At 47.3% G+C, this 126242-nt stretch overlaps 5 protein-coding genes across 21 annotated transcripts; 1 reads left to right on the forward strand and 4 right to left on the reverse strand.

The window, feature by feature from the left end:
• Positions 1-697: 697 nt before the first annotated feature.
• Positions 698-10533, reverse strand: SOAT2 (sterol O-acyltransferase 2; the record flags this gene model as incomplete). Of its 2 annotated transcripts, none has more annotated exons than XM_080660309.1 (15): positions 698-1138; positions 1327-1472; positions 2036-2171; positions 2680-2778; positions 3198-3295; positions 4358-4487; positions 4688-4733; positions 5197-5281; positions 5807-5876; positions 6326-6602; positions 8403-8510; positions 8850-8909; positions 9259-9395; positions 9881-9936; positions 10419-10533. In XM_080660309.1, 15 exons carry the CDS (start codon positions 10531-10533, stop codon positions 1088-1090), a joined length of 1614 nt encoding a protein of 537 aa, XP_080516435.1. In that variant the 3' UTR covers positions 698-1087. The 2 variants fall into 2 exon arrangements, with proteins under 2 accessions (XP_080516435.1, XP_080516436.1); XM_080660310.1 differs by having other exon boundaries at positions 10401-10494.
• A 1430-nt stretch (positions 10534-11963) lies between these two features.
• On the reverse strand, positions 11964-17321 carry IGFBP6 (insulin like growth factor binding protein 6). The gene is made up of 4 exons (XM_080659669.1): positions 16751-17321; positions 13149-13288; positions 12853-12972; positions 11964-12289 (listed from the first exon to the last, which is right to left on the reverse strand). The coding sequence occupies exons 1-4, from the start codon at positions 17076-17078 to the stop codon at positions 12167-12169; spliced, it is 711 nt and encodes a 236-aa protein (XP_080515795.1). The 5' UTR covers positions 17079-17321; the 3' UTR covers positions 11964-12166.
• An 11376-nt stretch (positions 17322-28697) lies between these two features.
• On the forward strand, positions 28698-44604 carry SPRYD3 (SPRY domain containing 3). 2 transcript variants are annotated; one of them, XR_013960142.1, is made up of 12 exons: positions 28698-28810; positions 30430-30576; positions 31675-31750; positions 32239-32363; positions 33221-33356; positions 34171-34356; positions 41074-41223; positions 41667-41724; positions 42568-42687; positions 42770-42942; positions 43282-43547; positions 44393-44604. XR_013960142.1 is itself a non-coding variant. In XM_080660516.1 (11 exons), the coding sequence occupies exons 1-11, from the start codon at positions 28734-28736 to the stop codon at positions 43414-43416; spliced, it is 1383 nt and encodes a 460-aa protein (XP_080516642.1). In that variant the 5' UTR covers positions 28698-28733; the 3' UTR covers positions 43417-44604. The 2 variants fall into 2 exon arrangements, 1 of the variants encoding a protein (XP_080516642.1); XM_080660516.1 differs by having other exon boundaries at positions 43282-44604.
• A 229-nt stretch (positions 44605-44833) lies between these two features.
• TNS2 (tensin 2) lies at positions 44834-64167 on the reverse strand. Of its 12 annotated transcripts, none has more exons than XM_080660511.1 (29): positions 64024-64166; positions 56849-56957; positions 56356-56393; positions 55441-55479; positions 55072-55110; positions 54832-54881; positions 54426-54597; positions 54078-54128; positions 53647-53769; positions 53497-53561; positions 52600-52683; positions 51480-51592; positions 51332-51392; positions 50994-51069; positions 50615-50744; positions 50452-50517; positions 50270-50383; positions 48884-50092; positions 48596-48746; positions 47902-48491; positions 47690-47779; positions 47228-47353; positions 46937-47029; positions 46733-46810; positions 46523-46600; positions 45914-46082; positions 45751-45819; positions 45580-45609; positions 44834-45451 (listed from the first exon to the last, which is right to left on the reverse strand). In XM_080660511.1, exons 1-29 carry the CDS (start codon positions 64150-64152, stop codon positions 45313-45315), a joined length of 4281 nt encoding a protein of 1426 aa, XP_080516637.1. In that variant the 5' UTR covers positions 64153-64166; the 3' UTR covers positions 44834-45312. The 12 variants fall into 12 exon arrangements, with proteins under 12 accessions (XP_080516637.1, XP_080516636.1, XP_080516639.1 ...); XM_080660510.1 differs by having other exon boundaries at positions 50597-50744; XM_080660513.1 differs by lacking the exon at positions 64024-64166 and adding an exon at positions 61536-61652.
• A 1998-nt stretch (positions 64168-66165) lies between these two features.
• On the reverse strand, positions 66166-99853 carry EIF4B (eukaryotic translation initiation factor 4B). Of its 4 annotated transcripts, none has more exons than XM_080659887.1 (15): positions 99610-99853; positions 91041-91178; positions 89555-89763; positions 86991-87107; positions 84758-84812; positions 84020-84154; positions 77836-77979; positions 77564-77737; positions 74135-74363; positions 73279-73376; positions 70674-70887; positions 69844-69899; positions 69185-69290; positions 68826-68898; positions 66166-68249 (listed from the first exon to the last, which is right to left on the reverse strand). In XM_080659887.1, exons 1-15 carry the CDS (start codon positions 99620-99622, stop codon positions 68169-68171), a joined length of 1842 nt encoding a protein of 613 aa, XP_080516013.1. In that variant the 5' UTR covers positions 99623-99853; the 3' UTR covers positions 66166-68168. The 4 variants fall into 4 exon arrangements, with proteins under 4 accessions (XP_080516013.1, XP_080516010.1, XP_080516012.1 ...); XM_080659884.1 differs by having other exon boundaries at positions 69185-69293; positions 73264-73376; positions 99610-99829; XM_080659886.1 differs by having other exon boundaries at positions 69185-69293; positions 99610-99824.
• Between the last annotated feature and the right edge of the window lie 26389 nt (positions 99854-126242).

Here is a 126242-nt window from a genome sequence, read left to right on the forward strand (position 1 = left end):
GACCCTCTTCTTAGGGTGACCACACAGTCTAATTTCTGGAATGGCTTTGAATACAAATATTTTCACAGTAGTCCCCATACAGTCAGGACACTCCTAATTTTAATGTTCATTTTATAGCTGTGGAAACTGAGACTCATGATGTGAAAATTTTGCCTAAGGTCTATATAGGAGGTTCATGCTGAATGAAAGGAGGCCTACTATGTGCCCTCTCAAAATGTGATAGAGCTGGTTTGGCTCAGTGGATAGAGCGTCAGCCTGCGAACTGAAAGGTTCCAGGTTTGATTCCAGTCAAGGGCATATGCCCAGGTTGTGGGCTTGATCCCCAGTGGGGGACTTGCAGGAGGCAGCCAATCCATGATTCTCTCTCATCATGGATGTTTCCATCTCTCTCTCCCTCTTCCTTCCCCTCTGAAATCAATAAAAATATATATTTTTAAAAATGTGATAGAGGTTGCCAAGAGCAGAAGGGTTAAAGGGGTATGGAAATGAGAGCTGAAGAAGGAGTCAAGGTGGAAGAGGCAGTGAGGCCAGGTTTTGGGGAGAGGGGAGTGGCATAGAGAAGGTAAGGCAGGATGTCACCCAAGACCCTCAGCCCCTCCTGCCACAAAGTGCTATCTCTGCAGACACAATTCTTCAATAATGCCTATCAAAAGTGGGCCTTCAGCAAATGATGAATGAATGAATAAACGAATGAATAAAAAGAAACGTAGAGTTTATTATTGTATTGGAAGTACAAAAACAGAATCAAACCCTTTCAGACCTCGGTGGTCCCAGGTCTCTGTAAGTCACCCCACATTCACCAAATTTGTGAGTCTCCTCAGGTCTGGACAGCCATGGGATGGAAGGGGGCCCTGTGCCCAGTCTATGGGGATGGGGGCTCAAGAGCCACCGCCATCCTGGGTCTATGTTCAGCTGTCTACAGGCCCACAGATCTGAGTCTCTGGAATTCCCGGGTGGGGTCATGCATGCAAGGCCCCCTTGCCTCTGAGCTAGGTCTTGGAGTGCAGAGAGATGAGCCCTGATCCCAGGCTGTGCAGGCAGAGAAGAACTTGCTGGTGTCATCAGGACAGTGAGGGTGCCCTGACCTCTAGGTATGGCAGGACCAGGATCGAGGTGTCACCAGCCCCCAGAAAGTTGTCTGTGCCAGAGAAAGGTGAGTTGTGAATAAGGTCCCTCCCAGTGCACCCAAGACATGGGAGCCCATCACCCCAAATCAGGTCTTGGCTCCTGATCATAGCTGTTGAATTGGGCAAAAATCGGGGGTTAGCTATTGGGAAGGAGAGGCATGTACTCCTGAATGGGGAGTTAGGTATCATGGTTCCTTACCTGGGCCAGGGGGCAGTGCCGCCGTGCATACCACTCCTGGCAGTACAGGCTGACCTGGATGCCCTGGCCCAGAAAGAGCATGGTCCACATTAGCACATTCCACGCTGGGCCCGTGTGCCGGTCATACATCATGAAGTTCATCGGTCCTGAGGCAGGAGAAAAGATTGTCACCCCAGCTCCAGATACCTGTGCCTTGTGTCCCTGGCTGCTCTCCCATCCCAGGGCACTGGGAAGAGATGGAACAGGAATATCCCATTGGAAAAGATCTTGAACCCAGCTCCAGAAACTCATGGAGGTCTCAAGTGGCTCATGTAAAACCAGGATTCCTCAGTTTACCCTTCAATATCCTGGATCTCAACAACAAAAAATATCCTGGATCTCATACTGAACCTCCTAACCTCCACCAGTTTTCTCCCCTTTGTCTCCCTCTATGTGTGTCCTGCTCAGATGCTCCTCTCCAGTCAGAAATCTTCTTCTGCATTCCCCAGGATGCCCCCTTGCTGCCATCAAATGCTGCCTTCTGCTCCCAACTCTCTCCTCACTCCAACTCTCACACACAACTCTCAGGCCTTCTCCCAGAAGGTATGCATATCCCCTTCTGTCTTGGGTGTGTGGCCTTCCCCATCAGTCTGGACTCTCCAGGAGCCGGAGCACAAGCCTCCTCCCTCTGGATGAATTCCCCTCCAGTGGCACACAGAAGCAAGCTCACCTCCAATGACAAGGAAGAGTATCATCATGACAGGGTAGAAGAAGCCCAAGACAAAGCAGAAGATATACTCATGGACGACTGAAGAGACCAGGAACACGCCCAGCATGGCTGCCCGTCGGGCCTGGCCACCAAGGAGCTGGCAGGGATAGGGGAAGGAATGTGGAGTGATTCTCCTTAGGATCTTAAACCCCCCGTTTAAGAAAGCCAGGAGGGTATGTGGTGCAATGGAAATAATATGGGATTTGGGGTCATAAGGGCTGACATGTCTTATTTAAGAGCATTTTATTAACCCATTTGGGCCTTAGATGCGATTTTTAAAAGGGGATGATATAATAATACTTCTCAGGGTTATTGTGCAGATTAAATGTATGTAACAACTCTTGGTAACTGAAAATTGATATATGCATGTTCCTTAGGCAGGCAGAAAGGCCCTGTGGAAGGGGTGGAATTAAGGACAAGGAAGGAAGGAAGGAAGGAAGGAAGTTAGATCCCATGATGAAATTTCTGTCCATTGGATTGGGTAGAATGGGGCAGATGGAAGCCAAGGGACCCTTAGGTTGGATGGTGCAGAGGGAGGAAAAGAGAGGATGGTCCTGAGAGGCTCCATTAAGTGTGGGGGCTGAAGGGTTCTGCAGAGCCCATACCCACAGCCCATCTTGATATACATAGCTGTACAGCCAGTCGTGGACCACCACGTTCCAAGTGCGGTAGTAGTTGGAGAAGGACGTGGAATTCCACCAGTCCTGGGGAAGGGGAGGGAGGGGTCAGAGTGGGAGAAGGAGGTAAGCATCAGGGCCCTGTTTCTTCCCAGGCCCCAGCTTCTCACTCCTCCCCTGTCCCCTATCCCAAAGTCCTTCCACAAGAGCTGACCCCAGGCAAAACAGAGACAGCAGCACTCTCCCAGCTCCCTCTTCAGGACCTGGGGTCCCTGTCTTCCCTGGTACTCTCCCTGTTTCTGGAATTCCTCTCCATCCGCACAAAAGCAGTTAGCCCTGGCTAGTTGAGAGGTGGAAGGTTGGCATTTAACCACACCCAGAAGGGCACATTTCTCTTTGTGGGAGATTGCAGCTGAGGTGACACCCAACATTGCCACCATCCTCCCCAGGTCTCTTCCTATCTCTCCCTGCCCCTAGCTCCCAAGTGGTCTAGGTCCAGGCCACACCCGGTAGAACATCCTGTCTCCAAATCGTAGCATCTCCGCAAAGGCGTTGAGCCAGCAGTGGAGGAAGGCAAAGAAGATGAGCAGCAGCATGAAGATGCCTGGTGAGTGGGGACAAGGGGCTGCAGGTTAGGCTGGCCCACCTGGGACCCCCAGGAAGATCTGAGGAGCCCTTGCACAGCAACTAGGGCCTCAATCCTACCAATCATTTATTAGTCATTTACTAATTCAGGCATTTATTAATTCATCCATTTGCTCATCCATATCAGAGATTGGGGATAAGAGATGATTCTGAAAACCCCTGGCCATTGAGAGTGATGGGGGTAGGGGGAGGAGAGAAAGAGAGAGAGAGAGAGAGAGAGAGAGAGAGAGAGAGAGAGAGAGAGAGGAGAAGAAGAAGAAGAAGAAGAAGAAGAAGAAGAAGAAGAAGAAGAAGAAGAAGAAGAAGAAGAAGAAGAAGAAGAGGAAGAAGAGGAAGAAGAAGGAGGGAGACAGAGAGATATGTCCAATCACACATCAAGGTCAAATGTATTGGAAGTTAAGCATGGTGGCCATCCATGTGCTTGGGAGTGCAAAGCACAGGGAAAGTCATGGTAATTGATGGTTAAAAAAGGGAAGGCTTCCTAAAGAGGGCCTCTCACATGGGCCTCCAAGAAGGAACTGGATTTCACAACTGAAAAGTAGTGAAAGGGCATTCCAAGCTGAGGGATTAGTATAAGCAAAGGCCTGGAGGCATGAAAGTAAATGGCTGGGGTTATGGTGGAATGCCATGCACAGAAAGGGCCTTGAATGCCGGGCCAAGATTCAACTCTTATCTGGAGATCCCAGCAACGGGGTGTCACTGGAGCTTTTGAAGCAGGATCAGAAATGATTACTCTGTAGGACGGAAGTTCATCTAGGTAACAATGTCCTCAGGGGCAGATGGGAGAGGAAAGGTTCAGGTGGGAGGGACACAGGTTGGGAGGCTGATGTGGAAATGGGGAGTAGATGGTAATCTGAACTGAGACCCTGACAATGAAGAGTGATAGGAGGGGACAGAAGCGAAGGGAGACTCAGAAGGAGGTGTTGAAACTGACAGAAGGTAAAGAGCAAGGGGAGTGAGAAGTTCCCCGCTAAGCTTTCCCAGGATGCAGCCTTCTCCAGTCCTGCTTTACTGGGCATACCTGGCAATGTGGCGTGCATGACAGAGAGCACCAGGGCGCGGGTGCTGAAGGGCTCCCGGCTCATGTTGGCAAAGACGGGAACACAGAGGCGGCCCATGATGAAACAGGCATAGAGGACGCAGCCCAGGGCCTGAAGAGGGGGTGGTGGGCACCTAAATTTGAGAGGGGGGCACTGGTAGCTGCCCCCTCACTCTGGAATTGGACACTGGCCCAGCATCTTCCTTCTCTTCCCTCTGACCTCCTCCCCAGGCTTTCTCCACCCCACCCCCAGAAATATCCCCTCAGCTACCATGAGTCACAGGTGGTCAACCTTCTACCCCATCTTCTGACCTGGGCAAAGTTCTTGGCCACATAATTCCACCTGATGTTGGGTGTCCTGCAGCAGCAATGAGGATTATATGCTTCTTGTTCTCTGGTCAGACCGGAACCCAGGTTCTGGGGCCCTCTCTCCATAGCCCCTCAATTGCTCAGGGAAGTGGGGCACTAGAACAGTTTGCACCTTCCATAGCAGAGATGGCAAATGGATTTTGAGCCTTTGTGTCAACTAAGGTGACCAACCATCTGGAGTTTGCTGTGGATTGAGGGACTTCCCGGGACCTAGGATTTTCAATGCTAAAACAGGGACAATCCTGGGCAAACCAGGACAGTTGATCACCCATGTGTCACCATGGGCTGGGTGAGGAGAAGGGGTAGTCTACCTGCCGCTTCTTTCTCATCTCTGTGATGGGGCTGCTTCCTGAGGAAGTGTCTGGGTGAGGCCAGGGACTTCAGGGAGAGGGGAGGAGGAGGGCAAGGTTCCTGATGGGCCTAGGCATTTGGGAAAGGGTGCAGGGTCTTACCTGGGGTAAGTCTCTCTGTAGATAAGTGTGGGACAGAAGAGGAAATAGAGGTAGCTGGAGAAACTGGGGGCCCGGACCCCCTCACCTGGGGAGGAGTGAGAAGCGTCCGTCAGTGAAGGGGAAAGGGAGAGAGGGCAGAGGTGTGGGAGCGTGGGAGTAGGGTATGGAGAGCTGGCTAGGACAGAGGTGCAGGGGCTGGGTGAGGGGCTAGATATTGGGTCTAAGGTGGGGTGGGGGAGGTGAAGCTGGGCAGGAGCTGACCCCCTCTTTTACTTCCATTCCAGGCACCCCATTTTCTGGCGCAGGACCTGCTCTGGCTGAAGCTTTATTTGGCACCAAGAAATTCCACTATCCATTCTCCCTCTCTCTCCAGGCTGGGCCTGGAAATGGGAAAGTACCAGAAGTCCTGGGCAACAGAGGTGCCATCTCTCAGCGTGGGACCTGAGAATGCCGAATGTCTAAGGCCACAGAGCTCAGCTGGAGGTCAGAGCTGTGCCCAGGGGCAAGGTGGGCTTAGGAAGTCAGAGCTTTATGAGGGTCCTGCCACTGCTGGCTTTATCCAATCAGCCAAGAGGACAGAGCTCACAGCAGCGCCAGCTGAAGGCCTCACCTCCTCTGGCACGAAGGATACCAGGCACAGCCTCTCTCAGGAAGGAGTAGCTTTTCATCAGGAGTCTGACCTGAGATGGAGTGGAAGGGAGGTTAAATTGGTGCATGGCTTTAAGCATATCACAATCTCTGTGTCCTCTCCTTTGAGGGAGGGAAGGAGAGAGAGAGGGGGAGGAGGGGGGAGGGGAGAGGGAGAGGGAGAAGCAGGCACTTCGTAAAATGTGTGTGTTCAGAGCACTTACTTTATCTTTTTGTCGGATTACCTTATTACTGGGATGACTCAAGGGTAAGGGAGCACGGAGAAAGCAAGGGCAGAACTTTCATTGATCAACCCCAGTGACTCTCTGAGGAGTTATTTGCCTAGTCCGGTCCATTCGTTTACATTTCTTTGGAGCCTGCTGGTAAGCTCAAATCCCGCGGGACAAACTCCGCCCCTAGTAACTAGCTCCACCCCACTGTTAAGAGTTGTGCCTACCGCCTTTTGGGGCTTCCCCTCTCCCCTCCCTCCCCGCCTCATCACCTGCTCAAAGACCAGGACACAGCTGGAGGCTGGCGGGAGCTGATACTTCACAGCCACGTGGACCGGGAGTATGCCAAGCACTGCGGTGTGAGCCGCCAGCAGCAAGCAGCCCAGGCCCGCTCCCAGCGTCCAGGCCCCGCTAGCCTGGGGCCTCGCCCACAGCCGGAGGGCTTGGTAGGGCGCCAGCAGAGTGGACAGGAACATGGGGGCCCATGTGATCAGAGCCAAGTGCAGCTGTCCGAAGCTGAAGATCAATAGGTCGAACTCCAACATCAGCCTTGGAGTGGGGAAGGAGAGACAAAGTAGACAGATGTGCAGCCCATTCTTTCCCCCTCCCTCTGCAGCCAGAGCTCTTGGAAGATAAACGGAGGTATCTTGCAAAGCTTGTGAGCTCCTCATTTCTGAAAGGGTTGAAGATGGCACCTCTGTTGCCTAGGACTTCTCGTGCAGGGCGTTGCCTGAGGAGACTGTTGGGAAATGAGGTTGCTTCCAAATTGCTGTTAGAGCTGCTGTGGATATTATGGTGTTGCAGAAGGGCTTGTACTTTGCATGCTAAGTAGGACAGGAGGTATTTAGTGTTTAGCTTTGTTTCGTTCTTTGGAGTGCAGGTTGTTGAGTGTTTTGTTTGCTTAGATTGAGTATACAGTTTTAACGATAACAAATTGAAACAACCTACATGTCCATTAGGAAAGGACTAAATGAACAAAGCCAGGCATCTTCAGACTCTGCAGTCATTAAAAACAATGGATTGACATGGAAAGATCTCTAAACCAGGTTGTTAGGGAGTGAAAGCAAAACAATAGACATAGTGTCTTATTTATGTAAACCCCTATGAAATACATCTCTTTGGTTCTTATACACATACTAGAGGCCTGGTGCATGAAATTCATGCACAGGAGGGGGGGTTCCCCTCAGCCCAGCCTGCACCCTCTTCAATCCGGGATCCCTCAGAGGATGTCCGACTGCTCCTGGGGATTGGGTCTAAACCGGCAGTCGGACATCCCTCTCACAATCCTGGACTGCTGGCTCCTAATTGCTCACCAGCCTGCCTGCCTGGTCACCCCTAACTGTGCCCCCCATGCCGGCCTGATTGCCCCTAACTGCCCCCCTTGCCAACCTGGTCGCCCCACGCAACCTGCTGTTCAGTCATTTGGTCATCCCTCACTAACGCCCCTGCCGGCCTGGTCGTAGGAAGACATCTTGTGAGGGCCTGAGGGTTAATTTGCATATTACCTCTTTATTATATAGGATGGGTGGAAACCACTCTGGAGGGAAACTCTCAAAAGTGTTGAAAAAGTTACTTCTGGGAAGTGGTCTGGGATTGAGAGGGTGTTGTCAAGAAGGACTGTAACTTTACAAGTATTTGAATATTTTACTGAAATTTGATCCTTACAATATTCATATTTAGCAACAATTTACCAAAAGGAAGTACTGTTGCTGAACTTGCAGATCCTTGGTCCTCTTCCTTTTACTGCTTCCTAAGCCCTACTTAGTGGGGAGTGAGAGGGAGCCTGCAAATACAGACCCCAGGGGTGTACAGTCTTCTGAAGCTCATCCCCCAAAGTGTGTGTGGGGGTGGTCTCTGGGGGAAACAACCCACCAAGACACTTGTGTGGCTGTCTGTCTTCCCACAAGGTTGGGAGTGCCTCATAGACAGGGATGGGGTCTGCTCCTCATCTCTCTGGCCCCCAGGGCCGGTCCTTAGAAGATGCTCACAGGAAGTTACTTGAACTGAACAGCACTAACTTGGAAAGGAGAGGGGAGGGGAAATGTGTATGTATGCACACACATATATGTACTAGTATGTCTGCCTCAAGACAAGGCTCCATTGAGAAGTATATGAGTGGCTGTCCCCAGAGTGGCTGATCCTGGGAGGACAGACTGAGGGCCATCCAAGGCTGTGGAAGGAAGAAGCTCAGAGTGTGTTTTAGGTGGGAATATTGTTGGAAGCAACACTGATGTGTGTACATTATCAAAGGTGAACCTGTGCCCTCTCAGGCCAATAGTTGGTGGAACCCTGGGGACCCAAGGGCTCTGATCTGATCTGCGTGCCTATCCCGGGAGGAGAGAGGCCTACCTGCCCTCGTCAATGAAGTCGATGGCCAGGGTGCTGATAATGAAGACACACAGGCCTGCGATGAACATGTGATAGATGGTCCGGAAGTGCTGCACCTCCATCAGTTCACTGGAGGGAGAGGACCCTGAATGTCAGTGCGGAAGGGTCCTCAAGGTCATGTGGACTGGCTCAGGCACTGTGCACATGTGAGGATGGAGCCTACTGATTGGAACTTCTAAGGGCTGGGATGTGACTGGGACATCTGCCCAAAGCCCTTTCTTGCCCAGCCACCACGTATCCTGGTGGCCTTTCTTCCACAGTTACACACAGGGCAAGAGGGGAAACTGAACCTTAAAAACCCTTTCCAGGTCCTCTCCCAAACCATCTAGAGCCTGAAGATGAGAACTGAGGTATCCTGGACTCCTAACCAAAGCACTCCCCCGCCCCCCATCCTCTCCCTTAACTTACTCCAGCAGGGACTTGCGGTTGATAAAAACTTTCCGTTTCTTCAGGGATGGCTCCTGGATACTGAATTGAGAGAGTTGTTCTGGGTCAGGACCCAAAGGAAGAAGGCAGTGGGCAGAGGGCCTTGCAGACGATCAATACTTGGGAGCCAAGAGTAGTAGTAGCAGCAGAAGGTCAAGGCTAGGGCCAGAGGGCAGGATCAGACAGAAGGTCAGGGCCAGGGCAGAGCATGGCTAGAGGTGGAGGTCAGAGCCAGGAAGGCAGAGGCAATAAAAGGAGAAGGGGAAAGGTTGAAGTGAGGGTCACACCAGCGCTGGCAAAGGGCGCATGAGATGATGTTTATGGCTTTTAATCTCACAATGGTGGAGCCTGCTTCAGCCATTCATCAGCCCCTGGCTCCTCAGACTCTTACTTGTTCGGGGAATCTGGAGGAATAGTGGGCAGAGGTCTGCCTTGTGGCAGGTAGGATTGTATGGCCTCTGACATGGCACGATCCAGCAGCTCCAGTAGCTGTCTCTGTGCTTGCTCTAGCAGCTGCGCCTTCACAGCCTACGGACAAAGCAGGGCCCACTGTCCCTCCAACAGTTTGCCATCCTCTCATTCACTCAACATTTACTGAGCTCTCTCTGCCCACAAGTGCTAGGGAGAGAAAACATGGTTCCTGCCCACAAGTTCCCCAATAATTCCTCTCCCTTGGGCTTCCCAGGGCCGCAGTGACCATCAAAGGGAAACAGCAGCAGTGACATTTCCAGTCCCAACCACCTTGTCATCTCGGACTTGACTCTTCTCCCTGACCCCAGCCTTCCCTCTCCTGACCTCTAGCCCTACTAACAGACTGACTGGCTGGCTGACTTTTGGCTCCTGCCCTGATGACCTGTGTTTCAAACCCCTTCATCTTAACTCTTAGCTCTTACCTCATCTGAGGGGTTTGAACCCAAGAACAAATTGTCTTTATCACCAAACTGGTCCTCTCCCCTACCGCCCTCCACTTTAAGACCTGCTCATCTTGACCTCTGACCTCTGAGGTCCCTCACCTCCATATGTTGAGTCCATTGCGCCAAGTCAGGGCCTCCAAGCGCCTCAGCATTTCCTAAAAGGAGGGGTTAAAGGGCACACCCAAAGGGGAAGAGTTAGGGTTCTGCTGCCTGGTGTGAGCCCAGAGGCATCCTCTGCCAGGAAGTGCTTTCTGTGTGTTCAGCAGCCTCCCAGCCCCGCAACCAGAAGATTTCTAGAATCATGGGTGGGGCGGTCAGAAGAGGAAGTTATTTTGTCAGGGGGTGAGGAGGCCATTGGTAAGCAGGGAGCCTGATGACAGCATAGGGTACTCAGGGAACAGGAAGCCTCTCTGTTTACCCTCTGAGGTTAGAGCATCAGAAAGATGAGGCAAGGCCACAGCTCTGAAGGCCCCTTCTCTGTTTCTGTCTTCCAGCTGGTGGTTAGGGGCAGAGGCCAGAGTCTGCCTTCCCAGGACAGCAGGAGGGGTTTCAGGTAGAGAGGAGGAGCACCCTGTCCACAGGGTAGCCTCACCTCCAACCCCACCTAAGCTTTCTGCACTCCCAGAGGGTGGCTCACCTCCTCCAGAGGGTCGGTCCTCCTGCTCTCTTCTCGACCCTGCTCTCCTCCGAGAGCGGGCTGCCCTTGGCTCCATGATGTCAGTCTTGACTGGGCAGCAGGTGGCCTCTGCCATGTTCCTTCCTTCCCTTCACTGCCTGCCAACGCGCGGAGCTCCCATCTCTCAGCTCAGCGACAGCTCCAAAGACTAAAGTCCTCTCAGGAGGAGGGGGCCTCCAGGAGCATGACAGGTTATCTGATCCGGAGGGCAGTGCTTCTCAGCTACAGGCTCTGCGGGCTGTCGCAGGGATGAACTGGATGCAACCCCGCAACAGCCAACCACCCTCCAGATGCCTAGCTCTGAGCAAGTGTGCTCTCTCTCCCACAGGAGTAGTGACTATGCATGTGGTGGGAAGGGGGACTTTGCCTCTCTGAGGCTTATCACCTAGCATGGCTCACCTTCCAGCAGGCTGAAGGTCGGGGCGGAGTCAGAAACCTCTTCAGTTATCAGTACACTCAGCTCCCTTAGACCATGAGATAAGGTGTGTGAAAGGACCTTGTCAACTTGAAAGCATTGTATGCAGGTGATTAATATGCTGATGGGGTTGACATTGTGGAGCTGTGGCCCCTCTAGGAAGTGCTAGGTGCCAGTGTCCCTGAATGTCAGCTCTTCCCTACACCTGCTTGGGTTAGCAGGTAGGCAAAGTAGACACTTATTTAGCATCTAAGGAATGCTAGGCATTGTCATATGTGAAATAACTAGATTTAAATCCTCCCTTTATCATTTCCTGGCTGTGTAATTTCAGGCTAGTGACCCAAATATCTTAAGCCACAGTTTTGTCCTCTGAAAAACAGAGGCAAAAGTCCCTTCCTCACAAAATTGCTATAAGCACAAAAAGAGGTAATCCAGGTAAAAGCACATGGTCCAGCCCTAACCGATTTGGCTCAGTGGATAGAGCGTCAGCCTGTGGACTCAAGGGTCCCAGGTTCTATTCCAGTCAAGGGCATGTACCTTGGTTGCGGGCACATCCCCAGTAGGGGGTGTGCAGGAGGCATCTGATCGATGTTTCTCTCTCTGTTGATGTTTCTAACTCTCTATCCCTCTCCCTTCCTCTCTGTAAAAAATCAATAAAATATATTTTAAAAAAATAAAGCACATGGTCCAGGGCCCAGCTCATGAGGGGAGCTCAATAAATAATAATCTCATTTCCTTTTTAGTAGGATGTAACAGAAGGGTAAGTGCTTTGAGAGTTCCTCTTTGTTAGGTTCCTGCTGGGGATTAACTATTAATTCTTCCTCTCCCCTGTGTTCAAAGATCACAACTTCATACCAAGGCCACGAGCTCAGTGTCTCCCCACCTCTGTCTCCGCCCCCTGACTCCCTGGTGGGTTGTTGGGTGAGGCTTTGGGGCTTGAAGCCTCTGCCAATGGCTGCCTCCTTCATTCCAAGAGCAGCTGGAAGGACCAAAGGTAGTCCACAGGAAAGGCGAACGGCTATTGGAGGGCTGTAAAGGGGGTAGAGAAGGGTCAGGGGCTCCAGAAATGTGAGAGGTGGACACAGAGACATAGACCAGAGACCCCCAAAACAGCTTTATTAACACCCCAAGCCAACACCAACAATTTTTCCATGTGTGATGTCTCAGGGATAAGGGGGACAATGGGGCAGGGCCTGAAGGGGGAGTGTAGGACTGAGTTACTCATTACTCGACAAATGACCCAAGATGACAGCCCCAGGCTCCTGCCAGTGGCCCTGCGGGACCCCACCCAGCCTTAGCCACTGCTCCCTGCAGAGCAGGGGGAGCCGCCATTGCTGTCCACGGATGCTGGCAGGGGCTGGCCCATCCGGTCCACACACCAGCAGGGCCCTCGGCGCTGCCCCTGGGAGGAGCGGCACTGGGGAGAGAGGTATACACATCAGAGGAGAGGCCAGGGCTCCAGCAGGAGAGATGGGAGGGGTCCTGTGGGTTGGGGATGGGCTATGGACTCCTGAGTCTGAGTATGCAGAAACAGCTAGGAGTTTCAGGACCATGAGTCCTGCTGGGTTCCATTCTCTTGCTTCTCTTCTTCCCCACCCACAAAATTGTGCCTGTTCTAGGCCAGAACAGTAGTTCTCAAAGTGTGGCTCCCAAATCAACAGCATCAGCATCACTAGGGATGGAGTTAGAGATGCAAATCCTCAGGCTCTGCTGGTGGGGCTCAGCCACCTGTGTATTCACAGCCCTCTAGGTGACCCTGATGCGCTTCACATTTGTGTACCTCTGAGGTAGGCACTCCGTGGGCAGTCTAACTCCTCTACTATAGTGTGTGGTTGGTTATTCTGTTTGTGTGAGCTCTGAAGTTGGGAGATCCTTAAAGGCAGGGACAGTGTCTTATTTATGCAACTGTATAAGCCCCCCTCCCGTCCCTGGTAGGAGCCTTGTACTGATGGACCAAGGGGGAGAGAGGAGTGGCCTCACCTGCCGCTTCCGGTAGAAGCCCCGATGGTCACAATTAGGCACATAGAGAGTGTGAGACCCTCGGAAGATTTCGGTCTGGAGTTGCCGTAGCACTGAGTCCAGATGTTTGCGGCATGGGCCCTGGGAAAGGGAGAGCAAGCAGCTTAGAACCAGCTGAGAGCTCCACAGTCCCTGGGCCCCGCCAGCCAGGCTCCCAGGGCTAACCTGGGAGACTTCTCTGAGCCCCAGGAAGCAGTCTCACATGGACATCCTCAGTGCCACCCACCCCTCCTGCTCCCTGCCAGCCCCAAACGCACCATCTCAGTGTCTTGGACACCCCCAGGATTTGGCCTGGCTGGAGTGGTAGAGGTTCCCAGGTTCCTTTGTTGGTCTCTACGGTTCATGTCCTGTTGGCGAGTGGTCCCCACTTGGGGTTTGCTCTCTTTAGGATTCTCCCCTATAGCCAAAAGAAGATGGGGGAAGAAAAAAACAGAAATCAGCCAGATGTCAAAGACCGGTGCCATGTGGAAAAGAGCCTTGCTTACCTCTACTCACTGAAGTGGGAGAAAGAGAGGGGCTTTTGGAGCAGAAGAGGTGAAGGGGGTTTAGAATCTGGCTCCACCCTTACCTTCTCCTGGCCTCAGCTTCTTTCTCTGGCAAATGGTATTATGACATTTCCTGACAAGGCTTAGGAGGGAGGAACACTTTGGAAAACAAAAATTGTGAACAAATACAATAGTTGCCCCTTATCTGTGGTTTTACTTTCTGTGGTTTTAGTTACCTGCAGTCAACCATAGTCTGAAAATATTAAATAAAAAATTCCAGAAATAAACAATTCATAAGTTTTAAATTATGAATAGTGTGATGAAATTTCTCGCCCTCTTGCTCTTTCCTGCCTGGGACATGAATCAGCCAATTGTCCAGTGTCTCTACGCTGTATATGCTCTCCATTCATTAGTCACTTATTAGCCATTTCTGTTATCAGATCGACAGTCATGGTATCTCAGTCCTTGTGTTCAAAATCCTTATTTTACTTATTAATGGCCCCAAAGTGCAGGAGTAGTGATGCTGGCAACTCAGATATGCCAAAGGAGCCAAAAAGTGCTGCCTTTAAGTGAAAGTTATCAACTTAATAAGGGAAGAATAAAAATCGTATGCTGGCCCACCTGGGGGTGCTCAGTGGTTAAGTGTCAACTTATGAATCAGGAGGTCACAGTTAGATTCCAGGTCAGGGCACATGCCTGGGTTTTAGCTCAATCCCCAGCAGGGGACGTGCAGGAGGCAGCTGATCAACGATTCTTTCTCATCGTTTATGTTTCTCTTTCTCCCCCTCCCTTCCTCTCTGAAATCAATAAAAAAATATTTTAAAAAATCGTATACTGAGGTTGCTAAGATCTACAATAAAACAAATCTTCTTTCCATGAAATTGTGCAGAAGGAATAAGAAATCCATGCTAGCCCTAACCGGTTTGGCTCAGTGGCTAGAGCGTCAGCCTGTGGACTCAAGGGTCCCAGGTTCGAGTCCAGTCAAGGGCATGTACCTTGGTTGCAGGCACATACCCAGTGGGGAGTGTGCAGGAGGCAGCTGATTGATGTTTCTCTCTCATTGATGTTTCTAACTCTCTATCCCTCTCCCTTCCTCTCTGTAAAAAATCAATAAAATATATTAAAAAAAAAAAAAAGAAAGAAATCCATGCTAGCCCGGGCAGTGTGGCTCAGTTAGTTGAGTATCATCCCACGCACCAAGAAGTTAGGGCACATACCTGACTTGTGTGCTCAATCCCCGGTAGGGAGCGTGCAGGAGGCAGCCAGTGGATGTTTCTCTCTCATCGATGTTTCTAACTCTCTCTCCCTCTCCCTTCCTCTCTGTAAAAACATCAATAAAATATATTTTTAAAAAAAACACACAGAGAAAGTCATGCTAGTTTTGTTGTCACACCTCAAACTAGAAAAGTTATGGCCACAGTAAATGATTAGTTAAGAGGGAGAAGACATTAAATTTGTCAGTAAAAGACAGGAACAGAAAACGTGTTCCAACTGACGGCAATGTGTTGTGACAAATAACAGTGAGCCTATACTAAGACTTAAGCAAGGGATCCCCTGAAACGAGGGACATCAAGACATTTACTGCAAATAAGAGATGGTTACACAGATTCAGGAATAGGTTTGGACTGAAAAAATATAAAAATTATTGGAGAAGCTGCATCTGCTGGTGTAGATCTGCTGCCACATTTCTGGCAGAGCCTAAGGCGTTGATTAGGGTTTGGTATTAACCTCGGTTTCAGTTATCCAGTGGGGGTCTTGGAACGTATGCTCCAGTGGATAAGGGGGACTACTGTATATTGGGAGGTCTTGGGCTTGGGGTGAAAGATCTGGCTGTTCCATCAGAGGCCAGCAGGGGGTGCACTAAACCAGGGAGATGGGGCAGAAAAGCAATGGATGTGGGAGGGGTCAGCAGCAACCAAGTGGAATGTGTGTCCCTGCTGTGACCCTGCTGTGATTCAGCCCACCTCTTCCAAGCTGTGATGTGGTTACTTTTGCGACAGTAGGGGCCTCACCCTTCTGGTCCCCTGTGGCTCAGCCCAGCTCAACCCTAGTGGTCCCAGGAACACGTGAGATTCGTCCACCTAGACCGGCAGAGGGCAGGTTGCAAAAGTGCGGGAATGAGGGGCTTCCAACGGGAGGTCGATTCTGGCTCTGGGGAAGTTTCACATATGGTGTGTGGGAGGTCTGGGGTGAGCTCAGGATGGAACAAGATGAAGAAATAAGTCAGGGCATCAGGACGAAGGAAAGGCAGGAAGGGGAGCACGAATTGCTTGGACTCCCCCCAGCTGTAAAATTATTATGACCCCTGAAAAGACTATCTCTCCGTGCCCAAAGCAAGCTCAGCTTAAGTGCCCAGCCCCCAAGCATAGATAGAACCCTCATCTGCTTACTACTTACAACTGGAGTCACTTCATCTGCAGTCCCGAATCTGATACTCCTTCCTCCACACTCCTCGGCCCTTGCCCCTCATTTCCTCCATTTAACACCCTATCATGACTTTGCTCCTACTGCCTCCTCTGACCCGCCCATTTTAGGAGAATCTCTAGCAGCCTGCACGCATGCATCTGGGATTGAAAGCAGCTCCAAGTTAATTTCCCAGCCCTTCCCATGGAAGAAACCAGGAACTCAGGTGCCCCTGGGGTGTATTTCCTGCCCTCATTTCCCTGCTGCCCCCCCACCCCCCATCTTTCTGACTCACTTCTGTTCTGCCCACCCACTAAGTCTTCTATTCTCCACTCTGGAGTAGGGTGGGGTGACAGCTTTAAATCATAACCCTGATTTGATAGGTTCCTTCTTTTCCCACCTCTAGTCCCCACCGCCAGGACCCCGGCACCTACTCTCTGACCCTGTGATGGTCTGAAACAACTCTGGATGGAGGGCATCTTCTGTTCTTAGCCCATGCTCAGGTGCTTTGAACACCCCAATATTAAAAGGAGAGGGGGAGATATTTCTCAGGGTGTGCAGGATTTGGGAGTCTGGTGTTCCATTCCCTCTTTTTTCCAAGTGGAAGCTGAGAACATCTGGGTCCCTTCTCCAACTTGGGGGTCTAGGACTGAAGGAGCTGGGCTACTATGGCATATGGCATGGCCCTAAACCCCTCCACCGCTCCATCTCTTTCCCTTCAAGAGAAAGTGATAGAAGGGGCAAAAAAAAGTTGAGAGCTCAGACACCTCCCCGGCCCCAGCTACCCCCCAGCCTTCCCGCTGCCTCCCGCACTTACCCCTTTCCCTCTCTAACGTGCCCCCCAGGGTTGGGGTGGGGGGAGAAGCGTCAGTGGCAGGACCCAGAGGCTTGCAGGGCTGCCTGCGCCCACCTCCCCAGGACCCTGCCTGCGGAGAAGCGGGTCTCAATGGGCGGGGCGGGCGCTGACTCACCCATGGGCGCGCGCGCGGGGCGGCAGCGGCCCCTGCCCAGCAGCAGCGCCCGCAGAGGAGCCTGTTCTTCCTCCGGCGGCTGACACTGCAGTCCAGAGGCGCAGTTAGGGGTGTAGACCCCGCACTGCTGCCCCTCCCTCCTGAGGCAGCCCCCGGCCTCCGCACATCCCTCTGCGGGCTGCCCCGCAACCTCCTCTGCAACGCAGCCCCCTGGACAACCCGCTTGCGCCCCCTGCCCGCAGCCTGGGCACCGTGCCAAGGCGCCTCCCGGGCGGGCAGCGAACAGCAGAGTTAGCAGCAGTGGCGGCAGCAGTCTGTACGGGGTCATGGTCAGGATTTTTGCCCCGTTCTCTCCTCCCAGAGCAGTCGTAGCGCAGCTGCTGCTTGCTGCCGCCCCTCGGTCTTAAATAGCCGAGGGTCAGGGGCCGGGCCCTTTAAGGACCAGGTGAAGGGGGGGTAAGGAGGGGAGGAGGCAGAGGCATTCCCTAAACTGGGTGGGACTGGAGAGGCTCCCCCCACCCCACCTGGTCCTCCCCAGTCTTCTTCCCGGCTCCCTTCCCAACTTCTGTTTACTCCCCATATTACTCTGGTTTTTCTTGCTTTGTTCCCGGGAATCTCGCCCAGAATTTGGAAGAGGGACTGTTGGCTCAGGACGGGGAGGGGTAAAATGAGGAGAGGCCGGCAGCTGGGAAGAAGGGAAAACCTGAAATCCAGTTAGCGCGTGGGTGCACGGGAAGCAGGGGACCAGAGACTCCGTGGTCTAAAAGTGGAGGGAGAAGGGATGGGTCTGGGGGTCATCAGAGGGATGGGGTGAATGGAAAGAGAAGGGATAAGCACCGACTGCTGATGGGAGAAAGTAGATCAAGGGCAAAGAGGCAGAGCAACAGTGGGAAGGGGCAAGAGAAACTCTCCCTGAAATGCAACTGCGGGGAAAACGTGTCAGGGGGCCAGCCTGGGCTAAGGTGATAGAGGCGGTTGGGGGGCAAGGGGGGAGGTGCGGAGGCACACCTTAAACAAACTGTCGGAAATCCCAATAATGTGGTGGGGCCAAGGGAGTCTGGAACGATTGCAGAGGGGCAAGTGTGTAGGGTGAGAACTGGCTGAACATCTGGGAGGTGGGGTTGGGACTGGCCATTTGAAATTATGGGGGGAGGGCAAAAGTTATAGGAACCCATACTCTGGGTGCTCTTGGGAACACTGGCCAGAAAGTTGGACACCCTCCCTCCCCTCATTCAAGGCAGCACGTCCTCCATTCCCCTACTTTCCCAGAACCTGTCCCCCACTTCATCTCCACCCAGTGTCAACCAGTGGGTTATGTGGACTCATCAGGCAATGCTAAGCCCAGGAAGTCTCCCCACCCATCACTGCCCTTCCCCAGGCCCCGCCCATCCCCAGCACTCCTAGCCCAGCCTTCCTTCCTAGAGGGAGGAAGAGAGACCGTTTCCTTCAGCAACCCACACCCTCCTGGCTCTGGATTACGCAACAGCCATCTCATTCTTTCCTAAAACAAGGGCTCTGGGCAGTGACTAAATTTAAATTCTGGGCCTCCAAGCAAGAATGCCAGGGTTTCCTGAACTTTTAGGAAAATATAAAATAAAAGAACCTCACTCTCAGCACTGCCCTCCAGGCCTACCCTGGGTCCCTAGAACCCACATTTGGGGAGTAGGGTCTTCCAGCAGCCCTGAGACACCAATACAGATTGGACAGGTAGGGAGGTGGGGGCTTGGGGGAGTGGAGGAGGCAGCTCTCCTCCACTCTGCAGAGGCTCTGTGACCTCCTGCCCCAGGTTCTGACCCCAGGGTGCAGAGCTTTGTCTCATCCCCAAACCTGTATCACTCTATTTTGCCCTGTACATGGTTCTGGCAAGGGCTTTTCTCTTGGGCTCCAGCTCCCTGCTCCTGAATAAGACAGAAAGGCCCGTGGAAGGCCCGTGGGAAGCTGGGATGGGGACAAGATGGCTGTGCTCCCTGCAGGCTCCCAGTGGTTTTTGTTTTGTTTTGTTTTTTAATTGTTTGGGCTCCTCCTTTGTGAGTTATATTGCAGAAAAGCCGAATACTCTAGCCTCTCACATACACCACTCTCTTCTCAATACTCCCTTCTTAAACTCCTCCTTACCCCTTGCCACATCTCTGCCATTACCACCACCCAGAGAGATTTCCCCTGTTTAATGCTCCTGCCCAGCTTGGTCCCTCCCTGCAGTCTAAACTAGGATGCACAATCCAGTATCACCCCCCACCTGAGCATTGCACTTCCCCTCTCCCCTTCCCTCCAGCATGGAAGCCCAGAGCTGTATGCTGTCAGAGCTGGGGTCTAACCAGGCTCTTTCTTGCAGACTGAGACTCAGGAATTTGCTTCTCTTCCCTTTGGGAAGCCCTCCACCTCAGCATCAGATCAGAAATCTGAAGCACATAGTGGGCACTCAGGATGGAGTGTGAGCCAAGGTGCAAACCCCTGGGAATCTGCTGGCCTCTGTGTGAGAGGAGTTTGCTAAAAGCTTCTGCCAGAGCTGCAAAGAAGCCCAGAGTGTGTTCAGGGTTCAATAGGATTTAACCAGGCCCCAGGATAAATCAAAGAGGGCTTCCTGGAGAACAGGCGTTTACAACAGAGTTTGGGAGAAGAAATAAATATGGTTGAAGAGAGTGGAAGGTGGAGGGTGTCTCAGGTAGGACACCCTCTGTGTAAGAGATATGAAGGTGAAGTATAGATATGTGTATATACATGGCTTAGCATACATACTTATTTATCTAACTCTGTTCACTAAGAGGGCCTAGCAGCAATGGCATCCCAACAGAAGTGAGTGCTCCTAGAATCTAGATCTTGGTTTCCAAATACCATTCACCAATAAAAGGAAACAGAACCCCTTCCAGAAACAGCTGATTCTAGGCTGGAGGCAGGGAAAAACAAGATAAGCTGGAGCGTCTTGTGGAATCAGAAAGTAAGGAAGCAATCAAAAGGATGGAAGCATATCAAAGAGGTGTAAGAACCAATCTGAAAGAGCTCCCAGTGGTCAAAGCTGAAAAAAATTTGTGCAATAAAAGAAACAGTACTGGATTAAGTAAGGTATAAAATAAATATACATGAATGCACACTGATTGTTTGTGAGGGCTGCTGTAACCAAGTACAATAAATTGTGTTGTTTCACAGTTTGGGAGACCAGACGTCCAAAATCAAGGTGCTGGCAGGGCCACGGTCCTTCTGAGACTCCAAGTGGAAGCCTTTCCTTCTGAGACTCCAGGTGGAAGCCTTTCTTGCCTTTCCCTAGCTTCTGGTGGTCACCATCAGTCCTTGGCCACTCCCTGGGCTGAGGATATAGGAATAAGTAAGAGTTGGCCCTACTTCCAACAAAATCACAGGCTAGTAGAGAAGTCATATGAACTATTGATAATAACAACAATAACTAACATTATCCAATGCTTTCTATATGCAAGAACTGTGCTAAGTACTTTACATTTAATCCTCACTATAAATTTATAAGGTGTGTAATTTTATTTTTCCTATTCTTCTTCCCATAGGAGAGCACTGAGGCTTCAAAGATAGAAGTGATGGAGGAGGGTTTGAAACCCAGATTTCATTTGAACCTCTATGACCTGCCTCACTGTCACCATCCCCCTCCTAATCATTCTGAGGGGTATTTTGGAAGTCTTTGCTTAGTACCGTCTGCTGGGAAAAATCTATTTCCAAAAGGCCTTTTCATGGGCTGTTACTCTCAAGGGCTTTTATTTTTAATTTTTTAAAAATCCTCACCTGAGGATATTCTTTCCATTACTTTTCAGAAAGAGTGGAAGGAAGGGGTGGGGGAGAGAAAGTGAGAGAGAGAGAAGGAAAGAGAGAGAGAGAGAGAATGTGAGACAGACCGGGGAGGGGTGGGGAGTGAACCTGAAACTCAGGTATGTGCCCTTGACTAGGAATCAAACCCTCAACCCTTCAGTTCGCAGGGCAATGTCCTAACCACTGAGCGACACCGTCCAGGGCTCAAGGGCTTTAAAATATGTTCATTTAGACTGGGAAAAGTGCCATTCCATGAAGCATTCTATGGTTACATTCTGAACCCTTAATATGTTGTGATAGCCAACATAGCCACCCGGATATTAGGCATCAGAAGGAAGAATATGGGAAATAACCAGAGAACATTTCCAAGAGTCCTAATGGAACTTTCCGCTTGCCATTATTTCAAACTCAACACATCTGGAATCATACTTCTCATATCCCCCCACAAACCATTCCTCAGCTTTCCTATTTTTTTAAATTGTCTTAAGTTTTACATATGTCTCCTTTTTCCCCAATTGACCTTCCTGCTTTCCTATTTTTGCCACTGGTCTTATCACTCTTCCAATTTTCCAGTCATCCTTCACTCTTCTTCTTCTTTTTTTTAAAAAATGTATTTTATTGGTTTTTTACAGAGAGGAAGGCAGAGGGATAGAGAGTTAGAAACATTGATGGGAGAGAAACATCAATCAGCTGCCTCTTGCACACCTCCTACTGGGGATGTGCCCACAACCAAGGTACATGCCCTTGACCGGAATCGAACCTGGGACCCTTCAGTCTGCAGGCCGACCCTTCAGTCCACTGAGCCAAACCAGTCAGGGCCATCCTTCACTCTTCTATCTTTTCCCATGAAATTAGCTATTCCTGATGGTCAGTCCTTCCTAATGTTTCCCTCATCTGCTCTTAAAGTGGTTTCATGTCTATAACTATCTGATGGTTTGGGTTCTCATTGTCTTCACCTGTACCGTGGTGCTAGTTTCCTATGGGCTGTCAAGTTTTCAGACACGATCTATTCTGTACTTAGACAATTCTTTCTGAAATGAAAGTAGAATATATAATTCATCTGCTCAGAAACTTACAATGACTCCTATTAACTCCAGTATCAAGTCCAAATCCTTGGTTTTAAAGCCTCCAGTTCTATAACGCCTATTATTACCTGACAAGAATCCCCTACCCCTTAACCAAATATGCTCTTTGAATTCAGACATCTGAACTTTTGCTCACAATCACATTCCTAACCTTTCCCTTCTTCTCTAACTGCATTCTCTAATTTTTATTGTCAAGCTCTGGGTGTAATTGAATGTCAGTTCACCTGATCTTAAAGAGCTCACAGTCTCTAGAGAAAACAGACAAGCAAATCAACAATGACACTATCTATATATATAAAAGCCTAATATGCATTGTCCCCTCAGGAGTTCAACCAGGAGACGGGTAGTTCGCTTGCTTGCTATGACGTGCGTTGACCACCAGGGGGCAGCACAGAATGAAGGAAGGCTCCGGCTTGCAGCTGGAAGGCCCTGATGGGCCTTGATTGCCAGCCAGGCCCAGGGACCCTACCTGTGCATGAATTTTGTGCACCAGGCCTCTAGTGTAAGGATAAGAAGGATCAAAGGCCAAGTGAACAGAGAGGTAGAAGAACTTAAGTTTGCCTGAAAAATCAAAGAAGGCTTCACAGAGGAGGTGATGTTTTAATTGATTATTAAGAGGAGTAGAAGTTTGTGAGGGAGGGGACTAGGGGAAGGGTCTAAGCAGAGGCAGCAGCACCTGTCTTTAACAAACACATGGCTGTTTATCATTTGTCTCTTCAAAATACCTCTTCCCCTCTGTACAATGGAAGTTGCAATACCTACTTTGCAGAATTGTTATGAGTGTTAGGGATAATTCATGTAACATACATGGTAGGCACTCAATTTTTTTTTTTTTTTTTTTTGGTAATGAATGAATGAAGTGTCTAATTCAGTTCCTGGCACACACCAAGGTACTCAGTATTTGTTGAATGAATGATCCTACCCTGGTTCAAACCTGTTGTGTCGATAGCTGAAAGTCTGTGCTTTGGAAGGCCTCATTGGACTAGAAAAGATCCAGAGAAAGGCTATGTCTCAGTAAGGTGGGATACCAGCCTTTGAGAATTAAACAAACAGATGAGGGCTCTCCAATATGAAGAAGAGGCAGAAATATTCAGCTTCAACTCAAGTTCAATAAATGCTTATTTATTTTTTGCATAATTTTCACAATGTTTCATTAGGATATCCAGATAAGAAGACATATTCAGAGAAGTTAAATATCTTGCCAAAGCTCACACAGCTGGGTGGTGAGATCCACTGGATTCCAAGTTCAATGCTCTTTTCACTTTAACACAAAAACTTTCATGATGTAGAAAAACATTAAGAGTTTGGCTAAGTTAAAAAAAAAAAAAAAGAGTTTGGCTAAGTTAAATACAGACTCCCCCCACCCTAAATTCTCTAAATATTCAAACCACATGTTTTAAGATAAATAAAAGGAAGGGTTCTCTTGTATTTCGAGTGGAGTAAGAATAATCACAAGAAGTATATTATGATAATCAGCACAGACTGAAAAAGGAAGGAAGTTAGAAAATAATAAAATGATAGATAAAAGATCTCTGGCAAGTCACGCAAAGACTAGACCTCTTCTTCAGCTTCTTGAGCTGTGAGAATACCACAAGCCTAAGACTGGGCTCTTTCCAAAGGCAACCTGGGGCTCTTTGGGGTCTGGGCAGGCCCGCTGTGCCCTCCCATAGCCTGTAATAAAACATTGGTTATAATAAATATTTCTTTTTTCCTCCCTAAAATTTTGTCCTGAGAGTCTAGAATTTAATACTGGACAATCAGAGTAAGCTTAGGGAAACAGCAACTAAATCTCATACATCAAAATCAAATATAGCCCTGGCTGGGTGGCTCATCGTCCCCTAGCCCCAAAAGGTTGTGGGTTCGATTCCCAGTCAGGGCACATACCTAGGTTGCAGGTTCAATCACTGCTTGGAGCATGTACAGGAGGCAACTGATCCATGTTTCTCTCTCACATCGACATTTCTCCCCCCACTCTCTAAAATCAATGAAAACATATCCTCGGGTGAGGATTAAAAAATCAAATATATGCAAAATTAATGTATGCAATAAATTATATTTCTGTATATTAGCAATGAACAATTGGACATTAATATTAAAAAGAACATTTAAAATTGTATAAAAATATGGAATACTTAGAGGGTAAATCTGACAAAGGATTTGCACAGTGAAAACTATAGAACATTTCTGAGATAAATTAAAGAAAACAAATAAATAGATATAACATGTTTGTGGATTTGAAGACTGCATATTGTTAAAATGTCAGTTCTCCCAAAATTGGCAAATTAAAATCCCGGGGGGAAGGGGACTCCCAGAGAACTTTTTTTTTTTTTTTTTTTTTTTTTTTTTTGGTAAAAATTGGCAAGGTGATTTTTAAAAAAAGTGCTGCCACAAATTCACAGTGAGATACAATGAAAGCTCGTGATGACAAACAAATTTAGTCTTTCTATTTATTTACTTTAAAGATTTTTAAAAATTCATTTTCAGAGACAGAAGGAGAGAGAGAGAAACATTGATGTGACAGTGAAGCATCAATCAGCTGCCTCCAGCACGACACCCACCAAGTATGGAGCCCACAGTCCCAGCATATGCCTGGGAATCCGGAATTGAAGAGGCCATCTTTCTGTGAACAGATGAGATCCAGACAACTGAGCCATTCCTGCCAGGGTGGCAAGCTGATTTTTTCATATGGAAATACAAAGGATCCGATCTGGAATAGCTCAAACCAACTTTAAAAAAGAAAAACAAGACCTAACCGGTTTGGCTCAGTGGATAGAGTGTCGGCCTGCGGACTGAAGGGTCCCAGGTTCAATTCCGGTCAAGGGCATGTACCTTGGTTGCAGGCACATCCCCAGTGGGGAGTGTGCAGGAGGCAGCTGATCGATGTTTCTCTCTCATCAATGTTTCTAACTCTCTCTCTCTTCCTCTCTGTAAAAAATCAATAAAATATATTTATAAAAAATAAAAAGAAAAAATAAGCCCTGGCGGGTTGTTGATTGGAGCATTGTCCTGTACATTTAAAAAAAAAAAAATGTTGCAGTTCGATCCTGATCAGGGCCCAAGTCTAGGTTTCAGGTTTGATCCTTGGTAAAGGGTATGCAGAAAGCAGCTGACCAATGTTTCACTCTCACATTGATGTTTCTCTCTCTCTCTCTCTCTCTCTCTCTCTCCCTCCCTCCCCTTTTCTCTAAAATCAATAAAAACATATCCTCCAGTGAGAATTTAAAAAAATGTAAAAAAAAAAGAAAAAGAAAAAAATTGGAGGACTTACATTACCTGATTTCAAGACTTATTATAAAGCTCTAGTAATCAAAACATAAAGATAGAACAGTGGAATAAAATAGAGAGTCTAGAAATATATTCACATATATACGGTCAATTGACTTTTTATCATTTTCTTAAAATTTTTTTTTACTTGCTCAATTGATTTTTTACAAAGGTGTAAAGGCAATTCAGTAGAGAAAGGATAGTCTTTTTAACAAATGCTGCTGGGACAATTGGATATCCATAGGGAAAAAATAAACTTTGATCCCTATCTCACACCATATACAAAAACTAATACAAAATGAATCATATATCTCAATAAAGTTGTTAATACATAACCTCAATCTAATAATGAGCAATCAGATAAAATGAAACTGATTGGACATTATACCAAATAATTGGCATATACTCTTCAGGAAATACTGAATCACTGTCCCAGGCTAAGAAGACTAAGAAGACAATGTGGGATCCTGGATTAGATTTGGTACAAGAAAAAAGATATTAGTGGAATAATTGGTGATGTTTGAATAAGGTCTGTAAATTACTTAACAGTATTGTACCAATGTTAATATCCTGGTTTTAATGATTGTACTATGGTTATATAAGATGTGAACATTAGAGGAAATTGGGTGAAAGACATATGGAATTCCATGTACTATTTTTATAAATATTTACAAATATAAAATTGTTTCAAAATAAAAATAATTTAATGAATTATAGCTTAAATGCAAAACCTAAAAACCATAAAACTGCTAGAAGAAACATAGAATATCTTTGTGATCTTGGACTAGGCAAAGATTTCTTAAATAGGACACCAAAAGCATGATTCATAAGTTAAAACTTGATAAATTAGACATCTTCATGATTAAGAACTGCTCTTTGAAAGACACTGTTAATAGAATGAGAAGACAGCCACAGACTGGAAGAAACTATTTGTAAATTATGTATCTGATAAAGGATTTAAATTCAGAATATATAAAAAAAACTTTCAAAATGTAATATGAAGAAAAAAACCCTCAATTTTTAAAAATGGGCAAATGATTTGTACACTTCACCAAAGAAGATATATGGGTAGCAAATAAGCATGTGAAAAAGATGCTCAATACCATCAGTCATTATGGAAATGCAAATTGAAACTACAACAAAATACCACTACAAACCTATTAGGGTGGCTAAAATCTAAAGGAATGATAGACAATGCCCTCACTGGTTTGGCTCAGTGGATAGAGTGTCGGCCTGCAGACTGAAGGGTTCCAGGTTCAATTCTGGTCAAGGGCACATGGCCAGGTTGCACATGGCCAAGTTGGGGGCATGCAGAGGCAGCCGATCAATGATTCCCTCTCATCATTGATGTTTCTATCTCTCTCTCCCCCTCCCTTCCTCTCTGAAATCTCTCTCTCTCTCTCTCTCTCTCTGTGTGTGTGTGTGTGTGTGTGTGTGTGTGTGTGTGTATATATATATATATATATATATATATATTGTTAAGTATACATCTACCTTGTAATCCAGCCATTTACGCCTAAGTATCTACTCAAGAGAAAATGAAATATATGTCCATACAAACATGAATGCAGCCTTATCTATATATATAAAAGCCTAAGTGACCGTTACAACTTGTCGACTGAACGATGGGTTGACCGGTCACTATGACATGCACTGACCACCAGAGGGCAGACACTCAATGCAGGAGCTGCCCCCTGGTGGTCAGTATGCTCCCACAGCCAACCTCCCTCGGCCAGTCAACCTCCCATGGTCCCTCCCCGCAGCTGGCCGGCCCCTATCAGGACTGGGCAAGATGGCCCTGATCGCCCCGGTCACCGGCCAGGCCGAGGGACCCCACCTGTGCACAAATTCATGCATGGGGCCTCTAGTTTGTAATATTGTCCCAAACTGGAAACAACCAAATGTCCATTAATAAGTGAATGATAAATTGTGGTATATTCATACAATGGCATACTACTCAGCAATAAAATAGAATGAACTATTCATATATGCAATAACATAAACAAATCCCAAAAGAATTATGCTGAATAAAAGAAGCCAGACCTTCCCCAAGAGCATATACTGTAAGATTCCATTTATACAAAATTCTAGAAAAGGCAAACTAAAATAATGACAAAAGCAGATTAGTAGTTTCCTGCAGATGAAAAGGAGGGATTATAAAGGAGCATGAGTACACTTTTGGTAGTGATGGAATGTTCACTATCTTGATTGTGGTGATATTTTCATGGATATATACAAAAGTTATCGAATGATATGCCTTAAATATGTATGGTCTATTATATGTCAATTATACCTCAATAAAGCTGTTTAACCAAATATATTTAGATATCAAGTACAAATTATCAATTAGGTTCTGAGAATGTCAACAGATTGAGGATTCACCAAAAAGGCCAGCCCCATTTGGCACCTGAAGATGAGGAAATCCCGTGTAGAATCACCAACCATCAGTTCAGAAACACCTTCTGCCAGCCATCTCTCTCCATCTCAGGCCCTAGCTAGCTCGTTTCTTGAGGGAGTCAGGAGACCCAGTTGTGACCATGGATATGACTCTGGGAGCTGCCTGGCTGGTCATGCTTTAGCTGACTTTGGAAAGAGCTGAGTTGACACTTGGAGTATTTTCATAGCTCAGAAGGAGGGGTGGAAGAGAAGAAATGAAGGAAACAGAAGGAACTGGTGACAAGTTAAGGAGAAAAACTATCCAGAACTATGTAACTCAGGGGCTGGAAGGGAGCTAAAAGAACACGTTTCAATACTTTTTAATAAGAACACCAAGATCTTGATCTTTCCGTCAGAGAATTGGGGCTCTAACCTAGGTTCTCAATTTTTCATCAACACCTATTTCCAGCATGCCAGTGGTCACTGTTTATGGTGTAAGAGATGATGATGGCTTCTGTTTCATTCAACATTTGTGGAGTATCTATTTATAAGAATAGGATAAACCCCAGAGTCTGAAGAGGCTAGCAGAGACAGGTCTACACACAGAGGTGACTTTAATAATATAAGTATGATTGTAATAAGTGCTATAAATGAGGTGCAAACAAGATAGAATGAAAATACAGAGGGGGAAAACCTTCCTATTTGGAAAAGGGATTTGGTGATGGGAGGAAATCAAGGAAGTCCTCCTCATAATGGCAATAACACCCTTTAGTAGGTACTCAATAAATGTTTGTATCCTTCTTCTCTTCACATTATGACTCCAACCTCACTTTCTTATCACACCAGACTCCTTTGTTCCTGACATTCCAACTGTTTGGACATTCCGAAGTTTCATGCCACTGTGCTTTTTGCATTCGAAATTCTCTCCTGGAATGGAATGTCCCATAGTGAGCAAAAGGTTACAAGAAATGGAGCTCGGAAGAATATAATGCAGGTAATAGTAGAGCTCAGGAGACTATAAAGCATAGTTACATTAAGCCCACGAACTATGGAGGCCCGCTTCAGGCTCTTCATTTACAAAAAAAGAGATAGTAATAAGATTCATCTCATAAGATGATAGAGTATATTAAAAGGAATCCCCGCAAAGCTTTTAGCATCACATCTTGTGCAGACCATGGCTCAGGAAACACTAGCAAGTATTTGTGCGCTTCTACCTTCTCCGTCAGCCCGGGAGCCATCCTGCTATCGCCCCGTCAGCGCCCACACCGCTCAGCGCTGCGCGCGCGCCGCCACGTCGCCGCCTCCCACTCCCCGACACCCCGGTTTGCCAACCCCACCCAGCGCTAGGTACCGGTTCACCGGGCCGCGCCCGACCCTGATTGCACGCTCCTATTGGCTCTTGTAGGTGCCTGTCGTCCTAGGTCGTTTCGGATTGGTCTAGGATAGTAGTGAAAGGCGGGTCTTAGGGAGTAGGTAGGGCGGGGACCCGGATGTGTGTGGTGGCGGCGGCCGAAGAGCTAGAGTGCGAGCTGAGAGGCCTATGGATGAGGAGGACGCGGCGGCCCCGGTAGGCGGGGATCGGGGGCGGGGTCCCAGAGATCCCGGGTCTCCCCCAGGCCTGGGGCGGGAGGCGGGAGTCAAGGGCGGCGCCTGGCACTCTTGCCTGGAGGCTTACCCCGTCAGGACCCTCGCCCCGTGCCAGGCTTGGGGAGACTGGGCGTCGTCACACTGACAGGCTGGCTGCGGTGCCCTCGGGTCTCATCTAAGTGACCGGGCCGTGCGGGTGGAGGCGGGGCTGGTGCTGCCGCCACTTGCCGGTACCATGGCTGTGGGGCTCTGGGGAAGCAGATGCCCCAAGGTCTGGGGCGCCGGTACTACCTCGGATCAGCCCTGGCCGAGGGAGGACAGTCACAGGCTGCCCGCAGGTGCTTACCCTTCTGGGCCTACCCTTACTAAGCACCTACTGTGTGCAAAGCACTGTCAGGCCTGAGGGGACCCCTGTCTCAGGGTTTGGGGAATAGGAAAAGTACCTCACCCTTTTCTCACTTTTGGCTTCCAGGAAAAATTCATTCATTCATTCATTCATTCATTCATTCATTCATTCACTCACTCATATGTTAGCACCATTGGTGGTTCAAACACCCAGATCATTCTACTCCTCTCCATCTTCTCTGCTGCCATCTGAGTGGATGCCTTCTCTCATCTGAACTGGTGCCACAACCTCGTCATTCATTGTTCACCACTCCCGTTCCTCTTTTGGTCAGTTCTTCCACAACAGCCTGAATGATCTTTAAGACCTGACAAACCTTAAGTTTGTATCATTTCCTTGCTTAAAACCCTCCACAGGTTTCCCATCACACTTGGAATAAAATACAAACTCCTCACTATGGTCTCTAGGGCCTTGATCTGGACCCTGCCTTCTCGTTCCCCTCTTGTGTTATCTTTCCTGTTTCTTATACACCAGCCACCCTGGCCTTTTATTTCTCTTGCAGGCCAGCTCCCTTCTACCCCAGGACCTGTGTCCTGGCTGTCCCCTGTGCCTGGAATGCCCTTTCTTGGACTTGTTACATGCCTGGCTCCTTCTCATCTCAACTCTAATGTCACCTCCTCAGAGAGAGGCCATCTTTAGACAGAGGTCACCCCATGTTCTTGATCCCCTCACTCTGCTTCTTCCTCCAGTGTCTAACATGGTTACATCTGCTTATCGTCTGGCATGCCTCCTTACACTAGAATGGAAGCCCTATTAGAGCAGGAATCCCCTCCATCTCGTTCAGAGCGTGTCTGTAGCCCCTAGAACTGTAAATTTTTTAAAAATGTATTTTATTGATTTTTTTACAGAGAGGAAGGGAGAGGGATAGAGAGTTAGAAACATAGATGAGAGAGAAACATTGATCAGCTGCCTCCTGCACACCCCCTCCTGGGGATGTGCCAACAACCAAGGTACAAGCCCTTGACCGGAATCGAACCTGGGACCCTTCAGTCTGCAAGCCGATGCTCTATCCACTGAGCCAAACTGGTTAGGGCTGTAAAATGTTTGTTGAATGAAAGAATGAGGACGGAGATTGTTGAGGTCAATCTGGGCAACTGGCTTCCAGTCCTGCGCCCTCACCACATTTCTGGTAAAACAGGCTGAGATGCTTTGCAAAGGGACCTGCTTCTTTCTCAACCCTTTCTCCCCACCCACAGGTTTGTTCTCATGAACAAGATGGATGACCTCAATCTGCACTACCGGTTTCTGAATTGGCGTCGGCGGATCCGGGAGATTCGGGAGGTCCGAGCATTCCGGTATCAGGAGAGGTTTAAGCACATTCTTGTAGATGGAGACACTTTGAGGTGAGTTTAGGGGAGTTTTCCACATTTTCCTTCTTGTGCCAGATCTTAGAGATGAAAACGGGCTTTTTTTGAGGCAGCGGACTGTCTATACTGCCCGGGGAGGAGAATGCTGTTGACCGTGGAGCCATGTGTGCTGCTTCCCCCTGCACTTTCTTCTGTCTGTGACTCTGGGTCTCTCTCCTTGTCTCATTGGAAGCAGTCATGTGAGAGACAGGAGGCTGCTGGGGGTCTCAGGAGTTGCCCAAGCGCCCAAGAATGAGGTCATCCTTCTTGTGCAGAGAACAGACTTGTGGGTGGGGAGAAGAGGATGGTTGAGAGGATGCCAGGGGTCTCCTTCCTGTGTCTCGTTGCCTTAGGTCAATGGTTGGCAAACTGCGGCTCACGAGCAGTGAGTTTCCTCCTGCTCGCGAGCCGCAGTTTGCCGCTCTGTTGACTAATGAGTTTGCCGACCACTGCCTTAGGTGAAGAGTGACCATTTCAAAGGCAGTGGAGTTCCTGTTAGGGGAAGGACAGTTCTGTAATGAATCCTGCTCACCGCCTTACAACCCTTTGGATTGTGTTTATTTTCTCTCTTTTCTGGCTTATACCCCTTCCCTGACTCCTTTTGAGCCTAACTCACAAAGTTGTCACTGAAGGGGGAAGAAAGTAGTGCTATTTAACCTGGAAACAAGAAAGGTGAGGAGTGGGGACTGAATAACTGTCTTCCAATCTATGAAGGGCTATGGTCCAGAGGATAGAGACCAGCCGTTCTCCAGCTCCATGGAGGACAGAGCCAGAGGAAAAGGGCCGAAGCTGCAGCAGGAGGGATTGAGGTTAGACAGAGTTGTGAGACCCCTAGTAGGCAACTAAGGGAGGCTCTGCTTTCTTTCCTTCCTGGAAATGAAGAAACCAGGCTTGCGTTGGTCAAGCCTGGACCCTGATTGGAGGCAGCGGGAGGACCTCAAGTATCTTGTTATGGTGTCTGTGCCGATGTCCTAAAGTGTGGCCTAGTGGATTCTCCTCTGCGCTGGCCTTCGCAGGGTCGGGGCTGGAGATGAGGCCCTTCCCCCAACTCCTGGGCTAGGTTGCTAATGGAACTTCCCACTCATTCCTCCTCAGTTACCATGGAAACTCCGGTGAAGTTGGCTGCTATGTGGCTTCTCGACCCTTGACCAAGGACAGCAATTATTTTGAGGTGGGAAGAGCAGGGGGTGAGATCGTTAAGCTCCAAGAACCTTTTTTTTTTTTTTTACTAGATTCACAGTCTGGGCCTTTTCATTTTCTATCAGAGCTGTACTGTTGGCCTGTTGCCTGGGAAAAGGGCACAGGATAGCATGGTGCCTAATCTGAGAGATAGGTGCCCTGGAGTCCTGTCACGCCATCCCTTTGCTCTCCTGCCCCGCATCTAAGTAGACTTTGACCCATGTCCTTTCCCACCCATTACCCCAAGCCCAGCATCTACGTCCAGTCCTACCCATTAATTGGAAATTATTTTCTAAGTGGGGGGTAAAGTAGGCCCCCACTCTCCCAGTTCCCCCTCTGAGTGCCCTGTCTTTTTCTCTGATTCCCATGTCTGTTGTCTCTTTGAGCCTCAGTCCCCTTTGATGTCTAGCCTCCCTTCCCCACACCAGCAGCAGTTCCCATTTCCCATCTGTGCTAACTGCCCTGCTCTCCTCCCTCCAGGTGTCTATTGTGGACAGTGGTGTCCGAGGCACCATTGCTGTGGGGCTGGTCCCTCAGTACTACAGTTTGGATCACCAGCCTGGCTGGTTGCCTGACTCTGTAGCCTACCATGCTGATGATGGCAAGTGAGTTTCCTCCTGCGGAACCTAACCTCCTTCCTATGGATTCGGGAATCCTATATAATAAAGAGCTAATATGCAAATAGTCATCACACCCTTGAGCCCTCGTGCTGGGGCCAGGGGACCTGAGGCTGAGCTGGGGGACCTGAGGCTGCGCTGGGGGACCCGAGGCTGCGCCCCCCACCCAGGGGGTCTTGACAGGGGACCTGAGGCTGTGCCCCCCCACCTGGCTCCGGACCTGGGGACCTGAGGCTGCACCCCCTGCCTGGCGGGGCTTGACGGGGGACCTGAGACTGCCCCACCCAGTGCCAGGCCGGGGGACCTGAGGCTGCGTCCCCTGCCCGGAGGGGCTTGACAAGGGTGGGGCTGGCTGGGTCTGGGTCTCACCCAATGGGGGTGAGGCCGGCTGAGTCTGGGTCTCCTGCATTTTCGAAGCATGTGCAGGTGGGCAGGGACTTGACTCTAGGTCCCATGACTCTGACAGGAGGGAGATTTTCATATACATTTTGCTAATTTTCTTTTATCTCTGATCCTTCTATTATAGAAAAAGAGCCAATAGCAATATTAAAATATTTCTTCTAATTAATTCCCTTTTAATGTGCACAAATTTTGTGTACTGGACCACTAGTCTTAGATATAAAGGACTACCTCAGAGTGGCTTTTGCCTTTCCTTCACTTATCTTGGGGTATTTTCATAGACTTTTCTGATCAGGACAGGAAGATGGCCTAATGGCTACTCTGGGAGGTTTGTAAACTTAGAGGAAGGGTGGAACTTGTGCTGGGACATAGGTAGATGTTATTGGCACTGGGAAGAAGTTGGGAGGCTCAGCTCAGGCCCTTTGTCTGCGCTGTTCTGTCCACAGGCTGTATAATGGCCGAGCCAAGGGCCGCCAGTTTGGGTCAAAGTGCAACTCCGGGGACCGGATTGGCTGCGGTATTGAACCTGTGTCCTTTGATGTACAGACTGCTCAGATCTTCTTCACCAAAAATGGGAAGCGGGTAAGTGGCAATCCCAAGTTGGTTTTAAGTAGTTTGAAGCTGTGTAAGAATTTGTGGGAGTGATAAGGAAGAGTCTGCTGGCTGGCGCTTGCTCAGTTCCCATCTCCTTCAGTCCAGCCTCAGGTTCTCCTGACGTCTCCTGCATGTAGGAGAAGACACTTCCCTGCCCAGGTGAAGCTAGGCCATTACCAAGATGAAAGATGGAGAGGGGCAGTTAGTGCCATGGAGGATGAGCAGAAATTGTGGGGGACAGAATTGGGGGAGGGTTTTGAGCAGGAAAAAAGAAGAGAAGATTATGGCCTGGCTACGTAAGTTCGAGCTCCTCTTTGGTTTTTTGACTTGAATACTTTCGAGGATATGTCCTTTCTGTGTTTATTTTCTTTGTTTCACTTCTCCTTCCGTTTCTTCTTCAGAGAGAGACTAGAAGGAGGGAAGAGATGGGATAAGAGCACACAGCAGAGAGAGCCACCAGCTCTATACCCAACCCTGGGAAAATTGCTTCCTCAGTCCTAGGTTGAGAAGTCCTACTCCCTCAGCACCTAGGCCTCAGCACTTTCCTGCCTCAGTGCACACGCACTCATACCAAACATATTTGGCAGCAAATTGAAAGCCTTGTGTTTGCCTTCTAGCTCTGTGCAAACCTTGCTCGGCTAGGAGTACTTAGCAGCTTTAAGTTTTTTTCGACACCTCTGTTTTTCTGTCTGTCAGCATATGTGATAATTATTTTTTGCATCATCTCAAAAGTAGCCTGTGAGAATTAGATGAGCTATGCAAAAGTGAGCCCGATGGCAGCTCCCTCCCTCCCCCATTGCAGGTGGGCTCCACCATCATGCCCATGTCCCCAGACGGGCTGTTCCCAGCAGTGGGCATGCACTCCCTGGGTGAGGAGGTACGACTGCACCTCAATGCTGAGCTGGGCCGTGAGGATGACAGTGTCATGATGGTGGACAGTTATGAGGACGAATGGGGCCGGCTGCATGATGTCAGAGTCTGTGGAACTGTAAGTAAGGGATGGTGGGGGTGGGCGGGAGGGCTGGGCAAGACACCTGTGGGCCACAGAAGCAGGTCTGAATTGCTTAGAATTGGGGGTGAGGACAGTGTCTTTTGTAAGGTTTTGGAAAATGGGAATTTTGGCAGGATAGCCTGGGGGAGTCTTGACATGACTTTTTTTAATCTGTTTTCTTCTTAGCACTGATTCGCTTTCTTCCCATCCCCTTCATTTGAGAGCTTTACTCTTGGAACAAGTAGTAGTTCTCCTTTGTCTTCTTTGGTTCCTTCGGCACCTGGTGAGCCCTGTTGCCCTGCACACCTGCCTTTGAGAGGCTGGGGCTGATTGGGAGGCAGGATGCCTGGATCCCCCATTGGGCTTGATCACAGCTTAGCTCCCCAGGCTTTCCATTCATTGCTGTGGGGCACATGTGGTCACAAGTCTTGCTCATGTGGAAAGGTTCTTTGTGCTCATTTTGAGTAAGCGTCAATGTCAATCTCTTCTGTATTCCCTCTACATTTTATAGAGGATGAGACTAGAGTCATAGGAAGGTCCGTGAGAATCCTTGACAATGCACAGCTTGCTTTTTTATTCATCTTGCATGCCTGCTTTAGTCTTTTCCTGGATTTTAAATTTTGTTGGGACGTGTATGCAACTTCACATCTACTCTCTGTACCTCATGCTAGGTTGGGAGTGAATGGATGCTGAGTCGGGGTCTGGCCCTGGTCTCCAGTGGACTGCTCAGACCTCCCACTTTGCATTGTCCCTCTGCTGCCCCCTTGCTCCCAGCTCAACCTTTCTCCATCCTCTGGCCTTCTCACCCCAACTCAGGCTGTTTTCAAATCAGCCTTTGATAGCAAAACAGAAACAGTGGGGGTGAGGGTGGGGGGATGGGAGGGGATTATGAGCAAGGCCCCCCTCCCGCCCTTCTGGAGATCAAGGTGAGTTAAACTCAAGGAAAATGGCAGAAAGTGTGTCGTCCTGCTGCTTCGGACACTCTGCACCCCCTTCTGACACTAGGGCCCAAGGACTGCAGTGCTGTGAGCCAGGAGGCCTCCGATGCCCACTCCTAGGCCTTTTTCTCTTTCTTTTCCACTTCCACCATCATTTTGACAACATCTACAGAGCTGAACTTGGGACTGAGCCAGGGCTGTGTTCCCGCTCTCGTCCCTGACCTCTCCTCAGGAGTGTTTTCCTGGCATCCTTTCCCTGCCTGGACCTGTCCCCACTCTGCTCCCGGCTCCTGCCAGGCAATCTTTTCTAATTGATGCAGAATCCTGTAGACATTTATAAATAGCCTTCATTCCTCTCTGCCCTTCCCCCAACACTGTCAGGCCATGCATTGAAGAATTTTTTTCTTTCTTAGACATAAGCCGTTACGTTTGGCTCTTTTTTCAGACCCTCACTCCAGCTTCTAACAGCTAGCAGGGAGGGCACACTACTCCCTGAACACTTGCTCCTCTGGAGCAGATTGGGCATGCGCCTCCTGAAGGAAATGTGCCTTTATTGTAGTCTTGCCAGCTGCCCCATCTTTCTAATAAGGGGGACTTACCCAGTTTCTTCCATCCCCTAGGCCTCCCATCCACTTGTCTGTTGATCCCCTCCCTTTTGTGGTCATGCACTGAATATCTGATCCAGCATTCAGAGTTGTGTCAGTCTAGAGGAGCCTAGGAGAGGTCATTTGAACCATGCCTGTGCCTTCTATTTCTATGTTCAGCACGGCTCTTTCTCCTCTTTGCCTTTCCTGTTTATCATTCCCCTCTGTAGGGAGCCCTTACCTGGGATCTCAGACCTTTGCTGTGTTGAAGCTTGTTTATCCTGCCCTGGGTGATGTTCCCAGGAGAGCACCCTTTAGAACCATAAAGATTTGGGAGAGGCTTTGGTGCCACCTAGTCCAGGGTTTCTTAGTATGAAGGCTATGGGCATATTAGGTGAGACAGTTCCTTGATGGATGGGATGCTTAGCATCTCTGCCTCTGGACATTGTGACAGCCACACATTCCCAAATATGTTATGCTGTTGATGAAAAAACAGTCCCAGAGAAGTGCAGAGACTTGTTCAAATGTCAAAAAGTGGATTAGTACCTGGTCAGTGTGCTCAGTGGTTGAGCATCGACCTATGAACCAGGAGGTCACGGTTCGATTCCAGTCAGGGCACATGCCTGGTTGTGGGCTCGATCTCCAGTGTGGGGTGTGCGGGAGGCAGCCGATCAATGATTCTCTCTCACCATTGATGTTTCTATCTCTCTCTCTCCCTTCATCTCTGAAATCAATAAAAATATATTTAAATTTTTAAAAAAGTGAATTAGTGACAAAACTAAGCCCAGATATTCATTCTTTGACCCCTAGTCACTGCCTTTCCACTGTCTAATATGTGCTGTTACCTTCTGTCCAAGCCTGCTCTCTTGTCGCTACTCATCTCCCCTCCTCCTGCCCCCTTCTCCTAAAATGAATCTGGAGTTCCTGGGCCTCAATTCCTACTTCCCAGGGATTCTCTTGTCCTTCAGCCAAGGCCCTCCTGGGTGAGTTTATTTGGTTGCCTTGGAATTCTTTTATTCCTAGCCCTTTTTCTCAGTTTTGGAATCTCAATCATCCTTTCTTCTCCCTTCTCACTGGTTCTTCCCATAGAGAAGAGCAAATTCAATTTCTGACTTTTTCTCTCCAACATTCATTATGGAAAATTTTAAACATACAGAAAAGTTGAAAAAATAGTGCAGTGAACACTCATATACCCACTACTTAGATTCAACAGGTGTTAATTTTCAGTCATGTTTGCATAATCTGAGTGTCCATAAAGAGTCAGACCTGGCTCTTTATTTTTTTAAAAAAATATTTTTTTATTGATTTTTCAAGAGAGAGGAAGGGAGAGGGAGAGAGAGACATTGATGTGAGAGTGAAACATCAAGCAGCTGCCTCTAGCACGCCCCCTACTGTGGATTGAACCTGGGCATGTACCCTGACTGGGAATCAAACCAGCAACCTTTTGATGCACAGACAATTTCCTGACAATGCCTAACCAACTGAGCCACACCGGCCAAGACCTGGCTTTCTTGAGTGGAATTCTTCCCCTGCTTCCTGTGGCCTCAGTTTACCCTCCTAAAGAGTTCCCCTTCCTGGAACTCTGAGGGTGCTGCTGCCTTGCTCAGGAATGGGGGTGTTGCCCCTCACCTCACCCATGCCCCAAGGCCTTGCACAAAAAGGTAATGAGTGGAGGATTGGGGGGCGGTTAGTAAAGCTTGGAGATTAGACTCATTCTTGTCTTTGTTTTCTAGTCAGAGCTCCTCTGACAACTCCTTAGTGACGGGGCAACAGCTTTGGTACACAAAGGGGGGTGAATGAGGCCTCACCCTCCCAGGGGTCCTTCATGGCCCCAACTCAGGAGGAGACCGTGTTGGGGCCTGAGCTGGCTGGTGGGGAGCATGTTCTTGGTTCCTGTTTTCAGCTGCCTTTAGGCCCTCAGGGCACTGAGCCTTTCGTTGCTCCTGTCAAGAGGGATTAGGGCTTCCGCTGGCAAGAGGAGGGCAGATACCAGCAGGAGAGAGAGCACAGGCTGAGAAGTGCTACTGGTACAAGGAGAGGGGGGAGTGCAGGTAGGCTGTCTGCACTCTGGTCTGCAGCCGCCACTCTGACACTGAGTCCACCTATTTGGCCTCTCAAGGCTTTGGTTGTGTTTGGAGGGACACATAAGAGGCAGGGGGTATGAGAGCCCCAAGGAAAGGGTTCCCTCTACCTCCACCAAAGACATAGAGAGGAACATTCCTGCAGATTGGGCACTGTCTGAAGAGAAACACTGGGAGGAGGATAGTTGGTCAGCTGGGGCAGAGTCATCTGGGAAGTGGTCATCTGTCTTGGAGAAACAGTACTTAGTGCTGAGAGCCTAAGGGATTGTTCCAGTTGGACGTAAAGGCTGAGATGAAAGATCATTTTCTAATTTGTGATTGGCATTTCCAGTCTGCCATAGCTTTGGGGTGATTATTAATGTTTAGGGAGCACTGATATGTTGGCCTGTTCCAGTATAACCCCCATTTCTGATTTAGGGAAAGGCAGAAATGTGTATTGATCACCTACTGAGTGTCAGGCTCTGTGCTAAGCACTTGACACTTAATTTCATCTTCTCACCTATTTTTAGAGATGCAGATAGTAGTATCCTGATTTTACTGATGAAGAAACTTAGGCTTAAAGAAGTGCTCAAGGTTAGTGGCCAGTAAGTAATAGGAATTAGGATATGAACCCCGGTCTGATTGATTCTCTTTCAAACTAAGAGGCATCTGAGGCACAGATTAAGGGACCAGCATCAGGCTTCTAGCAACTAAGACTCTCCTCTAGGTGCCTAATAGCCCTAGTCTAAGGAGGGGAGGAGTGGATTGAAGCAAGGATCGGTCAGGGAGGCCAAACTTCCCCTCACTCCATCCCTTAAGTTATCTGAGAAGGTTCTGGAAAGCTTGGGGGGACTTTGCCCAGGAGCAGGTGAGTGGATCCAAGAGGACCAGATGAATTGGGTGGCTTCTGACCTGAGGGGTGGGTGGCTCCTCTCTTGAAGAGGGCAAATTGTGCAGGGATCTAGTCTTGCAGGCCATCAGCAGTCTGCCTGAACTGCTCTGTGGTGTGGGAAGTGGGCTTTAGAGTCCCGTGTTAGCGTGTTTCATCTTCCTGGCCTTTTAGCTGAAAAAAGCGTCCCCACCCTATCCATAGACGAATCTGCAGTGTTGCCCTTCTCAGGGATGAGCTAGAGGGAATGGCTGGGCGGGTTTTTCCCAAGCATCAGGGTCTGGATCCGCTGTCTCTTGGCTCTGGAAGTGGAGAACACTTTGTTTCCTACGCTGAGGCCAGTTGGATGGAGTGGGTCAAGGGCAGCTGTGGGGTCTCCCACCCAGTTCTGCAATGCTGGGTGGAGAGGGTGGTCTTGGGGCAGCTCAGACTGGGTGAGATGGAAGCTCGTTAGTGTGCATCAAGCTACAGCCCTTCTGGCTGTGGGGAGAGGTGCAGAGCAGGAACCCAGGCCAAGCAGAGAACACGCAGAGGACCATAAACAGAATCTGAAGAGTGTAGGTCTTAATTAGTGTCTAGAAGTTCAGAAGGTGATGCAAGGCACCCCTCTCTGGTGAAACAAAGCAGTGCAATGTATGGAGAAGACTGGGCTAGGAGTGTAAGGCCCTGGCTGCAGGAAGGAGAGAAGAGTCGGCCTGGGTGTGGATTTAGTCAGGGGTGGGCAAACTTTTTGACTCGAGGGCCACAATGGTTCTTAAACTGGACCGGAGGGCCGGAACAAAAGCATGGATGGAGTGTTTGTGTGAACTAATATAAATTCAAAGTAAAGGAGCGGAGGGGAGAGCAAGAGAACCCTCTGCTTTTTCGGCTCTGCGGGCTGGATAGAACAGCCGAACGGGCCGGATCCGGCCCGCGGGCCGTAGTTTGCCCACGGCTGATTTAGGTGGTCTGTACATCTCTGGCTTTTACCCTGACACCCGCCCCCCACCCCTGCTTCCAGTTCTCTTTGGTGAGGAAGGGAGGATGTGCTTGTGGTGGCAGGGCTTTGGGAATCCAGAGCTGAGAAGGGGACCAAGTCCCTTTATTTCCTCTCTGAAGGGGGTGCTAAAGACAGGCTTCCCTGTTGGTGTGGGTGAGCATAATTCCTTTTCTGTTCAGCCAGGTGCTCTTTGGTGGGGCGAGAGGCCAGCATCCCAAGGCTTCCAGGAATATGTGAAGGAGGTCCCCAGGGAATGTGTATTCTTCAGGGCTGGAAGGGTGGGAAGGTAGAAGAAAGTCTTAAGGGGCAGTTTGGCTAATTAAAAAGGGATTAAGGAATCCCAGGTGAGGCTGAAGGTGGGAGAAAGAGGGGATGGGGTTGAGTCATAGTTCTGTTATTACCATGGCAACTGATAAATAAATCCTCCCAGATTGGGGATTGCCACCCCATCATGCCCAGGCAGGACCATTGTGGACTCAAGAGCCCTTCAGTCATCTCCCCTCCTGTCCCCTCTCCACACCTTTGCTCCAGCTTCAAAGAGCCACGAGGGGCTGGGAACTGAAAAACTTGCCTTCCCAGCTTTGTTCTGCTGCTCTCCTTCCTCACATTAAATGAAGGAGTAGAGCTGTCCTTCTGAATTCTCTGGCTCCCCTCTGCACCTCCCTGACCCCAGCTATGAACAGCTCTGTTTGAAGTCAAGTAAAACAAAAACCTTGAGAAATTATTTCAGTTCCATCCCAGTTGGAATTGGCTTCTGAGCTTCTCTCCCCTCCCGTAAACATCTGGCATTGGCACCTTACCTGTCACCCTTAGGCCCTCTATGAAAGTGGTCAGGTCTCCTCAGAGCCTCGTCTTCACTTCACCTTTTCTCTTGTTCAGGGGCCCTGGGTGTACCTTTCCCAGCAGGGTTATTCAGGGAAGTGATGATGTAGCCTAGTGTGGTTCCCAGCACTCAGCCATCTGGATTGCTGTGCTGCTCTCCCTATCTCCTCCAAAACAAGGCTCAGTAGGCAGGCATGTGCACCATTCTGCAAGGCGCTCAGCCTTCTCGCTCATGCTGCTATCTTTGCTACCCTGACCCCATCTCTGTTCTCCCATGCCTGCCTAGAACACTAAGGCCCACATTGTACCTCTAGGATCTTTTACCTTTCAGCCAGGGTTTTTTGTCAGATACAGGAAACTGGTCCCCAGATGGCCTTGGGACCAGGTTTCCAGGACAGTGTGAGCCTGCCTCCTTATCCTCCTCCCCCACTCTTCCCCGCAGCTGCTGGAGTACTTGGGCAAGGGCAAGAGCATCGTTGATGTAGGGCTGGCCCAGGCCCGGCACCCACTGAGCACTCGGAGCCACTACTTCGAGGTGGAGATCGTAGACCCTGGAGAGAAATGCTACATCGCCTTGGGGCTGGCCCGGAAGGTGGGCACTAGTGCTGCTTTTTGCCTGTGGAGCTGCTCAGCTCTGGGGCTTTTGGGTTGGGTCTGGGGGATCTTGGTAAATCTAGGGACCAGGTTGCAGAGGGCAGGTCTTAACCTGAGACAGAGCCTGGTTGTGTGTGTCTGCTATGTAAAGGTACAGACCCCAAGTGACCTAGGACTGAGAGTGTTGTGACTGCATCACACACACTGAGCCCTGGGTGTGGGGTGGGGACAGCTTGCAGCCCAGGCCAGGAAAGCCAAGAACCCTTCTTACCTTCCCTGCTTCCCCTACAACCTCAAGTGCTTGAAGGGGTGAGGCTGCAGGGGTGGTGAGCAGCCGTCTGGCTTGTAGCCTATTCCAGAAGACTGAAGGTTCAGATGCTACTCCCTCCTGTCCTCTTCTGTGCTTTGTACACAGGTTTTCTTTTTTCTTTTTTTGTGCAGGATTATCCCAAGAACAGGCACCCTGGCTGGAGCAGAGGGTCTGTGGCTTATCATGCAGGTGAGCAGGGGCTGCCCTGGGGAAGCTGGGGTTGTGGGAGATGTAGAGACTCAGGGACATCCATTTTCCTGACCCCTCACAAGTGGCCTCTCCTCCAGCATCTGGCTGGAGAGCTTTTCCCTGCTGTCATCTGCTTTCCTTCCAAAGCTGCTTTCTCCTCATCTGTGTTTTTCCTCCAAGCCCTAAAAGCCTGGGGAGCAGAGCAAGGGCGGGGATCTGGGCCCAAACTGGACATTCCAGGCCTCTGAGTTGGCTCCCTCTGTGCCCTTCCTGCAGATTCTGCATTTTCTTTTTTTGGTCAGCTTGATTTCCTTTGGGGCTTTCTTTAGAAAGAACAAACCGGGAGTTCCTGGTCCCACCTACCCCTATTCCTGGCTCCCCTCCCTTCTCTGACCAGCTCCCTGAGGACTCTCCCCCTTAGCTCTTGAAGTGGGCCCTCATTATCTCTCTCTCTATATTTTTAAATATATTTTTATTGATTTCAGAGAGGAAGGGAGAGGGAGAGAGATAAAAACATCATTGACGAGAGAGAATCATTATAAACCCCCTACTGGGGATCAAGCCCACTACTTGGGCATGTGCCCTGACCGGGAATTGAACCATGACCTTCTGGTTCATAGGTCAACGCTCAACCCTGAGCCACACCGGCTGGGTTCTTTCTATTTTTTAATCTGGAGCCCTCTTCCCACTTCTGTCTCTACATCTTTGTTTCACCTGTCTTCTCCCTTCCTTTGGGTCAGAGAGATGGGTAGGGAAATGTCAACTTCAAGCAGGGGCTGCTGGGGCGGGGGGTGTAGAGTGTCAACCCCTCCTTCACTGTATGCTCTCCCCTCCCTCCAACAGATGATGGGAAGATCTTCCATGGCAGTGGTGTGGGGGACCCCTTTGGGCCACGCTGTTACAAAGGGGACATTATGGGCTGTGGGATCATGTTCCCGCGGGACTACATTCTGGACAGTGAGGGTGAGTGGGGTGGGGCCAACCAGGCTGGTCGGGTGGAGGGTGGGGGCAGTACTCCAGGAGCTCAGGTTTTCTGGTCTCCTAGGTGACAGTGATGACAGTTGTGACACAGTGATCCTGTCCCCGACTGCCCGAGCCGTCCGGAATGTCCGGAATGTTATGTACCTGCACCAGGAAGGGGAAGAGGAAGAGGAGGAAGAGGAAGAGGAAGAAGATGGGGAAGAGATAGAGCAGGAGCATGAGGGCAAGAAGGTGGTGGTGAGTGTGGAGGGTTTCGGGTTGGACTAGGGTTCTTGGGCCTGGGCAAGGGCTGGTATTGTTGGGAATAGAAAGTGGAGCCAGGGTAGGGAAGAGGGAAGGTCTGGCCCTGCTGTGGGTGTGTTCCAGTTCTGAGGCATTGGGAGTGCTGTTGCTGAGACTTGGTTTCCAGCCTTAGGACGCCCTCTTGTGGTCACTTCTTGCATCACCCCAAGTCTCTCCGTGAGCGATGCTGGGATTTGGGAGTGAGTGGGGTTCAGTCCTGTGTAGCTAGCTGGTACATCCTCAGAGAAGAGGCCAGAGCTGCCTGCTCCATTCTTCTCCCCACCGCACCCCCAGGTGTTCTTTACTCGGAATGGCAAGATCATCGGGAAGAAGGATGCTGTTGTACCCGCTGGGGGCTTCTTCCCCACCATCGGAATGCTGAGCTGTGGCGAGAAAGTCAAAGTGGACCTGCACCCCTTGAGTGGCTAGGGACTTTTCTCACACACTGGCCCCTTCTCTCTCTCCTGCCCCTTTACAGGACCAGGTACCCAGTTCCTGACTTCCCTGAGGATTTCTTTACCTGAGGCCCCAAGGGTGTATCGTCACTCTGCCCCTACCAGGTTAGGCCCCTGCCAAGCCCTTCTGTGCCCATATTTCTGACCCGGTGCCACCCCTATCATCAGTCCCTGGGCCCTAGTCCCTGGTTGGATGGGGGCAGACCCAAATATAGTGTTATATCGGTGAGTCCCACTTGCTTTGGTCAGGGGCTTCACGTCCCACTGTCCCCACTGGCGCATGTGGGTGGAGAGGAGTGAGCACCCTGCCTCAGCTGCTGTTTGGGCCTGAGGCTCTGCAGAGGGTGGAGCAGACAGCCCCTCCCCTATTTCCCACAGTATTTCTTCTTGCATTTTTTCTTTTTTGTTCCCTGTCCTCATCATGTGAATCAGTTGCTGCTATCATCCCCTGGCTGGGCCAGGGGGCCCTCTCTCCTTCCACTCACTGCTGTCCCTAGAGTCTCTGTCCTTTCTCCTGAGAACCGCTTTCTCCCTCACCACCTGTTCAGGCACCAGAGTTCCACAGAGACTCAGTCTCCGACTCCCCCAGCCGGACACACATAAATGGGTGTTTAATGGTGTGAGAGAGGGGCTGCAGGTGGGGGGCAGAGACCGAGGCCTTTGTTCCCATCTTCCCCTTGCCATCCTTCGTCTACCAGTGGCCTCCTTGTGTCTAGATCCCTGGGATGCAGGCTGAGCATGTCTCTCCTGTGGTAGAGAGGGCTGGACTCCAATGCCCTCACAGAGGGTCCCCAAGGGCAGCTGAACTCCTCCCCACTTCCTCCCCTGCTTGCTGCCTGTTCCAGTTGTCCATTTTGCTTCAGTGTTTGATTCTAGCACTTACGCGTGTCTTTCCCCACCAAGACCTCTCATCTCCTAGCCCCTTGACCTCTGACCCCCTCTCCATACAGTGACTTCTCCTGGGAGGAAGCGGGAGCAGAAGCTGTTGGCCTTGGTTTGCACAGAGCGGATAGGGCTTTGGGAAAGGGGAGTAGCTGTTGTGCTGCTGGGGCTGCCCCGTGGGCCCTCCCTTCGGTCCCTGCACTATGATGTATGAAATGTATGTACAGACAGAGATGTTTATACAGCCAATAAAGATGGAGTTTCCATATTTATCAGCATGGCCAGGACACAGGAGTCCTTTCCAGTACATAGGGCTGGGGACAGGGCTGAGGTGGGGGCAGCCGAGGGCAGCTTGCTCACTGGGACATGTGGACCAGTGTGAGGCCCAGGATGGGGCTGCGTGTGCTCCATGGACCTGGCTCTGAAGATGGGATGCCCCCTGCACAGGTACACCCCGGGGAGACATGGGCTTTGCCCTTCCTGTGAATAGACACGACTCCAACTCCAAGTAGACATTATAGAAATTCTTTATTATTAGACAAAAATAGACTCTTTCCCCCCCTTTTCATGTGATCCCACTCTGATCTCTCTGCTCAGAGAAGGCAGAGGAGGGAGTACGTTGCTCCCCACACTGCTCCCCTCTCCCTGCCATGCTGGGACCTGCAGCTGGGTAGAACTGGCTCCTCTCCAGGGCTGACGTTGTACAGGTGGGGCTGTCCTGATCTCTTCCAGAGCTCAACTGCTGATGCCTCCTCACCCTTCACATGCCCATCTCTGTCATCTGCTCACGTGCAAGGTCATCTCATGGGCCCGTCCACTTAGCTTAGCAGGCTGGGGGCAGGGAAGGAGAGCAGTGTCCCAGGCTGATGCCCACTGCCTATTCCTAAGGGAGAGGGTTGGCTTCTGGGTCCAGGCCAGGGGAAGTGAAGGCTGTGGGATGCTGGGAGGGACGCAGTGTTGATGTGGGCTCTGAGCTTGTGGCCTTCCTTCATTTTCTCTGGCCCAGTAGAACTTTGGTGATGAAGGTGACAATGGCGCCTGCAGGCTGATCTGGGTCAAGCTCTGCAAAGAGGTGACACACATTCTCCCAGGGGCTTCCCGGCTTCTTGGCCACGAAACCAAAGATCCTAGGGGTACAAAGGCAGTCAGATGGGGGCTCAGCACCCTTCCACAAGGGACTACAGAGCCTGGGTTGGGGAGGAAGGAGACACGTCAATCCCGTGGAGGGAAGAGATTGCACTAATGGGAAGCTTACTTGGAGGTGGTCCCATCGGGGTTGGTCCATCTGCAAAAGGAAAAGAACTATGAAGGAATGCACCCCTGGGAATGGCTACCAAAGGAGGAGCTGGGCCAGGGGACTGGTTTGCAGGGCCAGAGGGGACAGGGGACAGGTCTGTGGGGAGAAAGGGCTGGGAGGGAGTGTCACCTCCGGTCCTGAGCGTCAGTGCTGGAGAAGGTGATGCTGTTCACTGGATAATGGCGGCGAAAGAAGAGCCTGTGAAGAGGAGGGAGGGGGGAGTCACACCCAGAAATTGGGGTCCCAAGGGCCTATGTTTGGGGTTCCCCAGGAGCTCAGCGTGCACACTCACTTCCTTTGGTTGTCTGTCAGGGTAATGCCCTGGGCTGAGACCTTGAAGTGCACTACGGCTGGTGTTGGGCGGGGGCTGCAGCCCAGAGCTGCCGAGCTTGCCCGGGCGACCGCCTGGGGGCCCGTCAGTGACTCGGTCTCCACTGAAGTCAGGTAGAGCACACTGCAGGCTATGGGGGCAAGAAGAAGGTTGTGGGGAGCACTGGCTCCGTCAGCCCTAAGATTTGTCTCCCCAACCCCTCCACCCCACCAGCTCTTGTACTTTCCCTGGCTAGCTCTGCTCACAATGCATTGGAATCACAAAGGTAACTTACTAAAAAGGCAGATTCTATGACCCCCACATCTACAGCCAGAGACGCTGGAATGAGGCCTGAGAGTCTGCATTCTGATGAACCCTCTCCCCAGGATTCTTATGTTCACAAACTTTGAGAACCCAGACTGGGGACCCCCTTATCCAACCTCCCTACAAATATGAGGCTCCCCCTGCCTTTATGGGTTTAAAAGCATCTGCCAGGGCCCGTCCATCTCAAGGCCTTTCAGTGTGCTATGCCTGTATCTGCAGTGCCCCCTTGGTGCCCAGGGAGAGGAAGGGGGAGGGAGAGGCCCCTACCGGCGCCCTGACGCAGGAGGTCTGCCGCTGTGCTCATGTTGGCAGGCACTGGGATCTCTGGGGTCTCCTCCAGAGGATCTGAAGGGAAGGGCCAGCAGGCAGGTCAGCAGGGAGTGGCATTCGAGAGAGCTGCAGAACTCCCTCTGCCATCCCAAGGGAAGGCAGGCTGCAGTGGGTGGGGAGCAGTGGAAGGACAGACAAAACACCCACCTTTGCTGGGAATGCGCAGGCAGCAGGGCAGGGACAGGGGGGAGATGGAGTGCTGGGAGACCAGGGCGGAGAGGCTGCCTGCAGCGAGAGGTGAGAGAAGTCCTGGAGTCCTCGCAGGTAGCCCCAACCTTCCCTCCACCCTCCTGAAATCCCTTGGCCTCCTTAAAACAACCCAGTGTAGCCTCCCCAGCCCCAGCTTCTCACCAAAGTAGGGCTCACTGGGACAACCCTTGATCTTCACGCCTTTGGGCCCAGTCTCAATGAGAAAATGGCGGACCAGCTGTTCCAAGGGGTCCCCTGAGAGGCCGGGAGGGGAGAGAAAGGCTTTATCAGATTCCAGGTTCCTGCCTTCTATCCTGCTGGGATTCTTTCCAGCGCGTAAGAGTCACTTCCTGTCCCTCCCACCAAGAAGTGGCATGGCCCACCACCCCTTGTCTTGCCGCTGTACCTGCCCCGCTCCGCTCCCCTTTTCATTTGGGTCTGGGCATTCTGTACCTTTCCAGGGCTGAGCACTGGGTGGGGGTGTAGCCACCTTGAGGGCCAGCCCATAGGCTCCTTGGAATGAATGACTGTCCCTGATGAGGAAGGCCCCAGGGTCCTTGTCCTTCAGCAGGGCGATGGCTGGGGGAGGCAGGAGAAGTGTTCACAGTGGCTGGCTGAGCCCCATGTGGCCACTCCTCAGCTCTGCCAGCCAGCTCTCCAAGCGCCTGTCCTAACAGCTGGGGCAGTGTTGGGCATCTGGGTACAGAACTTTAGAATCAACAAGGAAGGCATTTACAACATCAAATCTAAACCTCCTTGGGCACAAAGCCGAGAATCACCTGCTAGTGAGACGCTCAGCTCAGAGTCAACACTGAGATGGGAGGAGACAGTAAGGGTGCCAACTGGAAGGCTGGATTGGGCAAAGCCCAGACAGAGCCCTGGAGGGTGGGAGTGGTGGGCGGGCTGGCTTCTCACCTTGGTCACGGGACAGGTGTGGCTTGTACCAGAACTTGGATGTATCCTGGACAAACTTGACATTGCTCTGGCTCTCTTGCAGGGGAGGCTCTAGGACAGGAAAGGACTGAGCTTGGCCCCAGGGCTCCCAAGTGCCCACGCCATGCCCGTCCCTGGGAAAAAGGGCTCTCCCAAGGTGGCCCCCCACACCCCCTTCTTCAAGGCCTTTATACCTGGGGGTTGAGGGGTGTTATCTGGGAGCTGAGGTGCAAAGGTGACATGGTGACTGGTGCCTCTGGCTGGTGGTGATGCCTGCTCTGGGCCCCAGGGACCTGGCTGTTGCCCAGGCCCCGGCAGGTGGCGTTTCTCAGGAAGTGGGGGCTGGGTGGGGCCATTGATCTCATAGGATGCTGCCACGGGGAAGGCAGGCGTGGGTGAGCTCTGAGGTGGCTCAGGGCTGGCCACAAGCCAGGGCATCTGGGTTGGCACAGGGGTGAGGGGGGACCCATCCGGGCTGTCCGGTGGCTCTCGAAGGCCCTGCCAGGGGGCATGGCGGAGGCCGGGCAGTGTGGTGGGCACAGGGCCCCTTGGACTGCCACTGTCTGAGCGACCCCCAGGACTCCTCTCCTGAGGCCAGTCATTGGGTGAGCTGGGGGGGGAGGTCGGGGATAAAGGGCTAGGGGCCGGAGGCTCAAGCCCACTTCTTGTTGGCAGCTCGGGAGGCTTTTCAGCACCTCCCTGGGATACAGGCAGCAAGGCCTCGCCAGGACTCAATCTCTGAGTGGGTGCCAAAGTGGGGGACCTGGTGTCCTGCCGTCGGGTGCTGTGGGGAGGGAGGGCAGGTAGTCAGCAGGGCCTCAGAGCCCCAGTTGTGAGCTGCCCCCAACCCCAGCCTTCAGTGTCTGGGGCAAAGAGCTGCTTGCCTACCTTTCCTTGCCCTGGACTGGGCTGCTGGTGTGCAGGGGTGTGGAGGGACCAGACATCTCTGAAGAGGTACTGCACGGGACATCTCGGGGAGACCGAGGCAGGGTACTGTGCCTGCTGGGGCCCTCCCTCCAGGACGCTGGCTCAGGCGACTCTGCAGGGAAGGGGAGAGTAGAGGCTGTGAGCCAGGAACAGGCCTCTGTCTGGCTTAGCTCTTTTGCTCTGTTCCTTCCCAACCATATTCTAGAACCCTCCTCTGCCCTGGGCACTTCCCACCCCAGGGCCTCTCACCTGTAGATGTCAAGGGTCCTGCTGGGGCCAGGTGGCCGGGCAGCGGATACCTGTCCCCTCCTTCCTCTGCAGGGATCTCGTAGCTCAGTTTCCTGGATGGTGGGTAGGGTGGGCTGCCCGGTGAAATGGAGCCAGCCCGTGGGGAGTGGGCACCAGGGCTGGGATACCCTCTGCCCTCGCCTGCAGAGCCGAAGCTGTGAGGCACCCGGCCATATGCTGGGCAGTAACTGGGAACTGCTCCTCCATAACCGTATGTCACCAGGGCAGGGTAGCCTGGATGCCCATACCTGCCTTCTGGGCACATGGTATAGGAGCAGCCCTCATGCCCTTCCTCGCCTGCCTTGGGTGGCTTCAGGCAGCTGTAGTCAGGTATTGGGGCATGGTGGTGCCCGCATGCTGGCACCAGCAGGGGTAGCGGGTGCCCGGACCGCACGGGGTGCAGGAGAGGCTTGCTAGCCTCACTCGCCCACCCCTCTCCAGCCTCCCTCTCCAGCCGTAACCCATACAGAGCTGTGGTGGGCAGCGCCAGCTTCTCCTGACAAGCGGGGCAGGAACACAGGGTAGGCAGACCAGGGTCCTCCAGGATCACCACCTCCCGGTAGCCTGGGGAGCGGTAGCCGAAGTCCCCGCTGGTTGGTTTCCCCAGCTCAGGGGGGTAGGGGTATGGCCCCTCGGACAGTGATCTGCAGAGGCGCCTCTTCTCCACAGAGGCCTCGGCATAGCCCTGGGCTGGCCCCTCATATCCATAGGCCAGCCGCCGCCTCTCCAGGGTTCCCTCTGGCTGGTAGTATCCCCCATTGGGGACCCCGCAGGGTTCCCGGTAGCCCTGGCGGCAGGAGCAGTGGCGGCTGAGGGCAGGTCTGTGGCCTGAGTACGTTCCAATGTGGGCGCCTCCGCTTGCAGGGGGCTGCTCCTCATCATCCAGGATCGCCGTCTCGCGCCCGGCCCCCCGGCCCCCACCGGCCACTCCACAGCCTCCCAGGAGGCGATCCAGCTCCTGCCGCTCAGCAGCTGTGGGGGGCGGCCGGCCAGGGGACTCTGCCGCTGGCTCAGTGGTGAGCGTGGATGAATGGCCAGAGTCGCTGCTGACGGACAGCAGCGGGGCTGGGGACAGCTCTGGAGAAGGCGCTGGTGGAGTCTGGCGGGGGGCCCGTTGCACCTGGGCATATGGGCTGCCATCTAGGGGGCCACGGGTGTGGGTCAGGGAGCCTGCGTGGGGAGAGGAAGGGTGGCAGGCAGGGAAAGGAGAGAGAGTGTTATTGAAAGGAGACAGCCCTGGAGACTCCAGCTCAGGGGGTATCTCTTGGGAGGCGGATCTGCTTGGGGAGGAAGGAGTGCACCCCCCAAATCTCCACCTCCCCCCACCTGTGGGCCTGCTGCACACACCTTCCACACTGTCCTCATGGTGCTGGTTGAAGTTCTCATAGGAGTCCCAGCGCACAGCAGGCTCTGCTGTGTTGTAGTCGACAGTGACGGAGGGGTCGTTCCGTGGGGTGTTGCCTGTGGAAGGCCCAAGTGGTGAGAAGCAGGCACTCAGCCTTCAGCCCTGCCCCCGGCTCTGCTCTTACCTTTGATCTTCTCAGGGCTGGAGGAGAAGATGAACTCCACTGAAGCTTGGAAGGGGAACCTCTCATCTGTGAGGAGTGGGCAGTGAAAAGCCAGGTCCCCCGCCTGCCTGCTTGCCTGCCCTCTCCTGGGATCTAGCCCTCATACCACTTGTCTCCGACTCACCAGTCCAGGCCTCATCCAGCTGGTCTTTGGGAAAGGTGAGCCGTGGTCCGTGGATGGTGCATGTGTGGAACTGGACTCGGAACACAAGGGCCCGGTCTGTCCCCCGGCCACCCTTGTGATAGCACGTCACCTGGTGAGGGAGACTGGGGTCAGGTCCTCATGTCCACTTCCACCTCCTCTGTGTTTCTACCCTTGGGGCTGCCTGCCCACAGCTCTGCCCTGCCTCAGCCTCAAGGTGACCCCCATGTAGGGGACTCCCTTTTCACCCTCCAATATGGATTGAATTCATGATTCACTAGAGATTGTGCTGCTGGCAGGAGATGACAATACCACCCCTTGGCCCATCTCCAAGCCTCTTCTTGTTGCCAAGGCCCCTCACCATGACGTCGCCTTTGAGGAGGAGGGCTGGCTCCAGGCTGATGCAAAGCTGCTGGGGACCAGGGCCTGCAATGTGACTGTGGAAGAGAGGGGAAGGCAGGGCTGAATCAGAGGCCCTCAGCCTCAGTGTGAAGAGTCAGAAGGGAGTTGGGAGATGGGAGTCTGAGCCCTGAGTAAGAGACCTTTAGCTGAGCCTCAGTTTCCCCATCTATAAAATGGATCCCATGGTGGTGTTAGTTTTCGGGTACAGTGGCTAGAGCTGGAGGCCTAGGTGTTTGGGGAGGCTGGAGAAACAGGGAGTGGGGCCAGGGGAGCAGGGGATGGGAACACAGCACTCACTAGATTCCAGATGTGTAGACGAGCTGCATGGACTGGTAGATCTTGAGGAAGGGCTGGAAGCCTAGAAGGGCAAGAAGGCACATGAGGAAGACTGAGTGAAGGGGGTAGGGGAACAGCCCCCCATGGAGTATATCCCAGGGAGACTCACCTGTGCCAGGTTCAAAGGCTGGTAGCACAGGCACGAGCACATAGTGCAGGAAGAGAGGGCTGCTGTTCATTCTGATGGAGCCAGACAGCAGGCCGCTGAAGTAGCTGATGTATCTGGGGTGGGGAGGGGGGGTGTCAAGAAGAACATAAGCCACTTCCTCTGGAGGTCCCCTTGTAGCACTTCAACTGTGCTCACCTCCCACCCACCCTTAGAAGGCCTGCCCTTCTGAGCACTTCCCTCCCATTCCAGCCACCAGAAAGTTCTTCCTTGTATCTAACCTCAATCCTTCCTGCTGCTTCAAGATTTTATACTTGCTGCCCCCTTTGCCTAGAATGCTCTTCCCCCCCCGACCTTAGAGACAGAACCTGCAAGTTTCTCTTTTTATTTATTTATTTTTTAAAATATATTTTATTGATTTTTTACAGAGAGGAAAGGAGAGGGATAGAGAGTCAGAAACATCGATGAGAGAGAAACATCGATCAGCTGCCTCCTGAACACTCCCCACTGGGTATGTGCCCACAACCAAGGTACATGCCCTTGTCCGGAATCGAACCTGGGACCCTTAAGTCCGCAGGCCGATGCTCTATCCACTGAGCCATACCGGTCAGGGCGTCTTTTTATTTTTTTAAAAAAGTATGTTTTTATTGGTTTTTAGAGAGGAAGGGAAAGCGATAGAGAGATAGAAACATTGGTGAGAGAGAATCATTGATTGGCTGCCTCTTGCATGCCTCCTACTGGGAATTGAACCCACAACCTGGGCATGTGCCCTGACCAGGAATTGAACCGGTGACCTTTTGGTTTATAGGTCGATGCTCAACCACTGAACCACACTAGCCGGGCTGCAAGTCTCTATCATAAGACTCAGCTTTATTTTTCTCATAGCACTTGTCATCATCCAAAATGACCTTGTCTATTCATCACAGGTTTATTGCCTTCTACTTCCCTGGAATGTAAGGTCCGTAAAAGCAAGAATCTTGTTTGTTCTGAATGCTCAGCACTTGGCACAGTGCCTGGCACATCCAGGTGCCCCATTAAAGTGTGCTATGTGAATGAGAAAAACTTGACCTTGGTAGCCATGGAGAGACTACTCCTCCGGCCTATCCCCACCCAGGTTGCTCACCGGCGCTGGGAGGGCTGCAGATCTGCGGCCACTTTGTCCTCGCAGAACTTCCGCATGGTAAGAGTAGCCAGTGCCTGGTCTGCCCTGGGGAGAGCAAATAAGTGCAGGGGATGAGGGGATGGTCTCCATCCTGGTCTCCCATCTCTAGGCCCCAGGGGAGGATGAGAGAGGTGACCCCCAAATCTAGAGAAAACTTATTGTAGTGGTAAAGAGAACTAGAAACCCCACATAAGTCACTTCACTAGTTGTTGGATCTCAAACAGTTGTTCCCTGAGCTTTAGTTTCCTCATCTGTAAAACGGGGCAATAAGGCCATGTTATGGGTTGAATTGTGTCCCCCAAAAAGATATATACCTCAGAATGTGACCTTATTTGGCAATAGGGTCGTTGCAGATGTAATTAGTTAAGATGTCATACTGGAGTAGGGTGAGCCCTTAATCCAATATGATTGGTGTCCTTAGAAGAAGAGAAGAAACACAGACACACAGAAAGAAGGTCACGTGATGACGGAGGCAGAGATTGGAGTGATGCAGCTACAAGCCAAGGAACACTAAGGATTGCTGGCCACCACCAGAAGCTAGAAGGAGGCAAGGAAGGATTCTGCCCAGAGTCTCAGAGGGAGTGAGGTCCTGCTGACACCTCAGTTTTAGATTTCTAGCCTCCAGAATGGAGACAATAAATTTCTGTTGTCTTAAGCCACTTAGTTCGTGGCACTTTGTTACAGCAGCCCCAGAGAACTATGATGATGTACAAGTGAGAAAAAGGAGGTGGCAATGTCAAGTTTTTGGTACATGGCTCTCTGAACACAGAGGTGGGGCTTCAGGGGGGTGGGCTGGTCAAGGACCAGCTGGAGGAAGGGCCATTGGGGAAGGGGCCACTCAAGGGCCAGGAGCCTCACCCTGCAGAGATCTTGCTGTAGTGCATGTAGGCAGAGACGATGACCCCGAGCTTGCTCTTGCTCCCCTGAGGATAAAGACAGGGATACAGGGCCTGCTGGGACCCCAGGCTGAGGACATCCCGGCCCTGCAAACCCGAGGTCCCAGCCCACCTTGCAGTACAGTACGACCACATGCTGTGGGTCAGCACTGAGCCAGGTCTCCATGGCTTTGCAGATGGAGCACAGCTTGTCCAGGGGGGGTGCGTGCAGCTCAGGCCAACCAAAGTCCTGGACCTGGGTGGGGGGTGCAGGGGTGAAACTGGGAGTGGGGGCCACAGCCAAGAGAGATGGATGGAAAAGGGACAGGGTGTATGGGTCTGGGGCAAGGTCGGCCTCTTGGCTGTCCATAGCAGCCTCAACACTTTCCTCACCTGTACAGTGGGTTGATACCTGTTGCACCATGCTTTGGGGTGACTCAAATATATGTCATATGATAAAGTGTTAAGAGTGAAGCAGATACCAGTTGCTACTGTTAATAACCAGGAGGCTGGGGGGTTCTTGTGTGGGGATAACACAGTTTAATGGCTTTAATGTCTTCTTACCTTGGGATTTAGGCGGGTCAGGTCATGTCTTTTTTCTGAAAGGTTGAAGAACTGCAAGAAAAGGGGGGAGGCTTTAGACCTGATGCAGGGAGGTGAGGTGATGCATGAAGGTGGTAACACTCGCTATGACCCTAAGAGTCTTTCTCCAGAATGAGGAGGTTGCCAAGGCCCTGCCCAGCCGTGATAGATAGTCGTGGGCACTCCAGGGCGACTCCAGCTGCGCCTGGGCCCCAGCCCACGAGAGCCTGCCCCGGGCCCCGCCTCAGGGAGTGACGTCAGAGCGCAGCCTAGCCCATCTAGACCTCCCAGCCCTCTCAGTGGCTGACTGCGGCAGGCCCCGCCCCTCACCAGGTACTTGTCCCGGTGTTTGGATTGCAGCACGTGAGCCAGCTCGCGCAGGTGGCTCCGGTGTCGCTCCTCGTCTGGCCGTGCGGGGAAGGCGGCGGCCAGGATCCGCTCCGTCACGTAGGTGAGGTCCAGGTCCCAGCGGCGCTCCATGAGTGGGTCCAGGCTGAAGCTCCTGGAAGGTGTGAAGCCTGCGTGAGGGACAGAGGGGCGGGTTCCCGGAGGGGGCTGGTGTGATGGATGGGTGTCTGACCGTCGGCAGGTGAGGCCTCCCGGTCCCGAGGGTGGGTGGGACCGCTTGGGCGTGTGGAGCTGTCCCGGGGAACTTTGTTGGGGTCACTTTCCTGGGCTGAGGTGTGGGGACGGCGTAAAGGGCTCATGTAGGACCACCTTCGGCGCCCGCACTTACCTGGGCAGAGTGCTGCGCTGCTTTGAGTGATTCAGAGACTTGGTGGATCCCTGGAGGATGAGATGAGATGATGAGCAAGCGTCTCTTTGGGTGTCCCCCCTCCCCCCCCACCCCCACTCTAGGGTCCCCACTCCAGAGTTCCAAGAACTTTTGTCCTCAGAAGAAACCTAGGTCCTTACTCCCATACTCCCAGAGCTACCTGCTCCCGCCCCCACGCCGCCCCCTCCAGCATCACCTTACCAGGTGCTCTATGCGCCTCACAGGGGCCGTGTTTCTCCGCTAGAGGCAGGCGGGGCAGGAGAAGGGGGTGGTTAGGAAGGAGCAAGGACCTGTCTGGGCCCGGGGAAAGTGGAGACCGCCTGCCATGTCCCTGGAAAGGCTATATTGGGCAAGGGGAGAAGAGTCCTAGCGCCCAGCAGGCCCAGAGGAGAAGAGAGAGGGCTGAGACAAATTTTCCCTCTATCTCAGGATGAAAATACCCACAGCAGTCCATTCAAGGTAACCTCCTGCCCTCCCTCCCCCCGCCACCCCCCCCCCCCATGGCCACCAGACTTTTGGACCCTGCAGCCAGGCTCCTTGCCTCCCCCTTCCATCCCAGAGCACACTCACCAGCTCTGCAGGAGGCAAGGCCTGACAGGACGAAGTCACCTGGAAGGAGACCTGAGTGAGGGGCTAAGCTCCTGGTGAAGTGGGCTCTCCTGGGCTTAAGGATGGGGTCACCCCTTAGCTTCAGCAAGGTGGAGGGGCTGTTAGGAGATGGGTGCAGGCTCCAGCTGAAGTTCCTCTATTTAAGGGAGCCTCCCCTCTGGTTTCTAGGTCCCTCAGCCCAGGCCCCCCACTTGTTGCTCTTGGCTCCCAGCCCCGTGCCCACACAGACCCCCATTCATCCAGCTGCAGGGCAGGAGTTATATATAGAGCCATGCAGGCAGGCCATGGCCAGGGACTGACACTGGCCTCTTTCACCGGGAGACCCCGCCCCTGGGCACACAGCTCCCCCAAGCTGGCTCCAGGGCCCTGGGAACCCCCATACTGCAGGAGGGGGACCAGGGAACCTCCTCAGGGATGGGGCTGTCTCAGGTCCCTAGTGGACAGTGTGTGCTGTCTACAGCTTGCACCTCTGCCCAGCCTCTCCAGGGCCTAGGACCAGACCCACCCAGGCATCCTGAGGCCCCTTCCCCACAGGGAAAGCACGGCCCATCCGGCTGCCCAGTCTCTGAAATACTGCTCCCCCCCCCACCCACCCCACCCTTCCTCCTCCTCATTCATTCCCCACCCCCACTCTCTTGCCAGCTGCAGCCTGGGCACAACACCAAGACAAACGCTGTCTAGCTGTCCACTCGCCTGGGCCAGACCTCCAGGGGGTGGAGTAGGGTGGTTCTTAAAGGGCCCAGAACAGCACCCTCTCCCCCCTCAGCAGGGGTTCCCAAATGATGAGAGGGGTGGAGGGTTGATGCCAGTGTGGCTGGAGAAGCCTGTTTTGAGGAGGAAGGGACCTCAGTTCCCTTCTCCCAACCAGGTACCCACCTTTGCTTCACATTTTCTGTGTGTGGCCACCTTGCAGACTAGAGGGGAATAGGGAGAGGAAGGGTTAGCAGGGGCCTTCTGGGGCAGTGGACGGGGTGATCCTCTCCCATCTCCCCAGGCCCTGGAACCAGACACCCTGTGACTTTCAGGACAGCTGTATTGAGATGGAGTGGGGGAGCAGGGGCAGAGAATGGCAGTGGAGTACTACTGCCTAGGCCAGGATGGGGCGGGGGAGGGCTGAAAGGGAGGGAGGGAAGCCCCCAGTCACAAGTCAGGGTGGGAAGGTGTACTGGGGTCTCCTGGATTGCTGGGGGTGTTTGTCATGGGGAGCAAGGGCTGTTTGGAAGGGAGGCAGCTGTCTCCCGGTGCCCATGTTGCCCAGGCAAGGGGCAGTATGCACATTTGTTTATGTTCCGTGGTTCTGCCAGCTGTAGTTGTGAGACAGGGTGGTGCTGGGTAGAGGCTCTCAGAGCCAACGAACAGGGTACCTCACCTCTGCATGACACGCCCGTCCCATCGATGGTCACTTTACACACTGCACAGACAGGTGGTTTCTTCCGGAAAACCTTCTCCCGGAAGCTGTGTGGCTCAGCTTTCCTAGGCTAGGGGTGGGGGACAGACACAGACAGGTGTCCATTCCCAGTGGGCCCATCTCTGGGATCGGGCCGGGCGTTAGCACTGCACTGGTTCCTTTCTTCCTCCATCCGATTGATTGAAGTACCTAAACTCGTAGGACACACTGGCCACAGCTGTTTCCGGCCAGCTGTGGGCCTGTCCTTGACAGTGCATGGAATCTGGCCCCTTGCAACACCCTCGCTGGGTCAGCTCCTCCCCAAGGGATCACTTAGGCCCTTCACGTGGCCCTGGTGTGTGATCTGCTTGTGGTCACCGCCCCCCCAAGGAGAGCTTTCCTCCTGTGGAGGGTGCTCTCTTACTCTCCTCTATGAGGCGCCCCCCCCCCCCCCCGTTTCTCCTCCCATCTTACCCTCCCCAGATGGAGGCTCATGCGCAGAGTGAGCAGCAGGGGGTCCAGACATGAATGTTGGAGGACAGTCACTCAGCAGCACCCAGGCTGACTGGTAGGAGTGGCCTCAGCCAGTCCTGGTCCCCTGGCTCCTGCTGTCCCCACGCTCTAGGCAGCTGACATGCCCTCCCTCCCTCGGCCCCCCCCCTCCCAAGAACAACATGTTTACTCATTGTGCATTGAAGCTGCAGGCAGAAGTTGTGTAAGAAGGCGGGTGGTAATGCTGGAGGGAGAGGCAGACCGAAGCATGACATTGGGAAAAATATTTAGCTGCCTTGCTACAAGATACAGTGAACACCCCGTCATTTGAGGATGTTCAAGTGGGATTCCAGCATCAAATGGCAGAGGGAGGGGGTCAGATGTTGTGTGGAGGCTGGGATGCCCCCTTATGACCCAGGCCTACCTCAGTCCCATCCCTCCCACTGTGGTTCACTCCTCCCATCCTCTGTCTGAGGACCATTTGCCTCCTTGCCTCCTCTCTCCTACCCATTTTTTTCTCTTTTGGAGTTCAAGTTTCTGCCCCCTTCTTCCCTTCTATATATAGTATTGTCTCATGCTGCTTTTGGGGTAAAGCTGAATAAACGTGGAGAAAAGGAATGATAGGGCCTCCAGCCGCCCCCCATCCTGGCCCCCGACAGTGGGGGCTTCCAGGATCCCCAGCCTGGGGACCCAGGCAACACCCCTGGTCTCTTGGCTGCCTGTCCCTGAAACAGCTGGATTAAACCAGCAGCTGAATGCTCCTAAACTGGACCAACCTTGCTAGACCCACTAAGAAACTTGGGTGCATTTGGCATGAGCGGCTCACACAGAGGAGTGGAAAGCAAAGCCCCTGTGCCTAAGGCAACCCTGAGACCTGGCTGCCTCCCTCCCTTCCTTCACCACCCCACCCCATTCCCCCTAAACGTCTCAACTTGGGGAAGGAGCCTCATCTCTTAGCCTTACTCTGGAGCTCCAGTGTAGTACCCAGAAAGGTCCTACAATGAAGTGTACCAAGACGCAGGTGTAGGGGTCAGGACCGCCCCCCGCCCCCCCCCCCCCCCCCCCCCCGGTTGGCCTGTGCTAGGGCAGGAAGGTGATAGAGGAGCCAAAACATACCGGTTCTGCCCTGGCCACCCCAAAGGGGCAGAGTAAAGGGGATGAAGAGTAAGGGAAGAAGGCTGAAGAAGAGGGTCTGGCCTGGTAATTTGATCTCCTAGTCCCCTCCCCCACTGCCCACACCTCCACCCCTGCCCCTCCTCTGCCCTGCTGGTGGGTACTCCTACCCTGCTGGTGGCCCGGCTGCTGTCCCTCCTCCCTAGGGCTCTGAGCAGCCTCTCCACGGGGCCGCTGGACTTCATGGTGTCCGGCTGTCTGGGGTGCCGCTGCGGGCCCTGAACAATGCTGGGGCCAGGCCCGGGGCTTCCTGGAAGCGGCCTGGCGGAGGCAGCAGCTTCCCCTGGGTGGAGGGTAGGCTGTCTGGCTGGAGTGAGGAGAAGCCCAGCCCTGGAAGCGGAGGGGAGTACAGGCGGGAAGGGGGCAGGTCGCTGCTCCAGGAAGTGGGGTGGGGGGAGGATGTGGGGGAGGCCAGGAGATCAGATTCCCAGGATCTACCCTGCTGGGAGTGTCAGCCCAAGATCTTTTGCCCCCCCACCCCTCTTGCTCTGGAGCTGCCCTATACCTAGGAATCTATCCTATCCAGGGATCTGCAATGATCCTGAGATCCAGCTTCCCCTGCCCGCTCCCCAGTGGTGAGGCCGGGTGGGGGCAGGGTGGGAATTTAGGTCTCAGGGCAGGGCTCAAGGGCCAGCAGGGAACACGGAGTCCTGACCAGGCCAGCCTCCCAGCCTGAACTCTCAGGCTCTCTGGGGACTTCTGGTGTTTGGGAGGGGGTGGTGGTGGGGAGGTGGACCCTAGGAAACACTATCCTGGCCAGCCCAGGATCCTAGGATCCAGAGTGCATCCTGCGGATCAGGGAAAAGGGGACTGAAGGCCAGCTTCCTGCCTCAGTTTCACTGGTTGTGAAGTAGAAAAAGGAAAACACGCATGCCCCTCCTTCCCCCACTCATGCTGGAAGGCAAATTCCAGCCAGAAGACTGCTTTGCCCACAGGAGTGATCCGTTCCTGCCCCAGCCCAAGGCATCTGAGGCCCTTCTCCTGACAGCCCCCAGATGCTCTGCTCCTGACATAGTCCCCCCCTCACTCATTTCTTGGGCTTGTTTCTGCCCAACTTCTCAGATCCCTAGCCCCTCTTTGGAGCTCTGCCACTTAGGCCCTAGGGCTGCCCCTCCCCCAAAGCCTGAGTACTACCTTCATGGCTCTCCTAGCTCTGCTCTCCTTCCTCAGCAGCTGACCCAGGACCTGAGTACTGGACAGGAGTGCCCCCCGCCCCCCAACACATACTCCACACCCCTCCATGGGCCTCCTGCCTCCCTCCTGGGAACACGGCCAACTTCCTGTCCCGGGAGTCAAGGGAAGGAGGTGGTTTGGGGCTTTGGAAACAGGGGAAGTAATCTTCCAAAAATATAAGGGGTTAATGCTCTGGGGTCTTCAGCCCCAAGCCTCGGACAGCAGCCCCTGGGACCAGCATGAGCTGTCACTTGAAAGAATGTGCAAATATCTACCCCCCTCATTTGCATGGCATTTACTGAATGTCCCAGCGCTCAGGCAGCTCCCCCAGCTCTGGCATCTCCCACCAGGTCCTTACACTTCCCTCTCCCTCCCTCTTGCCCCTGGGGCTGGACTCGTCCTGCCTTCTCTGGATGACTCCCATATGGGAGCCCACTCAGGACACTTCTGTGGACCTGTGTGGGTTGGGCCTTGCCTGAGGCTTCTCTCTTGAAGCTCTAATTCTCCTTCCAGGTCAGGAAGTCTGTCCCCAGGGTACCTTGCCCAGAGGGAGACATCTGTGTGGCAAACCAGGGCCCCTAGCCTGTAACTGGAGAGGGGCACTGGCTCTGCAACCCACTCCCACCCCACCAGCTCTGGCCGGGTCCCAGGACATTCCAGGCCCCAGGCCAATGTGGGCAACTGGGCCTGGCCTCATCCAGTCCCCAGCGCTGCTGGGGGGAGGAGGGACACTGATAGGTGGGTGGCCTTTCTCTGCTCCAGTTGCTCACACCCTGACCAGGACCCTTCAGCGTGCTCTTTTCTACTGCTCCCTCTAGAGGGGCTGAAAGTCCCCTCACCTAGAAGCCACCCTCATCTGCAGCAGGTCTTCCAACATCTTCTGACCCTCCCTCTTTTGGGGTCTCACCCCTCTGGGTGTCTGGGGAAGCCTGGCTTTGAGTCCTTCCCCACCCTGTGAGGCACCTCTGAGGGAAGATGGAGATGGGGAAGCACGGATCCCTCAGCCCGTGCTGAGAGGAAAAGTAGCTCACTGGGGCAGGCCTGGAAAGGCATGGCCAGACCCCAGGACCCTTCTCCTGCCTGGAACATTCCAGAACCTGTCAGCTTCTCCCCCAGCCTGGCCCCCATCGCACTCCGAAGCCTTGGGTTTGTTTGGAGAAACCCCTCCACCCACACTCCCCCTTCCTGGAAATAGCTGTGGTTGGATGAGAGGCTGGGAGCCTGGCCGCCACGGAGGAGGGGTGAGGCGCAGGGAAGGCGAGAGGGAGGAAGGCGGCGTCTATGGGTGTGCCCAGGGGGGTCTGGAGAATTGAGAGTAGCAGCACAAGGGGGCCGAGGAGTGGGGCTGGAAAGTGAAATCAGCCTCTTCTAGGCCTGCTTTCTGCCTCAGTTTCCCCGATGTGAAGTAGAAAAGGAAAACCCCCACAGGCACTCCCAGGCCAGGGCGGTCCCGGGCCTGCGTGTTGGGGAGCGTGCCTCACGGCGATCCAGGAGCGGCGCCTGGTGCGGGGCGCGCGGGTGCGTGGAGGGAAAGGGCAGCGGTGGGTCCGGGGGCGTGTGCGCACCGGACTCGCGAAGGCGTGACGGCCCCGACCGGAGTTTGACCGCAACCCGCGCCCCGCCCCCTGGTCACCTTCCTGGCTGCCAGCTGTCTGGGCTCGCCGCGACCCGTGCGATCTCGGACCCCCAGTCCAGGGGCCAGGGACGCCAGCCCCGTTCCCCGCGCCCCCTCGGGCCCCGGCAGCCCCGCGCCCCCTGGCGCCCGCCCCCGGCACTGCCCCCCGGTCGTGACGCACAGGCCGCCGCCCTCCCGCCCGGCGCGGCCACTCACCTGCGGGGGGCGCCCGGCGGGGCGGGGGCGCGGCGGGGCGGGGCAGCAGCAGCAGGGGGAGCCCCCGGGCCAGCCCATCCCGGCTGGGCCCGCGCCGAGCGGCCGCGCGGGAGGCGCAGGAGGCGGGAGCGGGCGCCGCGCTCCTGGGCTCCCTCCCGCCCCGCCACGCCCGCGCCGCCCTCTCCTCCCTCCCGCGCTTCTCCCCTCCCTCTTGCCCCGCTCCAATCCCCACCTTCCGCTCGCTCCCGCCCCTCGTCCTCCTCTCTCCCCACCTTCTGCGAACCCCGCTCACAAAGAGCTGGGAGGAAGGAGGAGCGCAGAGGCGCTAGGAGATGGGAAGAGCCTGAGAGCTTTTGGGGAAGGTGGACACGGAGGACACAGGCCAGAGAACCCGTACGAGCCAGACAGACGCAGAAGAAAAGGTGGGCATAGGTCCAGAAGGTACTAGAGACAGGATAGAGAACTGCCTTGGCCTATCTCAGATCGGCCCCTCCACAGGAGTGTATTTGGGATTGGGCCTGACCCCGTAGTCTGGACCCACCCGCGCGGCGCGGCCTGGTGGGGCTAGCGCCATCTAACCACGGGAGCACTGGATTCAGATGAAGATACCTGGGTCACCTGTGTTCCAAGTCTCTGGACACCCTCCCCTGGCCCTCTGCCTCACACGAGACTTTTCAGGTGTCACCTGTTCTCCCCAAAGAACTTAACAGCGAGGACCTCCACACTAAGTTCAATACCAACCTCCCCACCCCCCACACACCACCATTGCTAAGCAACTCCAGGCAGCCCATCCACTGCCCTGCTTTGGAGCTGGACAGTCACTCTCACTCCCTAGGAGACTTTCATTAAGTCTTCCTCACATTTAACTCAAGTCCCAGGCTTCCAGTGGATGTGGAAGTTCATTCTGTGGTTTAATATCATTCCCTTCTTTTGCAGTGTCTGGATCTGCCACTGGATAGTAACTTCTTGTAATTGACTTACGGGGCCATGGGGCCGGTTTGAGTTGTGCCGCCCTGGAGGGGAAGGTAAAGGAAAGGGATATCTTTCTAGAAGCTCGGAATCTATCCATTCCCAGATTCCCCAATGTTCTTTAGCCCTGAGCACTTGCTGAACCTTTCTCCCTTCCTTCCCCTCCCTACTGAATTTTCCGTGATGAAAACCGGCGGGAGTGGGGGGTGGGGGTGGGCGGGGCGGGGGCAGCGTCCAGGGGGAGGTGGCTTCTGAGGAGCCAGGGCCCAGGGCTCAATGCCCAATGTCTGCTCAAAGCCAGTACCACCAACTCTAAGGCCCTTCCATCCTTTTAATGCTCAGCCTGCCTTTGGCAAGAGCTGGGAAGTCTGGTTCTGATTACCAGGGGGTGGAGCACCTGATTCCAATCTGTCCAATCTAGCAGCAGGGAAGAGGCTGTGAAGCAGCACATGGTGACAATGTGGGTCCCCCAGAGACTGGCATTTGGGAGGGGTGGATGTTGCTGGGACTAGGGAGCCATGATCTTACTGCTCTTGGCTGAGTTGGTGTCCAACAGGCAGTCCAGAGGTTAGAGCAGTCACTGGGGTCTGGAGGGAGGGGCTGGGGGGGTTGGAATGGAGCTGGGAGGGAAGAGATTGGGAGGAGAGACAGGAGTTAGGAGAGCAACAGGGATCAGAGGCTACTGGAGGAGGGTAGGGCTGAAGGTCACTCTGTATTTTGGCAGGTTTGATTATGTAATTGAGATACATGCGACATGAAAATTGGTTCAATTCTTTGGAGCATATGCTAGTTCTTTTAACATCTTGCCTTCTCCAGGATTCATTAGAGTCTTTGGCCCTCTGATACATGTTGAGGGGGTAGGTTCTAATCTCTAAAGGTACCTGAGAGATTGGGACTCAGCCAAGAGGCACTTGATTGAATCTCAGAGCGGTGGGTGGGCTAGAGCCTTTCACTCAAGCTGGTGTTGCTGTTCTTAAAGAGGAACCCCTTTTTGCCCTAACCGGTTTGGCTCAGTGGATAGAGCGTCGGTCTGCGGACTGAAGGGTCCCAGGTTGGATTCTGGTCAAGGGCATGTACCTTGGTTGTGGGCACATCCCCAGTAGGGGGTGTGCAGGAGGCAGCTGATCGATGTTTCTAACTCATTATCCCTCTCCCTTCCTTTCTGTAAAAAATCAATAAAATATATTAAATCAAAACAAAACAAGAGGAACCCCTTTTGAGGTTCCAAGGAATTGGGAGAGGATCATAAAATGGGTAGCTGAACTACCAGCTCAGACTTGATGCTTGCTCTCACTGTGGGGGAAGGAGGCTGCAAAAAGGAAGCTGATGAGAGGCTGAGAGTGAAAAATTATTCAAGAGGTGGCTTGGTGGGAATGAAATACAAATGGGTGGCACATAGGGCCAGCCAGGCAGACCAAGAGCTGCAGAAAGGGGAAAGGGAGGAGAAAGCCAGGATGATGTTAGTAAAGTGAAACAATTTTAGGAACACCTCACCCTCCCTCCATGCAGGTTTTCTTACCTTGATTATGCAGAGGGCAGCCCATCTTGGCACCGAAGGCTGAACCTCCTCTTCCATGTCTGGGGTGATCCCATGCCTGTGACCCAGTGTGTTGAGATCCTTGGGGTGGGGATTATAGGAGGAGGGCATTGAGGGTTGGGAGAGCTCTTGGTCAGGGGAACTTGTGGAGGGCTGGGCGCTGGGAACCAGGAAGAGTGGGGGGAAGAGCAGAGCTGACCCAGAGGCGGATCTCCTGCCTGAGGACAGAGCTTGTATTGTCCAACCCGGAGGTTGCTGCAGTTGGGCGGGGAGCAGCACAGCTTGCTTCTTCCAAACCCCTTCTTTCTGGTTAGGTGGGAGGGTGAGGGAAGGCGAGTCCCCCCTTCACTTGTGGCCCTAGGGGCTACTATGGTTGCTGAGAAACAAGTTTTATTTGAGAAATAATGCTTCCCAGGAGCAGATGTGTAGCTCTCCCACTTCCTGCGAAACCAGATGCTGTGAGCTCACTTAGCACTTGAGGTAATGCCCTCAGCACTAACTGGGATCCAGAGCCTAGTGCTTGATTCTTTTTAGGAGAAAGTAGGCTACGTGGCCCATTATACAATGGGACCCAACCAACCTAAAATGGATCCTTATAAAGTAGGATGTCATACCTACACCCTTCTGGTTGCTTAAGATTTGCAGCAAAGGCTGACCAGGCCTGAGGTGCATTTCTGCTGTAGGGCTCAGAGCGGATGGGGGCATACCAGTGCCTGCCTTTCCCCAGACTTTACCCTCTTGGGACAGAGGAGAGGGAGCTCCTTCCTCCCTGCCCTTTCTTTGCTCAACCAACATGAACCTCCTTCATGTTAGCCTTTCCCACTCTCATTCCCTACTCCCCATCACCATTCACCCAGACCTCAGTATCGCGAGGGGAGTGGCTCAAATGAAGGCTTGGAGAGCGTGAGGGACTGTGGTGCTGAAGCGGCAGTTAAGTAAGCACTGCCATGTAGGTCCCACAGGCAGCCTGGGCAGGGCCTTTTCCCTTCCTAAACCCACATGGACAGGCTGTACAGGGAGCCTCTTTTTTTTTTTTTAATATATTTTATTGATTTTTTACAGAGAGGAAGGGAGAGGGATAGAGAGCTAGAAACATCGATGAGAGAGAAACATCGATCAGCTGCCTCCTGCACACCCCCCACTGGGGATGTGCCCGCAACCAAGGTACATGCCCTTGACCAGAATCGAACCCGGGACCCTTCAGTCCGCAGGCCGACGCTCTATCCACTGAGCCAAACCGGTTTCGGCGGGAGCCTCTTTCTTATCCCTCAACTTTGAAGACATCAATGTACCAGCAACAAACCAGACCAGCTGCTGCAGTTGGCCCAGGGGAAAGCCACTTATGCAACTATGCTCCCAACTCCCTTCCCTTTCCCCTCGGCTCCTAGTCCCCAAATTGAGGTTTCCTGGGCTTTCTGTGCTCCACCCCCTTGTGACCTTAAGGATTCTCTGCCACTCTCCTAACCCCTTTCCTGCCCTTGCAACAATGAACAGTTTGTCCCTCTGTTTGGAAAATTCCCACTAAGTCTGAGCGATGATTAAAAGTGGTAACCCAGCCCTGGCCAGTGTGGCTCAGTTGGTTCAGCTTTGGTCCCATGCACCAGGTCACTGGTTCAATTCCAGGTCAGGGCACATGCCCGGGTTTCAGACTTAATTCCTAGTTGAGGGTGTGCATCAGGCAGCCAATTTTTCACTCTCATATCAATGTTTCTAATAATCAACCTAGACTCCATTCTGCCTGTGCAGTTCAACCCAGGAAAAGAGGCTGCATCTTTCAACAGCCGAAGGGCAGAGGTTTATGGGGGCATTGCCTCAAGGACATGAGGCTTTATCCCCAGAGCTCCCACTTCATCTTAGTAAACAAACAGCATAGGAAACGGAATGCAGATATGCTCAAATGATATTAAAAGTTAACACCAGGCAAAAATGCTGGAGGGGAGTTGATGTGAATTTCCAGTTCTTGGGCCTCAATGACTAGATCAATTCCCCTTATAAATCCCACCCTCTGTACTTGCACAAAATGGCACCCAGAGATGGGAAGGCAGCGTAGCAGACTGTCCGTGGGGAGTCCACAAAAAGGATTGGGAGCATGGAGTGTATCGTTAAAGAATTTCAGCATTAAAATGAACTTTAAAGATCAGATTTATTTGGAGAAAACAAAAAAACCCCACAACCCAAAGGATGGGATTCACATCTCAAGACATCTCCTAGGTAGTAAGTCTACAGATTACAAATCATTTTCATAGAAGATATTTTTGTACAAATTTTACATGTATTGAGTAGGACATAAATCCCTGTTTGTTTTAATGGGGGACATGGCAGGGGAGTGGGAAAGAACCGCTTTTTTGGACACAACTATTTGGAAGGAGTAGACTTGAAGAGGGCAAACCCTACCTTTTCATCATCTACAGCAAATGGTTAAAAAAACCCTTTCAGCCTCGGGTCTCTAAAAGCCATTTCCTGGCCATCCAAGCCAATTACAGTTACCTCACTTGTATGTTTTTTATGCCCACTGGGTAAATGATTCATTATGCCAACTGCTGCAGCACTCATAAACCAACACCCCCACATAGCTGGACAGGCTCTAACCTAGGACTGATGGGAGGAGGGCTTGCAAACAAGAGACCAAGGTCTCATTTCTCTGTTAGGTACCAATATTGCCCATAAGGATTCCACCTACTGAACTGACAGTACAAAGGAACACATAAAAGCAGGCAAGTTAAGTTACTGTGTTGCAAGAGAAACCAGGACCTTGTTAAAGAGTTCTCTCCATTATCATTTATTTTCAAGGGAAGCTAAAAACAAAACCAAACCACACACTGGTCTAGGCCACATTATAAATCCAAACATTGGTGTGGGATTTCAGTGGAGAAAAGGAAACTTGTAGGAAAAAAAAAAAAAAAAAAAAAAAAAAACACACAAAAAAACACCCCACCCCCCAAAAATTAAAAGCCTCGAACAAAAACCCCAATCAAGGTCATAAGGCTCCCAGTTTAACTGTCCCTATTTATCCACCGCCCTCACCACCTAAGACCATTCTAGTTTTCAGAGGTGTAAAAGGGGTCAGGACTGAACAGCAGGAGAGTCAAAAGGCAAAGGCGCCAGGATTTACTTGAGAAGAGCAGTGATTCCTCATTTGACAGCTCCCAGGGGCTGATCCAGATGCCTGGGGCACTGGGTCTGTGGCTTCAACAGAAGCTGCTTTTTGGGAGGTAACAGGAAAGAGTAGCATGAGGAACACAAGACAACAGTCTAAATTTAAAAGCTTCAAGATTTCAACAGAATGTGGGTATTTGAACTTTGAGAAAGGATAGTGTTGAAGAAAGGGCAAAACCAGGACACATAAGAAACTTGGGAATTCCCACACCCCTAAGTGCTTCCTGCTCCAGGAAGTAACCATTCATGTGTTTATTGGAGGTCATATCATTTTTCCCTATTTCTGGTTCAAAATAATTCACCACCTCCCCAAAGCTTCTTTTCAAACCACGATTTTCCCACTTATTTTGGTCACCAAGCAGTCCTATTCTTTAGAGGCCTGTAGACTCACTCCCAGCTACCCCCCTGGGGGGTAAAAATGAAGGCATTCCCCCTAGGCTGGCCCCAGTAACTCAAAATTAAATAAGAGGAGGGGCTGGCAGCCTCCTGGAGACTAAAACTTCAGAGACTAAACCTACCTTTCCAAGGAAGGGGAATTTATTCAGATATTTGAGAATTCATAAATGCCACATTAGGATAAAAGAATTAAAGGTACAAATCTCATCCTCTTCCTCATACCTGCCCTACTGCCCAACCATATTCCAGACATTGCATCACTGTCACTGCCATTTTCCTAAATGGAGGCCCCTAGGCACTAATCACACGGGCGACTGCATGTGTCATAAAAGTGCACAACTTTCCCATTAAAATATGCCTGTCTTTCTGGCTATATTGACGATTCTCCAGTTAGTTCAATACTTTAAAGGCTGCAGCAGCATGCAAAAAAATTTCATTTCATTTCGCTTTTTTAAAAAAAGTTAAGAAGTCTCCAGGAGATGTGAGTTTTATTTTGTCTTGTCTGGCTAGAGGTTTGGTTTGCTCTTGAATGTTCCAGGGTAGAGAGAGACTCGGAGAAAACAGGATGTAGAGGTCTAGTCGGTGTAATCTTCTCCCTCGTTTTCATCTTCACCATCCACAGAGAGAGCAGCATACTTGCTTGCAGAACTGAACTTCTGTAACAGAGAAGAGTGATAAAGTGACCAAGGCCTTAAATTCTCACATCAAAATCCAAGAAACAGCCCAGCCGGTGTGGCTCAGTGGCTGAGAGTCAACCTATGAACCAGGAGGTCAGGGTTTGATTCCTGAATAGGGTACATGCCCAGGATGCAGATATGCAGGAGGCAGCCAATCAACGATGCTCTCTCATCATTGATGTTTCTGTCTCTCTCCCCCATGCTCTCTGAAATCAATAAAAAAATTTTAAAAACAATTCCAAGAAACTGGATTCTGATACTTTAGTCCAAACCGCAACCACCTGCTTGCTCATTAGCTTTTAATGAAGCATTTCCACAGCTAGGGAGAGCTGTCAAAGGCATGCACGCATGTTCTTATCCAAGTCACACACCACCCTTCATCTTGAAAAAGGGATGAGAGTAGTGAAAGGTAGAACAGAGAAAAATGCTAAACTTTCATTATTTCAAATGAGCAGCAGTGCCTTATTTCCAAACACTGTTTGCAGCCCTAAATGTAAGTGGGGTTCAACAGGAAAAGCTAAGGGAAGTAGAGTTGGGCAAGCCTTTGACACTTACAGAGGCTGGACTTTCTTCAGGTTTCTTTGGCTCAGGTGCAGATCGGGAGTCTTGATCCTTTTTGCCATCTTTCCTGCAGAGATGAGTATAAGACCACATCCTTAGGAGAGGACTCTCCCCAAACCCATAAGCAGTTCTGAGGCACTCAATAGGCACCTCCAGTCAACAGTTCTTGATACCTGGACACTTTGTGTTATTTCTAGATTCTCAGAATTGTAACTGTTTATAGTGACTGAGTTTAGTTTGTTCACAGTGAGATCTGGTAATGCTTGGAGAAATAAGAACTTCTTAATTACAAAGACAGGGGTGCCTAAGCCTCAGGCAACAGTTACAAACAACAGGAGAGAGAACACACTTACCTCTCCGACTCCTTCCAGTGGTCTTTGTTCCCTCCATCTCCTGGACCACGGTTGGAGCTCCCACTTTGGCCTTTTGGGACACTCACCCCATCCACTTTATTTTCATCTGCTTGAGTGGAAATGCAAAAATAAATGGAAGGCAAATAAATAATTACTCTCCCTCTCCTAAGTTTCCTAAGGGTTGGAGAAAAATGTGCTCATCATGTACCCAGGGAAATTAAACCTCACCCCAACCCAGACTTCCTTCCTAAGCCCTTCTTCCCACGTACTCTATATATATAACACACACCCCTCCCCCAACAAGATCCACTAAAAAGTTCCACTGTAGGATTACACCATCATGAAAAGCCAACTGCCAATAAGGCTATGATGCTGTGTTGTGAGTGACCTTGGCCTTGCAGATGGTGACATTTCTAATCTGTACTGAGCATGTTATTTTCCTTCCGATTCCCCCGCCCCTGTTCTACCAGGAAAGGGCAGGGTTCCATGCTTTCTCTAAAGAGACCACTCCTGCCCTCTAATGGCAAGAAAAGACAGATAATCTAAGAACCTTAACACAAAACCTGGTGCAAAATACACTGAAGTTCAGTATTTCATGACTTTATAGGCCTTTTAATTTAGGCCTCTAGCGAAAAACCCTCTTCTCCTTTCGATCTTACCTTTCCTTGCTGGTCCTTCCTCAGATGGTTGAGCTGGAACCACTTTCCCCCCACCACTAGAAGAAAAACATGTAATCACATCATCAGTTGTCTTAAAGAAGAGATAAGAAACTTATCACTCTCCAAGCTCTATAGAGAACCAAAAATACATAACGCTGTGATACGTTAAAACACAGGAAAGACAGTAACAACAAAAGCAATTATTTGAACACTTTAAGTGCCATGTCCTTTAGAATGATCACAATCACTCAAGGCTAATATTCTCTATTTTACAAATGAGGATCCTAAGACTTACGGAAGTGATCCTCCCATTGCCAACATGTGGCTGCTATGGGTTCTGAGTCTAGCATTTGCAGATTTTGAGGCACCAAAGGAATGTCAACTAGCTATAAGAACTCTAGAAAATGAACAATTGGTGCTCAGGAGCCAGCTCCAGCATACCACTGAATATGAACTAATAAAGCAGACAGGGTTAGGTGCTATCTAAGGCCAACCCCCTCAGGGCACTTTCTATCATGACATCACAACATTTAAGAGTCTACAGCTGCCTTGGTTGGTCTTGCTCAGTGGTTAGAGCATCAGCCCGCAGACCAAAGGGCACATACTTTAGCTGTAGGCTCGATCCCTGGCCCAGGTAGGGCCTGCTGTGCAGGAGGCAACCCATATGTTTCTCTCTCTCCCCTCTCCTCCATTCCCTCCTCTCTCTCTCAAAAAAGAAAAAGAAAAAGAAAAAGAAAACAATGGAAAAAATATATCCTCTGGTGAGGATGAAAAAAAAAAAAAAAAAAAGATTCTACAGCTAACCGACTGCTGTTTCCAAGCTGACTCACCTTGTAGGGGACTGCTGCTCTGTGTCTGAGCTCTGAGATCGAGCAGGAGGGTTAGAACTTCGCTTCACCCAAGCATTCTCCTTTGGTGGAGGGGCTGGCATTACCTTTAGAGGCTGTTCAGGTTTGGGAGGCTTAGAAGTCGGAGAGTGACAGTCTTCCTCCTTATTGAGTGTTTCATTTTCTAGAGACTTCTCACTCTCTCTCCTTCGTGCATCTGTGAAGTCAGAGTGAGGGAGGGTCAAATGATCAAAAATAGGCTTATTGTACAACCATCTATTAGGATCTCAACAGAGTGGGAAATGGTCTATGTCCATATTTACTACTATCATTTTTCTTAAATACAGACTCTAACTTGGCTCTCAAAATATGAGAAAATGTTTCACTGATGCAAGAGAAACTGGAAAAATGACTCTCCAAGGATAGCCCCTGACCTTTAGGATGATAGCTTTTCTAGTCTCATTGTTAAAATGGTCGTACTTGCCCTAACCGGTTTGGCTCAGTGGATAGAGCGTCGGCCTGCGGACTGAAAAGTCCCAGGTTCGATCCAGTCAGGGGCATGTACCTTGGTTGTGGGCACATCCCCAGTGGGGGATGTGCAGGAGGCAGCTGATCGATGTTTCTCTCTCATTGATGTTTCTAACTCTCTATTCCTCTCTGTAAAAAAATCAATAAAATATATTAAAAAAAAATGGTCGTACTTGAAGAATGATATATATAAAAATACACACGTGTGTGTGTGTGTGTGTGTGTGTGTGTGTGTGTGTGTGAAGGGGACCAATGGCCCTAGCTGGTTTGGCTCAGTGGATAAAGTGTCAACCTGTGGACTGAAGGGTTCCGGGTTTGATTCCAGTCAAGGGCACATGCCTGGGTTGTGGGCTCGATCCCCAGTGTGGGGCGTACAGAAGGCAGCCGATCAATGATTCTCATCATTGATGTTTCTGTCTCCCTCTCCTCCTCCCTTCCTCTCTGAAATCAATAAAAAAAAAAAAAAAAGATCTCACTCATATGTGGGATATAATGATTAACATAAACTGATGAACAAAAATGGATCCAGAGACAAGGTGGCATGAACAGACCGTCCAACCTCAGGGAGAAGGCGGGGGGAGATTAGAGATCAACCAAAGGACTTGTATGTATGCATATTAGCATGACCAATGGACACAGACACTGGGGCAGTGGGGGCTTGCCCTCGGGGGTGGGAAGGAGACATGAAATACTTTAAACAATTAAAAAAAATAATAAAGGGGTCCTATGTTAAATCTGCAAACCCCAGAAACCACTGATCAACTTACAGGCTCAACATACACAAATATATAAATAAACACAATACAACCAGATTTATACATTTATGAAAGGTAGAACACACTACTCCCCGCCTTCCCACCCCCCACCCTCAGGGATTGAGCCCACAACTGGGCATGTGACCTGACTGGGAATCCCCTGGTTCATAGGTCAATGCTCAACCACTGAGCCACGCTGGCCGGGCTCATGTATTTTTTTAAAAAAGCACCAAATGTCTCCTCAAAACTAGGAGCTTATTTTATCAGATTCTTTTTACACTTGAAGCGCAAGCTCTTCAGAAGTAGGGATATAAATCAACCCAACCATCATATTCCTACCTGGGTACAAAGAGGCATTATATCCCGTTACTAAGAGTCTACTCCAGCATGAATAATTACCAGGAAACTTCTATAGCATGTGGACAACTATTTCCAAATTACCCCAGCCTTGAGCCATGTTTTTTTTTAAAAATATATTTTATTGATTTTTTACAGAGAGGAAGGGAGAGGGATAGAGAGTTAGAAACATCGATGAGAGAGAAACATCGATCAGCTGCCTCCTGCACACCTCCCACCGGGGATGCGCCCGCAACCAAGGTACATGCTCTTGACCGGAATTGAACCTGGGACCCTTCAGTCCCCAGGCCGACGCTCTATCCACTGAGCCAAACCGGTTTCGGCTTGAGCCATGTTTTGAAATGCTCAAGTACAAATCAATTTAGAGGTGGGAGGAGAAGCCTTAAAATAAAAAACACCAAAACCCCCCAACGAACACTGGCTCACATTAAGGCAAGGGAGGTGTTATAACTGAACAATTCAGTTTCCAAAGCACTAACCATGCTTATGACCTAGCAGTAAATTCAAGGGAGGAAGAAAGAATCAAGAGCAGAATATCATCACTTGAAACACTGGTTGCTCTGAATAAACAAAACTCAGATGTCAATACATAAAATGAAGGGACAAATGTAAAAGAATTATTGATTGGCTGCCTCCTGCATGCCCCCTACTGAGGATCGAGCCCGCAACCCAGGCATGTGCCCTTGACAGGATTTGAACCTGGGACCCTTCAGTCTGCAGGCCGCCAAACCAGCTAGGGCTTAAGTATACTCTTTAGTAGAAAATTATTAAACAGATCATCTAAGTCTACCTCTGGTGTCCATTTCTCAGATTTTTCAGAGCAGGAGGTGTAAAACTAATACCAATCTGAATTAATCCAAATAAAGAGTCCAGGATTGAATTTAACACCCCAAAGTCTCTGCATAATTTGGTTATGAATAGGTTGTGGAAAATGGCAATAACATGATACCCACCCTGGTCTGACTTACTTCTGCCAGATGTGGCTGAGGTCCCAGTCTGTGATGACTCACTTCCTGTCCTTGACCGTTCCCGTTCCTGAGTTTCTTCACTTCGCCAGCTTGGGTGTCTGTATAAGAGATTTAACAAAATACATATGTCTAGCTCAGTGAAGGCCACCTTGAACTCATGCTGACCCCCCCAAGTAGGATCACTTTTTGCATTGGCTAGGGTTAAGAACATTTTCCTATATAATCTACAACACTGCCCTCCCTTACTGAAAATATAATTCTGCAAGTCATTTAAAACTAGGTCCAGTTGTTCAGAACATTGTTATAGAAGGTTTCTACCCTATTAGAGCCAATGCCACCTGTGATGACTCCTTTATTATCTTCTGTAACACTTAGATAGTATAACCAACATACATACAAGTAAAAAAATGAAAAATAGTAAACATCTTCTCTCTACTTTATACCTAGTAAATTGAAAGAGGTAAATCTGCCCACTCACCATGGTGGGATTTTACTTTTTATACTAAAGCAGGGCTTGCAAATTTTTCTTAAAGGCCCAGATAAACTTTACTTATAAACACAGGCCCAGATCATAATTTGCTGACTCCTATATTAAAGTACCACCAATTTATATCTGTTGTAGGTTAAACCGAGTAGGCCTTTTGAAAAGTGTGAAGGATAGGCAACAACTCTTAACTGGGTTAAACCGTCCATGTACTGCAGACCACCTGGCAGCCCCAGCCATGTACACTAAATGCTGATATATGACAACCAATAATATCCACACAGATTTCCCAAGTACCCCCTGGGGATGTAATGCCCCCACTAAGAACCACTGGATTCAGAAATGGGAAATTAATATTGACAATAACCTCACCTCTCTCGAGGCCGCCGTTCTAGTTTTGGCTCATCCAGCTGACGCTGCAATTTCTCCTGTTCCTTCTGTAGCCGCTCCTCTACTTCTCGTTCTCTAGCAGCTGTGTCAACAGGTTTTGCCCCTCCAAAGATGGAGGCTGCTCGACTGGACTGGGAGGTGCTAGCAGAGGAATCATCTTCCTTAGGAGTGCTCCGAGGCTTTAGATTCAGTTTGGGTCTTTGGGGGGGACCTACATCAAATAAAACTCTAAGTAATAGGTTTTCAAAATCAGAAGCTGATGGCTGGAAGCCAGATTCCCAGACAAAGCTTTTACATGGGATTCAGATTAGTGGCTTAGCCAATTCAGCAGAGAAGGTAAGAAGGGAGATTAGAAAATGGGTGGTTTGAATAATCAAGTCCAATCAATCTTTCCATTACCACATCCATGATGTACTACTAGACTAAGAGAAAGACTAAAAATAGTAAAAATTTACACGATAAAACCAATCCTTTATCATGATTATTACTACCTGGGAAGAAATTTTCAACTACAATAGACTACGACATGAAAATATCTTGTTCAAAAATGTGGTCTGGAACAGCGGTCGCCAACCTTTCGGACCTCTCGGACCATCAGTTGGCAACCGCTGCTCCAAAGGTTTCCTTAAACCAGCGGTCGCCAACCTTTCAGACCTCACCAACCACCAGTGGTCTGTGGAAGATGGATTACTTCAGTAGGTTAAGAGCTTGTAACAATATGACAGGGCAGACTCTATCTAGTCTTATACTCTTGCTCTGTGCATAATATATATTTGACAGTGATTCATAGGGCAAAGCATGCAACACTGAACTTCTGAATAAGCTCTACGGGAGTTTGATTCAAGTTATCAACATTTCTCAAAATAAATTTAAGTGTTTCAAGGAAACCATGTTTCTCAAATTTGGTGTTTATTCTAAATATTTCAGACACACAAAAGATATAGAAGAAAGCTTATGTGCATTCTCCCTCCCAGGAGCAATCCCACGCCTTTCCTCTCTCCCCTCTTCTCCCACAGGTGTGCATCTCCGAAACTCTAAAGGACCCTTGAGGCTTGCAACCAGGAAGCAATGAGCAGCGCAGCTCATCCTGGGTAAACCCCCTGAACCTGTCCCCAAGGACCCCTCTTAGTGAGCCAAAGCAGCTCAGCCTAGGCTCATTTCCCCAGCCCCTGCCCTTAAATTTAAAACTATATATATTTTTATTGATTTCAGAGAGGAAGAGGGAGGGATAGAAGCATCAATGATGAGAGAGAATCACTGATCGGCTGCCTCCTGCATGGCCCCTAATGGGAATCGAACTTGGGACCTTTCGGTCCACAGGTGGACGCTCTAAACACTGAGACAAACCAGCTAGAGCTCCCCAGCCCCTTCTTATTTCACCGTCCCCAACTTGAATAAATGTCCTCTAACATTCAAAAAAGAATATGCTAAGTTCTATAAAACAGACTTATTCATATGAAAGTTATAACACGAGGACAGCTTTGAAGTGCTAACAACTGAGTCTTGAAAACTGTGCACACACCTAATAGGGCAGATGTAGAAGGGATGAGAGACAACATTGAGGAGATAAACTGGAGGCAGAACAGTGAAGGGCCTTTATGTTAGAAGTACAGACAAAGAGATATCTTTCAGACCATGGAGAGACTAGGAAGGTTCTTACTTTTAAATCTTTTAAAAATTAATTTTAGAGAGAGAGGAAGGGGAGCTAGAGAGAAAGATTGATTTGTTGTTCCACTTATTTGTGCATTCACTGGTTGATTCTTGTATGTGCCTTGACCAGGGATTGAACCCACAACATTGGCGTATCAGGGTGGCGCTCTAACCAACTGAGGTACCCAGCCAGGGCCCAAGACTAGGAAGGTTTTCAAAAGAAGGAGAATAACCTAATTAGATACTATTCCAGAAAGACAATTTGGGCCAGTGTGAAGAATGAAGTGAGGCAGGGAAATCTATTAGAAAAGGGGGCAAGGCCACCAGAAAAAAAAAATAAAAAAAATCGGGTGTACAGCTATTGGGGGAGGGAAGGAATGGCATGAAAGGAACAGGTCAGGAGCCAAAGAGGACCAGAGGCCCACATCTGAGCCTCCACTTTTCTTCCAAGTGATGATAATTGCAGACAGAATTCTGGTAATTAGATAATATTTGTGTGAGAACTCAGCTCATTGGTGAAAACGCTCAATAAATGTCAAATATTTTACCTAATAGACAAACATGTAAATTGACTGTACCTCCGCTATGCCCACCAGCCAATCAGGAGCGAGCACGCAAATTAATCCAGCAAAGATGGCGGTTAATTTGCATACATATGCACTGAGCAAGAAGGAAGCCAAGGGAGTGAAGCAGTGGAGAAAGGAGAGAGCAGAGAGCGAGGCAGCGGAGACCGGGGCCTCTCTGCTTTGCTCAGGCCGCAGGAAGCCCTATTCTTGCAGGAATAGGCCCAAGGAAGCCCTATTCTTGAAGGAATCTTCCTGCAACAGGCCTCTAGTTACTTACACATTTCTTGAATGGAAACAGATAACAGCAATGCTTTTAAGAAGTAAAGATTTTGTAGAAAAAACTGGAAACGATATTTTTGCTTTGTGTTTTTGCGGGAGGAAAGACTACTGCGCTGGACTTTCAATATGGCTCTGATGACTTCTGTCACCCCACTGTGTTTTGACAGTTGTCTAGGTCTCCCTTCCTTAATTGGAGGACTATAGGTGATGATATATATAAAGCACTTGGCACCAAGTCAGGGCTGATAAAAGGTTGTTAAAGGCTAGGATTGTTGTCTGAAAATAAAGAGAAAAACTGCAGGCCAGATACCTTACTTTTTCAATGATATCACTAAAGTCAGAACACAAATGTTGGCCATTTAGTAATACCTTTTTGAGAGGTCAGATTTAGAACACACAGTTTTATAGAAATGTTAAACATTAGCGGCATAATTTTAGAATAGGTGAACTAGCACCTTGGCATTAATTAATGATCATCAATTACTGTGGTAATTAGTAATGGCATTGAAATCAGCAACACTTGGTTTTGAATCCCATAGTGTCAATTACTAGCTATGAGATTGTATTACTGCCTTCATTAGAAAGCTGGGACTAAATACCACCCACTTTAAGTGTAGCTTATTAAATGTGATCATACCATAAAGATGTCGGACAATGGTTTTTTTTTTCCTTTCCAACTTGGTTTACTCAATACATTTTGACCCAAATATCTATATACTAAAGGAAGTTAGAAATACTTTGCTTTATTTCCATTATGTCATCCATATCCAATGATCTTTCCATTACACTCTGCTGCATCCTTCACAATATATAAATTCTGTCTGTGTCCACTTAATGGGTTTGAACATAATTGAGAATTTTCCCATCAGTTTGTTCAGTGGTCTGCCCCAGTAAGCAAGCAAAAGAAAATGATTACCTCTATCATCACGCCTATAATCATCCCGAGAGTAATCATCTCTGGAGCTCCATGACCGATCATCACGTCTGTCATATCTGTCCTCATAGCGGTCCCCGCCTCCTCTGTAGTCATCATCCCTTCGGTACCCACTACCAAATGCTCTTCTGCCACTGCCTATCCTGGAATCATAGCCTGTAAATAAATATACCCCAAATTGTGATCATCACACTGGAGGGAAGAAAGAAGTTCTTAAAAGAAAGCAATTTAACTTAATGGTGTTTTATAATGACCTCTATCATAGTCTCTGCTGCCTCTGTCATCATAGCGATCCCGGCCACCATATCGATCCATATCCCGGCGTGGGCCATCACGATAACTGTCCCGATACCCATCACGGTATCGGTCTGAATCATAACGATCTCGATCTCGATACTCTGGAGAAAAGAGAGACAAGTAAAAACATAATATGTCACATTGTACTAGATAACCTCGGGCCGATCGCACGTCCCCCGTGGCGGCGACGACCCATTCGAACGTCTGCCCTGTCAACTTGCTTTGCTGACTCAAAATATGTCACATTGTATAGTAGAGGAATTTGTATTCAAGTATTTGGTGTTTATTGAAGTATTCTTGGTATTTATTTGGCTTCAAAATTTTTTCTCTAGTAATCCAATACACATTGCTGGACTAATAATTTAGGAGGAAGTTAGGGGAGAGAAAAATATATATCCCATAATGAATTTCCAGGATTAAAGATTTAGGTATTAAATCATCTATATAATAAAAGCCTAAGGGACTATTATAGCGAAACGACCCGTCGCTATGATGTGCACTGACCACCAGGGGACGGATGCTCAATGCAGGAGCTGTCCCCTGGTAGTCAGTGCACACCCATAGGGGGAGTGCTGCTAAGCCAGAAGCTGGCTCATGGCTGGTGAGCTCAGCTGCCACGGCGGGAGTGGCAGCAGGTGCAGTGGGTTAGGATGAGCCTGAGTGCCGTGGTGCCCAGCCCCGATTTGGGCTCCTCCCTGACCACCTGCTGTTTAGCGCACTGCTACATCCCCTGAGGGGTCCCGAACTGCAAGAGGGATGTCCAATTGCCAGCTTAGGCCCTGCCCCTCCCCCTATCCAGCAGGCCCTGTCCAGTGGCCGGAAGGCCCCGTCCAGCCTGGCCCCTATCGGGACTGGGCGAGATGGCCCCGATAGGCCCTGATCACTGGCCAGGCGTAGGGACCCCATCTGTGCATGAATTTCGTCCACTGGGCCTCTAGTGTAAGTATAAAACATTTGAAGAAAATATAGTTGGAATCTTATAACCTTGATGCCAAAGATCCAATCAGATATCACTTAAGTTTAGCATGAAAATAAATGATACATCTTGTGTTGGCAAAGTTTAGAGGAGAAAGTCAATTCCTACACTGTTAATTTTAAAATAGTACAACCACTCTCAAAGTTGTTTCAGAACTATGTATTAAATTACATATACCCTCTGGGCCAACAATTCAATTTCTAGGAATTTTTCTTGAGCTAGTAACTGGACACATGTACAAAAGGAGGTTCATTGTAATGTTTTCTTATAGATTAAGTAAATTAGGGGGCATCCATACAAAGCAACCACAAAAACTGAGATATGTAATTACTAAATGTGTTCATGACACATTATTTGAAAAAATTATGTTATAAACTTTATTTTACACACACACGTTAATGCCAGAAATTTTTAAAAAGAAATGTAGCTCAGGTGGCAACTGTGAATAGTATAAAAGGGGGGTAATGGCTATTTAACTTCAGCTAACTTGCTAGATCTTCCAATTTTCTGACAAAAGCTGGGAACCCAGATTTTTATATGAAAAATCTCATTTTCTAAACATGAACCAATACTTTGAGTTTGATCATTGATGCGTATAGACCAAAGAGGTGTAGTAATTTTATTACTGCATTCTTTTAAGCCATTATTTAATTTTGCAAAGACCATCATTTTGTCTTTGTGAACAGACATTCTGTGATAGTTTAAATTTATAAATTGAAGGACATGCTGATGTTAGTCAAGTAATTATATACAGGAGAGCATGTGAAATAGAATTCAAAAAAACAAACATACAAAAAATCTGCTGCCCGAACAACTAAAAGACAGTGTGTTTATTTTTAAACACATTTTTAATTTCTGGAGAGGTAGTGAACTCTATACTCGATTTTACTTAGATAATATAAAAACAATTATAAGCTTGTATTCACTAAGAAAACAGGGATCAACAGTGAAAAGAAGCACATCAGTACACTGTTACTAAGACAGCCAGGAAATGTACAAGTTTTGAGATTTAATATAGATGTAGCTTAAGAACTCCCTCTACCCTCTATCCACAATCATGAGGGTGGTCCCATCACCATGTAAACGTTTTTATAAACTAATGTATTAACACTATATATATATTTTTTAATTTTAATTTTTTAAATAAATCTTTATTGTTCAAATTACAATTGTTCCTTCCCACCCCCCCAGTTCCCTTCCACCCTGTTCCCACCCCACCCTCTGCTCTTACCCCCCTCACTGTCCTCATCCATAGGTGTATGATTTTTGTCCAGTCTCTTCCCCCACCCCTTTCTCCTGAGAATTGTCAGTCCACTCCCTTTCTATGCCCCTGATTCTATTATACTCATCAGTTTATTCTGTTCATCAGATTTTTTTATTCACTTGATTTTTAGATTCACTTGTTGATAGGCATGTATTTGTTGTCATTTTGTTGTTCATAATTTTTATCTTTACCTTTTTCTTCTTCTTCCTCTTCTTAAAGAATACCTTTCAGCATTTCATGTAATCCTGGTTTGGTGGTGATGAACTCATTTAGCTTTTTCTTGTCTGTGAAGCTCTTTATCTGACCTTCAACTCTGAATGATAGCTTTCAGGGTAGAGTAATCTTGGTTGTAGGTTCTTGCTATTCATCACTTTATTTATTAAATATATTTTATTGATATTTTACAGAGAGGAAGGGAGAGGGATAGAGAGCTAGAAACATCGATCAGCTGCCTCCTGCACACCTCCCACTGGGGATGTGCCCAAAACCAAGGTACATGCCCTTGACCGGAATCGAACCCGGGACCCTTCAGTCTGCAGGCCGCCGCTCTATCCACTGAGCCAAACCGGTTTCGGCGCTATTCATCACTTTAAATATTTCTTGCCACTCCCATCTGGCCTGCATAGTTTCTGTTGAGAAATCAGCTGGCAATCGTATGGGTGCTCCCTTGTAGGTAATTAACTGTTTTTCTCTTGCTGCTTTTAATATTCTCTTTGTCTTTTGCCCTTGGCATTTTAATTATGATGTGTCTTGGTGTGGTCCTCTTTGGATTCCTTTTGTTTGGGGTTCTCTGCGCTTCCTGGACTTGTAAGTGTATTTCTTTCACCAGGTGGGAGAAGTTTTCAGTCATTTTCAAATAGGTTTTCAGTATCTTGCTCTCTCTCTTCGTCTGGCACCACATAATTCTGATGTTGGTATGCTTAAAGTTGTCCCAGAGGCTCCTTACACTATCTTCATATTTTTGGACTCTTTTTGCTTTTCCGGTTGAGTGTTTTTTGCTTCTTTGTATTTCAAATCTTTTGACTTGATTCTTGCGTTCCTCTAGTCTGCCGTTGGATCTCTGTATATTATTTTTTATTTCAGTCAGTGTATGCTTAATTTCTAGTTGGTCCTTTTTCATATCCTCGAGGGTCTCACTAAATTTATCAGCCTTTTCTAGAAAATTCTTGAAAAACCTTATAACTGTGGTTTTGAACTCTATATCCAGTTGTTTGCTTTCCTCCATTTCTTTCATTTGTGACCTGTTTCTTTGTCTCTGCATTTTGGCTGCTTCCCTGAGTTGATAGAGTGGCTTTGTGTGCTAGGTGTCCTATAGGGCCCAGTGGCTCAGCCTCCCCAGTTACCTGAGGTGGACACCCTTTGTGGGCTGTGTGCACAATCTTTTTTTAAAAAATATATTTTATTGATATTTTACAGAGAGGAAGGGGGAGGGATAGAGAGCTAGAAACATTGATGAGAGAGAAACATCGATCACCTGCTTCCTGCACACCTCCCACTGGGGATGTGCCCGCAACCAAGGTACATGCTCTTGACCGGAATCGAACCCGGGACCCTTCAGTCCGCAGGCTGACGTTCTATCCACTGAGCCAAACCGGTTTCGGCTGTGTGCACAATCTTGTTGTAGTTAAGCCTTGATTGTTGTTGGTATCACTGGGAGGAATTGACCTCCAGGTCAATTGGCTGTGAGGATCAGCTGTGTCTGCTGGGAGAACTTCTGTGCTGGAGACACCCTTATGAGACAAGACTTGCTTCAGTGGGGCTTTGGTGCTCACTGAGTCTGCCCTGAGTGTGTCCCTTATGGATCTGAGGAGTTGTAATCTGGATGGTCCCACTCTGACCCCTGGGTACACTGGCTCTTGGATCTCCAAGGAGGTGCTAATTTAGCCTCTGCCTGAGGCCACGCAGCAGGAGCTGCAGAGAGATCTGCAGATTCCTCCTCTTTGGGGTTTGGAGGTGCCCAGATGAGGCCCAGCTGTGAATCAATGCAAGCTGCTGCGGGGCATTGGACCTTCTTTTGGATATTCTGAGTCTCACTGACTCAGCTGCAGTCTGTTAGTTAAGTTTAGAATTCAAAGGACCAGGGCATTCATATGCAAAAGCCTCTGTGAACAGCTTGGATGGGGCGGAGTCTCAGGGCAGAGCAACCAACAATGGCTTCCCGTCAGCCCTGCCCTAAGAGTTCCCTGGGTCTCAGTGTCCCGCGGTAATCACTGCAAGCACCTCTGAAAGTCACCCTTGAGTTTCACCTGCTGCCAGACAGTCCAGTTTCTCCCCGTATGAGTCTGGGTCCCCAGAGTCTCGCCCGGAACTGGAGTTCAGAGCAGTCAGGAGCTTTTGTCTCCCTCCCTCTTGAAAAATCAGCTGCGTACTCAGTTGCCAGCCCTCTCTGCATGCACGCCTCTGTACCTCTGCCTTCCGCAGCTCCTGTGAGTCTCAGTGTGCTTTTCTCTTTCCTTCTAGTTGTAGAATTTCCACTCAGCCAGCCTTCCTGTGGTTCTGGATGATGTCCATTTTGTCTTTTAGTTGTAGTTTTGAAATTGTTGTGCAAGGCAGCAGTTCAGGTGTTTACCTATACCGCCATCTTGGTTTCTCCTCCAACACTATATATTGTTTTCAAATTTTTACACCCCCCACAAAGGTTTTGAATTTTATCCCCATTGTTACATGGATATTATGCTATAAAGTAGGCCAGTATAGGAGCAAACTACTAACTTAGTAACTTCTTTACTGAAGAGTAAATTCTTTCCATTTTAAAAATACAAATATTGTTGAGTATTTCTGCATGTATTTTAATAAAGTTGCATAATTTTCTCCATAAACATTTTACAATGGTTCTGTTGGACTTAGGTGATATGTGTAAAAGTTGTAATTCACCTCAATTCCTACCCCATGACATTCTTTTTTTTTTTTTTTAAATATATTTTATTGATTTTTTACAGAGAGGAAGGAAGAGGGATAGAGAGTTAGAAACATCGATGAGAGAGAAACATCGATCAGCTGCCTCTTGCACACCTCCTACTGGGGATGTGCCCGCAACCAAGTTACATGCCCTTGACCGGAATCGAACCTGGGACCCTTCAGTCCGCAGGCCGACGCTCTATCCACTGAGCCAAACCGGTTTTGGCCCCCATGACATTCTTTATTCCCCTTTAAATTATCTTTTATTTGCAGACTAGAGGCCTGGTGCACAAAAGGGGGGGTGTTCCCCCAGACTGGCCTGTGCCCTCTTGCTACTTACCGCTCAGCTGGCTGCTTCTTAAAGCTGCCGTGGAGGCAGGAGAGGCTCCTGCCACCGCAGCTGCGCTTGCCAGCCATTAGCCCAGCTTCTGGCTGAGTGGCGCTCCCCATGGGAGCGCACATCATGGCAACTGGTCATTCTGCCATAACGGTCACTTAGGCTTTTATTATATAGATTGTTTCTCTTCCTTAGTATATACAATGTCCAATGAGTATGGGATTTTTGTCTGTTTTGTTCACTGCTATAGCCAGAACTTAGAACAGTATCTGGCATATGGCAGACATTTAGTAGTTTTGAAGTGAATGAATTTTGTTATTTTAAAAGGTATTTTTACAAACTTACATTTTAACTGCTTTTAGTAATGCAAGGAATTTTTGTACAGCAAATTCTCCAATAATGTAGACTTTAACTCTTGTTTCTATCAATTAGCCTATGGTAAAACTGGTTTCATTATATGCTGTTTCACTTAAAAGTTGCAGAACCTATCAATGCTATCAAGTGAGAACTACTAAATACCACTCTAAACCCATCAATCTTGCTGGACTCTTGTTAATTCAAGTACTTTACTTTGTAGAATCTGTTGGGTTTCTTTATTAACAACTGTCTCTAAAAAAAATAGAGAAAGTAACACAGAAAAAAGGAACTTGATAAAAATGAACTTACTGTCTCCAAAACTATCATCACCTCTTCTAGGTGGGTAGTCATCAAAGCTGTCTGTGGCAGGACGGGCCCTCCAGTCTGTATCTGTTTTGTCAGAATCCCGATTTCTATCTCGGCCAAAAGAACGATCATCCCTGTCTATAGATATATAAAACAAAATAACATACGAGCCCATAAAAACATTTGCTCAATATTTATTGCATGCGTAGAAAACTCCCTTCAGTTTATTTCTTGCTCATACCACAGCACAGTCACGAAGTTACCACAAGTGCACTCTCCAGTTCAACTGAGTGATATATTTCCTCACATTTATTCCTACTGGCTTAATGCTTATCTCTCAACTTCTGTATTAGGAGGATCCCTGATATATACATAAAGTAGGCCCTTCTTGTGTCCAATGTGCTGTTGGGTACCTAATGTATTTATTATACACTTAACACTCACCTATGTCAATCAGGGCTTCTCAATCTCAACACTACCAACATTCTGAGCTGGATAATTCTTTCTTGTGGGGGGCTGTCCTATGCATTATTGGATTAATCCCTGGATTCTATTATGTCAGTAGTACTCCCCAGTTGTGACAACCCAAAATGTTTCCAAACATCAACAAATGTTCCCTAAGGGCAAAAATCATCCTTAGTTAAGTACTGCTCTAGATTAAAGTAGGGCTACCACTATCTACCTCTATTAAAATTTTCTGGGAAAGGACAATAAAACAGGAGAACTTGTCAGCTTCCTTACCTTTATCCTGGGCTTGATCAGCAACGTCCACTCGAATTCTCCTGTTACCTAGAGACTGAGAGCATAGGACTATATTAACCAACCTTTTGCCCCATTATGCACAAATCCCATGAGTGACCTTGAACATCTGGGCATAGCAGAAGCACTGGGGGAAGGAAGATAAAGGAAAAACATTGTAATCTACCCAACATTCCAATTTGTTGGCTAAAGAATCCTTTATAAAGACTTGAAAACTGAGATAACCCCTTAGTTAAGTTGGGCTTAAATGATGTCAGGTCAATTAACTTACTATTTTTATAAAGATAAATTTCACAGAATAGAGTTAATTCAACTATCAAAGGCAATTTAATACCAAGTACAATAAGTTAAAAATAATTCCCAGACAACTAAATAGAAGACACATTTGGGTCTAGAATAATTATTCATTCAAGCATGTACAAAGCCCTTACTACGTATCACAAAGTTGCTTAAAGCATGGTCTCTGTATAATCTTAAGTTCTTTCACTTAATATTACCTTTGGGTAAATCAGTTCCTTCAGGATACCCTCTGATTTCCCTTGCCCACATCATTATTTATATACTTTGAACCCAATTAATTCTACTGCTGATTTTTCCTCATTTCACAGTAGAATCTATAGTTGAAGAAGGATAACAGTGAATTTTAGTTAAAAATACCCAGAATTATATTAAATACCACTATAATAAAATCTCTAAATACAAGCAGCTCCTTAGTTTGGACCATGACAACATTTTCACAGTTAATCCAGCAAACTTCAGATAATAACTATATGCTATTCTTTTAAAGAAAATTTTATCTTTATTGTTCAAGTTATTATAGATATTCCCCTTTCCCCTACTGACCCCTTCCACCCAGCACCTGTCCTCCCATGCTATTCTCTCTTAAAATCCAGACTGAGAAGTTAAAAATTAGTAATATTAATTAGATCTAAAGAAGAAATATTTTGGAATAACTTCAGCTTTTCATATATTTATATCAGTGAACTTTTATTTCTAACTAGCATTTACTTCAGATTATTAAAGTGGTACTCAATTATGAGGTAGCAAAATATTTTAAGAGGTGCTGATTTTAATCATGTCAAATGGCAGATGTGGACCATAGAATTATGGCACTGGAAACTGCCTTCTCAACAAATAATGAGGGATTTCTGGAATTAAGAGAAAGGAAAAAAAAAAGTATTTTTTCTTCCCAGATATTAGTTTGATTTCCAAAGTCACTAGCGGTAAAAAAAGAAGTTTTAAGATTACAAACTTCCATCACTAAAAGGTAAATAAATGCTTCAGTATCCTGCTTGGCTAGCCTAAGAATCACTACATAGCACCAACCATGTAATAACTGTATCACAATTAGATTTAATCTCTACTTCCCTCTCATGTATTAACAGCTGAATCTCCTCTCCCTACTGAACTGCCAATGTTACTGGATAGAAAAACATCTATGGTCAATGATAAAAAGTAGAAGGACTGAATGTTTACTGTCATTCTTCTGTAAAAGATTCCTAAGAGCAATGACACCTGACAAATGACATCTGAATAAGAAATGTTTCTGAACCCTCTCAAAATTATAACGAAACATGATCACTTCCCTGAAATGAGATAATACCTTTTAATACTAACCTGATTAATAGGATTTTTCTATTTGGCTTGATTTGGTCAGATTACTTTGAAAAAGAAAAGCCACCAGAGCTGAGGCAAAGCTATTAGTAAATGAATGTGATATTCTACTAAAGACTCGGTGTGGCCCTGGCTGGTTTGGCTCAGTGGATAGAGCATTGGCCTGCGGACTGAAGGGTCCCAGGTTCGATAACAGTCAAGGGCACATGCCCGGGTTGCAGGCTCGATCCCCAGTAGGGGGCATGCAAGAGGCAGCCAATCAATGATTCTCTCTCATCATTGATGTTTCTATCTCTCCCTCTCCCTTCCTCTCTGAAATCAATAAAAATATAAAAAAATAAAATAAATGAAGACTCGGTGTGGTGAATTTCTTCCACAATTTTCCACCTAAATACCTCCCTGAATTATTGGGGCCTGTTGAACTTGCTGAATCGTGGTGTGACCTTTAAGTGTTACATTGTTAAATAACCCAGGCTTTTCTTCGTAGATATTCTGGGAACCTTTGAAACAGTTACTGACCCAATTTAAAAAAATATCAGTTTGATAAACACCAGATTTGTCAGCTCCTACCCCTCAAACTCTCCACCCTTATTTTCTTTACCTCTTCATTGAGGCTCAGGGCATTGAACAAGGAATCCAGGTCCTCGAACTCAGCATAACCAAAACCTTTCAACCTCTCTGGATTGCTGGGTTCACGTGGTAAACGCACTGCACTGATCTGAAGTAAAGAAACAAACAAACACACACACACAAAAAATGTTTCCCAAATCAATGTTCTGGTTCATTTGCCTCTTTTGACCACCATACATTATATGCAATAAAATTCTTTGAATGCAGAAGAACCTGGTTGTCTTTAAGCAAGAAACCATTGCAAAGGGATAGAAGACAGACTTCATTGTATACCCTATTAAACCTCTTCAACTTGAATATAAATTTAACCCTTAAAAAAACCAAAACAAAAACAACACGCGTTCAGTGTTATTTCTTATATCGCCCATTCCACAATTACCTTATTTTAGTCTTTAACTTAATTACTGCCAAAAAATTTTCTGGGCAGTATATTTTATGGAAACCTTACTTATCTGAGAACCATTGTCTTCATACATTAACAAAAATTTGATAGAATCAAACACTGGATTGTAAACTCCCTCATCCCTAACCCCTCTGCTGAATTCTAAGAGGGCAACCACTGAATTTTTACTCTTTGAAGCACAGGAAAAAATTCACACTGACCTAGTTTGAATTTGAGGTTAACGTGTGTTTTCTGATTATAAAGGCAGGATTTTTTCCTTTAAAGTTTCATAAAACATTCCCTGGCACTAATTTTTATTAATTATTTACAACAGGTTATGCCCTCTTTATGTCCAATTTTAAGACGTCTTTCAAATTCTTTTGATTATTTTTTCACCATCTCCTTTCCGTCATTCACATCTGTTTTCCTTATCCTTTGGATTTACTATATTCAAGTTTATCTTCTGGACCACTGATTTGATATTTATTCTGGCTTCTGATATATAGATTTTATTATAGTCTTTTAAAAATTCTAGTTTAATTAAACTCATGATACAGTAGAAAAAGGAACAAAACATGAAAGGGAAGTAGCTAAAGACCAGTTCCTGAGCATAAAGGTGAAAAGCCTGAACGGACCAGATTTTATCCAACATTTAGAGAAAGAGGCCACTAGAGAAAAATCAAGAACAGGTCTGCCTTCTAGTTGGTCTACATAATTAAACAGAAGAAAATTTGTAGGTGGCAGTAAAAAATAATCACATCAATGCCTGGCCAATGAGGCTCAGTGTTGAGTGTTGACCTATGAACCAGGAGGTAATGGTTGATTCCGGGTCAGGGCACATGCTTGGGTTGCAGACTTGATCCCAAGTAAGGGGCGTGCAGGAGGCAGCCGATTGATGTTTCTCTCTCCCTCTTCCTTTCTGAAATCAATAAAAATATATTAAAAAATATAATCACATAAAAAACACCTACAAAATAGGAGGGAGCAGCTTTTTTTTAAAGTGTTTTCTCATTGGCAAAGACTGGAGAAAAACCGAATAGAACCGAAACCTGTTGTTCATTGTTTCATTTTTTTTAAGTCCTTAGTATTTTTTAATCAAAAGTTTGAAAACAGAACTTCTAAGCACCTCTATACTCTAGAACTTTCTAGACCAGCATTTTGAAACATACCATAAGAGATGAAAAACTACCATTTGTGACAACATTGATGGGCCTTGAGAGTATTGTGCTAAGCGAAATAAGTCTGCCAGAAAAAGCCAAGAACCATATGATTTCACTTATATGTGAGATATAAAACTGAAACTCACAGAAACAGGCAACTGTATGATGGTTATTAGAGGGAAGGGGAGAGGGATAGTAAAGGGTAAAAGGGACCAAACATATGGTGATAGAAGGCGATGTGACTGTGGGTGTTGGGCACACAATGCAAGATACAGATCATGTATCATAGAAGTGGACACTTGAAAACTTATATAATCTTATTAATCAATGTCACCCCAATAAATTTAACAAAAAAATACTATCTTAAGCTTTTAAACCAAGCAAACTGTTAATATAAACCCGTGGCCAGCAAACTGCTGCTCTTTGGCCCCTTGAGTGTGGCTCTTCCACAAAATACCAAGGCCTGGGCGAGTCTATTTTGAAGAAGTGGCGTTAGAAGAAGTTTAAGTTTAAAAAATTTGGCTCTCAAGAGAAATTTCAATCGTTGTACTGTTGATATTTGGCTCTGTTGACTAATGAGTTTGCCGACCACTGAATAAACTATATATATGCTAAGTTAAATATGTTCTTACAAAAAATTAGTAATCTTGATATAAGCCTGAATGTCATTAACAGAATGGCTGAGTTCAGAGAAACTTTCTACCTTTTAACATTTAACAGGGTATCTCACCTTTAAGTTTCTTAATGAGAAGGGTTATAGGTTTGAGAGACTCTCCCTGTATCAATAAGGTATCGTTAATTTTTCTAAGATTGTCCGATTGGTGTTGGATGAGAACATTCTCAGCCAAAGAGCCTAAACATTTAATTATACATCTGCTTCTTCCAAGTCTAGACACAATTTTAGAATCTTTCTCAACATAGAAAATCAGAGACAGTCACTATCAATAATGCTACTTTTCATATCTAGGTAATTGCCTAAACCTTTAGACTTACATTTAATCCTCTAAAGAATTCCTTAATGGAGTCTTCTGTCACATCATAGGGCAGGTTCCCTAGGAAAGCAGTGTAGGGTGGCGATTTGGGAAGACGGCTCCTGTCAATATTGGGTTCCCGAGCAGCCCGTGGAGCAGTGGGCAGGATGGAACGGTCAATTGGAGGTGCCCTATACACATCATCATCATTACTGTGCCAAGTGGTTGAAACTAGAATAGAAAAGTGGACATAAATTACAGGAAACTTCCCTCACTGCCACTGTAGAATAAGAGGACCTATGCTAAGTGCCAAGTATTAAATAAGCTACCCCAAGAAAAGAAACGGTAATGTTATAATCAGAAAAGCAACACAAAAAAGACTCAAGTCTATTTGTTTCTAAGTATTTCAAGGCCCAGGCTTTAGTTAATAGAATCATGGTGATTCATATTCTTTATGTAGTAGTGAGAAAGAGGGAGAGAGAGAGAGAGAGAGAGAAAATCAACTACTTATGGAATATTACTATGTGCTAGATACGTCATATTCATTACATCCCATCTTATCTTTTTAACAATCCTGAGAGATTGTTCCCCATTCTAAAGAAGGAAACTCAGATTGCCAAGGTCACACAGATGGTAGAGCAGTAGCTGGTGATCCTGGTAGAGCTGGGATTCCGACCTGGGTCCCTCTCACGCCAAATGTATTTAACCCCTACGAACAGCTCTCATTCTTACCTTTCAGCTAAAGGAAGTGTTTTCTTCATGGTTTATCCTCCCTTTATTTAAAAAAAATATTAATTCTGTCCCTATAGCATTGCCCATGAATTTGTACTTCAGGTATCAACACTTATGGAAAGTACAATCTATGAAACATATTATGAAAATAGGTTACAATAGAAAAATTATTTTCAGTCTACAATGAAAGCTTTTAGAAAAAAGAATGGGTAATCAGATTTATTCCATATCCAATGATTATATATAGCTCCTGCCTAGTCATAGAACTTGTCCAAATGACATCCCATAACTCTTCTGTGTTTCTCCACCATAGTTACTATTCCTATACCCCTTTCTCAGACCATTTTTATTTACCCAGAGACACTATGACTTCATAATAAGAGCTCCTAGAATGAATTTCCTTGACTCTGAGTATAAGCAGCTTATAGATTACATTGCAATATTCCTTTATGAGGACATCATAGAAGTTTAAACCTAAAAGGAAATCATCTAGTTCTTACTTTTCACATGAAGAATGAGACTTAAAAAGGATAGTACCTTAAGAAAAATTTGTTAATGCAAGAGCCAGAACTAACTTTCTTGAGTCACAACTTTAGTCCCTATTACAAACTCTCAAAGTCTACGCCTAAATCTAAAATTCCATAAAATACATAAACATAAGATTTCAGGTTCTACAAAATGAGTCCTTTCAAATTATAAGTGTGAGCCACCATTACGGAATAGGTTTTGTCTAGAAGATAATGAAAATCCGAAGTATGATGGAAAAGAAAAATTACCATCTCCTTCCAAGTCGTCTGTTTCATCGGCCCAGCTGACTGGTTTGGGGACATAGGTGCTTCCTCCACCAGTCCCTCCATCCTCAGCCAGAAAGTCTGTTAGGGAGATAGTCTTCCCCTTCTTATTCTTCTTTTTTGCTGTTTTAAAAAGGGCAGAAAGATTATTCGTCAATACCTGGGTATTTACAGGTTGATTCAATGCACTATTGTTAAATATATTTACAAAGAAAGTAACACAGCCCTGGCTGGTGTGGCTTTGTTAGTTGGTTGGGCACTGTCCTATGCACCAAAGGGTTGCTGTTTCAATTCCCAGTCAGGGCACATGCCCAGGTTTCAGGCTTGATGCCCTAGTAGGGGGTGTACAGGAGGCAGTTGATCCACATTTCTTTCTCTTTCCCTCTCAAACAAAACAAAACACAACACAACACACAAAGCAACATAAAGGTTTATCAAAAGGTTTGGATGATGGCATTTATATGAAGAAATACTATGCATATGTAAATAAGGAAACACAATATACTGGCACAGAAAGAGTAAAAAAAAATATTATTTAAGTACCTTTTGTTTAAATACACAGTATTCTTATACATGAAAAAGGGTCTAGAAGGATTTTCAAGGGTGCCTTATGTGGAGAAAGGCTGGGGTGAGGGCAACCTTTTATTCCCTACTCTTCACTCATATAATTTGAGATTTTTAATTTAGCAACTACTTGCATTTTAAACAGGTTACAAATTTGTTGTTCTTGGGATAAAAAGAAATAAAAACAAAATCCCTATCCCTATAACATTCTGTATGACACTTATTACTGTTTATTTTAAAAAAAAATATGTCTTCATTGATTTTTAGAGAGAGAGCAAAGGAGAGAGATAGAGAGATAGAAACACTGATGAGAGAGGAACATCATCAATTAACTGCCTCCTGCATGGCCCCTACTGGGGATCGAGCCCGCAAGCCGAGCATGTGCCCTGACTGGGAATTGAACTGGAGACTTCTTGGTTCCCAGGTTGACGCTCAACCACTGAGCCACATCGACTGGGCTATATGACACTTTTGAAGATTGTCTGATACTTGTAAAATAACCATGTGAGGTAGGAATCACTGCCATCAAAATTTACAGAAAAAGAAATGAAAACTCAAGAGAGACAAAATGACTATGCTGAAGTTACAGAACTACTGGATGGCAGAGCTAGAATTAAACCCAGGGTTTTGCATACCAAGTCTTGAGCTCTTCCCAAAGGAGCCCCAGCCTCTAAGCAGCATGTTATTAGTTCCATGGCAGGTTATAATAATCATGGTAACCTGATGTACGCACTGTCATTTCAAAGTGTTAAAATGATAAGATTCATATATATAGCTGGATCTCTCAGCCCTCTAAAAAATTTGTTATCTCCTTTCCTACCTTAACACCACATATGAAAATGAGATATCTCTAAGAATCAACACATTTAAATGTTTTCCAGTCATGAAATCTTCAAGAATCTCCAAAAGACTCCATTTAGTGGACTGACCTTGGCTCTCTGGCTATCTAGTCCTCAGCACTTCCAAGATGGCACCAATCAACAGCTAATGCAGAGAGCTGAAAGGACTAAGTGAAGTTCTAGAACTGGCCCCCAAGAGCAGTCACTACATGGTAAAAGTAAGAAGCTTTGTTGTAACAAAGATCAGTTTCATGGCTTTTATGGCCATGAGTTCATCCTCCATGTTCCAATTCTCCTTTAAATTTTCAATCCAAGAAAAATCTGTAACTTGATGCACCATTTGCTTAACTAAAAAGGGTGCTCTCTCACTTGGTACCTGCCTTTCTTTTAAAATCCAACTTATTCCTATAAAGTCCTGTTTGCTATGAATGTTATGAACAATCTCTTGGACATAGCAAGAACTTGAAGTATTATGGTATCAATGTGCAAACCAGATGAACTTGGCTGCAATAATACAGGGAAAACATGGCCTTGAATATGAAGTTTCCATGCTTCTCTCAAGTGAATTAATACTATTCTTTCTCCAAAAGTATAATTTATGATCAACCAGGTTATACTGGATCTGTTCTATGCTTCCAAAGAAAGCTGCTCCTGGCTCGTATGCAAAGGCCTAGGGAAAAGTTTAAAAAGCTAATTTGAATAAGACATAAAGCATACCTGCGAGGTAGAAAACTTACAGTGTATAGGCTTATTTTAGTTTTCTCTATATCTTCTAGTTCAAATATACTGTCTGGGACTAGTAAGATACTAACTAGAGCACCTTACCCTCACAGGACTTAATCTAGTGTCATCAGCTATGACCACCAATTAATAACCTGTCTGGTCACTGGGACAATAAAAATAGAACTAGTGGTTAGTCCATACAATGGGATCAAGTTCAACATAAGATTAATAAGAATTTGATTAAGGTATCCCTTTCCCCTTTGTTCTACATACATATCTAATAAAACTGCAGAATCTGAAATTAACTTGCCCTTTGGTCTGCTTTTGGCTTAAATCAACTTTCTTGATCAGGATTTCTCAACTTTTACCCCTTGACTCTTGACAAACAAGTCTCCTTCAATGTTATTTGAAATTCCAAAAATAATAAACTAAAAAAATTACTAAAAAAAATTAAAGCACTGTTGTAGAATGCCTTTTTAAATCATACATCTCCACTTCCTGATTCTGTCACTGCCCACTCTAAAAATTTCTGGTTGAGAAATCCATGTTGGATGATGAGAGATTTCATTTAAAGAGGCAAAAACTCTTTCACAAGATTTCTAACTTAAGTTTCTTTAAATCTATTAGAAATGACTCAATCACAATATAAGCAGCAGATTTAAAGAAATTAGCCTTTATATAGTAAAATCAATAAATCTAAAGTGGGTGCCAATGTTTGCTTCACTGTATTTTATTCCAAAATCTGAGAAACTATGTTCTCTAAGTCCTCTATGCCCTCTGCTCCTCCAATATCTAGGCCCACAACATGTTTAGGATTTCAACAAAGTTCTCTTTATAAGGTAAAAACATTGTTTTTAACACTCAAGGTTTATCAATCCCTTGCCACAATGATCAAACTGATCTACATAACTCTCATTTTTCTTTAGTCCAATTGGTTAAAAAGTGAAACCAACCTTACAAAACAAGCCCCAATTTAAGACCAAACGCACATGGGCTAAGTTGGGGGGGGGGGGGGGGACCAGGGAGGGAATACGTGTCCCAGAAATTTTATTAAATCCTCTGACTGCCTGCTGCCTCAATTATGATCGTAACTTACTGACAAGCACTGGGTACAGTGATCTCTAGGTATCCACAGTCCCATGCTCCTTCCCCCATGAATACCCAAAATCCTCAGATGCTCACGTCCCTTATATAAAATAATGTATTTTAACTCATCCTCCCATATACTTTAAGTCATTTATAGGTTACTTATAATACCAAAAACAATGTAAATACTATATAGTTAAACTGTATTTAGGGAATAATGACAAGAAAAAAGTGTATATTGTCCATACACATGCAACCATTGCAGACCTAAAACTACACAGTATATGCCCAGCAATCGTAACCTTTTCCCCCTAATGTTTTTTTCCATTAGTGATTGGTGACATCTGCCCACGAGACACCTGAAGGTAGAGGGCCGACTGTACTTGTGAAGCACTTTTATATACTCATATAAGTTAAATAATAGATCTTAAACCCAGCTGGTATGGCTCAGTGGTTGAGCACCAACCTATAAACCAGGAGGTCATGGTTCGATTCCCGGTCAGGGCACATGCATGAGTTGCGGGCTCCATTCCCAGTGTGGGGTGTGCAGGAGACAGTCCACCAATGATTCTCTCTCATCATTGATGTTACTATTTCTCCCTCTCCTCTCCGAAATCAATAAAAATGTATTTTTAAGAAATCTTAAAGTATTTTTCAAAATTAAGAGTACAAGTCACTAAATAAGCAATAATACATCTCTAGCATTCTTAATAAACAGAATTTGTTATGATATATATAAAAATAAATACAACCAATCAACTTAACTCTGTCAGTTTCTCAATTTCTACACCACTGACATTGTAGGCTAGGTAATTCTGTTGAGGGGACTGTCCTGTGCATTGTAGAATGTTACTAGCATCTCTAGTTTCTATTCATTAGATGCCAATAAAAAAGTCCCCACCCCACAATAAAAAATGCTTCCAGACACTGCTATTTGCCTCCTGGGGGAGACAAAATTGCCCCTGGTTGAGGAACACTGTTCTAAGTGTTATTTTCACATCAATAAATAAAAGGACAAATAAAAAGAAATGTTAGCCCAAGGTAAAGTACAGTAGCAGAAAAGTGAAGGCAATAAACCAAGTATTGAGGATTATCAGGTTGCAGAATGTAAAAAATATGCTTTATTTTTCTCAGAATGTGTTCCTCTTATTACTCCATTGTATTGGTAATAAAAACAGAATTGGCAGCTACTGGAGTGATAAAATCCATAGAGACTGGCTGATAGTTCTATATTTCAAAACAGAGGACATCTTAAAGTACTATAAGCAATAAAGCTTTTTGGTTGTACAATGCTGCCCACTCCTGCACCTTTCTTAATCTCTTATTTAGGAAGGGGAGTTGAGTAACTATTGACATTCAGATGAGTCTTTGTCAAAAATTAAGTTTCTTAATTTTAGATCCTGTCAGACTAAGTCCCACTTATTTTATAGGGTTATCAACTCTTCTGAATGTTTTAGTAACCACAGGCTAAGTCAGAAAGTGTCATAAAAACGTGTATAAGATCATAGCAGTATTATTCATACTAGGCAAAAAACCTAGAAACAACCCAAATGTCCACTAACTGATGAACGGATAAATAAAATATAAATGTCCATACAATTTGGCATTAAGGACTGAGTTCCCATACATCCTACAATACAAATGGATCCTGAAAACATGCTAACTGAAAGAAGCTAATAACGAAAGTCCACATATTGTATAAGATATTCAGAACAGATAAATACAAAGAAACAGTAGATTAATGTTGGAGGAGGGGTGAGGATAAATGACTGCTAATGGATAAGTTGTTTCTTTTAGGAAGTGAATCCCGCCAAATCCTCCAGAATGAAAGATTAATGTTAACAAATGTTTCCTTAAAGAAACAGCATTGTATAAATGCAATCAATGCACCCAAATACAAGAGTATCAGAACTACAGTAATTAGAGCCCAGACTGAAAAGAGGCTTCATACAATGCAATATCATGATGTTGAGAGGCCTTACCTTTACTGCATTATAGTTCAGCCGAGAATAAAGACTAAGTCAGAACTAATAAGCTCCACTATGTCAACCCCCGGGTTCAGTTACATATGAACCCCTCTTCTCTGCCCAATTTCATCTTGACACAGTCTGAGGAAAATGCCTACTGCCCTTTCCTCACCTTTCCACTCAATTTGACAATTATAAAAATAAAAAAATAAGCACCTAATACACATCATGCTAACTACAACACAAAGTACTTGGAGATTATCTGTAAGAGAGGAGCTATAAACATTTAAGAATAACTTCTTGCTCTGGGCATTTTCCTACCATTAGGACCAAAGCAATATTTATCACAAATCTGAGAAAGTGACTTTGGTGTATGTACTTATAAATATACATACACATACTTAATTACAAATAAGCACTTGGTTAACAAACAAACCCACCCACCTGAAGTTCATTTTTTCTCACACCATCATGAAAAGAGAATAAATTCTAGGCTGTTTTGAGACTAATACCAAATAGTAGGGTAATGCATTCTAAGCCATACATATATGGTATGTGAATTATATGTCAAAGCGGTTTAAAGTGTATATACTATCATTGGACACCATCCTCTTTCTATAAAAAACAATCAAACAAGATCCCACATATAATGGCATTTGGTAAGTGTTAAGCAAATGAAAAAGGCCTTTTGTGTGCATATGTAAATACTATTTCCAGTTTTAAAGCATTTTAGTCTCAAAAATTAACCTGTATCAAACAATAAACATCAAGAAATATACTGAAATTACACTCTTGAGAATTTTATAGTTTTACTAGAGGCCTGGCGCACACAATTTGTGCGTGGGTACTGTCCCTAGGCCTGTCCTGCTATCAGGGACATCTTCCTCTGTTGCCCGCAGTTGCCCCCCCCCCCCGCCCCCGCATCCCCCACCACCCTCCCCTGGTTCCCTGTTCGCCATCAGGCAATTGGAGCCTGCCAGCCAGGGAAGGGACCAAGAGGTGGTCATAGTGACTGGTCCAGTGGTCGTTCCACCATTAGGATCAATTTGCATATTACCCTTTTATTATATAGGATCACTACAGCCATATTGGTTGAGTGACCAATATCTGGGAATACTGGTCACTCAACAAAATTTGAGTGACTCAACAAAATCAGTGTGATTAAATGGAAAAGATTCAAAGTGGGTAAAGAATTTTGATAAACTCCAAATTCTTCAAGGGCAGACTGTCAGATATAACCCAGTGCTCAGATACTAGCATAGCCTTACACATAGTTCACAATCTAAAGAGATTTAAGGAATTAAAGGAGATGAGAGCTTCCAAGGAGGTAGAGTAAATATGGAACAGGAGATATCACTAAGCAAATCCCGTTGACCCTTCTGGTTTTCACTCAACTCTGTAAAATGAATGACACAACTTGCTAACATGTCTTCCACTTATAAAAATTCCACAAAAGTTATGGAGAAAGGGAGTATAGCTTTTCCACTAAATATGACACTAAGCTGTTATGATGGCAAATGCAGGCTGAATAAGCACTTTGTTTCAGATGAAGCTTTTGGGCAGCACCCAGAACTTATGACATGGAAGCCAACCTTGTTATTTCCAAGTTGATAATGGAGAAGAGTCAGGAGTCTCAAAGATTTCAACTTTGCTCTGCCACCTGCATACAGTATGACCTTGAACAAATAATTTCATCTTCTTCAGCTGGGAGATACCACCATCTAGCTACATTTATCTCAGAGCATCAAACGAGACAAGAGACATAAAAGTGCTTGGTTAATTGTCTAGTGCTACATTGATGAAAAGGTATGATGTTCAAATGCACCTCAATTTTCCAAAGACACACAATCCTTAAGTCTCCTATGTAATAACAGATATGATAAATTCTCGGTGGTAAATGAGTGTCCAGAGATAGCTGGGGTTCAATAAATATTTTGTAGCATGCAAGGTCAGGTCAGGGAAAAGGAACTAGTCAATCCTTGGTACTGCAGGGGGTTGGTTGGTTCCCGGGCCTCTGTGGATACTAAAATCCTCATATGCTCAAGTCCTTTACACAGAATGGCACAGTATTTGCATATACACTACATACATCCTCCCGTATACTTTAAATCAGCTCTAAATTACTTAGAATACCTAATACGAAGTTATGCTATTTAAATAGTTGTTACACTGTACTGTTTAGGGAGTACAGGCTAACTACATAGTACACGCCAGCAACACAACATTCCTCCCCCCCAATATTTTCCATCCCTGTGGGTTGAATCCTTAGATTAGGAATGCCCACTGTATGTCCCCAAAACCAAAATTAATGCTACAAAATGTTGCACAGCTCACTCCTAATTTCATTAGAAATGCAAATAGACTTGCATGACAGTGATATTCCCTCCCTTCAAGAAGGTTAAACAGAAACCAACTCCAGCAACTAATATTATTTTAAAATCACTTCTAGTTCTTCAATTATCTCAGAAAAAAAAAGAGCTGAATCCCACCATTGAAGCTATAAAAATTCAACCAAAATGGAAGCTGTCAAAGGATCTGATCTTGCTCATCACTGTATCTCCAACACCATGAACCGTGCTAGTTTGGTTTGCGTTCAGTAAAAATGTGTTGACTTACTAGAAATCTAGGACTCCACCTTGCTTCCTCTCTTCCAACACGTGGGTGCACCACGGTGGGTTTCCCAATCTCACCTATCTCTAGTAACTTCAACCTCCAAACCTAACATATACCCTTTCAACATACAGGCCGGGCCACACTCCAAAAGGGGAAGTGGAAGGACATAAAACACAGGCACATAAAATCTTGCCATCTGCGCTCTCGCGTGTGCTTTTAAGGCGCGCCCGTCTACACTACCTTCAGCTCTCCTTCCGCGCACGCGCACCACTGCCATCTCCCGCCCCTCCAGCTACTCGCGCTCGGGTTCTAACTGCCCCCCCCTCAATCCCCTGCCCCCACTCCCGTCCGCAACGGCCTCGCGCCTGGGAGACCTAGTCTAGTGTGCACCGTCCGCGCGCCAACCGCCTCCTTCTTTCCTCCACGCCGGCACAGTGCTTCGCGTCTATGAGAGGGCCTCCCGCCTCCCGCAGATCTTTCTGTGCCTCGTCTTCATTCCAACTCAAGCCAGAGTCCATCATTACTCCCCGCTCCAACCTCGCGCAGATGGGGTGAAAAGGGGGTGAGGGGGAGGGTGCCCTTCCCCTCCCCCCCAAATATCCCGAGGCGATAACCCAGCAGGGCCAAGTCGCCAGCCTGCCGCAGCCTCCAAACCCCAAGGGAAGCAGTGCCGCCGATTCCCCGACTCCAGGGAATCAGGAGATCAGGCTCAGAGAGTGGCTTGGGAACCCGGTCTTTGGACGCACTCGGCCGCTCACTCACCTGAGGCCGCCATGTTGGGAGAGGGAGAGAGAACGCAAAGGACCCGGATGAGGCAATCACGTGATTATAGCGGGAGCTCCGGGCTAGGAGTCGCGAAACTGGGAGGGGGCGGGGAGGTGAGGAGTGAGACAGGAGGCGGGGCGTTGCTGGTCTAGGTTCGTAAAGCTGCGTGAGGAGGTGGCGCAGTGTCCTACGGGAAGACCTACGCGACGTGTGGCCTAAGGGGTGGGGCCTGGGCTGTCGCGAAACCCCTAACGCTTTACGTAGTATTACGTGCCGACAAGGGGCAGGGCCTGAGCCCGGGGCGGGGTCTCCTGATCTCCGGACTTCCTGTCGGTGGGGTCAGCGGAAGGGGCGGGGCCGCTTTGGCTACGGCCATTTCTCTGGGAGGGAATGGAAGCGGGCTGGAACTCAGAATGGGTGTGCTACAATTGATTTTCTGAAGGCGAGGATTCTGAGTTTCTTTTTAAATTTCTGTTTGTTGAAGCAAAACAAGCCCACAATCCTGGGTAAGGATGGTTCTAATTGAGCATGTTTAGAAGGAATAAGAAAGTAAAAGGTATAGAACGCTTACTTGTCATGGGTTTTTACCTCATTTAATCCTTCATTTTACTGGCTTGGTTCAGTCAAACTCAGGCTCCATTTTTCACAGACGAGTGCTATCCATGCTTCTCCAGCTAATGCTACACTTTATCATATATTATTTGTCATATTAGCATTTCACTCAATGAAAAATTTCATTGGGTAGCTACCATGTGTCAGGTACTGTTACTGGCTTTTTTGAGTACAAGAGAAAACAAAACCTCCCCAAAGGAGGTTACAGTCCAGTAAGGGAAAAATAAGCACTCCGTAATCAAGGTGATTTTGATAAAAGGTGACTGGGTGCAGCTTTAGATGGCCTTGTCAGGGTAGACAAGCCTCCGAGGTAGTGACATTTAAACAGATCTGAATTACAAGAAGCCAGCCCTGTGAAGATCTTTAGGAGGAGCTTTAGGAGAAGGCAGGGGATGCACAGCTAGGTCAAAAGCTCCAAGGCCGGAACATCTTGGCAAGTTGAATTTAAAGGCTGGTAGCTGGAGTATGGTAAGGGAGGGGTACAAGATGAAGTTTGAAAACTAGGTCGAGGTTGGATCACGTGTGGCTTTGTAAACCAGGTTTAGTAGTTTGATTTCATTCCAAGTGGGTTGGGAAAGCGTGGAAGATTTTGTATAAGGGAATGTCATTACTTGAAATAAAAATTTGAGAAGGATTAGTATCTTGATGTGGTTGGTGGTTACGACTGTGTATTTATGTAAAAAATCATTGCATAAAACACTTAAAATATGTGCATTTTACTTATAGAAGTTATACTTTAATGCAAAAAAAGAGGCCACAACAAGAATGCTCAGGCTATTGAACGGAGAGTGGATTATACAGATGCAGTAATGGAAGAGAAAGACCAGTTAGTTAAAAGGTTGTTGCTGCCAGAGCCCCATTATGACTTTTCTTTAAAAAATATATATTTTTATTGGTTTCAGAGAGGAAGGGAGAGAGAGAGAGAGATTAATCATTGATCAATTGCCTCCTGATGAGAGACTATCATTGATCAACTGCCTCCTGCACACCCACATTGGGGATTGAGCCCCCAACCTGGGCATGTGCCCTGACCTGGAATGGATCTGTGACCTCCTGGTTCATAGGTCGGTGTTCAACCACCAAGCCACACCAGCTTGGCCCCATTATGACATTTCGTAGAATCTAGGCACTTTTGCCTTTATAAGCTCCTTTCTTCATAAAAGCAATATAAAAAATTATATTTTATGATTATTGCTATAAAGACAAATATATTAATACTAGAAGCCTGGTGCATGAAATTCGTGCCATGGGTAGGATCCCTAGGCCTGGCCGGCGATCAGGGCCTTCATTCTGTGCCGCCCTCTGGTGGTCAGTGCATGTCATAGCCAGCGATGGAACTCCCAGTTGAATTCCCGAGGGGACACTTTCCATATTAACCTTTTTTATATATAAATAACACATGAAAACATTTTCTGTAACCTCAATGGTGGGGACTAGGCACTGTACCTGCTGTGCCTACTGGATAAGTCAGCCCTAGCTGCTATAATCCTTGTGAGAGAAGATGGTGGTCCAGACATGAGTATAGAGATGGAAAGGGATAGATGCAGAACTATTTTGGAAGTAGGCTTGGTGATTGCTTAGACATGGAGGGCACAGGAGAGGGAGCTGTCAAAGATGACTCCCAAGTTTTTGGCATGAACATATGGGTGATGCTATTACTTAGATCGCAAAGTCTGGCATAGAGCAGGTTTGGAGAGGGTGTGTGGGCTCTGTTTTGGCAATATTAAGTTTGAGGTGGCTACCAGTTGAGTGCTTCTCACCTTTTAATGTGCTTATGAATCACTAGAGAATTTGTAAAAAAACCATATTCCAATTCAGTAGGAGTGAGCCTGAGATTTTATATTTCTTTTGGTTTGGATCATTAAAATGGAATGATATCTGAGAATTAAGCAAAAAAAAGCATTGACCCAATTACTATTGGGGACAGTAGATTTCAGAAAGTTCTGAGAAAAGCCAAATAAGATAGAAATGTACAAGGTAGGGAAAGACTTCATTTTCTAAGCACCTATATATTTCATGGTAATACAGGCAGTTAAAAAACTAATTTGTGTAGCCCTCACAATGGTTCTCTAAGGTTAATACTATTAACACTATAAAATAATGACTCAGACCCTGGCCGGGTGGCTCAGTTGACTGGAGCGTCATCCTGTACACCAAAAGGTTGCTGAGTGGTTAGAGCATTGGCCCTCACATGGAAGGGTTGAGGTTTTGATTCCCGGTCAAAGTCACATACCTGGGTTACAGGTTGGATCCTCAGCCCTGGGAGAGGGCACTTGAGGGAGGCAACCAATCGATGTGTCTCTCACATCAATGTTTTTCTTTCCCTCCTTCCCTCTCTCCCTCTCTTCCCCTCTCTAAAAATCAATGGGAAAAAATATTCTCTGGTGAGCATTAACAACAACAACAACAACAGCAACACACCTTAAAATCTCAAGATAAGTCTACAACCACCACTTTGTAGCATTTGTTCTGAAGAATCAAGAAGAAACAAACTGTGGTAGTTATTGATTACTATATAACAAATTACCTTAAGACAACAAACATTTATTATCTCAGTTTCTATGGTCAGAAATTGGTTATTGCAAATCACTTCCCAATTCCTGACATTTGCAATGTCTCATATTCATACCTCTTCTCCATTTTCTTATTATTTCCCTTATCATTTTTTACCCTGACCACTACATTAGTCTCCTTAATGAGTCTTCCTGCTTTAATCCGTGTAATGTGTAGCTACCAGATTTATTTTTCTAAAGCATAGTTCTGAATACATTCCCCTGCTAACAAACTTTCCTATGACTCTTTCTACTTGGCTTGGGAGGACATTCAAGACTGGTATACTCCAGCCTCAAATCATTTTTTTCTACTATCCTCCCTTGTCTGCAGTTATATTCCAAACATGTACACCTGTGCTTTTCTAACTTACTCTTTTTTTCCCCTTTGCTCTTTGTTTTGCCTGAATACTCTTTCCTCATTCACTAACAAATAGGTCAATAATCAAGGGTTCTTCAAATGTCACCTTTTCTAGGAAGCTTTTTTTGAGCTTCTTTCTCTGAACTCCACCAGGACTGCGCCTGTATCTTCTTTTGGCATTTGTCATTTTCCTCCTTTAATTGCCTTCACTCCTCCTCCATTAACTCCTCAAGGGCAGAATTCATGTTGATTATCTTTGTGTTTTCTGTGCATTAGCATCTGGAACATTATTAGTGCTCAGTATATATTTGTTGTTGCTACAGTCAGACTTTCAAGGAATTATACTCATTGAGGCTATCATAGCACACATTGATTCATATATCTGGATTCATTTAGTGTTCATCAAACTGGAAAATGTAGCCCTTAAAACCAATGATTTCTTCCACAGGAAAAGTGCAAAAAAGGTTTCCTCTTTTGGACTTTTTCAAACTGAAAAATGTTTGGAAACCAGGTTAAAATAAAGCAAAGAAGCAAATGCATATGTTTATTTACCAGAGTCTGAATTTACTAAGCTAATTGGCTTAACTTAATATTTGAGGTTTTTATAATAACTTGGTTGAAATTATCCAGATTTTCTTTTGAAAACCATCCTGTTATATATACACACACAACACATACAAGTAAAAATATATATAAACAGCAAATAATTATACATGGCAGTTAAAAAAACCTCATCTACAGCCTTGGCCCGTCGTGCTCGGTTGGTTGGGGTGTCGTCCTGTACACCAAAAGACGGCTGGTTTGATTCTCGGTCAGAGCACATACCTCGGTTTTGGTTGGATCCCTGGTCAGTCAGGGCACGTGAGGGAGGCAACCAATCAATATTTCTCTCTCACATCTTTCTCTCTCCCTTCCTCCCTCTAAAAAACAAAAACAAAAACAAAACAAACAAAATGTTCCCCTCCTATAAAAAAACAACCTTAACTACATTAATAAATTTTAATTATATAGCCCTAGCTGGTTTGGCTCTGTGGATAGATTGTTGGCCTGCGGGCTGAAGGGTCCTGGGTTTGATTCCAGTCAAGGGCACATACCTGGGTTGCAAGCTCAATCCCTAGTAGGGGGCATGCAGAAGGCAGCCCATCAATGATTCTCTCTCATCATTGATGTTTCTATCTCTCTCTTTCCCTCTCCCTTCCTCTCTGAAATCAATAAAAATATATTAAAAATATTTTAGTTATATAAAGCATTCCCTGTCCCTCTCTGAGTCTTAGAATTCTAATCTGTAAAAGGAGGGCATTTAACTAGATGATTTCAAAGATCTTTTTTGTCATTTTATGAATCGGTGATGCTAATTGTGGATATTATGATCTTCCTTCTGGTAAAACTAGCAAAGACATTCTTCAGATAACCAGGACTAAGCTAATCTATAATAATAAAAGCATAATATGCTAATTAGACCGGACGACCTTCCAGACGAAGCTGGATCTGCGAGGGAAGCCCTGGTCCCGGGTGCCAGGGGGAAGGAAGGCCTACTCTTGTACAAATTTCGTGCACCGGGCCTCTAGTCCATTAATAAGAGAATATGGTTCATATGCCAGTTACTTCCATTTTGTTCAGCTTGTATAGCTGAAATAATAAATTGTCATTGTTTTCTGCTTTATGACTGCACAATCCAAGCAAAATTTATTATTACTTTAACAACGTGTATTTATCTAAAGTAAGTCTTTTTATCACTGAGTTTTGAATGTGTAAGGTTAAATTTAAATATATATCAGTATTATATAGGGGTTCTATTTAAAAAAATCTTTATTGTTGAAAGTATTACATATGTCTCTCCTTCCCCCCCACCCCCCCAGCCATTGACCCCTTCTGGCCCACTCCCACCCACTGCCTCAGGCCTTCATCACCCTATTGTCTGTGTCCATGGGGTATGCATATATGCATACATGTTCTTTGGTTGATCTTTTCCCACTCACCCATCTACCATGCCTTCCCTCTGAGATTCAACAGTCTGTTCCATGCTTTTATGTCTCTGGATCTATTTTGTTCATCAGTTTACTTTGTTCATTAGATTCCACATATGAGTGAGATCATGTGATACTTGACTTTCTCTGACTGGCTTATTTCACTTAGGATAATACTCTTCAAGTCCCTCCATGCTGTCTCAAAGGGTCAGAGATTCTTCTTTTTTTACTGCTGCATAGTATTCCCTGGTGTAAATGTACCACTGTTTTTTTTATCCACTCATCTACTGATGGGCACTTAGGCTATTTCCTGATCTTAGCTATTGTAAATTGTGCTGCTGTGAACGTAGGGGTGCATACATTTTTTCTGATTGGTGTTTCAGGTCTCATAGGATATATTCCTAGAAGTGGGATCACTGGGTCAAATTACAGATCCATATTTAATTTTTTGAGGAAACTCCATACTATTTTCCATAATGGCTGCACCAGTCTGCATTCCCACCAGCAGTGTACTAGGGTTCCCTTTTCTCCACATTCTCACCAGCACTTGTGATTTGTTGATTTGTTGAAGGTAGCCATTCTGATAGGTATGAGGCAATACCTCATTGTTGTTTTAATTTGCATCTCTCTGATGATCAGTGACTTTGAGCATTTTTTCATATCTCTTGCCCATTGGTATATCTCCTTTGGAGAAGTGCCTATTTAGGTTCTTTGCCTATTTTTAAAAAAATATATTTTATTGCTTTTTTACAGAGAGGAAGGGAGAGGGATAGAGAGTTAGGAACATTGATGAGAGAGAAACATCAATCAGCTGCCTCCTGCACACCCCCCACTGGGGATGTGCCCGCAACCAAGGTACATGCCCTGGAATTGAACCTGGGACCTTTCAGTCTGCAGGCTGACGCTCTGTCCACTGAGCCATACTGGCTAGGACCTTTGCCTATTTTTTAATTGGATTGTTTGTCTTCCTTTTGTTAAATTCTATGAGTTCCTTATATATTTTGGACATTAGCCCTTTATCACATGTATCATTGCCAAATATGTTCTCCCATACAGTGGGCTTCCTTTTCATTTTGTGATGGTTTCTTTTGCTGTGCAGAAGCTCTTTATTTTGATGTAGTCCCACTTGTTTATTTTCTCTTTAGTTTCCTTTGCCCTAGGAGATGTATCCGCAAACATACTGCTATGAGAGATGTCTGAGATTTTGCTGCCTATGGTTTCTTCTAGGGTTTTTATGGTTTCACGATTTATATTTAAGTCTTTATTCCATTTTGAGTTTGTTCTTGTGTGTGGTGTAAGTTGGTGGTCTAGTTTCATTTTTTTCACAATTTTCCCAATACTGTTTATTGAAGAGACTGTCATAACTCCATTGTATGCTCTTGCCTCCTTTGTCAAATATTAATTGAACATAATGGCTTGGGTCAATTTCTGGGGTCTCTGTTCTATTCCATTGATCAATATGCCTGTTCTTGTGCCAGAACCAGGCTGTTTTGATTACAGTGGCTTTGTAATATAACTTGTTACCTGGTATTGTGATCCCGCCAACTTTGTTCTTCTTTCTCAAGATTGCTGTGGGTATTTGGGTCTTTTTTAGTTCCATATACATTTTTAGAGTATTTGTTCTAGATCTATGAAATATGCTGTTGGTATTTTAATAGGGATTGCATTGAATCTGTAGGTTGCTTTGAGTAATATGGACATTTTAATTATGTTAATTCTACCAACTCATGAACACGGTATATCCTTCCACTTGTTTATATCCTTCTCTATCTCTTTTTTCCATGTCCTGTAGTTTTCCAAGTACAAGTCTTTTACCTCCTTGGTTACGTCTATTCCTAAGTATCTTAATTGTTTTGTTGCATGGTAAATAGAATTATTTGTTTAGTTTCTCTTTCTTTTTTTTTATTTTTTATTATTTTTTTAAAAATATATTTTATTGATATTTTACAGAGAGGAAGGGAGAGGGATAGAGAGCTAGAAACATCGATGAGAGAGAAACATCGATCAGCTGCCTCCTGCACACCTCCTACTGGGGATGTGCCCGCAACCAAGGTACATGCCCTTGACCGGAATCGAACCCGGGACCCTTCAGCCCGCAGGCCGACGCTCTATCCACTGAGCCAAACCGGTTTCGGCACTTTCTTTTTTTTTTTTAAATAAATCTTTATTGTTCAGATTATTACAGGTGTTCCTCTTTTTTCCCCCCATAGCTCCCCTCCACCTGATTCCCCACCCCACCCCATGCCCTTACCCCCCGCCACTGTCTTCATCCATAGGTGTAAGCTTTTTGTCCAGTCTCTTCCCGCACCCCTCACACGCCCTCCCCCCTGAGAATTGTCAGTCCACTCCCTTTCTATGTCCCTGATTCTATTATATTCACTAGTCCATTCTGTTCTTCAGATTTTTTATTCACTTGAATTTTTAGATTCACTTGTTGGTAGGTATGTATTTGATGTCATTTTGTTGTTCATAATTTTTATCTTTACCTTTTTCTTCTTCTTCCTCTTCTTAAAGAACACCCTTCAGCATTTCATGTAATCCTGGTTTGGTGGTGATGAACTCCTTTAGCTTTTTCTTATCTGTGAAGCTCTTTATCTGACCTTCAACTCTGAATGATAGCTTTGCTGGGTAGAGTAATCTTGGTTGTAGGTTCTTGCTGTTCATCACTTTGGATATTTCTTGCCACTCCCTTCTGGCCTGCATAGTTTCTGCCGAGAAATCAGCTGACAGTCGTATGGGTGCTCCCTTGTAGGTAACTAACCGTTTTTCTCTTGCTGCTTTCAAGATTCTCTCTTTGTCTTTTGCCCTTGGCATTTTAATTATGATGTGTCGTGGTGTGGTCTGCTTTGGATTCCTCTTGTATGGGGTTCTGTGTGCTTCCTGAACTTGTAAGTCTATTTCTTTCACCAGGTAAGGAAAGTTTTCTGTCATTATTTCTTCTAATAGGTTTTCAATATTTTGCTCTTTCTCTTCTTCTGGCACCCCAAAAATTCGGATGTTGGTACGCTTAAAGTTTTCCCAGAGGCTCCTTACACTATCTTCATATTTTTGGATTTTTTATTTTTGTTTTTCTGGTTGGGTGTTTTTTGTTTCCTCATATTTCAGATCTTTGGTTTGATTCTTGGGGTACGTTGATCTACAGTTGAGTTTCTGTATATTCTTTATTTCAGACAGTGTATGCTTAATTTCTGACTGGTCCTTTTCCATTTTTTTGGCATTCTCATTAAGGTCCTTGAATGTCTCACTAAGCTCCTCGGAGGTCTCATCAAGTTTCTCGGAGGTTTTTAGAAGATTCTTGAGTAACCTTATAAATGTGGTTCTGAACTCTATGTCGTCCATTAGTTTGCTTTCCTCCATTTCTCTCATTCGTGACATGTTTCTTTGTCTCCGCATTTTGCTGCTTCCTTGTGTTGATGGAGTGGCTTTGTGTGGTAGGTGACCTATAGGGGCCAGTAGCTCAGCCTCCCCAATCACCTGAGGTGGACGCCTTTGGTACACCCCTTGTGGGCTGAGTGCAAAGTCTTGGTGTAGTTAAGCCTTGATTGCTGTTGGTACATTGGGAGGAATTGACCTCCAGGCCAATTGGCTGTGAGGACCCGCTGTGTCTATAATGGAAGAACTGCTGCGCTGGAGACACGCTTATGGTGCAGGACTTGTTTCAGTGGGGCTTTGGTGCTCACTGAGTCTGCCTCTTGAATGTGTCACTTATGCATGTGAGGAGTTGAAATCAGGTGTCTCACACTGACCACTAGGTACACTGGCTTCTGGATCTCCAATGGGGTGCAGGTCAGCTACTGTCTGAGGCCACCCAGCAGGCGCTACAGCAAGAACTACAGTGTTCTCCTGTTTGCTTGGGGTTTGGAGGTTTTGGAGCTGTTTGACCTGGGCTGCAAGTTTGCTAGGTTAAGCTGCGATAAGGCAGGTCATTCATATGCTAAAGCCACTGCTTGGAGCTTGGGTGGTTTTGTAGATTGTGCAGGGCGGGGTCTCAGGGCGTGACTAGGCTAGGGAGTGGCAAACAGCGATGGCTGCCAGTAAGCCAGCTCTGCGTCTCCGACCGTGTCCCGTGTCCCACGCCCCAGCATAGAAAACAATTATTCCTGCCCTCAGCCCTGCAAGCAAGCCTCTCTCACTTTCCGACCCCACGGCAGACAGTCCAGCTTCTCCCCATAGGAGTTTGGGTCCCCCACGTCTCCCCAGAAACTGGAGTTCAGAGTAATCGGGAGCTTATCTCCCTTCAGGTTGAAAACAGCAGCGCTCCCAGTCACCCGTTGCCAGCCCGTTTTGCGTCTCCGTACCTCAGCTTTTCAGCACTTGTGCACCCCTCAATGCTGTTTTTCTTTCCTTCTAGTTGTAGAACTTCCACTCAGCCAGCTTTTCTGTGGTTCTGGGTGATAGACGTTCTGTCTTTTAGTTGTAGTTTTGAAATTGTTGTGCAAGGCAGCCGTTTAGGTGTTTACCTATGCCGCCATCTTGGATCCTCCCATCTGCCTTCTCATCTCTTTCCCATCTTGAACTTGCTGTGTTTGGGATGATCTCATTCCCCCTCTCTTTCCTTATCCAAATCCTACTGGTCCTTCAAGGATCAGCTAAGACCACTCCCCCTCCCGGAAGCCATCCTGGATGACTCCAGACTCTATTGCCCTGTTTTGAATACCAGGGTTAGTAACCTTTGCCACAGTTTAGAGCTTAATGATGTATGTAAACTCTTCGCTGCTTTGTGTGATTTCCCAACTAAATTCTAAGTTCTTTGAATATTATAAATAACAATAAAGCAGATATGTTTATTAAGCATTTGTTATGAGCTTGGTGCTATGCTAATATATCTATATATTTTATTTTACTTATGAAAGGGCGGGGAGAGACCGACTCCATGTTCCCTTTGTTCCATGTCCTCCACCTTGTGGAGTCAGGTTCCCGCCCTAGAACCTCTCCAAGAGCCCAACCCACACTTTTGAATTAGCCAATAGAAATGCAAGAGGAAAGTAAGCCGTGCCCTGGCCCCATGTGCAACCTGACTCCGACCAATCAGTGGAGGCCACACTACCTCACCCCTCCTACCTCTCCCAGGCCCCCTATAAATCAGCGCATTTGGGGTCTGGGGCTCTCTCTCTCTCTCCACCTCGCGGCTGCGCCGGTGTGTGTGTGTGGGACTGAGCTCGAGCTAGCTCGATTAAAGGCTCTTTGCTTTTGCATCGGACTCGGCTCCCTAGTGGTCTTTGGGGATCACGAAATCTGGGCATAACATTTGGGGGCTTGTCTGGGATCCCCAAGAACCTCAAGGGACCCCCGATCCAGAGAGTCTGACTGGCCATGGTAGGTGTCTGTCTGTTCCTTGACTCTTTTGTGTGAGCTCATTTCTGGATCTCTGGCAGTGCCCGAAGCGGTCTAGGTGGACGCACTGGAGGACCACGCGCGGGAGGAATCGGGAGACGTCCCGATCCTCCTTCAGGAGGGACGTGTATTCCCCTCAAACCTCTGGGACGAGGTGGGTCGCTCCCACTGATCGGCGTGAGGCCGTCGTCCGCACTTTCGGTTTTGTCAGTTTTGTTCCAACGGACTTGCGTTGGAAAGCTTGTCTCAAGGGCCCTTTGTTTGTCTGTGTCTGTGTTTTTCTGTTTTGTTTTGTGGACTCTGTTGATGGACATCATGGGACAGACTCAAACCACTCCTTTAAGCATTATGGTTGATCATTTCAAAGAGGTTAAGGGAAGAGCTAGCAACCTCAGTGTAGAGGTCCGGAAGGGCCGGTGGTAAACTTTTTGTTCTAGGGAGTGGCCGACTTTTAGTGTTGGGTGGCCGCCCGAGGGGACCTTCGACCTCCCCACCATCCACCGGATGAGGGACATCGTCTCTCAGCCCAAGAAGAGACATCCTGATCAACTCCCTTACATTATTACTTGTCAGGACCGCGTGGAAGATCCACCCTCCTGGCTTAAGCCCTTTCTGTCCCAGCGCACCCTGGAGCCGAAACCCATACTTGCTTTGCAGGAAACAGAGAAGGTGAAGAAGAAGAAGGATCTCACCCAGCCATCAGCTCCCCTCTACCCTATCTTTCAGGGGGGAACTGAAGAGGAACTAATCTTTCCTCCCTCATATCAGCCTCCTAGGAGTCCACAGGGGGGCGATCCTCCCACGCAAAGGGAAGCGGACACCACTGGGAGCGGAGTTCCGGAGCGGCTGGGGGCAGAGTTCCGGGAGTGGCTGCGGTTCCGGTGGGAAGCTTGCCTCTTACTAGACAAAGGGCTCAGAGGGAACTGTCTGTCACAGCCCCCGACTCCACTATTAAAACCCTACCTTTACGAGCCGCGGGGCCCCCAGATGAGGATGGCAATCAACCCCATCACTATTGGCCTTTTGCCACTAGTGACCTTTACAACTGGAAGGCTCAGAATCCTAAGTTTTCTGAGAAGCCAGCAGGGCTTATTGATCTGTTAGATTCTGTCCTTTTCACCCACCAGCCCACGTGGGATGACTGCCAACAGCTTTTACAGGTCCTGTTCACAACTGAGGAGAGGGAAAGAATCCTCAATGAGGCCCGGAAAGTGGTTCCAGGCGTGGACGGGAACCCAACCACCAACCCGGTCCAGATAGATGTCCCTTTTCCCTTAACTAGGCCTGAATGGGATTTCAACACGGCAGAAGGTAAGGAGAGGCTCCGGCTCTACCGCCAGACTCTAATGGGGGGTCTCCGAATGGCTGCTAGAAAGCCAACTAATTTGGCCAAGGTAGGGAATGTTCAGCAGGAAAGGGATGAGTCTCCAGCTGTCTTTTTAGAATGGATCATGGAGGCATACCACACCACACCCCCATGAATCCAGAAGCTCCTGAAAACAAGGCAGCTGTGATCATAAGCTTTGTAAACCAATCGGCTGGGGATATTAAAAAGAAACTACAAAAAGTAGATAGGTTGGGAGAGAAGAGTTTAAAGGACCTACTGGAGGTAGCCGAGAAGGTGTAAAATAACAGGGAGCCCCCGGAAGAAAGGCAGGCTCACGTTGCGGCGGCTGCAAGCAGCAAACAAACCCGAGACCTAGCTAAGATCCTGCTCGCCACCACCGTGGACTCTTCCGAGGAACGGAACCGCCGTCTCCGCCAACTCGCCGGCAACCAGGAGGACGGTAAGGGGACCGCCCGGGGCGGGAGGCGAAAGCTGCAGAAAGATCAGTGTGCTTACTGTAGGGAGATAGGGCACTGGAAACAAGAGTGCCCGAAAAGGGCCAGCAAAAAGGGAGGCGAAGCGGATCGAGTGAAGGTCCTGGAGCTAGATGAACTGAGTGATTAGGGGAATCGGGGTTCGGACCCCCTCCCCGAGCCCAGGGTAACTTTTAGAGTGGAGGTGACCTCCATTGACTTCCTTGTCGACACCGGAGCGCAACACTCAGTCCTCTGTACGCCTCAAGGAAAATTAACAAATAAGTCTTGGGTACAAGGGGCAACTGGTATGAGCCAGTATTCATGGACTACCCGAAGAACGGTAGATTTAGGGACGGGCTGGGTATCCCACTCTTTTATGGTAATTCCGGAATGCCCCTACCCACTGTTAGGACCAGACTTGCTTACTAAGATCAGAGCTCAGATAACTTTCAGACAAGGGGGCCTCAGGTTACTGAAAGCAAGGGCCACCCCATTCAGGTCCTGACCATAAGGCTGGAGGATGAGTACCGGCTTCACAAAAAAGCCTCTCCAATAGAGGGCTACAGCGGACAACTGATGTGGACTCGGTTGCCTCGGGTTCAAGAACTTGCCCACCATCTTCGACGAGGCCCTGCACGAGGACCTGGAAATCCTAGAGCAAGTGAATGGGCTCCGGAAGGAACTGACCGACCAGCCCCTTCCAGATGCAGACGTCACCTGGTTCACGGATGGAAGCAGCTTCGTACAGGACGGGAGCAGTTATGCGGGTGCAGCTGTAGACACTGAAATGGACACTGTATGGGCAGAGGCTCTGCCTCCGGGATGTCAGCCCAGAGAGCAGAGCTTGTGGCCCTCACCAAGGCCCTGACACTGGGAGCTGGAAAGCGGCTCAACATCTACACAGACAGCCGGTATGCGTTCGCCACCACTCATGTTCATGGGACAATCTACCAAGAGAGAGGGCTACTAACAGCAGAGGGGCGGACTATAAAGAATAAACAGGAGATACTCGACTTACTCTCAGCCTTATGGCTCCCTGCCAAATTGGCCATCATACACTGCCAAGGACACCAGAAGGCTGACGACCCAGTGGCAAGAGGAAACTGCAGGGCTGACCAGGCGGCCAAGGCAGTAGTCCTTCCTCCGATCCTCACCATGGCCCTACAGCTCCCAGACCCAGGAGACCCAGTCCTGCCAGTTCAGCCAGGATATTCCCTGGAGGAGTTACAGCACATTAGGAAGCTTCCCCAAGCAAAGGAGGAGAAGGGGTGATGGTATATGCTGGAAGACTTCTTGCCCAGGTACGGTTTTCCCGCTGAGATAGGGTCAGACAATGGACCAGCTTTTGTCTCGCAGGTAACGCAGGCAGTGGCCAAGGCTTTGGGGCAAATTGGAAATTGCATTGCGCTTATAGGCCCCAAAGGTCAGGGCAAGTAGAGAGGATGAATAGAACTCTAAAAGAGACCCTTACCAAATTGACCATGGAGACTGGCGGGGACTGGGTGGCTCTCCTTCCATATGCCCTTTACCGTGTTAGGAACTCCCCCTACACCCTGGGTTTTACTCCTTATGAGATCATGTTTGGCTGGCCACCCCCTATTATCCCTAACCTTAAAGTCGAATTTCTTACAGAATTTGAAAGTCGAGAATTGTTTCTTTCCTTGAGAGGGCTCCAGAGGGGCACGAGGACATTTGGCCGCGCCTCCGCGCTATCTACGAGACCGGCCCAGCCCTGACTCCTCATCAGCATAAGCCCGGGGACTGGGACTACGTCAAGAGACACCGCCGGGAGACCCTTGAGCCATGTTGGAAGGGTCCCTACGTTGTGGTGCTGACGACCCCCACCGCTCTCAAGGTAGATGGCGTCGCGACCTGGGTCCATCACACTCACGTCCGGTCAGGGGACCCATCTGTGATCTGGGAAGACTTGGGGACTCCGATTTTATCAGTGCAGGGAATTTGGGATGGTGTACCCTCATGACCCAGGAATGTTGTTCAGTAGAAATACAAACCGACCCATGATTGGGCCTGTAAGTTTCAAGACAAGGGCGGAATGAAAGGGCGGGGAGAGACCGACTCCATGTTCCCTTTGTTCCATGTCCTCCACCTCATGGAGTCAGGTTCCCGCCCTAGAACCTCTCCAAGAGCCCAACCCACACTTTTGAATTAGCCAATAGAAATGCAAGAGGAAAGTAAGCCGCGCCCTGGCCCCATGTGCAACCTGACCCCGACCAATCAGTGGAGGCCACACTACCTCACCCCTCCTACCTCTCACAGGCCCCCTATAAATCAGCGCATTTGGGGTCTGGGGCTCTCTCTCTCTCTCCACCTCGCGGCTGCGCCGGTGTGTGTATGTGGGACTGAGCTCGAGCTAGCTCGATTAAAGGCTCTTTGCTTTTGCATCGGACTCGGCTCCCTAGTGGTCTTTGGGGATCACGAAATCTGGGCATAACAACTTAACCCACCCAACAACCCCATGGGGAGATACTGTTATTATTACCATTTTATAGCTGAGGCAACTATGTTATAGGATAATTTTCTAATGACTCTCATACAAATGTGAAGTGAACACACATCATTTTATTTAACTCACTAATTAAGGAGAGAACCTACAATTTGTTAAAAACAATTGAAAGAAGAATCTGAAGAGAAGACTTTATAGGCTATCAGGAATGCTGAAATGAATTTGCTAATAGGGACAAAACTGGTTAATATCCTACAGGTATGAAAATGTAATATTTGGAATCATCTTTTCTACTGGGCGGGAACCAATTTTATCTAACTGGACAAAGTTCATTTGTATTTCTCTGGACAAAATAATTTGTATTAAAGTCATTTTTTCCAACTTACAAAGCTGTAAATCAGTGGTTCTCAACCTTCCTAATGCCGCGACCCTTTAATACAGTTTCTCATGTTGTGGTGACCCCCAACCATAAAATTATTTTCTTTGCTACTTCATAACTGTAATTTTGCTACTGTTATGAATCATAATGTAAATATCTGATATGCAGGATGTATTTTCATTGTTACAAATTGAACATAATTAAAGCATAGTGATTAATCACAAAAACAATATGTAATTATATATTGTGAAATATTTATTTCTAATTACAAATAAATGAAATTTTGTATTGAAGCATGGTGTACATGGGTAACAGTCTTAATATAACAACAGTAAACTACATTGCTACATTTTGCGACAGTATGCGTAAAAAGCCAACGTCAGTGCGAAGGTTGAGATTGCTTCTTTCTCACCAGGTCAGAAATTTTCGGGGCAGTCTTTGCAAGAGCACAGTGAAGATCATCTTCCACAAGTCTACTTCTGTATTTAGACTTGATAACCAACAAGCTGGAAAACCCTGTTTCACAAAGATATGTTGTTGGAAATGGAAGAAGAAGGCGCAACACAGTTTCAGACAGAACAGGATATGACTGCAAACACTGGATGCAGAATTTTTTAACTGGCATTGTAGAGAAATCAGTTCTTGCTGCATCGCTGTTAATAAGTTCAATGAACTCCTCTTGTGCTGTCTCAGGAACATCTTCAACTTTGACTGTGAATGGGCTTCTGGCAAGTGCAAATGGGGTGTCAGGTAGATTTGGAAAGTACGATGAAATTTCATCTGCAAGCATGTGCAAGTGTTCTTTCACAGAAATTATCATCATAAACCTTTTGTCTGGTTCAATGTCATGTTCCTCAAAGAAAGCAGATAAGGTAGGCAACATGTAAATTTTATTTTCATCCAATTTTTTTTTGCCAAGGCTGAAGTTTCATTTGCAATGATTGGATCTTTTCAGACAAATTGAGGCATGTTGCATTTGGTTCTTGCAGTGATAAATTTAACTCATTCAAGATGGCAAAGATGTCAACCAAGTAAGCTATTTTCTGCAGTTCACTTTTATCGCTGAAAAGTGCTTCGAACTGCAGTCTTGCTTTCTGATTAAAAAACGTTTTGAGTTCATCACGAAGCTCAAAAACACGTTTTAAAACTTTTCCTCTCGACAACCATCTCACTTCAGTGTGAAATAGCAGAGCATTGTTCAGCGCATCCAACTTGTTGCACAGTTGCGAAAACAGTCGGCTGTTTAAAGTGCTAGCCTTTACAAAATTGACAGAACTTATGACGCTTTTCATTACTTCTTGTAACTCTTGTGGCAGCGTCTTCATTGCTAATATTTGCTGATGAATCATATAGTGAGTTCCGATGACTTTTGGTGACTCATTCAGTACCAAACGTTGAAATCCAAATCGACATCCTAGCATAGCTGGAGCATCATCTGTGCAAACACCACAAACCTTTTCCCAAGAGATCTTATGCTCTTTCAGAAATGAACCAACTGTGTCAAATACATCACGTGCAGTAGTTGTCGTTTCAAGGGGTTTGCAAAAAAGAAACTCATCTTTAAAGTCGCCATCATTAATATACCTCACGTAAACCAGTAACTGTGAATAGTTTGCAACGTATGTAGATTCATCAAGCTGGATACTAAATATTGGAAGTGGAGCAGATTTAATTTCCTGGATTACCTGATCAAGAATATCAGCAGACATGTCATCTATTCTTCTGTGGACAGTGTCGTTAGATAAGGAAATTGCACTCAGTTTCGTAACAAATTCGTCTCCGATCATAACTCGAACAATGTCTTTGGCTGCTGGCAACAGTAAATCCTCAGCAATGGTGTGAGGTTTCATAGCTCTGGCGATTCTGAGTGCCACCAAATATGAAGCTTCAATGGCTGCTACATTTTGTTTGTGGTACTTGCCACCAGTGTCAAGTCTGGCTTTCTTGAGTCCATCAGCTTTCTTCTAAAATAGTTGGTATCCTTGCTGGCAAAGCTCAGATGCTTGCTATCAAAATGGCGTTTTAGTTTGTTTGGCTTCATAGATTCACCTGATAGAACTTCACAACAAATAACACATTGCGGTTTCTCAATTCCTGCTGTAATTATTGAGGTAAAACCATACTGTAAAAAATCCTCACTATATTTTCTTTTCTTAACGTTCTTCTCTACATGATCCATTGTCATGGGATGGTTTGCTAATGAAAATAGTATATAACAATAGCTTTAATAATACAAAAGATGATACATGGCATAGTTCAGTCAACACAGTTCATTCAAGTTTGCTATGATTTACCATTCTCTGTGTTGTTTTTTTTACATACCTGTTACTATCACAAGGGGGCAGTATTCACATCAACCACAGCTGAATATAAAAAGACTGATCAGCATCCAGATTAAGTTCCCATGGTACAGATTTTTTTTTTGCAGTAGTTGATGATTTTACAGTACACAATTTTACATTTACCCAGTAATTATAATTCATGAAGTGTCGTTTTACCTCCAATACTGCTGCTTTCAACACAGTAGCTGCTTTTAACAGAGTAGCTGCTTTCAACAGAGTAGCTGCTTTCAACACAGCAGCTGCTCTCTACACAGTAGCTGCTCTCTACACAGTAGCTGCTCTCTACACAGTAGCTGCTCTCTACACATGTGTGACTGGTCCGCATAAGTACATTATGGCGCCAACCCTGTCACATACACCTGTATTTGTACGGGGTGTATGTGATGGGGTTGGCACGATGATGTCATCACGCCGGGTACTCGTATGTGGGCGTATCTGCATGTGGGCGGACCTGCCTGGAGACAGATAGAGGAGCGGTGTCTTGGTTCCTAAGACCATCGGAAATATGTGTTTTCCAATGGTCTTAGGCAACCTCTGTGAAAGGGTCGTTTGACCCCCAAAGGGGTCGCGACCCACAGGTTGAGAACCGCTGCTGTAAATGAATCTAGTAAAAAACAAAGGTTATACTGAACATATTGATTATCTTCTTGGTATATCTGAAAATAAGATGTTGAAGTCCTAATTAGGAATCTTTAAAATAAACCATTTTTATAAACTTAAAAAAAGTCAAGCCCTGGCCAGTATGGCTCAGTTGGTTGGGTGTCTTCCCGTGCACCAAAAGGTGGCCAGTTGGATTCCTGTCAGGGCACATGCCCAGGTTTCAGGTTCGATCCCTGGTTGAAGCATGTGTGGGAGGCAGCTGATTGATGTTTCAATCTCATGTTGATGTTTCTCTCCCTCTCCCTTCCTCTCTCTCTAAATACCAATTTTTAAAAAAGCCCATCTGAATTGCATCTTTGATGCATAAAAAAAAAAAAAAAAAAAAAAAAAGTCAAAGGTACAGGCCCCTACAGATTCAAATAACACTGAAGGGTCCCTGGACAAAGCCCAGAATTCAGTTCCATTGAAAAACCACTCAGAAGCCCTAACCGGTTTGGCTCAGTGGACAAAGCGTCGGCCTATGGACTGAAGGGTCCCAGGTTTGATTCCAGTCAAGGGCATGTACCTTGGTTGCGGGCACATTCCCAGTAGGGTGTGTGCAGGAGGCAGTTGATCAGTGTTTCTCATTGATGTTTCTAATTCTCTATCCCTCTCTCTTCCACTCTGTAAAAAATCAATAAAATCAATCAATCAATAAATAAAAACAACCTCTTTCCCCCCCCCCCAAAAAAAAACAAAACAAAAGGAAAACCACTCAGGAATCTTTTGCTCATTTCAAAGTCTTTCAAAAAATTTTCTGCACCGAATTCTTTTATTCTTCAGCATCTAGCACAACATCTGGTGCATATTAGGTGTTTAATCAGTGCGGGCTGGCTGATTGATGAGAATGTTTGAATGGTGGATTATAAAGTGTATGCTAGATTGAAAACCATGACCAAAGTATTTTGCATCTTCTTCATCAAGAAGTAGAGTCTATTTTCTTACTCCTTGAATCTGGAAATGTTTTGTGATTTGCTTTAGCTAATAAATATGTCAAAAGTGATGTGTGACTTTTGGAGCCTAGACTTCCAGAGACCTTGCAGCTTCCACGTTCACTCTCTTGGGGCTTACCACTACCAAATAAGAAACGTAGGCTATTTTGCTGGAGACTCACATGGAGGAGAACCAAACCATCCCTGCTGACAGCCCCAGCCAACCGCCTTTTATGTGAATGAGGCCATCCTGGTCCATGTGACTATAGCTGCCTGAACAACTTCAAGTGAGACCAGCTGAAGAACTGCCCGGCTGAGCCCAGCACAAAATTGCAGATTTGTGAGTAAATAAATGGTTATTGTTTTAAGCCTCTAAGTCTGGGGTGTTTTGTTTTGCAGTGACGGCTAATCTGATATAGTACTGTCTGTGCAGTCACAGAATGTCAGCCAAGGGAGGGGGACAAGTGCTCTCCATTGGGAATATAGGCTGCTCCTCCTGTCCTGCACCCAGATGGTTGGGAGCCTGTGGTACTCCTGGAAGAAAGTGTCACTACTACTTGGGTATGTGATTTGCCCCGAACCTTCTAGGTGCCCATGTAGCCCCTTTGACAAGCTCATTATCTGCACTGGGCTGGGCACTTGTAGAGAAGTAGAAGCCAACCCTCTTTAAAAGAAGAAAGGCAGTGAACAAGTAACACACTTCCAGGAAGTTTACATCTGAACACGGACACGTGCTCAAATTAAAGTACAAAGTTTACCTTATCCTAATATTTTCTCCTCCCTTCCTTGAATCTCTATGACACTTTCACTTTCCAGATATTTTTCTACTTAGCTTGTTTGAGTGCCAACCTAGCCCAGTGAGTAAGTAAGAAGGACAGGTGGGGAAATCAAGAGATTTGTCCAGCACCACACAGAGGCTTAATTGTGGGCCAAATCCCAGGCCTCCTACTATAGTGCCCAGGGCCCAGTGCTGGGTACTTCTCCAAGCAGGTGCTATGTGCTTTTTCTCCAAGGATCCTCAGTCCAGGATGCACACCGTAGACATACTTATGAACTTGGATGATGCCAGTGTGGCAGTGTGGTGTCAAGGGCAAGATCTAGTTCAGTCTGTTAGCTCCCTCAGCTAGTCAGGCACACAAACTCTGTAAGTCTAAATATTCTCAGTGAGATTAAAATTATATCTACCTACACGTTAAAAAACCTGTAAATTATGTCTGGCCGGTGTGGCTCAGTGGTTGAGTGTCAACCTATGAACCAGGTCACCGTTTGATTCTCGGTCAGGGCATATGCCCAGGTGTGGGCTTGATCCCCAGTGTGACTTTTGCAGGAGGCAGCCGATCAATGATTCTCTCTCATCATTGATGTTTCTATCTCTCTCTCCATCTCCCTCTCTGAAATAAATAAAAAAATACTAAAAAACAAACCAACCAACCTGTAAATTATGGTTGTATCTGGAATGAGGTATGGGTCTGGGTGCCTGAGCTAGGAGGAAGACTTACTTTTCATTGTATATCTTTTGTACTATTCAACTTTATAATTGTGATGATTAATTTTATGTATCAATTTGTCTGGGCTAAGAGATACCCAGGTAGCTGGTAAAACATTACTTCTGGGTGTGTCCGTGAGTTGTTGATGGAAGAGATTGGCATTTGAATTAGTGGACTGAGTAATGACCATCCTCACCAGGGAAGGTGGGCATCATCCATTCTGTTGAGGACCCACATATGACAGAAAGGCAAAGGAGGACAAATTTACTGCTTGAGCTGAGACCCCATTTTCTCCTGTCCCCCAGACATTGGCACTCCTGATTCTTGGGCCTTTGAATTCAGACCAGGACTTATAGCATTAGGCCCTGATTTTTAGGCCTTTGGACTTGGACTGAATTATATCACAGTGGCTTTCCTGGTTCTTCATCTAGCAGAAGGCAGATCATGGGACTTCTCAGCCTCTATAATTGTATGAGTCAATTCCCGTAATAAATGTCTTATATATCTCTCTATATATATTATTGGTTCTGTTTCTCTGGAGAACCCTGACACAGTAATCATAGGGCAAACATTATTCATTCAATAACAATACTAATTAACCAAGAAATAAATGATTCATCCATAATAATTCTAATTAGTATCATATTTTAAAAAATGAAATTATGTCTTTCTCCAGTGGTATACCTGGAGTATTTGACACTCCTTCCTTTAAAGGCCAAAATTATTTTTAGTAAGAATCATTAGTTTTTTGATTCACTTTCAGCTCTAGAACAATTAACAACTTAAAAATATTATTCAGCCCTGGCCAGTGTGGCTCAGTTGGTTGGAGCATAGTCCCGTGCAGAGCACATACCTAGGTTGCCGGTTTGATCCTAGTTGGGATGCATATGGGAGGAAACTGATCCATGTATCTCTCTCACATCAATGTTTCTCCTCCTCCTCCTCCTCCTCCTCCTCCTCCTCCTCCTCCTCCTCCCCTCTTTTTCTTCTTCTTCTCCTCTCCCTCTCTAAAATATAAAAAAGAAACAAAAGATATTATTCAAATCCAGTAAAACATTTCATGTATGAAGTAAAGATTGCATTGTGAAGCAAAAATATTGTATCTTGCAGTTTGCATTGTCATTATTTTAAATTTCAAACACAAATGAAAGTTCTAACTGTCCACATAGAATGACAGAATTGGAGCAAGTCAAGTTTTTTTTTTTTTTTTTTTTTTACAATCATGGTGTGTGTAGTTGTGTATTTGTCATCTACTGTTTAAATCCAGGAATATGTATTATCACAAAAGCTGGCTGGGTGACTGCTTGGACAATTCTGAACTGTTACAAACTTTTCTTAAAATGAATGGGTATGGTGGAAAACATTGAGTATTCACTCCATATAGAATACTAGCTTTATTAAAAGGTAAATAATGAAAATATGTTAATTTGAAGCTTACCCATTTATTATTAAAACTCAACAAGAATTACAGCAATTGTTTATAACTTATACCAACAAATGATGTTCTCACGGGGCATTTTATCACTGATCTTGTTTGGAATTGCCCACACATGAAGATAATAAAAACAGACTTTTAATCAGTTTTATTGATAGTCTTAAAATTCTCTATAGACAATGCACTAACTTTTGCCTAATCCTAGGTGGATTACTCCCTCAGACCTGCCCTCCTTACAAGGTCCTTGCTAAAGATCAAATGGACCCTAGCTGGTATGGTTCAGTGGATAGAGCATTGGCCTGCACACTTAAGGGTCCTGGGTTCGATTCCAGTCAAGGGCACAGGCTCGAGAGGTGGCCGATCAATGATTCTCTCTCATTGTTGATGTTTCTATCTCTTTCTCCCTCTCACTTCCTCTCTGAAAAAAAAAAAAAAAAGAGAGATCAAATGGGGTAGTATTTTCAGGGGGTCTCAAATTCAAATGCTGCCAGGGTTCAGAGAAGCAAACATGTGAGGTGGTGTAATCCATAGTCACAGAGAGTAGTACAGACTGTGAAGACCAAGGAGCATATGCCCTGCCTAAAGGCATTCACATTAATGTCTTGTCTGAGACACATCCATGGGGTGGGCTGACAGCTTGTGACTCTTGATCAATAAACAATTCAAACTTAGGTCTGGGCTGACTTCAAAGCTCTTTCCACTATGCCATTTGGCCTTGCCCTAAACCCCAGTTTCTTCTTCCATAAAATGGGACCATCTATCTTGGGAAGCTTAGGGACAATTTATTTCAAATTCTAAGCACAGTGCCCGGCACACAGTAAGCACTCAAAGAGTGACTGTTAGCTCCATATTAAACAGTTGATAAACTGCAAAACATTATACAAGTATTAGGTATTATTATGAAGGACCTAAACACTAGGTAAAAATATCACCTTACTTTGAAACTAAATTATAGTTGGATACTGATTTATGTCTGAGGTAAGAACAGAGTAAGAAACATGGGAGCCCTGGAGCAGCTGAGAGCTGAGGTGTGTGGCAGTTAGATTAGAAGTGAGTCCACTCGTCCCAGTGCTTACAGAGGGGAGAGGTGAGGACGGACCAGGACTGTCGTGACTGGAAGTGTGTCTCTGCATCAGGGAAAGAAGGGCGAGTAGGTCTATCACTGGGGTCCTCACAGTTTTTAACAGCATAATGTGCCATCCACATGAACATCTGCAATTCAAATTACTTTAAAAATGGCCACAGGGATGTTTGTTGCAGGTCACTTTGTGATGGCAGAAAACTATAAAAGCAATGTAAATATCCAAAACGAGGTGACTCGTTAATGAAATACATTATTCTATATCCATTCATTGAAGGCATACTATTCAATTCTTAAAAATAATATTAGAATCTATGCAGATGAATATTTGTTGACGAGGAAAGAAATTATCATTACATGTGTTATGTGTGAAAAGGAGATTACAAAACGAAGGATACATTTCAATCTCACCTTGGTGAAACAGAAACAAGTGTATGTTAAAGATCTTGAAGACAGCCCATGTGGTTCAGTTGATTGGAACGTCATCCGCACACCAAAAGGTTGTGGGTTTTTCCTGGTCAAGGCACATAGCTAGGTTGTGGGTTTGATCCCTGGTTGGGGCACATACAGATTGTTGTTTCTCTCTCACATCGATGTTTCTCTCTCCCCCCCTCATCTTCTTTCTCTAAAATTAATTTAAAAAAATCCTCTGGTGAGGATTTAAAAAAATCCTGAAGGACATACATCAAGGTATTAGCAATGGTTATCTCTAGGTGGAGGTATTCTGGAGGTTTTAAACATTTAATTATTTCTACTCATCTGTGTTGTCTAATTTTCAACAATTAACACACCCTTCTGTTATAATAAGGAAAACAACAACATTTATTTTTAAAAGGGTCTTAAAAAATAAAAGGATGGTGAGAGTTAGATGGACAAGAGCAAAGATTGTATTAATAATCTGGAAACGTACCTAGTAGGAGACCCCTGACTTTCCATGCAGAGTGAAGGAGTATGAGAGGTATGTGTGTGGAGGACCAGATTGGGGGAAGGGCCAGGAAAGTTGGGATAGCTTGGATACAAGGGAGATGTCATGGTTGGGGGCCCCATTCCTGCCATTCATATTGCCATTTCCTTGACTGCTGGCCCATGATCATTTGCCACTCTATCCACATCTCTAGCATGGCTCTCTAGAATGAACTTCAAGCCTGGGATAAAGCTCTGGGTGGGACTTCAGTCCGCTAATGTCGCATGCACTCCAAGAGGTCATGACTCTTAAGAACTCTGCCCAATGGGAATATTGAAAAGAAATTGAAGGTGATTGTGAGTGGAGAAGCCAACTATTAGCAGCTTTGGCCAGATGGTGGTGCTGTAAGGCAGAAAGTCAAAGTACAGCATAATAGTGCTGGGTTAGACAGGAACAGCCATCTGCACTGGGAAGGCCACCAGGGGGCAGAGGAAAATTAAGAGTCTTGCTGCTTTCCCAGGGCCAGCTGGAGTTACCAGTCAACAATGCCATCAGCTGCCATTCAATGAAACAGAACATGGTAACAATGAAGTGCCAGGGACAAAACAGAATAAGTCAAACAGTTGCAGATCTTGAAACTAAATGCTTAAAGGTACAGCTCAAAGTACCTCTCCAGGCTCATCCCTCAGCCCTTCCCTGCTTGCTCTAAGCCTTGCCCTCTTACCATGTCTTTTCCTTCTCTCCCTTTGTCCTTCCTTCTCCCATATTCACTGAATATCAAAGCTTTTAGCTAGAGCCTGGGAAGGTAAGGGAAAGATCCCCGTGGATGAGCTGGGAAGGAGCTAAGTGAGGGGCAATGTGTGTGTGTGTGGAGTGGGTGTATCAAGTGTGAATGGCAAAGAGGACCACACTCCCAAGTCCTGGTGCTGGAAGAGTGTGGCTGGTTAGAAGAGCCAGGTGAAGCCCAGTGGGGCTGAAGATTGGTCAACAAGGGGGAGAATGGAAAAGCTGGGGCTGGGGAGAATTGGGGGCCTGACCATGTAGTTAGGGCATTTCTGAGACCATGGAAGGATTCTAAGTAGGTGAGAAGACCATGCTGGATGGTATGTGGAGGACAGTTGAGGGGTTGTTGGTGACCACAAGAAGACCTTCCATTAGGGAGGTGTTGTAGTACAGAGGAAAGATGGCTGCAGCCTGGACAAGGTGTGTAGATGAGAAGAAGGGAATAGGTATGGATATATCTTGGAACTAGACTTCACGTTATAATTAATTAGATGCAAGGGTGGAGTAAGAGAGATGGAGGGGTCAAATATGATTTCTAGATTTTGGGTATGAGCAATAATTAAGAAGAAGCTGGTGGAGAGACTAAGGTCAATAATTCAGTTTTTAAAAAATCCTCATCTGAGGATATGTTTTTAAATTTATTTTTAGAGAGAGAGGAAGGGAGAGAAAGAGAGAGACATTGATGTGAGAGAGAAACATGGATAAGTTGCCTCCCATACACGCTCCAACCAGGGATTGAACCCGCAACATAGGTATGTGCACAACCTTTTGCTGTGCTGGATGACACTCAAACCAACTGAGCCACCTGGCCAGAGCTCAATAATTCAGTTTTGAACAGGTTAAATTTGAGATGCCTAAGAGACATCTGAAAGGAGGCATCAAATAGAAAATTCCATAGACTGTTCAGGAGTTCAGAAGGAAGGTCTGGTAGTCTTTGGTGTATAAAAAATACAATTAAAGCCATGGCAATGGATGAGATTGCTCAAAGAAGTAGTACACAGTAATAAGAGAAGAGGGTCTAGGACCTAGCGGGAGGAACATACATGTTTATGAGGAACATCGATGTTTATCGATGAGATAAAGGAAGTGAGCTGGGGAAGAGACTGAGAAGGTATACCTGGAGGAAAACCTGAGGTGAGGTGTCAAAAAACGCCAGGGAGAGACAGTGTTTCAAGGAGGGAGCATTCAGCTGCTGAAAGCCAAGCGGTCTAGGAATATAAGGAATGTCAAGTGTCCGGTGATTTTAACAATGTGGAGTCTCTGGGAACCTTAGCTAATGCAGTTTCCCTGGGGTGATAGGAGCCCAGGCCAGCCTGGAGTGGGCTGAGGAGTGAACAGGGGTAAGGAAGGGGTGAGCCTGTGAAAAGGGACAGATTGCTGGAGAAGGAGCTGCTGGGAAGGTGGTCCATAAAACTTGTTGTAAGGTGGGCAGCTCTAGAACAGGTTCGAATGCTAATTGATGGAGTGAGAGAGAAATCTGATGTAAGAGAAAGAGGAAGGTCAACTGATGGTGTCCAGTTCTTTGCTCCTGCCTTTCCCTCTGCCTGAGATACTCACC

This window comes from Plecotus auritus (assembly GCF_963455305.1).
Source record: "Plecotus auritus genome assembly, chromosome: 3".
In the NCBI taxonomy this organism is placed as follows: Eukaryota; Metazoa; Chordata; class Mammalia; order Chiroptera; family Vespertilionidae; genus Plecotus; species Plecotus auritus.

Bases quoted from the DNA above. Each gene is read 5' to 3' on its own strand.
- IGFBP6 (XM_080659669.1), bottom strand. From the start codon at position 17,078: ATGACCCCGTACAGACTGCTGCCGCCACTGCTGCTAACTCTGCTGTTC. The intron at 12,973-13,148 runs GTGCGTTTGGGG...TCCCTTTCCCAG, and splicing joins GTGTCCAAGACACTGAGATG to GGCCCATGCCGCAAACATCT. The intron at 12,290-12,852 runs GTGAGGCCACTC...CTCTCTCCCCAG, and splicing joins GCTTCTACCGGAAGCGGCAG to TGCCGCTCCTCCCAGGGGCA.
- SPRYD3 (XM_080660516.1), top strand. From the start codon at position 28,734: ATGTGTGTGGTGGCGGCGGCCGAAGAGCTAGAGTGCGAGCTGAGAGGC. The intron at 41,224-41,666 runs GTGGGCACTAGT...TTTTTTGTGCAG, and splicing joins CCTTGGGGCTGGCCCGGAAG to GATTATCCCAAGAACAGGCA. The intron at 42,943-43,281 runs GTGAGTGTGGAG...CCGCACCCCCAG, and splicing joins ATGAGGGCAAGAAGGTGGTG to GTGTTCTTTACTCGGAATGG.
- TNS2 (XM_080660504.1), bottom strand. From the start codon at position 64,152: ATGCCCTCCTCCTATAATCCCCACCCCAAGGATCTCAACACACTGGGT. The intron at 55,111-55,440 runs GTGAGTGTGCTC...GCCTGCCTCTAG, and splicing joins CCTTGCCTCCTGCAGAGCTG to CGGAGAAACACGGCCCCTGT. The intron at 52,684-53,496 runs GTGAGGCTCCTG...TGCTCTCCCCAG, and splicing joins TACAGCAAGATCTCTGCAGG to GGCAGACCAGGCACTGGCTA.
- EIF4B (XM_080659884.1), bottom strand. The intron at 87,108-89,554 runs GTAAGTCTAAAG...TCTTTACTTCAG, and splicing joins AATTCTTTAGAGGATTAAAT to ATCAGTGCAGTGCGTTTACC. The intron at 77,738-77,835 runs GTCATTATAAAA...ATTTATTTACAG, and splicing joins CAGCAGAGACTATGATAGAG to GCTATGATTCCAGGATAGGC.